Here is a 126,003-nt window from a genome sequence, read left to right as displayed (position 1 = left end):
CATTTGAGAAGTTGCATAGTGCCAACAAGTGGGCATATTTGATAAATAAATAAGTATAGCTACTGAGTAATGGAATAAAGTATTTCCTTTAAAATAGATGCAGATAAGTAAGATACAGAGAAAACAGACAAAATAGGGAGAAAATAATGGAAATAACTACACAAAATACATGCACCCAAGACCTACACATTTGTTAGAAGAAAGCTAGAGCTTTCTCTCTAGAGAGAGTGAAAGAGAGTGCCCATAAGACAAACACACACCAGTTGTTTAGAAATCCCTCAACTTTTTCTGTTATTGAGACCAGAGGGAAGTTTCAATTAATTTTTTTTTGCCACTCCTGGGGCTTGAACTCAGCGCCTGGGTGCTGTCCCTAAGCATCTTTTACTCAAAGCTAGTGCTCTACCACTTGAGACACAGCTCTACGTCTGGCTTTTGTTTATTGGAGATAAGAGTCTCATGGACTTTCCTGCCCATGTTGGCTTCAAACCTTGATCCTTAGATCTCAGCCTTCTGAGTCACTAGGATTGCAGGCATGAGCCACTGACACCAAGCTCAGAGCGAAGTTTTTTTTCTCCTAGATCTTATTATGCACATCATCTTCAAAATCATCATACACTAATCTCAGCAACGAGCTTCTTTTGAGTTTATTTCTATACCCAAGCCAATAGCATTTCACTAACATACTTTTGATAAAAGCAAAGTCCATGAAGGTTAGAAGCAGAGACATAGTTGGAACACAGCCATTAAGTCTGGATATTTTGCTGAGGAGAGGGCTTAGGACCAACACCCTCTTTAGAAAGTAAAGTCTGAGGGGTTGGGAATATGGCCTAGTGGTAGAGTGCTTGCCTCATATACATGAAGCCCTTGGTTTGATTCCTCAGTACTACATACATAGAAAAAGCTGGAAGTGGTACTGTGGGTAGAATGCTAGCCTTGAGCAAAAAGAAGCCAGGGACAGTGATCAAGCCCTAAGTTCAAGCTCCAGGACTAGCAAAAAACAAACAAACAGAAAGTAAAGTGACAAAGACCATATATATATATACATATATATATATATTACACATAGCAACTATTGTCAGGGGGGCAAATGATCACTTGACTACAGTATCTTAAGCATACACTAGGAAATGGGGCATCAAAGATGAAAAATATATGGCATCTTCCCTGGAGAGAAATTCTCAGTGGAGAGCAATATTTAAAGAAATTAATGCATATGTGATGGGATAAACATGAAAACACATTTACTGAGGGAATAGCTGGCGATACTCTGAAGATGTGGGAATCAGGAAATGGAAATGATTATGGTGGTCATATGGTTGAGAACACTGACTACTTCAAGAACTAGGTTGTCTGAACAGACAAATCTAGGTATCTGCCTCATATATGCTGCTTGTATACTATATTTAGGTTCTGAAGCAAGGGTATTAGGCAGTGCCCACTTTTCTCTCTCAAAGGTATTCTGAAAATGTTTTACTACTTTCTGAACAACTTGCTCCTAAAATAAACTCCTTACATTTCTTTCTATCCTCAGTGCCCTCATACAGTATTTGTGGTCAAGGCTGTCCAAACACGACCACTTGGTACCTATCTGGCTCTTTGTATATTCACAAGTATTTGATCCATCTGTATTGAAATAACTCGTCTCCTTCTTACAAAGGATAGGGCATATTCTATTTTTCTTGAGAATATAGATGTCTTGGGGGAATCTCCTACTTCAACCAAGAGGACAAGATAATAAGTCATCATTGGATTGCCATCAGCCCTCCAACGCTTCTTTTGGAAGAACCAAGATTTCTTCTGAGGATCTGAAGCACCAAGGCCCTTATTATTCAAGAGACCTAAGGGAGCATGTGGGAATGCATTCTGGTCGTTTGCTGTGCCTTTGGGAAGCATGTTCCCTCTCTGCAACAGGTGGAACTATAGCAACTGAAATTCAACATAGGCTTCAAGGGGAAGATGGCAAATCATGTCAGAACAGAATCCACAGTTAGGTAAGTTATCTTCTTGACCAGAGACTTAGAACGTTGAATCATTCCTTAGGGTCTTATACTCACATCAATTCAGAAGCCAGATGTTATAAATCCTCAGCAATCTGCTGCTATTACTATGCCTCTGGACTTTTTTCTAATGCATATATTACTTTGAAATTTCCTGGTATCCTATATGCTATTATTTTTTCCAATCCGCACAAAAATTCCATGAAATAATGCTGTAATTTTATAAATAAGGAAGCAGATTCTGAGATTAAGTAAATTGCTCAGGACCAAGTTTTATTTTAACACTTGATTCCCTTCATCATCATCATAGTCATCAATTTTTAGCATAAGTTGATGCCCAGCAACCTGTAATTATGACTAATGAATTTTCAAAGTGTGATTATAAACTCATAAGTACTATATATATAGTATATATATAGTACAAATACTATATATAGTAAATCTGATACTATATTAGTAAATATATGTTATATAAGGAATATTATATAGTAAATATAATTTATAATTAAATAAAATTATATATACTTACTACATAGTAAATAAGTCCTATGTAGAGTAAATATATACTATATATAAATAAATACTATATATAGTAAATATAATACATATATACTACATATGAATATTAAATTATTATTGTCAAAGTGATGTATAGAGGGGTTACAGTTATGTAAGTCAGGTAATGAATACATTTCTTTTTGGAACAGTGTCACCCCTTCCCTTACTTTCTCAGTTTTTCCCTCCCAACACCCCCCCAAAGTATATAGGTCATTTTCAACAGTGTCTAGTGAGTATCATTGCTGCATTTGTTCACCTTTTGTCCCACCATTCCTGTGCTTCCCCTTTACCCTCCACCAAACAGATAAATTTACATCCAAGACAAAAGATACAGCAAACAAAACCAGCAATGAAGGAAAAAGAAAAACCCAAAAAACTTCTTTATTCCCATTTCTACAAGTAAACACACTGGATGGTAAAAAGACAAAAAAATACATTTGAACACCATCAACTATACAAGGCTCTTGATATTCACAGTGTGAACAAGGGAGGGTATTCTTAAGAGAGGACCACCAAGGCTCAATGCTTTGTAGTCCTTTGGCTGTGACCCCATTAGCCTTTGAAAGGTTTCTTATTTTCTGACACAATAAAATGCCCAGGTTCATTTTGTACATTTTTGGTCCATTTCTAAAATCAGCCATATCTCCACAGAGTTCTGGTTTCTTTTAGTGGGAAATGACATTTGTCACTCATTTAATTGCCCACCATTTTCTATGGTGCTTTACTAATGTAAGAATGACTAGCTAGAAGAGAAAGTAGTAATATGTACACATCTCTAATCCCAGCATTTGAGAAGCTGAGACTGGAGAGCTGAGGCCTGTTTATGTAGTATGAGTTACATAGAGAGACCCTGTCTCAAAAGTTAAGTAATAATATCTGGCCTAACAAATTGTTAGCAAAATAAGTGGCATTAATTACCGTGAATTAAGAAGTCCTGTGACAGGACAGTAAGTTGCATCAACCTCCCAGCTTGTGTTAATCCATGTTATATGTCTGTATCTACAGTTGGTTAGAGCCTATGATTAGGAAACATTTGCTCCTTAAATATTTCCTGATGAATTAATTAACACTTTGCACCAGGCTGTGCAGGATTCTAGAGCTATATAAGCTATATAAGACACACATCTGCTCACAGTTTCTGGAATAATAAAGAACCATGGGACATAGCTGTCACTCACTTTCTCCCCGTCTTCGTTCCCTTTGGAACAAGTTGATTGCACATACATACACATAGTTCTGACTTACACATACTTGCACATCATTCACAATGACTGCTGGTGTTTTCTTTTTTAATTTTTAAAATTATCTTTAAGGGGGCTGGGAATATGGCCTAGTGGTAGAGTACTTGTCTACTATACTATACATGAAGCCTTGGGTTTGATTCTTCAGTACCACATATACAGAAAAAGCCCTGGCACTGTGTCTCAAGTGGCAGAGTCTGAGCAAAGAGAAGCCAAAGACAGTGCTCAGGCCCAGGGTTCAAGCCGCAGAACTGGCAAAAAAAAAAAAAAGGAAAAAATTATCTGTAAATAGTTGTTCAAAAGGATTTCATTTCAACATATCAGTTTATAAATACAATATAACTTGATCAATGTCACCCCCTTCATTGCTCCCCCATCTCTCCCAACCGTACTCATCCCCTCAAGTTACCTGGTTCCACATTCACATAGGTACATTGAATATAATGACGATTTCGACCCACCATTCCTTTCTTCTTTTGTCTGCTTTCCCCATTTCACCTGGCCCCACCTGGCAAACTATATTTCAACTTCCTGGTATTCATTTTGTTAAACTGTACATTAGTTATTCAGAGACATATATATATAAGAGACATATATATAAGAATCCTCCCCTGACTATAGCATACTTTAGTCAATTTGCTTGTGTATCTATGTATACGATCTGTATATGTTTTCATATATGTTTATAATTCAGATCTAACTTGAGTGGTAGTATGCCCGATGAAGACAGACCAGTTAGAGACAAGGATTGTGTTAGTGTTGACTTCAAGCTTTACCTTCTGAGCCTCTCGCCTGAGTGAGCCTCTGGTCCTATCTCTAATAGAGATGTGGTTGCTACACAGTACTCTTTCTTATCTTCAGAGACTTATAAGAGGACAAAGGAACTTTTAGGTACCAGATTAATTGATTGAAATATTGAGTCCATTTCATCCTTTAGGCCTGTGGCCAGGACGCCAGGTGCAGCCAGAAGAAGAAAGAGTCATTGTTTCCTATGAATAGACATAAAAAAACCAAACCCTATGTTTAAGAGTTTAAGTCAAATTAATGATATACATTTCAGGGCCCCAGGTTTGGATTATCACATACTTGATTTGAGCTTTGTCCTAAATATCACTAAGGAAGGTTGTTGGCTGGCCACACTTCTCATTTATTCAGGTGGACATTTATGTCATGAGAAATGGATGGAGTCTCTAACAGCACAATAATTATTTTTAGAGCTATGTCATTACCTTTCCTTACTCCATTAGAACATAACCTGCAAGAAAGGAGGGATTTTTGTTTGATATTCCATCTTTAATACTTTGGATAATGGTTGGCATAAAATAACTTTTTCATACACTATTGTTAGTTGAATTCGTATTTTTTCTCCATAATACCATGGATCTGTGTAGGCTATTTTCTAGAGACTTCATTTTGTTCTTGCTTGGTTTACATACAGAAGGCATCTATGCCTTGAACCAGTCAGATAAGCCACACTATGATGTGAAATAAATGACCCCCCAAATCTCAGTTATTTTTTAAAAACCAGAGTCATTTATTCCTTTTTTTCTTTTATTGCTTTTCTGGCATAGGTCAGCTAAGAGATTTCCTAGGACTTGGAGGACTGAACAACTATTATTGGAAGGATAGCCAGTAATGTTGAAGGGAGAGCAGTTGCATATGTTCCCTAACCTGCAAATGATGTAGATCATTCTAGCTCACAGTTCATTAACCAGAACTTGTCCTATGGCTTGAGTGCAAACTGTAACCCTACTACTAGATATACATTTTGTAGGGTAATAATTATCAAAGTTGTAGCTTATTTATCTATCTAGTGGATTGTTTATTTATTTAGGCAGTGCTGAGGGTTGAACTAAGGACCTCTATTTGCTTGGCTTGCTTGCTCAGATGGTACTCTACTACTTGAGTTACACTTCCAGCCTGCTTTTTTGCTGGTTATTTTATTTTTTTCTGAATAATTATTTATTGTCAAAGTGATGTGCAGATGGGTTAGTTTCATACGTATGGCAATGGGTATATTTCTTGTACAATTTGTTACCTCCTCCCTCATTTCCCCCCCTCAACTTCCCCCTTTCCCTCTCCCTCCATGAGTTCAGTTGGGTTACACCAATTGTAAGTATTGCTTTTGGAGTAATTTGTTTTTTATACTTTATCTCTCAATTTTGATATTCCCTTTCCCTTCCCTAGTTCTAATACCAGTATATACAGTATCCAGGGTACTCAGATAAGATATAGTGATAGCATGGGGACAACCCCAGGCAGGGAATACAAGAGGATCATCAACAACAACAAAAAGCTATGGTTTCACATGGCATGTTGAAAATAATTACAACAGTGATATAACACTTGGCTTTTCTATATGCCAACAACCTGACCTGAAGACCAAGGCTGAAATTAGGAAAGCAACTCCTTTTGCAATAGCCTGAAAAAACATAAAATTCCTAGGAATAACCTTAACCAAAGAAGTGAAAGACCGCTATGATGGGAACTTTAAAAACAGGAAAAACAAAATTAAGGCAGGAAATATCTCCCATGCTTCTGGATTGGGAGAATTAATATTGTCAAAATGACAATATTGCCAAAGGCTATCTACAAATTCAATGCAATACCCATTAATAACACAACACCTTTTTTTTTGCCAGTACTGAGGCTCGAACTCAGGGCCTGAGCACTGTCCCTGGCTTCTTTTTGCTCAAGGCTAGCACTCTGCCAACTTGAACCACAGCACCACTTCTGGCCTTTTCTATATATGTGGTGCTGAGGAATTGAACCTAGGGCTTCATGTATATGAGGCAAACACTCTTGCCACTAGGCCATATCCCTAAACCCCCAACACCATTTTTTATTTGTTTTTTGTTTTTTTGTTGTTGTTTTTTTGCCAGTCTGGGGCTTGGACTCAGGGCCTGAGCACCGTCCCTGGCTTCTTTTTGCTCAAGGCTAGCACTCTGCCACTTGAGCTACAGTGCCATTTCTGGCCATTTTCTATATATGTGGTACTGGGGAATTGAACCCAGGGCTTCATGTATATGAGGCAAGCGCTCTTGCCACTAGGCCATCTTCCCAGCCCCCAACACCATTTTTTAATGAAATAGAGGAAGCAATCCCAAAATTTATGTAGAACAATAAAAGACCCCAAATAGCAAAAACAATTCTAAGTAGAAAGAACAGTGCTGGTTATTTTAGAGATGAAATGTCAGGCTTTTCTTCCCAGGCTGGCTTTAAACTATGATCATCTCAGTCTCCTGAGTACCTAGGGTTATGAGCCACTGGCTCTGGTTCAGAATGTTTTAGATTTATTCTGTTTCTAAACAATACTTTTAAAAAGAAGTCAGACTGTGGAGGCAAGGGTGTAGCTCAGTAGTAGAGTACATGCTTAGCCTCAGACTCTGAATTGAGTCCCCTACCATCAAGACAAAAACAAAACAACCCCCCAAACTAAAAGCACCTTCCCACATCACCCCAAATCAGACTGGTCACTTTCAACAGACTTGGTAACTTCAACAGACTTAGTCTTACATGCAACACTGTGTCAATAATCACTAGCCTTTTGAAATCAGAGAGACTTCAGTTCAGTTTCAGCTCTGCCACTTAAAAGCTGTATGGAAGTCTGTAAAAATGGCTCATCTCTCGGGCTGGGAATATGGCCTAGCGGTAAAGTGCTCACCTTGTATACATGAAGCCCTGGGTTTGATTCCTCAGCACCACATATTAGAATAAACCAGAAGTGGCGCTGTGGCTCAAGTGGCAGAGTGCTAACCTTGAGCAAAAAGAAGCCAGGGACAGTGCTCAGGCCCTGAGTTCAAGCACCAGGACTGGCAAAAAAAAAAAAAACCAAAAAACAAAAATGGCTCACCTCTCCAAGATTTATATGCTCATCTTTAAAATGGGTTTACCTTCTGAGTTTCTGCTCAAAATCCTACCTAAGTAGTAAAGTGGTGCCTCATGCATGATTGGAGGTGACCCATTAAATCCATTTCCAAATCTACTTCAGTACTCATGCATGACCAAGCATAACCAGTCGGACTTAGTTCTTAGCCAACAAAAAAGAGCCAGGGTGGTGTGGGCAAGACTGACTCAAAGCCAGTGAAAGGAAGACTACCCAGGGGAGGAGATATGAAAGAGCTCCTGTACTAACAACTGCCCTCCAAGAAGACCAAAATGGACTCCCAGGGACCTCTCTCTAGGGAGAATCTTTACTCTGTTTTTGCTTTCAATGAACTTGCTGCTGTACTACAAAAATAAAATAAAATAAAATGGGTTGGTCTCACTGATAGTATAATCTAGTGAAAGGTTGCGCATACCAACTCTGGCTCATCTTAGATTCCATTCATATTTGTTACCTTGGAAGATGGACAAAGTCCTATATTTTATTAGTTGGAGCCTCCTGGGCCATGGTTTCTTGGCAGGTAGCTGTTTATGTCCTCAGGAGGTCTGGCAATTACAACTGCTCAAATTTGTCTGTGGGAGATACTCTTTGAAGTGAAGTGATTTCTTTAGATCTCTCCACCTCCACAAAGTCTCATACATATTCCCTTCCTAGATTCTTTGGATGTGTCAGTATTAAGAAATCTCAACCTTGATTATCTACAGAATTCCCAGGGAATGTTTCAAACATATTTGTACCTGCATCCTACCTCAGATCATTTAAGTCAGTATCTCTAGGAGACCTATTTACATTATTAAGCTTCTGTATTGATTCTGATGAGCTGTGGGGATTGTTCTGGTTCTTGTCAATGTCTCTAGCCTCATCTATACCACTCTTTTTTCCCTAATCATCACTCCCAGCTTGTTTTTTGTCATTGCTGGGGGGGGGGGTGGGAGTCGTGTTTATGAGAGGGCAGATGATTAGCAAGAGAACTAGTGGATGAATACAATCACAATATTTATGAACATGTGTGAAAAGGAAACTTGAGACTGGTAGAGGAAGGAGCGAATAGTGAGAATGATGGAAGAAGTGACTCTGATCATAATATATTGTATTCACAAATGGGTATGTTCAATTAAAGCTCCTTTGGCTGGGTGCTGGGGGCTCACACCTGCAAACCTAGCTACTCAAGAGGATGAGATCTGAGGATTGTGAGTTGAAGTCAGGCTGAGCTGATAAATCCATGAGTTCATGCCCCAATCAGTACCACCACCACCACCAACACACACACACACACACACACACACACACACATACACACACACATGAAATTCCTTTCTACAACGACTTGAAGGTAATAATAAATAAATGACTCTGACTTTCTAGACTTTGATTAAGAAAAACTTAGGGATGGATTGTTTTTTAAATATCTGAATAGATCAGCTATGTATTTTTCAGAAAAATATTTGTTCAGATATTTTCAGAAAAGGCTATCTGAAAATAAATACCAGATAGAGAAATAAATACCCACGAGTAAATATAAATTTTTATAAATATACTTCTCCTTTGTATTCATTCTGCTTTATATAGATCTGTGACTCGGGAGATGCAGAGCTTGCATTAGAATACTCAGGTGAGGTCTCTGTGCTGATCACTGCTGCATCCCCAGTGTCCACTACAGAAACTCTCTGAAGGAGTATAATGAAGAGGGCAAGAGACTCTTCTCCTAGAAAGAGAGTCTCAATCTTGGCCTTGCCCTACTTAAAAGGCCTTCCAGGATTTAGATGCTCCTGGATGAGCCTTCACACTAGTGCTGACTTTTCCAGGTTCCTTGTCTCTGAAATTTCCAGGAGCAGCAGCAAGACCATCTTTGTTGGGAGGACGTGAGCCTTGGGAACCTAAGGGAAGCCTAGGGTTTCTGTATAAAACCTCAAGGGGTCACCAGAGATACATACAAAGTGCAAAAACATGGAGACCACTCATGGCTTAGAATACTTTGTCCCAGGACAAGGGAGGCAACCTGGGAAGCTTCTCTGGACTGAAGGAAAGGCTGGGAGCTCAGCAGCCCCTGGGCAGCAGATAGGAATAAAGTTCTGTATGAAGCAACCTAAAAGATGCCTTTCCTGGGTCCTGTGAATTAACTCAAAGTGGCCTAGCTTGGTATCTCTGCCCTTTGATCTGAGCTATTCTCTGGTGCAGTTGCTTTACAATCACTTTGGGCTCCAAGAGACAGAAGTATCCCAGATAAATATCTTCTATGGAAAGCAAACTGCCCCTTAAACACGTAGCCACTTGTTCTTATCATCTTAAAGGAAACATCCACAAATTCAGATCGCCTGACAAGTAATTTGGTCCTATCCTATTCCAGTAGTAAAATAACTTCTCCAAAAGTCCTCTAAGGACAAACACTGGGCTAATGGTCAACCAGGCCACACCAGAACTTGGGACTGATTTTACTGTGTATACTTTTCTCATCCTCTGCCCCAAATCTCCCTGTTGAACCTCAAGTCAATATCTGCACCCTCAAAGATGGCTGAAGATATATTGAAGTGCAATCTTTCTATGGCTACCATGTAATAAATCTCCTTTCTTTCCTATTAGAGTAAATGCCTGGACCTAGATTGGGACCCCTAGACTTTGAGTGTGGGATCTGAAACCCTGGTTTCAGCCTGCTGGGTATGGGGCAGGTGCTAGGGACAGTGAGCATGTGGCAGCACACTGTCTTGGGTGAAGGAATCTGAGAATCTCTAAACCCTTGAAAGAATCAACTACATCGAGAAGAGTAGGAAAGAGTGAGATGCTGGGGTGCGCACATCTCCCTCAAGTCCTAAAAAGGTTCTTTCTCTGCTACCTTCCCACCTGCAACTTTCACATTTGCTTTTGTCACCCTCTTAGAGACGCCTACCATGATCACCCAATTCAAAATACCTTACTCCCTCCTAGCCACGGAGCTCCTTTTCCTCATTACAGAAGAACATACCCCCCAGCTGTATGGCAAGTAGAAATGATGACTATAGATCCATACAAAAGGCTAGGCTCACTAACTTTGGGAGCTTTATGAACATTCACCTTAACCACTTAGCAAGGTTTTGTTTGTTTTCACTTAGCAAAGTCAAAGTTTTAGACATATACTTCCAACCCATCCCCAAATATCTGAAATCCCCCTCCTCTTCTCCCTCCTCCTCCCTGAACCCACAGTCCTTCACTGTGGAGGGTCTTTGGGCCCAAGTCTACTCCGCAAGGGTGTATAGATGTATGTTGCTAATTTTGAGGGGAATGTCAACCTACTGGGGACTTTGTGGCTGCAGCCTTGGTCTGAGAGTCCTTGTTTATGCTGGCAGGTTTATGTGGCCTACAGTTATACCACCTGCATCTATGGTTTTGAGTATAGGTAGTTGGGGGGCTTGGGGGCCCAGGATAACATAGCTGGGATCTGTGGGAACAGCCATGATGTGTAGCCTGTAGTGCCTGTTGAGGTAGTTGGGAATCTAGGTGGCCACTTTCTGTTACCGGGGTCTGTGGAGTCACCTAGTGGCCAGAGTATGTAGAACAATGTCTACACAGCCAGGGTCAGGAAAGGTCAGGAAATGCATCTTGTGAATGTAGCCTGAGGTCTCCCCATCCAGGTGGTGATGGTTTCCGTGGAGCAACATCTGCATCTATGTGACTGAGAATTTTATGAGGCTACGTCTAGGCCGTCAAGGTATGTGGGGTCGTGACTTCCAGCCAGGTCTCTATGACCCCTGTCTACATGGCTTGGGTCTGTGGGAAAGTGTGTATGTGGCAGAGCCTTGCAAAGCATTGTTCATACAGCATCTACACAACCAGGATCTGTGGAGCCATCCTTGCACTGGGACAGTCTGTGGAGCTTGAGGCTACCCAGGAGGGGAGGCAGTGCACCTGGGGTTTGTGGGCTGAGCTTTATGCAGCCAGGGTCCGTGGAGATTTATTATTTATTTATTTATTTATTTATTTTGGCCAGTCCTGGGCCTTGGACTCAGGGCCTAAGCACCATCCCTGGCTTCTTCCCGCTCAAGGCTAGCTCTCTGCCACCTGAGCTACAGCGCCCCTTCTGGCCGTTTTCCATATATGTGGTGCTGGGGAATCGAATCCAGAGCTTCATGTGTAGGAGGCAAGCACTCTTGCCACTAGGCCATATTCCCAGCCCCGAGATTTTTATTTATATAAAATTTTTGCTTTCTGGGAACCAGTGGGTCACACCTAGCTGCTCAGGAGGCTGAGAACTGGGGATCATGGTTTGAAGCCAACCAGGAAGAAAAGTCTGTGACATTTATCTACAGTTAACCAGCAAAACGCTGGAAGTGGAGCCACGGCTCAAGTGGTAGAGCACAGCCTTGAGCGAAAAAGTCAAGCAAGAGCAAGAGCAAGTTAGAAAAAGAGGCCCTGCTGAAGTTCAAGCCCTTGCACCAGCATACACAGAGAGAGAGAGAGAGAGAGAGAGAGAGAGAGAGAGAGAGAATTCTGTTTTATTTTAGTTATGTAATATAAGTGCTAGAATGAAAGTGCAATACTAAATATAGTCATTCGTTTTTCACTGAGAACCTAGTGTGGATCAACCAGATCTTTTGATAATATTGTTGGATAAATATTCAGTTTGAACAAATGACTGTATTGTCGATTTGGCTTTTTACTTTTATTCTGTGTATAAAATTAATAAAATAATTATTAACATTAATAAAGGGCTTTCTATTTCTATTGAGTTGCTCAAATTGTTAGCATTTACACATACTCAAATAAAGGTAATTTTTTAATGCATTTAGTAAATGTCAGCACAGAACCGCCATTCAATGTGTTGCTAAGTATTAAACCTACAGCCCCCAGTATTCCCGGTCCATCTTGTCTGGGAAGTGCCACGGCTGTGCTTGGGAGTCGGGCGGTGGGGGGGGGGCACGTCTAATCAGAGGGTTTGGCAGCTGCGAGCTTGTCTTCCCATCCACCGTCTCTCTCCCTTGGGCTCCGCACCCTGCCACCCAAGGAGGTCCCCTGGCTGTCTTATTGGGGTGACGGGGTCCGGCTGGCCTTGTCTGTCAGGCTTGGGATCGATCTCCACTCCCAGGGCTTCCACGCGGGTGTGGGCAAGCCTGGAGAATTCCCTCTCGCCAAGGTCCAGGGTGAGCAGCGGAGGCAAAGTCCCGGGCGTCAGGAGCTCGTGCCTGGGCACCTCGGCCACCCCAGGCCTCCGCCGACCGTCCCGCAGGCCGCGGCGCGAGGCCCGGGGTGCGTGGAGGGCGCGTGGAGAGGGCGGCAGCTCTGGGACATGCCGCCCCGCAATCCGTCCCACGAAGTCCGGGAGCAGCGAGGCCCAGGGCGCGTGGAGTGGGCGGAAGCTCGGGGCCGCGCCGCCACAGGAGGGCCGCGCCACGGACCCCTGCTCCGCCAGCAGCAGCAGGACTGTCCTTCCTCGCCCTGGCGCCCTGGAACCCAGTGAAAGGGAAACGAAGTCCATCCGAAGGAAGGGACATCTGGGATGCTACTGGACTGTGGAACAGCCTGGGGAGGGAAATCTAGTAAGGGCACCCAGAACGTGCATGGCACCTGTGAGGGGGACGCCATGGCCGCAGAGGGGAGAGGGCTACTGCCAGGTTGTTCAGGAGACACTGGGGTGGGAGACAGGGGACAGGCTGATGACAGGATCAGCCAGGGAGGCCCCAGCCCGGAGGTCCTCTGGAAGCAAGAAGTCTGTGTTGAGCCTATACACATTCTTGGAGGCTAAACCCCACACTGTTATCCAACACATGGGCCACAGACCAAATTAAAGATGAAATCAACGAATTCATAAGCCACAATGACAATGAAAATACATCACAAAGAAACCTATGGGACACAGCTAAGGCAGTACTGAGGGGCAAGATCATTGCCCTCAGCACTCACATTAAAAGAATGGAAGCAGAGCAGGTGAATTACCTCACAATGAAACTAAAACAACTGGAGAAACAAGAAATGACCGAATCTAAAATGACTAGGAGGAGAGAGATCACAAAGATTAAAGAAGAGATAAATCTGATTGAAAATAGAAAGACCATTCAACAAATAAATAAGACTAAAATCTGGTTCTTTGAGAAAATAAATAAAATTGACAGACCCCTCGCAAGACTTACAAAAAAAAAAAAGAAGAGACTCATATACGTAAAATCAGGGACTCCACCGGAAAAATTACAACAAGTACACACAATATTCAAACAATCATAAGGAGCTATTTCCAGAACCTCTATTTAGTAAAAAACAATAATTTTACAGAAATGGATCAATTCTTAGAGAAGTATAAACTGCCCAAACTGAACCAAGAAGAAATAAATCAACTAAATAAACCAATAACATACACTGAGATACAGGAGGTAATCAAGAACCTCCCAACAAAGAAAAGCCCAGGCCCAGATGGATTCACCAACGAATTCTACAAAACCTTTAGTGAGGAGCTAATACCAATACTCCTCAAACTCTTCCGCGAAATAGAAACAGAGGGAGAAATCCCAAACTCATTCTATGAAGCTAATATCATACTCATTCCCAAATCAGGCAAACACCCAACAAAAAAAGAGAACTACAGACCAATATCACTAATGAACACAGATGCAAAGCTCCTCAATAAAATATTAGCTAACAGGATCCAGAAAGTGATCAAGAAAATTATATATCATAACCAAGTAGGCTTCATCCCATAGTCACAAGGATGGTTCAACATCCGTAAATCAATCAACGTAATTCACCACATAAACAGAACTAAAATCAAGAATCACATTGTTATCTCAGTCGATGCCCAAAAAGCCTTTGACAAAATACAACATCCATACTTATTAAAAGCTCTGGAGAGAACAGGAATAGATGGAACATTCATCAAAACAATAAAAGCCATATACAACAGACCAACTGCTAACATCATATTAAATGGAGAGAAACTTAAATCATTCCCCCTAAACTCAGGAAAAAGACAAGGATGCCCACTCTCCCCACTTCTTTTCAACATAGTGCTGGAATCCCTAGCCATAGCAATAAGGCAAGAAGGACATCAAAGGGATCCACATCGGCAAGAAAGAAATCAAGTTATCCCTATTCGCAGACGACATGATCTTCATCTTTTTTTTTTTTTTTTTTTGCCAGTCCTGGGGCTTGGACTCAGGGCCTGAGCACCATCCCTGGCTTCTTTTTGCTCAAGGCTAGCACTCTACAACTTGAGCCACAGAGCCACTTCTGGCCATTTTCTATATATGTGGTGCTGGGGAATCGAACCCAGGGCTTCATGTATACAAGGCAAGCACTCTTTCCACTAGGTCATATCCCCAGCCCCGACATGATCTTATATCTGAAGGACCCAAAAAACTCAGTCCCCAAACTCCTACACCTAATAAACCAATTTGGCAAAGTAGCAGGATACAATATCAATCCACAAAAGTCAGCAGCTTTTCTGTACACCAGCAATATACAAACAGAAAAAGAAATTATGGAAACAATTCCGTTTACAGTAGCCAAAAAAAGAATGAAGTACCTAGGGATCAACTTAACCAAGGACGTGACGGACCTATTTAATGAAAACTATAAAAATCTAATAAGGGAAATCAAAGAAGACACAAGGAGATGGAAAGACCTCCCATGCTCATGGGTAGGCAGAATCAATATAGTGAAAATGGCCATATTGCCCAAATTGTTATACAAATTCAATGCAATCCCTATCAAAGTCCCAGTCACATTCTTCACTGAAATAGAGAAACCAATCCATAAATTCATATGGAACAGCAAAAGACCTAGAATAGGCAAAGCAACTCTAGGCAAAAAAAGCAGTGCAGCAGGTATCAAAATACCAGACTTCAAGCTCTACTACAGGGCCATCATAACAAAAACAGCCTGGTATTGGTATAAAAACAGATCAGAAGACCAATGGATTAGAATTGAAGATCTAGAAATAAAACCGTACTCTTACAGGAGCTGATATTCAACAAAGGAGCTAAAGACATACAATGGAATAAACAGAGCCTCTTCAACTACTGGTGCTGGGAGAACTGGGCAGCCATATGCAGAAAACTCAAAGTAGACCCAAGCCTATCACCATGCACCAAGATCAACTCAAAATGGATCAAGAACCTCAATATCAGACCTGAATCCTTGAAACTACTGAAGGACAGAGTAGGAAAGACGCTAGAACTTATAGGCACAGGAAGGAACTTCCTGAATAGAGTCCCAGGGGCACAACAAATAGGGGAGAGACTCGACAAATGGGACTACTACAAATTAAAAAGTTCCTGCACAGCTAAGGACATAGCCACCAAAACAGAAAGACATCCAACCATATGGGAAAGGATCTTTACCAGCACAGCAACAGACAAAGGCCTAATATCTGTCATCTACAGAGAACTCAAAAAACTAAGCCCCTCCAAGCCCAATAAACCAATTAGGAAATGGGCAAAGGAGATAAAGAGAGACTTCACAAGAGAAGAAATAAAAATGGCAAAGAAATATATGAGGAAATATTCAACATCCCTGGTAGTAAAGGAAATGCAAATAAAAACAACCCTGAGATACCACCTCACCCCAGTTAGAATGGACTATACTCTGAACTCAAGCAACAACAAATGCTGGAGGGGGTGCGGGGAAAGAGGAACCCTTCTCCATTGTTGGTGGGAGTGCAAATTAGTACAACCACTTTGGAGAACAGTATGGAGGTTTCTCAAAAAGCTCAATATAGACCTACCCTATGACCCAGCCATACCACTCCTAGGCATCTATCCTAAACAGCAAGTCCCAAGATATCAAAAAGACATTTGTACTTCCATGTTTATTGCGGCACAATTCACAATAGCCAAAATACGGAAACAACCCAGATGCCCCTCCACAGATGAATGGATCCAAAAAATATGGTACCTATACACAATGGAATACTACATAGCGATTAGGAATGGTGAAATATTGTTATTCGCAGGGAAATGGTCAGAACTCGAACAAATAATGTTGAGTGAGACAAGCCTAGAACACAGAAAACAAAGGGGCATGATCTCCCTGATATATGACTGCTAACAAAGGGAGATGGAGAGACAGTAGAGACCAGGTCTGTGAAACCAAAAACTGCTTGTCAAATGGTATTTCCCACAGGATTGGGGCAGCGACCCAACAGTATGTAACTAAAACCAAACAACTACTCAACATATAAAGGTCAATAATTGACCTCTCAGTGGAATACAATACCTCAAAAGCTATGTATGTACGTTCATATAAGACTACTGTCGACATATTGTCTAATATCTACATTACATTTAAAGCCCTAGGCGAATTTTCTTGGGCTTGGCCACTTGGCTACTGTATATGTTCTTGATACATTGTATATTGTATATATGTCTACCTGACCTAGAGAAGGGAAAGAAAAACAGGGCATAAGATATCACAAGAAATGTATACACTGCCCTACTATGTAACTGTACCCTTTTTGCACAACATCTTGTCAAAAAAAATTGTGTTCAATTAATAAATAAATTAAATTAATTAAAAAAAAGAAGTTTGTGTTGCACCCCAATAGCTCTCTAGGTCCCTGGAACTGCAGATAGCAATGTGACACTTCAATATGACCCTTTCCAAGGTCTTAGAACCAAGGCAGTTGTCAGTAATCATTGACCAAACCAGTGATTATCAGGTTAAATATTTTTCTTCTATATTTTCTCCCTAGTGGGTCACAAAAGCCCCGAAAGGACTCCACTGTGGAAACCAGAGCGTTCCTCAGATAGGGGAGAATCCTTAAGCAGGCAAAGCACTTTTGTTGTTTAAATCACTGACCACTCCTTATAAATGGGCCTGAGGTCCACTGGAACTAGAAAAGAAACTCTTGGAAGCAACCTCCTTGATGCAGTGACCCTTGGACACGACCGGAACCCTCTTTGCCCAGAAGAGAGCAGTAAAGCTACGCTATCTTACAGTTGAGGTGCCCAGTTCTAGTGCCTGAGCTGGTCCACACCATGGTCAGGTCAGGGGGCAGGGTCACAAGAAACTCCCAGTCCCAGGCACTGGAATGACAGTCTAGGAACCTATCAGCCTCCAGGGATTCAGGCACACCCATCAACTGGGAGACAGAGGCCTCATTTTCCCCCACCATGAAAACAAGACGCCAGAACTTATCATCCACCATGTAGCCAAGGGAGTGTCAGCCAGACCTGGTCTCTCCATTTCAAAAGTCTCTGCAGGAGGCCAAGTCTGGGAAGAAATGAGCTGCCTTTATAGTTGCATTGAAATGCTCAGCACAGATGATGTACCTTCGACTCTTCCAGATCCTTTCCTGAGTTCCATACTCCTCTCCAGCTTGTATATTCTAGTACTGGGGCTTACATTTGGGACCTTGCTGGGTGCCAGTAGCTCACACCTGTAATCCAAGCTACTCAGGAGGCTGAGATCTGAGGATGGCAAGCTAGGGAAGAGAAATCCTGTGAGACTCTTATCTCCAATTAACCACTAGAAAACCTGAGGTGAAGTGTTGGCTCAAAGTGGTAGAGCACTAGCCTTGGACAAAAGAGCTCAGGAACAGTGCCCAGGCCCTGAGTTCAAGCCCTATGACTAACAACAACAACAACAACAACAAAAATAGGGCCTTAAGCTCTCTTTTTGCTTTTTCACTCAAGACTGGTGCTATGACATTTGAGCCACCCGAGGCTAACACCCTCTCAGGTTTGGCTGCCTGGTTTGTTCAGGTTTGTTCAGCTTCTGAAAGATCATTGTCTTCTGAACAGCTAAGACTGGAGATGTAAGGTCCCTTTCCCAACTTGGAAATGTTATGCCTCTTTCAAAGTTCAAGCCCTAGGCAATTACTTTAATGCATTTTATCAGATTTTCTTGCAAAATACAGTCACCAGTAAATATCAGACAACATCTTGCCATGCCAACTAGTGCCTTACTACTTTGATATATGAAACTACCATCTCCTATGAGACTTTCAATCTTTATCATTGTATAGCATAACAGAAAAATAATAGTTGTTGTTGTTTGAGAAGGCGAAGAAAGAGAACTACAGTTAAGGAAACGGAAACAATTATCACAGAAAAGCAGGTATACTGAAGGACTATCTTTATGGGAGAAATTTGAATCCATCTGGTTCATTTCTTATTTCTTCATTCACTGATTCACAGGCATTAAATATAATTAGACAATCAGGCTGTCAGTTAGGGGAAGCAAAGTTAAATATTTTATAATCACAGTCCTTAAGCAGCTGAAGAATCTAATATTTTTAATCCTGTCTAAATTTGGGAGTTGGGGAAAGGCTGGCATAGTAGCTCACACTTATGATCCCAGCAACATGAGAGAAAGAGGAGGATCACCATTGGAAACTAGCTGGAACAAAGAGCATGAAAAATAGGGCAAAAAGGGCTGGAGGCATGATTCAAGTGGTAGAGTGCAAGAAACTAAGCTCACATCCTAGTATTATTACTTTTCCTTGGATCTGAGTCAGAAAAGTTCATACTTAATCCCTAACTTCCCTGTCAGTCAACCAAATAAATATATTACAAGAAATTTAGGGTAGAAATTGATCTTAGAACTTGCACCTAACAAGAGAAAAATTCAGGAAATACTCAAACATAAGTAACTCAAAAGCTTATTAGAAATAAATAGAGCCAGGCACTGGTGGCTCATGCCTGTCATCCTAACTACACAGGAGGCTGAGATCTGAGGATCGTGGTTTGAAGCCAGCCTGGGCAGCACAGGCCATGAGACTCTTATCTTCTGTTAGGAAAATGGAGGCAATCAGAAAAGGAATAGGCCAGACTCAATCGTCAACAGGCTAGGACTATTTATTTCCAGTGCAGGGCATAGACCTGCCCATGGGCTTGGAGGTTGTGTGAGGGACTGGATTTTGGGGTGGGCTCATATAGACCTTAACAAAGAAGCAGAAAATAAAAAATGGGCTATATGTTCTCCTGGGCACCAAGAGTGGTGTTCTTGGCCAGGTCCAGAGTAGAATGCTCCATCTGGGGTGTGGGGGCTATTGTCTCCTGGAGGCCAAGGTCAGAATGACCTGCTTGTGGACAAGCACAAGTGCACACACCTGGTGCTTTGCTTGATTAGGCAGGAGCCAATCCTTCATCTTCAATTAACTACCTCAAAACCGGAAGTGGCGCTGTGGCTCAAAGTGGTAGAGTGCTATAGCGCCTTGAGCAAAAAAAGCTCAGGGATAGTGCCCATTCCCTGAGTTCAAGCTGCATGACCAACAAAAAAGTAAAAAAATAAAAATAAATGAATAAATAAACAAATAAGGCAAGTCAGGTGGTGATGTGTCAGGCCTGTAATCCCCGCTACTGAGGAGACTGAGATCTGAGGATTATGTTTTGAAGCCACTGACCTGCCCCCAGGGCAGAGATGACACAGCTGGCCCCTGGGGACAATGGTGACACCTTCAGCCTGGGTCCAATGACCCTGGGTCATTGGTGACACTGCTGGTCTGTTCCCAGCACACGTCTGCCCCCAGGACATGGGTAACACCACTGGCCAGTCTTCAGGAAATGGGTGACATCAATGCCATGCACCAAGGACTTGGGTGACACTGCCACCTTCTGTTGGAACAAAGGTGACACCACCAACATTCACTGCCGGCCTGCCCCATGACATGGGTGACAATACCAGGTTTGCCCCAGGGCACAGGTGACACAACCGGCCATCCACCAGGACATGGGTGACACCGCTGCCTTCAGTTAGGACACAGGTGACATCGCCAACCTGTCCCTGGGACATCCAGGACACTGCAGACCTACCTCCAGAACATGGGTGACACCACCTGCCTGTTCCTTGGACACAAGTGAAACCACTGGCTTGCCATCAGGATTTGGGTGACACCACTGGCCTGCCCTGCTGAACACAGGTGACACTGCCAACCTGCACATGGGTGACTCCACCAGCCTGCCCCCAGAACACGGGTGACACCGCTGGCCTGAGTCCAGGAAGGGAGTGACACCGCTGGCCTGCCAACAGGGCACAAGTGCCACCACTGGCCTGCCAACAGGGCACAAGTGCCACCTCCAGCCCTCTGTCAGGACATGGGTAACACTGCAGGCCTGCTCCCAGGACATAGCTGACACCACCAGCCTGCCCTTAGGACACAGATGACATGGCCAGCCTGCCATCAGGACACGATGACACCACTGATCTACCCCCAGGACCTAGGTGACACCACCAACCTGCTCCCAGGACACTCATAACAAAGCCAGCCTGCCCCCAGGATATGGGTGACATTGCCACCTTCCCTCTGGACATGGTTGACACCACTGACATTCCCTCAGATCAAGGGTGACACCGCAGATCTTCAGTCAGGACACAGTGACACCACCAACATGCCCCTCAGCACGGGTGACAAGCACAGCTTGCATCCAGGATGTGGGTGTCCCCGCTGGCCTGCCCCCCAGACACAGGTGACACTGCCAGCCTGCACCCAGGACACAGGTGACACTGCTGGACTTCTGTCAGGACACGGAGACACCGCTGACATTTTGTCACACCAAAGATGACACCGAAGATCTTCTGTTAGTACAAGGGGAGGAGGGGAGAAGGGGAACACTGCCAGCCTTGCCCCAGGGCATGGGTGACTCCACAAGCCTGCCCCCAGGACACAAGTGGCACCACTAACCTTCCTGGGGGTCATGTGGGACCTGCTCCAGTGCATGTGTGACACCCCCGGCCTGCCCTCAGGGCATAGGTGACATCACTGGCTTGTCCCTGCCTCTGAAGCACGGGTGACACAGAAAACCTACCCCCAAGGTACAATTGACACTGCCAGCCTGCCTCCAGGACATGGGTGACACTGATGGCCTGCCCCCAACACAGGTGGACACCTCCATTCTGCCATTGGGACACAGATGGTAATGCCGGCCTGCCCCCAGGACACGGGTGACACTGCCACCTGAATCCAGGATATGGGTGTCATGGCCAACCTGCCCCGGGTCATGGGTGACACCACTGACCTGGCCCCAGGGCATGGGTGTCACCTCCAGCCTTCCCCTAGGTCATGGATGACACCTTTGGCTTGTCCCCAAGACACGGATGACACTGCTGACCTACCCCAGAACATGGGTGACACCACCTGCCTGCCTTTCTGAGAGAGACAGACAGACAGACAGAGAAAGAAAGAAAGCAGGGGAGGCCTCACGCATGGCCAAATCAGAGGCCAGTGCAGCCCTGGCTCCGATGAGTTCCAGGCCCCTGTTGAGTCTCACATTCCGCTTCAACAAGTCCATGTGCTCCTGTTAGAGCCATTAGCTCCCATCAGTCTCTGCACTGATGCAACAAGGCCTCGCATGCACCCAGTGGAATGAAGTTCCAAAAGAAACTGTTTGCTTCTGTTTTAACGTTTGTTTCCTTGGGAACCCTGGGTTCTCAGAGCCCATTTGCTCGAAGGCACATGCCTTTCATTAAGGTGGCACGAAGAACCTGACATCCAGCCAGGGCTGCAGAAGGAAAACCACTCATGTGAGATCAGGGGACGAGGCAGACGCGTGGGGAGATGCTGCCTCCTGCGTCCAGCAGAGTCTGCTGGACCCTTACGTCTCTCATTATGGGTTGCTTAGGGAGGAAAACTCTGTCTCTCCTCCTTGTTTTCATGCTAGTATATCTACATGGGGCTTCATCTCAGGAAACAGGCCCAGCGAGGCTGAGAAAACCATTTTTTGAGAGGCTCCGTAGACTAGAAGAACAGGTAGGTGGACCACAATCAGGGCAGTTGGGTTTTGTTGTTTGTTTTGGTTTTTGGGAAATGGCAACAAATGAGGAATGGATGTTACAGAAACAGCAGCAAGTATTGGGGCTCCATGGACATGAACATGCCATTTAGGGGTTTGTTTCTTTGTTTTGGTTTGGTGGTTTTGGGGTTTTGGGGGTATTGGGGGCTAGTAGGTCATGGCATTTTCACTGGTTACTGGACACCAGGCAGAGCCATCAGGTCCAGGCTCGGAGTACAGTTGGATGATTTACGGTGGGGCTTAGGAGCCTAGGACAGGGATCTGGGAGGCCTGAGCATCAGGGAAAGGACAAGAAGGGACTTGGGGCCCAAGGTTCCCAGCCAGTACCCCAGGCATAGGACTGAGAAGGTTCTAGTGCCTCTCAAAGCAGAGGCTGTCAATTGCCCCAAGGGCCCTGTGGGGGTCCTGCTTTGATTCCAGCAAAGCGATCACAGGCTGGCCCCTCTCCTTGAGGGCTACAGAGGACAGGCCACTGACCACAGCCATCCAGCTGGAGGGGGGACAGCCTGGCACCATTGCCCCTCTGGACTTGGGCCTGCGGGGCCAGCCATGGTCATTTGCTGACACCTCCCAGTGTCACAGCAGGATCAAATCTGTCACCACGTGGTGCTGCAGGTGCTTCTGATGTGTGAGCAGGGGCCTTGTCACCCCCCCCCCACCGACATAACTACCACGTGAGCAGAGGCCTTTTCCCCCCATAATTGCTGTGTGAGCGGGGGCCTTGTTGCCCCCCACCCCCCATAATGGCTCTGTCCTCTTTGCAGTTTCGAAGATTCCAAGAGGTGACCTTAACACACCTGCAGAGCATTGCTAGCAACTACAACGTGTCCTACAACATCGATGCCCGGTTCCAGAGCCTGGAGGAAGAAAGACAGGCTATGGCTCTTGCGGCCAACAGGTCCCAGGCCATAGTCCAGGGGGACCTGGCCCAGCTGAAGACCTGGGTGAGGAAGAGCAAGCGCAGAAGCCAAAAGGTGGAGGCTCGGCTCCAGGCCTTGGACCTCACCCTGAGCGCACAGCGCAGGCAACGGGCACAGGAGGGGAAGGAGCAGAAGGCGCAGCGGGAAGCTATGGCCAGCCTGAGCCAGGCCATGCAGGCCATGCAGGACACACTGGCTGGCCTGACACACCAAATCCACAGCCACGGTGCCAGACTGGCCATACTCGAGGGCCGTCTGTGGATGGACAATCACGGTACCACAGCTCCAGCAGGGACCCTTGCCCTGACCCCCAGCCAGCCTGCAAAGCCAGGCCCAGGCTCCCTGCAGCTGCAGAGGGACAGGCAGACGCAGGGGCTTTCCACACTCCAGAATCACCCTGAGGATGCCTCTCCCCTTCCCCTGAGGCCCCCAGCCCCAAGCATCCGTCAGACTCTCACACCACCAAAGGACCCTCCACAGCTAGCATGGCCCCCCCAGAGATGGGGACATGGTAAGTGTCACAGGCCTGAGGCCACACCATGCATATCCCCCAGCTCCTCCCTGGAAGCTGTGAGGAGAGGACCCTGGCTTTGCATGCCTTGACCCTGTCCCCTCTCCCACATGATAGCCTGTCTGTGGGTCCCCACTGGGGCAGGTCACTGTGGTCTACCCGGGTTGCTGTCAGGGGATTTGGGATGGACAGTGATCCTGACTTACCACAATGGCCCCACATAGCTGCCAGTGTCAGGCAGGAAAGGCAGAAAGGAGGAGACGTGGAAAGCGGGACAGAGACAGAAGCAGAAGCCAGGACAAAGACAGAGGTTTGACAGACGTGTGGAGATACAGGAAGGGCCACAAGCCAGGGGCTCCAGGCACCTCCCACCTCGGGTGAGCAGAGAAGAGGCTGCTTTTCCTCTGTATCTTATGGAGGAAACTGGCCTGGCCATCATTTTGACTTGAGCTGTGTGAGACCCACATCGGACTTGACCTCCAGCTACAAAAACTAACAGACCTGGGCCTGGGCTGGCTTTTGCTTTTGTTTTTGTTTTCTTCTGTACTGGGGATCAAACCCAGGGCTCCTTCTGTGCCATTTGAGTTAAACATTCAGCCTTCATTTTGTTGGTTGTGGGGCTTGAACTCAGGACCTGGGCACTGTCTCTGAGCCACAGCTCCACTTCTGGTTTTCTAGTGGTTAACTGGACACAGCTAGTTCTTCAAGGCCGCCTTCATTCTCAGGGCCTGCCAGTGAAATGGGTGATCATGTAGCCAGGGTAAAGTTGCCACTGCAGGTCGTGTGGCCACCACGGAGCCATAGCTCAGGGTGCCGGCTGATTCTGGGTTTTCTGGTGTTCAGGGACTGGTTTTCTCCCCACCTCTCTCTCTTTCTAGTTTGCAACGTGGGCCCTGTGTTCATTTTCCCCAACGCCTCCACCCAGAACGTGATCTCCTTCAATCCCGGCTTCCTCACAGCCCTGCGAGCCCTGTCCTTCTGCAGCTGGGTCCGCACGGCTGCTGGCCACCTGGGCACCCTCCTCTCCTACGCCACCCAGGAGAATGACAACAAGCTGGTGCTACACGGCCGGGACTCCCTGGCCCCTGGCTCCATCCACTTTGTCATTGGAGACCCAGCTTTCAGGGAGCTGCCACTGCAGCCGCTACTAGATGGGCAGTGGCACCATGTCTGCATCGTCTGGACGTCCACTGAGGGCAGGTACTGGCTTCACGTGGATCGCAGGCTGGTCGCCACTGGCTCTCGCTTCAGAGTAGGCTACGAGATCCCTCCTGGAGGGTCCCTTGTGGTGGGCCAGGAACAAGACTGCCTGGGGGGCGGGTTTGACAGCGCTGAGGCCTTCGTGGGGACTGTGGCAGGCTTGGCCATCTGGGACCGGGTCCTGGTCCCTGGAGAAATCGCAGACCTCGCCTCGGGGAGAAAGCTCCCCACAGATGCCGTTCTGACACTGGCCAATGCCACATCAGTGGAGGGATTTGTAGGGAGGATCAGCTGCAGCTGCCTGGAGCACTGTCCTTGAGACAGCCCCACAGGGGCATCCACGAGCAAAGCCAGGCCTGAGCCTCACTGCACAAGGAGAAAACACCCAGTGTGTGTGTAAGGGGGGGGGGGTGTGCAACCAAGTTCATGGTCCACAGAGTCTGCACCCTTCCATCCCCAAGGCACCATTACAGGCTGCGCCTCCAAAATCTTAACTGCTTTGTTCTGTGCAGTATACCATTTCATTCAGGCTTGAGACACCCCACAGTGGTTCTGGCTTAGACAAGGCCTCTCCTCTGAAGCATCTGTGCAGTGGTGACAGGCTAGCTGGTCCAAGACTAGTTCCTAGGGGACCTCAGTTTTCCTTGAAACTGCCAAGATGGGCTTTATGCTGATATGACCTTCTTTCCAGGCAACTTTCTAAGTGTTCCTTTGATGACAGCTGTCCCAGGAGCTCCTGTGGAGAGGGTCTAGGAGAGTTCTCTTTTCTGGCCTTCCAAGTTACAGCTCCCTCTGCCAGAGCCCTGGGGTTTGCTCACAGGCAGCCAGTCAGGCCTGTTCTGTCAACCTGTGGTGGCTGAAGCTGCCAGGGATGCCTTCAGACAGGCCAGCCATGCCTTTAAATCAACTTCATGAGGTATAATTGTCATTCTATAAAATGGGCCTTCTTAGTCCACAGTTCAAAGGTTTTTGAAAATGTGCTAACCTGTCCAGTCATCACCACCACTTGGTCCTAGAGCATTTCAGTCAGCACCCAGGCCTAGGCACCCCAAATCGACCTGTTCAGGATATCGACCAAATTGATATCTTGTTCTGGATATTTCGTGTGTGTGTGTGTGTGTGTGTGTGTGTGTGTGTGTGTGTGTGTGTGTGTTGGTCCCAGGCTTAAACTCAGGGCCTGGGCTATCCCTTAGCTCTTTTTGATCAAGGCTAGCACTCTACCACTGAAACCACAGCTCCATTTCTAGCTTTTTGGTGATTAATTGGAGATAAGAGTCTCACACAGACTTTCCTGCCTTGGCTTGGCTTTGAACTGTGATCCTCAGATCTCAGACTTCTAAATAGCTAGGATGACAGGCACAAGCCACCAGCACCCAGCTTGTTCTGAGTATTTCAAATAAACGCAATGATATATCACTTGGCCTTCTGTGTGTCTAGTCTCTTTACTTTCAGCATAATGTCTTCCACATTCCACATGCTGTAGAAGGTTTGTTTCTCCTTCATTTTTAGGCTGGCTGAATAATCTCCTATTGTATGGCTGGGCCATATTTTATTTATCCACTAACAGCTGATGGACACTTGGGTTTCGGTTTGCTTTTTGTATTTTTGTTTGTTTCTTCTGAGTGTTAGTGGTCGTAGGACTAAGCTCAGGGATTGGTGATTGCAAGGCAGGCACTGCCTCCAGCCCTCAGTTTGTGCTTATTGTGAATGAAACTGTTATAAGCATTTTCATATGAGTCACTGAGTGGATCTGTCTGTCTTATTTATCTCGTGCAGATACTCAAGAGTGAGTGGGTCATATGGCAAATTTGTGTTGCTTTCAAAAGAGCTGCCAAACTATTCTCTCTCTCTCTCTCTCTCTCTCTCTCTCTCTCTCTCTCTCTCTCTCTCTCTCTCTCTCTCTCTTTGTTTCAGTTGTGGGGCTTGAGTTCAGGGCCTTTGCGCTGTCTCTGAGCTCTTTTGCTCAAGGCTAGTCCTCTACCACTTTGAACCACAGCACCACTTCTGGTTTTCTGGTGGTTAATTGGAGGTAAGAGTCTCACAGATTTTTCTTCTTGGGCCGACTTTGAACCGCAATCCTCAGAGCCTAGCAAAAGTTTCATTTTCTTCAGTTGGTTTGTTGAGGTTTTGGGGGGAGGCCCTGTGGTTGAGTATGGGAGCCCTTGGGGCTTAGGGGTTTGTAAGCTTGACAGCCTCCTCTCCCATAGATTTGGCATGCTCCCTTCCTAAGCAACACTAAGCCCATCTACTAAGTAAATAATTAGCCTCCACCCCCTCTTCCTTGAGATGGCACTCCATTAGGGCAATTATGACCATATAAGGCAACAAGATCCCCTTAGAGTGACCTTTAGGCCTGGGCAGCTGCAGGACCCCTTATCTACCATTTGGACAGCAGCTATAAATCCTAGGCAGACATGATGAAGCCCCTAGTCTGCTCGTCCACACTGAGGTCCCCGCCTTCAAGACCTCCTGGGTTATATATGTCACACCAGACAATAGACCGCACTTCTTCTCACCTCTCCAGGTGAGAAAGGGTCTTGCTGGCCCCCTTGCCGGCAATAAACTTTTCCTTTGTTCTTCTGTACCTGGATGTCTGTGTGGTTTCTGGCAATGTCTAATATATTCTAACAGGGTTGTTTGGCTGTCTTGGGGTTTGTCCCCACTGCAGCCAGGAGCAAGGCCAGGAGCAAAGCAATGACGGAGACTGTGGAATTGGTTTTCGGAGCACTAGGGGACCTGCTGCCTCTCTCCAGCAACAGATCCTATGGTCCCATGGTCAGAGCTTTTATTTATTATCAAACAAGAGTACAAGCAGGAAGGTTGCTACATCAAAGAGACTACTTCACTAAGGACAGAAAGGTGGCTACATCAAAGAGACTACTTCAAAGAGATAAAGGTATCAGTTGGGGGGAAACAATTCTAGGATTGGCAATTTCCCAAACAAGAAAACAACCAATTTGCAGAGGCCACCTACTGGATTAAGAGGATTAACAGGAGGGTGGAAACTCTGGCCATTGTAATGCTAAGCACAGTACATCTAGACAGGGCCACCCTCAGCATTCTGAGGGACAGAGAATGGCATTCCAATTCTCTAAGGCTGTCCTTATGGCTCTTCATTTACTGTTTCCCACAATCAAAACCTTCTACTTGGTAGACAGGTACTCTACTTCTGAGCCATGTCTCCAGCCCAGGTTTTGTTGTTTTGTTTTGTGTTGTGTGGGTGTTTTTTTGTAGTCCAGGCTGTCCTTGAACTTGTACTGCTCCTGCTTCTGTCTCCTGAGTCCTAGAATTACAATATATTCCACTATGCCTTGCAAATGTTTCCATTTTTCAACATCACTTAGTATTAAGTCTTATTTTGATCATCTTTTTTTTTTTTAAAGAATTCCATATTCTGACAGGTCAAAAAATACATGCACTAGCCATTAGAAAAGGTATTTTTACTTAAGTTAAATGTGATTTTTAAAAAATTGACCCTCAGACAGTCTTGGGAGAAATGCACCAAATAGTAAGACACAAGTACTACTTCATATGTATTTAAAATAATATACAGACTGAAAACTCCAAAGATAAGGAAGCAAAGGACCTCTTCTTAATGAGTCTTGTCGTATTTAGAGGACCCTATACTCTTTACCTCATATATGGTATATACACGTGCACATCTGAGGGAAGCTGGGGGGAGGGCAAAGAATGAGTGGAAAGCTGGTGAAAAAAAATACAGTAGAGGGGGCCCAACAGCTGCAATGGACATTGATGAAAGTGAACTAAACAACTCAAGGGCAGTGGGGGGGAAGGAAGAAATGAGAGGGGAAAAAAGGAACAGATTACACTAAGCAAAAGGAAAGAAATGCATATATCACCTGACCTAGAAAAAATTGTTTTATTGTTAATGTTTGTAGAGTTCTTAAGCATTGTAGATTAGAATGATGATGTCCATCATTGGGAAGGTAAAAAACAATGATGAAAGCAGGGTGGGGTGGGTTGCGGGGAGGAAAGGTGGGAGAAAAACAAGGATGGGGGTACAAGTATGATAAGAAATGTACTCACTACCTTAAATATGTAACTGTAACCACTCTGTACATCATCTTGACAGTAAAAAGAAAAAAGAAATTGACCCTCAAATCCCCAAAGAACAGCCAAAGATCTTAAGATCATAATAGACTGGAGGCAGATGGACCCATTGGTGGCCTTGCCTTTAACAAAAGGGTAGCCTTGGGGGAGCAGTGCACAGGCTTGAGGCTGGGAACAGGCCTGCTTTTCAGAATTCACACATGCCTCCTCCCATTGTAAAAGCAAGGGACTGGCCTAGGGAAGGCCTCTGCCTAGCACTAGCAGAACCAGGGAGGCCCAAGGCATTCCCCATGCAGGTGGCTCCAGCTCTGCAGAGGTTAGACCAATGCCTGCCACTCCTTACCCACAAAGAGGCTGGTATGACAGCGATGCTCCAGCTGATCTGGTGGCAAATCTAAATGAGTCCCTTAAATTTCTCAGCAGCATCTCTCCCATCTCCATGGACTCTGTGCTCCAGGACTGCAGCTCAAGTGCAGCTGGCCGCCCTGAGTCACAGTCATAGAGGTATGCTGCATGCACACTTGAGTCACTCACTGGCTTCCACTTCCTGGGGACCACGGAACTCCCACCTATCTCTGTTTGCCTATCTTTCTGTGTGAGATATGCTGCTCAGGCTAGACTCAAACTCCTCTGCTTACACACACCAGGCTAAGAGTCCCAGCTTCTTAACCATTTTCTCTTCCTCACCTCCTCTGATGCTTTCTGGAATTCTTTTGCTTCATCTCATTCTGCATTTGAGGAAGAAGCAAAATGTCACTTTTCTTTTGGAAAGAATGGTGAGCTGATCTGTATTACTAGAGGGATACCAGGTCCCCTGGCATAGAGGCATGTAGGGGTTGATCTCCAGTGGTTTAGATGCAGAATTCTGGGTCTCAGTCTTGGATAAAAGACAAAAGCAACCATGAGTTCCTTCTACTCACCCCTTGGGGTTCAGATCCAGGACAAGAAAAGCATGAGCAGGGCATCATTTCCACCACCTCCTCATTTTCAGGTGCCCATGTTGCACAGGGAAAGACCATCAGAACATCATAGTGACAGTCTCCCAACAGCTGTTGGCTCTGTGTCCACAGAATGTGAAGCTTTAAGAGTTCAGCAGACATGGGCATTAATTAGTACATTGCAGGTTGCTGTATGCCGGCGCTCTGGAGGCAGAACCCTGGAGCAAGGGTTTGATCGGGGTCAGTCAGCAGCATTGGGCAGCACCAACAATATGATAGAAGCCCAGAGATGGGTGGGCCTTGGAACAGGCAGCCATGGGAAGCAGGTTAGGTTTGGCAAGGAGGCAGTGTGAAGGTGCGTCCACTATGACTCACCATCACACTGGGGTCAGCAACACAGTCATGTGTACATTTTGAAGTATGACCCATCTTCCCAAGTTTTTGCCACCTAAGTTTTCCATCAACCAGTTCATTCCATTCCCAGATAAGGAAAACAAAATGAGCTGGAGCAGCCCTCCAGTGAGTGGTTCCTCACAGGGAGCCTAGGCTGGCTTTGTCTTTCCCACCCTGGCATTTGCCTGACATAAGGCCCTAAGTTCCAATAGCCAGCATTTCAAATGATGCGGGGAGGGAGACAAACTGAGGCCTCTGGTCCACTACGAACTGTCTTTAGAAAATGACTCCACCTTGCTTGGCTATGGAGATTGTGACTCAAGCAGTAGAAAACTTGCCTCAAGAGTTTTGAAATTGGGGCTGGGGATATGGCCTAGTGGCAAGAGTGCCTGCCTCATATACATGAGGCCCTGGGTTCGATTCCCCAGCACCACATATACAGAAAATGGCCAGAAGTGGCGCTGTGGCTCAAGTGGCAGAGTGCTAGCCTTGAGCAAAAGGAAGCCAGGGACAGTGCTCAGGCCCTGAGTCCAAGGCCCAGGACTGGCCAAAAAAAAAAAAGAGTTTTGAAATCAAACTGACCAACATTTGATGTTAGGTGCAACTGTTGCCTGCTCCTAAGGAACCTTAAGCAAGTCAAACACGCATTATTTTTCAACCTGGTGCTCAGAGCTGAAAAGTGGAGAGGGGCTTTGCAAAGTCTTTGCCCAGTTCCACAGAAGGGCAAAGCCAGGATGCACCAATGACCAAAAAATAACCTTTTTTGAAAGAATGTTGTTCTTGATATTTCACATAAGTTATTGCATGGTGAAAACTAAAAACCCTGCTGAACTTCCTCTTATTCTGGGTTTAACTTTGGTTTTATTGAGTTATGTCTGGGAAGGAGGTATTGCTCTCCACACAAAGTTTGTTGCTCAGAAATTTTGAAATGTTGAAATTTTTTATTTGTAAATTTTCAAACTTATAAATTGTGGAAAAACAGTCTCACGGGACTTCTTCCTGCCTAGGCTGGCTTTGAACCGCGCCCCTTGGATCTCAGCCTCATGAGTAGCTGGGGTTGCAGGAGTCAGCGCGCGAGGCCTGCGGGTTTCCCCCAGCAGCTTCCTTCCCTCCGCGGTGGGGCTTGGGAGTCACTCAGGACGGGCGTCCTCACAGCGGCTGTCCCTGGGGTCGGCCTCGGGATCCTCCTTCTCTGTCTCGGGGCTCGGTAGTTGCAACCCTGGGGCTGTGGCCTGCGGCGACTCCGCTACTGACCACAGAGCAGGCCCCTGGCAAAGGCCACCGAGTCTCAGCAGCCAGCACCGGCCGGAAGCGCGGACCACAGCTCCCAGGAGGTCTCGCGCGCGCCTGGCCCTCGGCAGCCACCGTGGCTAGCCACGTGACCGGGCGCGGATCACGTGACCGCCGGCGCGGGTCACGAGAACTCACTGGGGCGGCGGATGCTTCCTGGCCGGTTCCTCCGCCGGGGACCATGGCCAACGTCTCTAAGAAGGTGTCCTGGTCCGGCCGCGACCGCGACGACGAGGAGGCGGCGCCACTACTGCGGAGGACAGCGCGACCAGACGAGGGGACGCCGCTGCTGAACGGGGCCGGGCCGACCGCGCGCCAGGTGAGGCCGCCGGGGTCCGGGGCTAGGGGGGCGCCGCGCGCCTGGTGAGGCCGCCGGGGTCCGAGGCGAGGGTGTCCCAGGAGCCCCGCCCCTCATGCTGCGACACTCTGGAGATTTCTCGGAGGGGAAATTTGTGGCTTTCTACTGGTTCTCTTTGTGAGCTGTAAATCGTATTTACTGCCCTTTGAGTCCTGGGGGATTTTTAGCAGTCTCCACGACCGAGTTTGCGCGTTCGCTGTGAATGGCCCTGGCCGGGAATCGCTGACCCCCGTCCCCTTCCTCGAAGGGGAATCGGGGCGGACACCAAGGCGGGGCTTCGTAACAGGTTACTCGCCTCGATTCCCCGTAGCACAGTTGAATTTGCGTTCTGCAGCCAAACAGTGTTAGTGGCCGTGCAACTGGAATGGGTTCTTTGCAAGAATTAGCCTTTTGTTGTTGTTGGTTGTGGGGCTTGAACTCAAGGCCTGGGTCACTGTCCCTAAGTTTCTTTGTGTTCAAGGCTAACGCTCTACCACTTGAGCCACAGTGCCACTTCCAGTTTTTAAGTGGTTAATTGGAAATGAGTCTCATGGGGACTTTTCTGCCCAGGCTGGCATTGAACCGAGATCCTCAGATGTCAGCCTCACTCAGCTAACCCCTCCCCTTTTTTAAAGAATGAATTGATTTCTTCCCTTAAGATATCACTGAAGGTGTTTTATTTTTCAATTAATAACTATTGACTGTTTGGGTTATTTTTTGTTTTTGTTTTTGTTTTTTTTGTTTTTTTGTTTTTTGTCTTTTTGCCAGTCCTGGGGCTTGGACTCAGGGCCTAAGCACTGTCCATGGCTTCTTTTTGCTCAAGGCTAACACTCTACCACTTGAGCTACAGCGCCACTTCCAGCTTTTTCTGTGTATGTGATACTGAGGAATTGAACCCAGGGCTTCATGTATTCGAGGCAAGCACTCTACCACTAGGCCATATTCCCAGCCTTTATTGAATATTCTTAACTTTAAAAAATAATTGACTGTGGCTGGCTCTAAGGCCACTGAGGTGCATAAAACAGCTTCCTTCCCACTAGAGACAGGCTCAGTGCCCTGCAAGGACCCATGAGGGGTCACATTGGTGCTAAGTTTGCAGAGTGTAAGATTCTCAGGAAAGCAGTGCAACAGCAGAGGACAGTGTCCATCTGAGACTCTACAATAGTTTGGACTACAGTGTGGGGCGTGGAAGTCAGACCTGTTGTGTCATGAGCTGGCTTTGAGTTTAGCTCATCTCTGAAGCTGCTCAGTAGGAAGCTGGGAACTCAGCACAGGGGAAGCTCAGCCTGCCATAGCAAGTAGGACAGGCACAACAGGAAACTGGGAATCCTGGACTCCTGTGCATAGTAGCACCTAAGGGCCTCACCAGGACCTATAACCTAACTGTGCCACTTTTCTCATTTGTCCAAAGTTAATGCAGTATTGCACCGAGCACGGTGCCTGTGAGAAAACACTCAGTAGATATTAGCTGTTCCTAATGTTCCTGTTGTTCCAGCAACAAAGGAGGGAAACAGCAACCCCAAGATGATGTGTTTTAGCACTTGACATTCGTGCATGGCTCCATTAGCAGCTGAGTAAGTTTTATAGTGCTGCTTTCCTGGGGGAAGCTCTGCTGTGTCCAGTGGGCAGGCTCACACGGAGGGTCAAGCATTCTCGTGCTGCCTGACCAAGAGCCTTGGATGGGCTCAGGGCCCTTGTGAAGTAAAACATTGACACAGGCCGACAGCCACTTGAGAACGTTCTGGTAAAGTGAACATGAACTTGTTCTTGCTGCCTTTCTTTTGAAACAGGGTCCCAGAGTAACCTCAGGCCCAGAGTAGCCTCATACTTAAAATTCTCTTGCCTCTGCAGAGGAGCAAAGATACAGTTGTGCATCTCTACTTCTAGCTAGGATATTTACAAGTTTTACAAGTTTCCAGAACTTTTTTTCATCTTGCAAAACTGAAACTATGTACTCTATAAATTACTTTTTCTTTTCCTGCTTTTTTTTCTTTTATCTTTCTGTGTGTATGTGCGTGTGCGTGTGTGCGTGCACATGCACATGCACGTGCTGTTCCTGGGGTTTGAACTCCCTGAAATTTTGTACTCAACCTAGTGCTCTACCACTTGAGCCAGACAACTCCACTTCTGGCTTTTTTGGGTAGTTAATTGGAGATCAGAGTTTCAGATTTTTCTGCCCATGTTGGCTTTGAACCAGTCTTCAGATCTCAGCTTCCTGAGTAGCTAAGATTATAGGCCTGGGCCACTGGTGCCCAGCTTATTTGTTTTTGTTGTCTGTACCAACACCATGACTTGAATTCGGAGCATGATGCCCTCACTCAGTTTGTTCATGGCTGGCATTCTACCACTTGAGCTATGCCTCCAGTCCAGCATTTTGCTAATTAATTGGAGATGGAATAAGGGAATTTTCCTGCCTGTGCTGGCTTCGAACCTGGCATCCTCAGATCTCAGCCTCCTGAACAGCTAGAATTAAAAGTGTGAGCTAGGGCTAGAAATGTGGCTTATTGGTAGCGTGCTTGCCTAGCATTCATGAAGCCCTGGATTCCATTCCTCAGAACCAAGTGGCTCAAGTGGTCCAGTGCTAGCCTTCAGCAAAAAGAAGCCAGGGACAGTGTCCAGGCCCTGAATTCAAGCCCCAGGACTGGCAAAACAAAACAAATTACAGGCATGAGACACTGGCACCCTGCTGTTGCTATGACTTCCAAATAGTTATGGATTCTCAGGAAATCATTATGGTAGTACACAGCAGACCTGAGGCTTTATATAATTGGAGCTTAGTGCTGGAGCCAGAAGTTTGCCAGCTGTGCTGTGCTGGTTTTGTGTGAGAACCACGTTAACATGATCTAGCAGCCAGGATACCTCCTCACCCCATGAGGAGCAGCAGTGCAGCTGGCAATGGGGCAGTGGTAGGGCCAGGACTCCTAGCCTTTCTTTTCCTTTTTTTTTTTTTCTTTTCTTTTCCTTTCCTTTTTTTCTTTATTTTCCCCCCAGTCATAGGGCTTGAACTAGGCACTGTCCCTGAGCCTCTCTGTGCTCAAAGCTAGCACTCTACCACTTGAGCCACAGAGCCACTTCAGGCTTTTTCTGTTTATGTGATACTGATGAATCAAACCCAGGGCTTCATGCATGTTAGGCAAGCACTCTATTGCTAAGCCACATTCCCAGCTCACTCCTAGGTTTTCTTTTTTTTTTTTTTTATGGCTCTTTTCAGTTTATTGCATGAAGGAGTTACACTAGTCCAAGTTAAAAGTGGACCCCAAATGGTTACATTATACAAGCTGTGAGGTTTTTAAACTTGTGACAAGGGACAGGAGGGAAATTCTACTCATTGCAAGGAAATCCTCACTTAAGCTTCAATGAGCCACAAGCACTTAAAACCCATGAACCTTCAGCTGATCGTCCTTAGCCAGTCCAATCTCTACCAGGAACTGGCGTATGTTCTTGCGCTGGTCACCCTTTAGCTGAATTACTTCTCCATATTCTGGATGCTCAATTACAGTACCATTGCAGGCAAATTTCTTCTTAAACACCTTCACTAGTTTCTTTTTTATCGTAATCATCAGTGATCCCTTGGACAGTAGTAAGGGTCTTCCTGCCGTTTCTCTGTTGAATTCTTTTTGTTTTTTTTTTGTTGTTTTTTTTTTTTTTGGCCAGTCCTGGGCCTTGGATTCAGGGCCTGAGCACTGTCCCTGGCTTCCTTTTGCTCAAGGCTAGCACTCTGCCACTTGAGCCACAGTGCCACTTCTGGCTGTTTTCTGTATATGTGGTGCTGGGGAATCGAACCCAGGGCCTCATGTATACGAGGCAAGCTCTCTTGCCACTAGGCCCTATCCCCAGCCCCCTCTGTTGAATTCTTATATGGATATAATCCTCAGTGCCAGCAGCAAGCAGGTCATCACCCTTACTTGCATCAGCAAAGGGGTCGAAAGAGTGGAGGTTCTGGATAGCGGACATACGATACGATTCCTTTTCCTTGGTGGAAACGGCCTGCGGAAGGCGGCTGCGGGAGAAGGCGGGCGGGGGGGAGGGGGACGGAGTGTCGGGAAGCGAGGGGGCTCAAGGGGGAGGCAGCTGAGTCCTTGGCGGCGGCTCAGTGACTGGGGCCACTCCTAGGTTTTCTACCGGCCTTTACCTAACTGTATTTTCAGCTCTCCCTGCTACTGCCAGACCATGCTTTCCCAGGTGTGATTGTTGTTTACCTGGCATTCCTCAGTACCACATGCACAGAAAAAGTTATAAGTGGTGCTGTGGCTCAAGTGGTAGAGCACTAGCTTTGAGCAGAAGAAGCTCAAGGACAGTGCCTTGGCCCTGAGTTCAAGCCCTAGGGCTGGAAGAAAAATTTAAACAAACAACAACAACAAAAAAAAACCCGCTGATATTTCTCAGGCAGATGCAAGTCTGTGTTCCTGGGTGCTGTGGAGCAGTACAGGGCCCTTAGCTTGTCCGGCTCATATCAGCAGTCTCGAGGTGGTACTGACAGTTGCTCTTTGCTGTGTTTGTCAGCCCTGCCTTACTCTTCCACCTGTCTACTGCAGCCCAGTGCCTGTGGAATCTCCCTGTGGGGTTCATGGGGCTCATGGTACCTGATGCTCCCAGTGTCCAGTGGGGGCAGGCCTGCTAGACACACTGCCTGTCACGTGCACCTTCACTCATAGACAGATGGGGAAGCCTTGGGCTGCCTCCTGGGCAGAGTTCTCGTATGAACTGGGGCTTCCCTCTTGCTGTGCCGTGGCTGGCATGCTCGGGTGTGCCTGCTCTTCTCCCAGGCCCAAGGGTCTGTCCTCTGCTCCTGGGGATCATGCAACCAACTTCAGTGGAGTCCTGGGCAGAGTGACAGGTGAAAGGGAAGGTCAAGTTCTCAGAGCCTGTGAGCTCTCCAGAGGATATAGGGCCCCCTCCTGGCCTTCAGAGACTTTGGATCTGCCAGCTGTTCTCTTCTGTGGTGTCCTCACCTGTCACTGGTACTGATCCCCATCTGGCATGGGCTGTTCCCTTCTGTGATGTCCTCGCCTATCACTGGTGGTGGTGGTCTCCATCTGGCATGAGAGAAGGGGGGTGGTTTTCCATTGGTACCTGGCTGCCCCTGGTGTGTCAACCACATTTTGCATCATTATCATGTGCTTGGGGGCCTCTGCATAAGTTTGGAGGGACCCTTGTTCTGGAAGCTGGTGGGATTTGGGAGGTTGGATGGTGGAGGTGGCTGTGTCAGCTTGGGTGATAAGCTGCTGGAACTGACCACAGAGTTCTTGATCTGCTGCCCGTTGTTTTCTACTGCTGGCCATGGGGCACCCACTAATGGCTCTCCCTGAGCTGAGAAGCTAGCCCCTCCCCCAGCGTATTTGTAAAAACTCAGAAAATAGTTAAGGGATCTCTTCGGAAGGAGGAGGAGAAGTGCATGGTGCCACCTCTTCCCACTCTGCCACCCTCCCCTGGCCAGCAGGGGCTCCCAGGGGCAGGGGTGGAGCCCAACCAGGGGCACATTGCCCCCCACATCCCCACGCTGTGCTGTTGGAGAGCTCTATGGCTGAGCCCCCCACAGCTCTGTATCATCACCCTTCCTACTGGAGGCCCACAGCAGCACATTCTAAGCCAGTGGAAGCCACAATGCATGTGGCATTGTGGATGTGGAAGACAGTGAGGCCCCGCCCCAGGGCCAGTGGTGTAAAAGAAGGAATGGGGCGCAGCAGAGTGGAGTGCAGGCGAGGAATGTCCAGGCACCCTCCTAGGCTGGGCTTGTCGGCGGAGCAGCACTGTTATGAGCGGGCCTGGACCCTTGGGGCACCCCTAGCTCCTGTGGCAGGTACCTTACCACCTCTCTTCTGCTTTTAGTTGCCACATTCTGCATTTTTCCAAATTGGACAAATGAAAAACATGGAGCTGGATGATGAGCCCTTGGATCCGGTGAGTGGCACGTATCCTCACTCCTTTTCCCACAGAACTGCATCCTCACGGGACAGTGCCCAACATGAGGATGGAGGACAGTGGGAGGTGCCAGGCAGGGGTGGTGGGACAGCATGGCTGGCAGACAGCAGGGGGCCCCCAGAGACGGTGCAGAGTGTAGACTGCTCCAGGGAAATGTGGGCTCTGAGGCCACATAACCATGTCAGCCGAAAGGGCAGAGGTAGACAGGAGTAGTAGAGGAAGAATCATGGAGCACGGAGACCCTGGGTGGGAGTGGGTGTGGTAGGAGGGCCAAAGGGCTCTGGGGAAGGTGGGGTGGGATCCCAGAGGGGTGGGGCGTCCTTGGAGAATGTGAAGGTTGGTCATATCTTCTAATGTCAGAATGGACTCTTGGATCTCCTAAAAATGACCCTTCCACTAAGCTGGGTGGGGCTCAAATTAACTACCCCTCTGATGGCACACTGCAGCTCCAGTTTGTCCCAGTGGCCTGTGGGGCTGCACATTCTCACCTGCCCTGCCATGTATAGACTCGTGGACTCTGTCCTTTGCTCTGCTGGCCTAGCACAGTGTACTAGTGGATTTTGGGGTGTTCAGCTAACCTAGTGCTCCTGAGACAAGCCCATCTCAGTCATGGTTTTCCTGGATTCCTTGCTTCTGTCTGTGCCGTAGAGGATGCTAGTTCTTGTATTCTAGGGCAGATGTTAGGCTTCTGTGAGTGCCTGTTCTGCCAGTAGAGTTGGGGAGTGTCCCTTCGTCTGCTCCCTGCTCCTCATTCCCAAAGAAAGCACAGACATTCCGGTAAGCCGTGCACTTGGAGAGCTGAGGCAGGATTGAGAGTTCCAGGACAGCCTAGATTACATAGTGAGACCCTGTCTCCAAGAAAAAAAAAACCAACTCTGTGATTCTGCCTTTCCTTCTACAGGAAGTGGACCCACCCCACCCCTGTCCCAAGGAGATCCCACACAATGAGAAGCTTCTGTCCCTCAAGTATGAGGTGGGCCCCCTGTCCTGGGCCCAGGCCCTGTACCCTCCCCAGCCCCTCCTGTCCCCATCCTTGGTTGGTAATCGCCCCTGTGCCCCGCTCTGCAGAGCTTGGACTACGACAACAGTGAGAACCAGCTCTTCCTGGAAGAGGAGAGGCGGATCAACCACACGGTACGTGAGGGCCCTGGGGCACTGGCCATGCCACTGTCCTGTATTGCCTTCTCCCTCTCCTCTGGCCTGCACCTCTGTTCCAAAGCTGCTGTTTGATGATGTTTGGATCTCTTGGGAGCATCACCCACTCATGCCTTGTGGTACTGCGTGTCATTAAAACATGGGCAAGACTTGGCCTGGGTGCTGTACACTGTCTGCATGTGGTGGCCTTAAGAGCCATCAGCCACTCACAGCAGCTCCAGAGCCGTCTGCATCCCATCATTGGCTGACTCCACCTCTCTCCGCAGGCTTTCAGGACAGTGGAGATCAAGCGCTGGGTCATCTGCGCCCTCATCGGGATCCTCACTGGCCTCGTGGCCTGCTTCATCGACATCGTGGTAGAGAACCTGGCTGGCCTCAAGTACAGGGTCATCAAGGATAGTATCCTTTATACCACCCGGTGGGGGACGGGGGCGAAGGCCTCTGCCTTCACAGGTGGGCAGAGCCAAGCGGCCCAGCCCTGTGGGGCTTTCTATCCCTTGTGTGGGTGTCCAGTCTGGGGATGCCTAGACCAGTAGCTGCACCAAACATCTGTGGTGTCCACTCACCTGTGGCTCTGCAGGTTACCACGCAGCTTCTGTTTACAAGCTGTGTACCATGGCCTAGCTCCAGGGGTGAAAGCAGGGCAGCGTGGGCCATGAGGACAGCTGTTCTTGGCCTTGACTTGCTTCCAGACATTGACAGGTTCACAGAGAAGGGTGGGCTGTCCTTCTCTCTCCTGCTGTGGGCCACGCTCAATTCAGCCTTTGTGCTCGTAGGCTCCGTGATTGTGGCCTTCATTGAGGTATAGTGGTGTGCATTGGGCATTTCAGGGCAAGGGATAGGGGACAGCACAAGGACGGGCATTCCCTGGTGGCTACAGGTTGTGCATGCTTTATGCTAGTGAGAATCAGGAGCCATGTCAGATCCAGTGGTACAGACAGGAGAAAATTCAGTGTTGCCTCACCTCAGACCCCTGGCAATGCCATTTCAGGCTCAGCAGCACAGGTCCATGCCACTCCTGCCCTTGTCCTCCACTCCCTTACTACCCACCTTCACCCCATACTCCATACAGGCCCCATGCTCACACAAAGCAGGATCTGCCCAGAGCACCGGCATACCCAGACCTCACCCTCCCTGGCCTGTAGTGTGGTCTTGGGAGGGGTCAGCCGGTCAACAGGGCCAGGCAGAGAAAGAGGCAGGACCAGCTTCTCCCTAGTGCCACCTCACTCCGCCCCAAGGCAAGGTGTATCTTTTATCCTGGGATACTAGAGGGTTCCACCCAGGTCAGTCATTCCCGTGCTATTCTTCCCCTTTTTATAGGTTGCTACCCTTATTTCTCATCCTTGTCATAGGGTGATAGACGAAAGAAGTAGTTCCAGAACCTTCTCTTTGGGGACAGTGCAGTGACCCCATGTTCTTGCTTGGTGCTCCGTCCCGGAGTGTCTCCCTGAGCCACTCCTTTGGGAGCATGTAGACACTGTGTCTCCACCTGGGCCCCTGGCACAGCCCACAGGGTTTACTTCCTTGGCAGGATTGGGGTGGAAGTGAAGACCTGTATGCACTAAGCAGAAAGTCCTTCCTGGGGCCTGGTTTCCCTTGGCTTATGGGGCCTTACCTCGCTTTCTCTGTGGTGTCCCTTTCTCTTTCTAGCCAGTAGCTGCAGGCAGTGGGATCCCACAGATCAAGTGCTTCCTCAATGGGGTGAAGATCCCCCACGTGGTGCGGCTCAAGGTGAGCTGTGGTGACCTGGGATTTACCAGCATATCTCTTGCCTTTCCCTCTTCTGTGCTTGGTGCTGATGTGCGCACAGGTGCTGGCAGGTGTACCCTGAAAGTGACAGTGCTCGGGCTTTGTGCACAGTAACTAGCAGGAGAACACCTAGGCAGGGTGCGCGTTAACTAGCAGGAGAACACAGCCAGGGCACGCATTAACTAGCAGGGGAACACTTTTTATTATGGTCACAGCTGTGTAGAACATGCCATCACATAGCATTGCATAGCTGTTGGTATTTCAGAACCACTGCCATTATGCTTAATGTCAGCGTCAGTCTCCTTGCTCCATGAGGTTTGGGTGGTTTTGACTACAGTCCACCTACAGCCTATTTTGCCCACGTGGCCAGCCTTCCTGGACTGAGACTGGCCAGAGGGCTTGCTGTCCCTGGGTCAGGAGACTCGTTCAGAGCATGGGTCCTCCTGTGGCTCTTGTAGGTCTGGGGTGCCATGGCTGAGGAAGGCTGTGTGGTCACGCTCTGAGGAGCAGGTGGTTTAGTGCCGGCTGGGGAGCCCTCATGCTCACTATAGAATAGCACGGGAATGACTGACCTGGGTGGAACCCTCTAGAAGCTGTACTCATTAGCCAGCTGACTGATTTAAGAGGCTTCCTCAGTGCCTGCATGGAGCGTGAAGCTCCTCTGCGTGGGTCTTTTTGCCCCTGGCAGGCATGCATATGTAGTGTGGGTTCTGTCCCCTATGGCGCCCAGGTGAACGGTCACTTCCACTTTCTCTCGTGTGCTGTGAATAGTTGCCACCCTCCAGCAGACTTAAGAGCCACCTTTACGACTCTGCCTTACCAGGGAGGCTGACAGTCCTCCATGAGATGGTACTAGAAGCCCAGAGTGACAGTCCCTGCAGTCCCTGTGCTGATGATGAGAGGGTGTACATTGGTGGAGGAGGGGGGGAGGGATGGATGGACAGATGCGTGGTGGGTACTACACTGTGGCCATCTTGCTTTGGGAAGGAAACCAGAAAAAAGACATGTCCCTTGTGTGGAGGTATCTGGGCCCACAGAGTATGGGAGAGGGAGAAGAAGGGGGCCACTGCCCACAACAGCGCCTCCTGAAGTCCAGTGGCTCACACATCTGTGGGTCCCATCACTGTGTGTGCACTTCATCCCGGGCTCAAGGCAGTGTTCTTTATTCACGTGTGTTTTTCCTTGTGTTGTAGACATTGGTGATCAAGGTGTCTGGCGTAATTCTGTCCGTGGTGGGAGGACTGGCTGTAGGAAAGGTAATAAGATTGCATGACACTGCCCCAGCCTGGTTCTCGCCCCGGCCCTTGAAAGGTGCCATGATTCATGGGTGGCCTCTGAGCCTGGTTCTCACCCCGGCCCTCCGAGGGTACCATGACCCTTGGGTAGCCTCTGAATGCTGTGCTTCTAGGAAGGGCCCATGATCCACTCCGGGTCGGTGATCGCAGCCGGGATTTCCCAGGGAAGGTCAACGTCACTCAAGCGAGATTTCAAGGTGAGCCATCTCCCTGTGGGTGTGTGGACATGAGCCCCCCCCCCCCCATCACTCCATTCCTCTAGGCAGGATGAACCTGTCTTCTCTTCATCGCCTACCCCCCTCCATCACCTGACTCCCCCTCTACCACCTGTTCGTCTCCATCTCTATCCCCATCCCTACCCAAGTGACAGCCCGGCCTGCTTCCAGCCCAGGCAGGCATGGCTCCTTTGCTCCTGTCCCATGTGGCCTCTCTCCACAATCCATTGTGTTTGTGTGGAAAAGTCTGTGGTTCCAGCCAGCTGAAGGAAGTCAGAACTGTCCATGGACTCACTGACACTTGTTAACCAAGACATGCTTTAATCTAGGCATTTGGAAGACAGAGGCTAGAGGATTGAAAATTTGAGGCCAGACTCAACAGTCTGGCTTACATGGTGACCTTGTCTCAAAGAAAACAACAAAAAACGATAAATGTTAGTTCTTTCCACACCATCACAGCATTTTGATGGAATCTGAGGTGGAACATATCTATATTGTTAAAAGGTGTGTGTGTGTGTGTGTGTGTGTGTGTGTGTGTGTGTACATGTACGTGTACGTACATGTTTTGCCAGTCCCGACACTGTCCCTGAGCTTCTTTCCCTCCAGGCTAGCATTCTACCACTTGAGCCACAGCGCCACTTCTGGCTTTATCTGTTTATGTGGTGCTGAGGAATTGAATCTAGGGCTTCGTTCATGCAGGGCAAGCATTCTGCCACCAAGCCACATTCCTGGCCCTGTTTTTGTTTTTGCTTTTGCTTTTGTTTTTTTTTTTTTTTTGGTAGTGCTTTTGAATTCAGGACCTTCTGTTTTCTTTGGTCCTAGGGCTGAACCTCTAGTTTTTTGCTCTCAATTGGATGTTTTGCTCATGCCCAGTGCTATACCACATGAGCTACACCACCATTTTGGGGCTTTTGGTGTTTAGTGGGGTACTCACGCTTCCTCTGCGATTTCAGGTCGTCCGTGCTCAGCCGCAGTCTGGAGTATTTCTCCCTGGTCTCCGCTGTGTGCTTTAGCCGCGCCGAGTGCGGGTTGCTGTGCCAGGCGCTGTGCCGGCGCCGGCACTGGCGCGGCGGCGGGACGCCGCCTGGAGCTCAAATCTGTGTTTTCAGGCGAGCAAAGTGGATTTTTCCTTCCTGGCCAGAATCCCTGTACTGTTATAACTTACTCTGGCTGTCTTTCTAGGAGTAAAAGTTTCTATGGGGTGAGAAAACTGCGATGTCGGAGGGAGCTCAGCTAGGGCTCTGCTGCTCCTCCGCCGTCTTCCCGGAAGTCCTCGCTTTTGGTGTTCAGTTGGAGACTGCTGTGCTGGCTTTTAATCCCATTTCTCAGATCTTAGCCTCCTAGTAGCTAGATTACAGATGTGAGCTCTGGTACCAAGCTTCTTTGAGATTGTTTGTGATTGAGTCTCACTACGTAACCCAGGCTGGTTTTGAACTCATAATCCTCCAGCCTCCTGAGAGTTTATAGACTTGTGCCACTGCATTCAGTCAGTTGTTTTTAAAATAAAGAGCAGGGGCTGGGAATATGGCCTAATAGTAGAGTGTTTGCCTAGCATGCGTGAAGTCCTGGGTTCAATTCCTCAGTACCATGTAAACAGAAAAAGCCACAAGTGACGCTGTGGCTCAAGTGGTAGAGTGCTAGCGAAAGAAGCTCAGGAACAGTGCCCAGGCCCAGAGTTCAAGCCCCAGTACTGGCAAAAAAATAAGGAGCAGGGTTTTGCTTTCTGTTCACTTGATTTCCTTCTGGTTTCTTGGTAGAGCTGTGTTTGTAATCTATGAGCTTGTAGAGAAGTTGAGCTGCCATTATAGATGGGATTCTTTGGTTCTATCAGCTGGGCCATGCAATGTGTCGGGCCACGCAGTGTGCCAGCCATGTAGCCCATGCAGGGTGCCGTGCCACGTGGTGTGCCAGCCATGTAGGCCACGCTGTGTGCCAGGCCACACAGGCCATGTGGTGTGCTAATGGTGTTGCATGTGGCAGCTCTGTGGCTCCAGTAGCTGATGATGTGATTTCAGTCCCTTTCACGGCAGCCTGTCATGTGTATTCCCTACAGATGTACCCATGCTGCTCTCCATCCCTTCTTCCTTCAGATTTTTAAAAATTTATTTATTGTCAAAGTGATGTACAGAGGGGTTAGTTTCATACCTAAGGCAGTGAGTACATTTCTTACCAAACTTGTTACCTCCTCCCTCATTTTTCTCCCTCCTTCCCCTCCCCCCCCCCCCCCCCCGTCCTCAGATCTTTGAGTACTTCCGCAGAGACACAGAGAAGAGAGACTTTGTCTCAGCAGGAGCTGCGGCTGGAGTGTCCGCTGCATTTGGCGCACCCGTGGGTGAGGAGGGGCTGGCCCTGCCTGATCTGTGGCTTTGCTCATGGGGGCTTCATAGCTGGCTGGACCAGGGAGCTAGGCTCTCCCTGCTTGGCTGAAGGACTAATCTTGGTATTTGCAGATGTGTACCTGGTCAGGTGTGGCCAGTGGCTCATAGCCAGCAGCTGGGGGATTTAGGAGAGGCCAGTACTGTTGTCAGGAGCCCTGGCCTAGCCCTGAGACTTCCTGAGAGTCCCCTCTCCCCGTAGCCTGGGCTCCCTCAGGCTTTCCTGAATTTGGGGGGTGGGAATGACAGTGGGTGCAGCCACTTGTTGCCAGGGTGGCACTTCAGGCCCACCTGCTTTCTTCCAGGTGGCGTCCTGTTCAGCCTGGAAGAAGGTGCCTCCTTCTGGAACCAGTTCCTGACCTGGAGGATTGTAAGTGCCTCTGGCTGCCCTTGACCAGGGCTCTGTGTCCCCCTCCCTTAAGATCAGGCACCACAGACTGCCATCTGTGGTCAGAGTAGACAACCTACACTTACTCCATCCTCTCATGTGTGAGCCACTCCTTGTCCCCACCCCAATCCTGCTGTGACCTTGCCAGCCCAGGCAGCTCCTTCCTGTCTTTCACTGTCTTATCTCTAGCACTTGCCTCACCATGCAGTGGGCTGGGCCTGTGTGGCTTTCTAGCACTCTCCCTCCTGACTGTCCTGCATGGCTCTCTAGCTCTCTACCTCCTAACTGTCCTGCGTGGCTCTAGCACTCTCCCTCCTGACTGCCCTGCGTGGCTCTAGCACTCTCCCTCCTGTCTGGGGTGGATTCTTGACACTTACAGGTCTGCCTGCCACCTGGGTCTGGTTCCAGGCACACAGTTGGATGGTCTCTGGTGTCCCCAAGTGGATTGGGTGGGCTCTGACACAGCCCTGAGTCTTTGCCTCCTTCTCTGCTGCAGTTCTTCGCTTCCATGATTTCCACCTTCACTCTGAACTGTGTTCTGAGTATCTACCATGGGAACATGTGGGACCTGTCTAGCCCAGGCCTCATCAACTTCGGCAGGTTTGATTCAGAGGTAACCTCCGCCCGCCCCACCTACCCTTTCTCCTATAAGGCTGGTCTTTGGGAAGTTCTGGCTCTGGGATGTGGAATTGCGTTCCCATGGGTAGACCCTGTTGGGACCAGACTCAAGGCCTGCCCCTGTCCAGCTTCGGAGCCCACAGCTGCCGTGTGGGGATGGCCTCTGTGCTGCCTGGCCATGGTGCATGCACCACCCACATTAGTGGGGTTCTGAGAGGCATGAAGTCTGATCCAAGCACGCAGTTTTCCTCCCCATGGGACCTCTGTGGCTCTGTGAAAAAAGTGCTAGAAAATTCCATGAACAGAGTCAGAGCTCACATCCAGCCCTGGGGATTAAGTGGCAGGAGCAACTTGCAGATCCCTAGCTTGGTCCTTCAATCAAGTGGGGAGAGCCTAGCTCCCTGGCCCAGCCAGCTACGAAGCCCCCAAGAGCAAAGCCACAGGCCACTCGGGGCTGGCCCCTCCTCACCCAGGGGTGTACCCACGGTGAACACTACAGCCGCCTTCCCTTTCTCCTCTACAGAAAATGGCCTACACCATCCATGAGATCCCCGTCTTCATCGCCATGGGTGTGGTGGGTAAGTGCACTCTCCACAGGACAGAATAGAGCAGAAACCTGTGTTGAGGAGGACAGGGCCCCCATGCTGGATAACCGCAGCCTCACTGCAGCTGTGCAGTAGCCAGAGGTTGAGGCCTCCACACCCTGAGGTTCACAGGGAGGGTGATGGCTGGGCTGAGGGTGAGAGTTGGATAGGCTGGATATGTAGGAAGGAAGAACTATAAGCTAGCTTGTGTTCAGACAAAGCCCCAGGGCCAAGCAGGGTTCCTGTAGAGCAGAATGGGGTCCCACAGCAAAAGTAGCATGCCTGCCTAGCAAGCATGAGGCTCTTAGTTCAAATCCCAGGATGATCCCCAGAATAAAAGGCTTGGGAAAGAAGTGGTTTCGATTTGGGTTTTGTTGTTTTATTTTTAGATTTTGAAACATGTATTTAAACCCATGAGATATTCTGAGAAAGGGACCCAAGTGTAAACATCATCCATCTTTTCACATCCACCTGTGACATAGCCTGAACATGGCCTGTCACAGGACAGATGCAGAATTTCCTGCTTGTGGGCAAGAGTTCCAAATTAGGAATCCGCAGCCTGAATCTGTGAGAACCTGCTCCTCTGAAAGGAAGGCAGAGCCGCAGGTCACCGGAGCATGGAGATGCCCGGATGGCCCTTCTCCAGGACCCCCCTCCCCTCCTACCCAACCGACAAGCGCTTTTTGCATGGTTGTAGGTGGCATTCTCGGAGCTGTGTTCAATGCCTTGAATTACTGGCTGACAATGTTTCGGATCAGGTGAGAGAGTGACTCCATTTTTGTAAACAGAATTGACGGATGGCCTTATGGAGCCTCAAAAATGGGCTTGGGATTTGGGACCCACAACTACTAGAGCTAGAGCCCTTGACACTTTGTGCCCGACTGAGCTGTTCAGAACAGACAAGTTGGGGACGTGCTGTATGATATGGGAGAGGGACAAGCCAGATGCCAGAGGCCTCTCCAGAGAGGATGAGGGCTCCTTGCCTGAGGGATGCCCCTGGGCAGAAGAGCAAGCCAAGGAGGATTAGACTCCATGTGGCCTCTGCCAGGGCACCCAGCTCTGTCCACCTGCACGCTGGCCTTGTTATCAGAAGTACTGATGGAAGTTCTCTGGATCCTTTGGGGATCTGTTGGCTTTGTGGTCACTGTGGCTAGCCTGTCACCACTAGGAGAGAGATAGACCCAGGAAGACCTGGCATCTGCGGAGACTGGCCATGAAACATGTCACTCTCCTGGGAGTGTGCTCAGTTCCAGGCTGTCATGGCAGCTGCTGTGGGAGTGAGGGAGCTGCGGGGGCCATCCCTGCAGTGAGAGTGACGGTGGGGCTGTGGGGCTGTTCTTGCAGTGGGAGTGATGGTGGGGTTGTGAGGCCGTCCCTGCAGTGAGGTACTCCTGGCTTTGGGCTCTAGGTACATCCACCGGCCCTGCCTCCAGGTGATCGAAGCCATATTGGTGGCTGCTGTCACAGCCACGGTTGCCTTTGTGCTGATTTACTCGTCCCGGGATTGCCAGCCCCTGCAGGGGAGTTCCATGTCTTACCCGCTCCAGGTAGGCCCTGCAGGCGAATACCCTGACCAGGCCAGGTGATCCCTGCTCACATTCTGCTTAGGCAGGAGGGCTCTCAACACAGCTCGGCTTGAGCTGAGCAGGTGTGCCTGTGTTGTCCATCGGGTCCCAAAGGCAGAGATTGGCTACAGGGCACCCAGGGCATAGATGGCAGTGCCAGAGCCACCCCCACAATTCTCTTTCCAGAACAGCCCCTGGTGAGAGGGTCAGAAGGAGACCTTGAGAATGCCTTTGCATGCACACATTGTAGGTATGGCTTTGACATACAGATCTTCCACAGACGTTTGAGTTGGTTTGTTTATGATAGTCCCAGAGTGAGAACCACCCTGGTGTGCAGACAGAAGTGACCCTGACTGTGGCGGGCAGCCACAGTCAGGACAAGACAGTGATGTGCTACAGCCCCAGGCCCATGGGTCCCAGCAACCATAGCTCTGCACCCACCTCCGCCATCTACACTCTCTCTCTCTCTCTCTCTCTCTCTCTCTCTCTCTCTCGCTCTCTGCTGCTTCCCTCCACATGCTCTCCCATTCCTGCAGCTCTTCTGTGCAGACGGCGAGTACAACTCCATGGCTGCGGCCTTCTTCAACACCCCTGAGAAGAGTGTGGTCAGCCTTTTCCATGACCCACCAGGTATGTGAAGCAGTGCTGCCCAGCCATGCCACCAGGCTGCTGCCCTGGGCTAGAGGAGTCATCCCTGGCACCTTAGGGTACACTGAGCCAGCATTAGTGGGCAGAAGTGAGGGTGGTGGGACTCAAGGAGTTATCAGCTTCCACAGGCACCTGGTAGCCAAATGTTAGAGCAGGGCTGGCTGTGGTCCCTGCCCCACCATCTACTTCCTACCTGGGACACTGGGTCAAGGCCACTTCTCAGCTGGAGAGCCCAGTGCTCTGTGCTAGGCCTTGCCTCCAGCTTACTCTGTGATGTGGAAACTAACCCAGTGTGAGCCCCTAGCACAGGGCTGGACCTGTGCCTGGTGTTGGCTGTTTTCCCATGTGGCCCTGGCTTCTCGTTGTTTGCCTCACAAGGCCACCAGGAACTTCCCTGTCCCCAGATGTGTCCATAGGAGGGCATCAGGAGTTGGAGCAGAGAAAGGGCATGGACTCTACATTTGCTCTCTGGCCTGTGCCACAGCACCTTTGGTACAGCCAGGCTGGTATAGGCCTCTGCATTGGCCATTGTCCCTTTCCCCTACTCTCAGCCTTATTTCCTTGGCTTCTCATCCAGGAAGAGCAACCAAGAGTTGTTCAGCCACTGGGAATCACTGTGGTCATCCCCAGGCCACTGTCCTCCACATTTCTCAGCAGTGGCTCTCCATGCCCTTTGCCTTTGTGGCCCAGAAGAGCTCATCTCTGCCCCCACTGCCTCCAGGAGGAGACCCACAGACCACAGCCTCCACAGCCCAGGCCATTGCTCAGGCTTGGGAAAGGCCGCCTCATTGGTTTGGTCATCTGAGGTCAGACATGATGAGTGGCTGGGCCAGACTCAGCAGCTCCTGACGGGGGTGTGTGAAGCATTCTGGTTGCAGGAGGGCCCTCCAGGCTGGGGTCTCCTGGCACCCCCTGAACTCAGCACCTGTGTGCTGCTGGCTCCAGGCCTCTCTGCTGAGCCGTACAACTTTCCCATCTAGTTCTTTATATTTTATGGTACCAGGGCTTAAACTCAGGCTTGCTTGAATGGCTGGCTCCATCACTTGAGCCATGCTTCCAGCCTAACTTTTTGCTGGATGTTTTGGAGGTAGTCTTCCATTTCCAGGCTGGCTTCAAGCCATGATCCTCCTGAGTGGCTAAGTTTACAGGCTTGACCCCCTGGTACTCGGCTCCCTTTCCAGTTCTTGAGGCCCATCCTTCTGGAAAGTCTGAGTGCAGACCTCCTAAGGCGCAGTGGAGCTGGGACCACATGGGTGAGTTGGGCAGACCCATGCGTGGGCATGAGTTGGGATCAGCAGCCCTTCTCGTCCTAGGCTCCTACAACCCCATGACCCTGGGCCTGTTCACCATTGTGTACTTCTTCCTGGCCTGCTGGACCTATGGGCTCACCGTGTCTGCTGGAGTCTTCATCCCGTCCCTGCTCATTGGCGCTGCCTGGGGTCGGCTCTTCGGCATCTCTCTGTCTTACCTCACGGGGGCAGCGGTGAGTCAGGGAAGCCACGGGAGGGCAGTCTATAGGGGACCCTGAGGGCAGGAGCAGAGTGCCAGACACAAATGGATAAAGGAGTGGAGCTCCAGTGCAGCTGACTTGTGCGGGGAGGGGCTTGCTGTGTATCTTAGGCTGGCCTTGAACTCATGAGCCTCCTTCCCCAGCCTTCCAAGCACTGGGTCACAAGCGTGTCCCACCATTCATTTCTCGTTTTTGGGGGGTTTTTTGGTGTGCCAGTCCTGGTGGCCTTGAGCAGGGGCCGCCACCTCATATGGCCATTCCCCTGTGTTGCCTTCTGCAGATCTGGGCAGACCCTGGCAAATACGCCCTGATGGGAGCTGCCGCCCAGCTTGGTAAGTCCTGGCCCTCATCACCTGGAGAGTAGGGGCCACGGAGCAGAGGGGCACCTACTTCCCCAGGCAGCCTGTGCCTGGCCCAGTAGAGGGGGGTCTGCCCTTCCTTCAAAAGAGCAGAACGGGAAAGGGAGTGCAAGATGGCAGCGGTCCCCTCCCCCATAGCCAGCTGCTAGCTTTCAGCCAGCAGGCACAAGCCTCTCACTGGAGTTCTAGAGGGTGGGTGGTAGACCTAGGCTCAAGGTGTAGGTGCATGGTGAAGACCGGTGGCCACTCCTACAGGTGGGATTGTGAGGATGACCCTGAGCCTGACCGTCATCATGATGGAGGCTACCAGCAACGTGACCTACGGCTTCCCTATCATGCTGGTGCTGATGACTGCCAAGATCGTGGGTGACGTCTTCATTGAGGTGCACAGAGCAGGGGGCCTGTGATAAGGCTCTGTGCAGCCACCCTAGATGGCCTCCCTCGGGGGTTGGGCACCACAGTGCTGCCTTGGGGCAGTGCTGTGCCTCATGCTGCCCTCCTCCCCCAGGGCCTGTACGATATGCACATCCAGCTGCAGAGCGTGCCCTTCCTGCACTGGGAGGCACCAGTCACCTCGCACTCACTCACTGCCAGGTACGGCCAACAGCCTGCCGCCTGCCTCTGCACCCCAGGCTGGAGGGTGGCAGTGCCAGGCCTGAGGCTGTAGCTCGGGTGGTATGTGGCAGGCTGGGCTAGCTCTGGGTAGTAGGTAAGCAGGGAGCAGGCTGCAGGCCTGTGAGGGTCACTGCTCAGTCCTGGGCTCCTGGTGCATAAGCCTGCAGCATGGGGAGGTAGGGTGTCCTGGGGATCCCCGTTTGCTAGTGTGGCCACATCCTGTCTGGGGCTGCTGAGACTCATGGCAGCAGGCGAGCAGTGACAGGCTTTGGGGCTCTCGGCAGGGAGGTGATGAGCACCCCGGTGACGTGCCTGAGGAGGAGGGAGAAGGTCGGGGTCATCGTGGACGTCCTCAGTGACACAGCCTCCAGCCACAATGGGTTCCCCGTGGTGGAGGATGCAGGTGGCACCCAGGTACCAGTGCTCTGCAGACTGGTTTCCTGTTCACAAACCTGTGCTAATAAACGGCCCCCACCCCACCCCTGCCCTGGTCTGCAGAGCTTCCAACCTGAGCTTCCAACAGGCACTGTGGCCTGTGGCAGGATGTGCGGTCGATGAACACAGCCATCACCATATCCCCTCACCCAGGACCAGCCTGCTGGGGTGCACTGGGCGTTGGAGTTGGTGGGTGGGGGGTGTTTGGGGGCACACTTGCCTTGATGCTCTGGGCCATCAGGGATTCATAAGATTGAGTAGGAATTCACTGCAAGTCCCTCAGAGGTAGCCCTCAGAGATGGTGGGAGGTGGGGGGGGGGCGGGTGGATCTGACTGGATCAGTTGAGGCCCTGGTACTGGCATCCTGAGGCTGCTGCCCACTGCCCTCTGCAGAGGTCTTGGGCCCCCTCTGACCCTGCCTCTCCCACAGCCAGCCAGGCTCCAGGGCTTGATCCTGCGCTCCCAGCTCATCGTCCTGCTGAAGCACAAGGTGTGCCTGAAGGGCAGAGGCGGGGGAGGGCCTGGGCCTTCCCGCAGGCCCTGACCATTGCTGCCCACAGGTGTTTGTAGAGAGGTCCAACATGGGTCTGGCGCAACGGCGGCTGAGGCTAAAGGACTTCCGTGATGCCTACCCACGCTTCCCCCCAATCCAGTCCATCCACGTGTCCCAAGATGAGCGGGAGTGCACCATGGACCTGTCCGAGTTCATGAACCCCTCGCCTTACACCGTGCCCCAGGTACCCACCCCTCACCTCACACCATGCCCCCGGTACCCGCCCCTCACCTTACCCTACAATCCCCCAGGTACCCACTCCTCATCTCACATGATGCCCCTGGTACCCATCCCTCACCTTACCCTACAATCCCCAGGTACCTGCCTCTCACCTCACACTGTACCCCAGGCACCCACCCCTCACCTCACACTGTGCCCCAAGTACCCACCTGTGAGTGCAGAGAAGGGGGTGCCCCCTTGTAGGGGCACCATGCCTGCTCTACAAGGACAAGCCATGTGTCTAAAAGATGTCAGGGCAAAACCTGGGGGTGCTGTGGCCCCTGAGAGCAGTGCATGGGGCAGGGTTAGGACCCCAGACAGGCCTGATGGAGAGGACCTCCTCCTACCCACCTGGAGCTGTGGGAATCCTGTCCTCCCTTGGGTAGGCACACAGGCTGAAGACCATACCCCCCCTTACAGGAAGCATCTCTCCCTCGGGTGTTCAAGCTGTTCCGGGCTCTGGGCCTAAGGCACCTGGTGGTCGTGAACAATCATAATCAGGTAAGGCTGGTGGCCCATATTCTATGTGGGCTGTCCCAGGGTGATGGTGGTCTTCCTCGTGGGGTGTCTTGAGATGGTAGTTGTGTTCCATGTGGCCTTTCCTGGGGCGGTGATCCTGGTCCACGTGGCTTGTCCTGAGGCGGTAGTCGTGTTCCATGGGAGCTGCCCCAGGATGGTGTATGTGGCCTGTCCTGGGGTGGTGATCATGTTCCACATGGGGAGTCCTGGGGCACTGACACCACAAGGGCTCTGACCTGATGTTGCCCCTGCAGGTGGTCGGGCTGGTGACCAGGAAGGATCTGGCCAGATACCGCCTGGGGAAGGGAGGCCTGGAAGAGCTCTCATTGGCACAGACGTGAAGCCTGGCCCCACTTGGTGGGCAGTGGCACCCCGGCCCCTTTGTGCTTCAACCTGGGGTCCCTGGTCTCTTGGCCAAAGCCTTACTTCCTGGGCAGCACAGCAGCAGGATCAAGCACCCCCATGTCGGGGCCTAGCTGACCTGTGAGCCTGCCCTTCATCATGGACACATGGTTTACATCCTCATTGCTCCCCCATGCCCCGGCCCCTCAGCACCCCACCACCACCATGGTTCTCTTCCTCTCTGGGATCAAGTGTGCATATAGCTGTGTCCCTGGCTGCTGGCTCCCCAGGCCAGCAGAGGGGCAGAGCGTGAGGCAGGCACACTGTGCCCCTGGCTGCTGCTTCTGTGGAACCCACCCTCCAGCCACACTGCCCTCCCCACCAGAAGCCTCGTGGCCAGGGCTCAAGGACGCTGTGCTGCCCCATGGGGCCTAGGCCTGACCTAACTTAGGTGATCCCAGACCCGGAAGATAGGAAGATGGGCCCATGCCAGGGTCTGGGACTCAGAATCCCTGAGGCCTGAAGCTCACATTTGAAGACAACTAGGAAGGCAGTGCGGGCCATGGTGTCAGCAGTGACTCCCTTCTGGCTCCAGTGGCCACCAAGTGTGCACCATGAGGGTTGGTCTCCTGTAGCCTAGTACAGGGTGGCTCTGGGCTGGTGACATGGGCCCATATCCTGGTAGAGTTGACCAGGCCTGGCTAGGTCTGTGTTCCTTGGATCTCCCTCATGAGCACTTTGTGAAGGTGGTTCTGGTATTACATGGGTCTGGTTTGTGGAACATGGCGATTGTTACCTGAGCTCCTCCAAGGAGCTGCCCCTGCTCTGCCTTTCAGGAGGTACAGGCCTACACGTGCCTGGCTCTGCGTGTGAGGAATTTACGCTGGCTCCATCCCATCCCTCTGCCTGAGGCCTGGAGGTCATGGTGGCCGCAGGCGATCGGCCTCCTGTAATGCCAGCTGTAGTTCTCTCTGGGCAGAGGAACAACAGCCACCTGTGGCCCTATGGGCAGAGCCATAGATGGGGTGGGGGCTGGTAAAACACCCCCTGGGTCTGACTTCCTCACTCCTACCCAGGGCCTTACTCCCAGGAACTCCCTGCAGACCATTCTCCATGGGCCAGGATAGGCCCCTTCCCCAGGGAGGCCTCAGCCCACATGGCTTCAGGACCAGGTCTTGTCTGGCCACCTTGTCTGCCCGAGTGGGTAGGTGAGTGGCGAGGACCAGAGCCCCTCCAGGTGGGAAGGAGAGCGTGGAGCAAAGGGAAGAGAAATAACAGCACAGGGCCTCCAACGATTGGTACCAAAAAAGCATGTGCAATCTGTTGTTCATAGTTCTATGTCAGTTACATGTCGAGATGATATTTTGGATATACTAGGTTAAATAAAATGAACTATCAAAACTCACTCTGGCCGTCTCTTGTATCAGTGTGGCTGCTGGAAACACTGACGTCCCCAGCTGCTGTGACTGGCCAGCTCTTCTGCAGATGGCTGTGTGGCCACCTTGGGGCCTCTGCTTTCAGGGGTGGGGCTGGCTCTTGTGTCCTTGTTTGAGGTCTGGGTCCCCAAGACAACAGTGGCTCCTTGTGTACCCTGCCTGCACAGGCCAACAGCTATTACCCTGGAGGACACCCCTTTGCCGGACAGGTACTTTGCTGTACCCCTCAGCCTAGCAGAAATTGGCAGTTGAGGAGGCCACACTGGACAGGCCAGGTGAGAGCTCAGGTTCCACTGGCAGTTGGGCCGTGAAGTCACAAGGTTCTGGTGAGGAAAGGAAGGTTCCAGAATAACCCCACTGCCAGGTTGTACCTGCCTCCCTTGGGGTTCTCTGAGGAGGCAAGGTGTGAGGACAGAAAACATACACCTCACCTGCTTTGAGGTGCTTGCCCTCCCTGCTGACCCTCTCCCAGTCCCCAAGGCCCCAGCCTTCCCACCTAACCTCCACCCACTTCCTAAGGCCTCATCCTTCCTCCCTGGTCCCAGCCCATACCCTCTCCAGAGGCCCCAGCCTTCTGCCTGACACAGCTGCCTCCTTCCGGCCACTGCCCACCTACTTTGACCTGGTCTCCAAGGACAGCCACAGGCACGGGGCCCAAGGCCAAGCCTGTAGGTGGAGGCTGCTGGTAGTCATGTCAGGTGAGCCAGGATGAGCAGTGGGTAGAGGGTGGGGTACATGGGACAGCTCTGTTTCTGGACCCCCACAGACAACTAGCAGATGGGAACCCTGTCCTGTTCCTGCTGTGGGCTGTGTCTTCAGGGCCCAACTTCTGTGAGCCAAACCCTTACCCAGGCCAGGCTGTGTAACAGACGAGACACCCAGAGGGCAGGGTGTTACTGTCTGCTGTAGTTTGGGTCCCTGTTATAAGAATCGGGGGCCTGTACCCCGAGAGCCAGCTCCCAAGGCACCTTCTTGCAGAGCTGGCTGGCAGTACCTTGTCCAGGGTGTCGCCCCCCTCCCAGCCGAGCACTGTTACCTTGGAGGACCTGGAGCTTCTCCTGGCAGAAGCCCTGACCAGTCCTGAGCCCTTGAGTCCAGAGGAGACTCCAGAGAGGTACGAGTGTAGCCGCTGGGCACCCAGCTCCTCTGTTCCCAAGCAGGACGCTTCCAAGTGCAAAGAGCAGCTGGAGCAGTGGTGAGCTGTCTGAGGGAGTGAGGCGGGGGCTGAGAAGGGGCTCCCCAACCCCCACCATGGAGGACACAGCTAAGCCAGCCTGCTCTGGCCAGTGTGGCCGACCTGAAGACGGATGTGGCATGCCTGCGAGGACACAAAGAACGCTGCGAGCATATCACACTGGGTCTGCTTCGGGAGCTGCTGCAGGTGCGCACCCGTGTGCAGCTGCAGACCTCCAAGATGCAGCAGCTGCAACAGGAAGTGCAGCAGGTGGCCCGGGCCCCTGAGAAGGAAGCAGTGGAGGTGAGCAGGAGCTATAGTTCCACTCACCCTACACAATGCACTGGCTCCCACAATGTACTGGCTCACTCCACCACCCACAATGCACTGGACCCCCAACCAAAATGCATAGCTCCCCCACCACCCACAATGCACTGGCTCCCCCACCCACAATGCATAGCTCCCCCACCACCCACATTGCACTGGCTCCCCTACCCACAATGCACTACCTCACTTCACCCACAGTGCACTGGCTTCCCCCACTCACAATGAACTGGCTTCCCTCACCTACAGTGCACTGGTTCCCCCACCCACAATGCATGGCTCCCCCACCACACACAGTGCACTGGCCCCTTTGCTGGGGGCTGGAGCAACTTCCCCCTGGACTCTGAATCCAGCTGGGTCCCGATGCCAGGGTTCAGAGCACCCCAATACTACTACACCCTCAATACACTTCCTTGTGCTGCAGGAACTTGGTAACAAGCCAGCCTGCCCAGCTCCATGTAATTTTCTTGCAGTTCCCTGGGTCCCAGGAGAGCCAGGTTCAGGTCCTGGATAAAAGGTATCCCCCTTATCTGTAGGTATGGGCTCAGTGGGAGGTGGGGGGCCACTAGCCCTGGGGTGCCTAACCAACTATCTTCCTCAGGTAAGCAATTCCCACAATGGCCCAACTTCTGACCTGGGTCTTCCCCAGTAAGGCTTCCCTGAAAGGTGGTGTGAGGCTGGCCAAGAAGGCTGTGCAGCCTACCCTGAGCCTGGCAGAGGCGGCTCCTTCTGTGCCAGGCTGGTGGAGGTCCGGGAAGCCTTGACGCAGATCCGGAGGACCCAGGCTCTGCAGAACTCAGAGAGGAAGGGCTCAGAGCATGAGATGAACCTCAGGTGGGCTGCTGCCTCCCTGCACTGGCTCTGAGCCCACCTCCCACCTCAGGCACATGTCTGGGCACTCCTTATCTAGCGAACATAGGGTCCTACTCCCTGTTCCCCCTACATCCCCCAGTGCTTACAGGTCCTCAGGGCTGAGCTCACTGGGCCCCACAGGGGTGGAGCCACAGGGGTTGTCTCTTCCTCTCTTCCTTGGTGCTGCCTGTGTTTCCCAGCCTGTCTGCTCCCCTGAGGCTGGTGTGACTCTCCACTGTCCCTAGACTGACCCAGCTAACTGGCTTGCTGAGGCAAGAGGAGCAGGGCCGAGCAGCGGCCTGTGGGGCTCTGAAGAAGAGTCAGGAGGACACCAGCCAGAAGGTGGACCGTGAGGTGGCCAAGCTTCAGGTACCATGGAAGGGCCTTGGGTCGTGCCAGCTGCCACGGCTTCCTCCATCTCCCAGTTCAAGCTACTCCAGCCAGAAAAGGGACATCTGGCCACTGAGCCCCTTTGCAGCCATTTTTGGCCTCAGTCTTTCCCTTGGAGTGGGTGGTAAGTTCTGAAGCCCACAGGTTTCTTCCCCCTAGTGCTTGGGGGGTGGGGAGCTGCTGTATGGCATGGGGGACAGGGCCTGCACACACCGCAGCCCAGCTCCTGAGCTCTGCACACAGACAAGGCACAGCAGCAGCTCCGCCAGGCATCCAGCTCCTTACAGAGCCTGGTCAGGCCCTCCCAGCTGCTCTCACATAGCTCTGCTGTCCGGGGCTGGCGGCCTCCCCTCTCGCTGCCCACTGGGAAATCACCATATGGGCTCTCCTAAGAGGGCAGGGACACCGTTCCTGATGTGCTGGGTGTAGGCACTGCCTGCCTTTTCTCTGAGCATAGGGGTATAGAATGGCTCTCTAGAACCAGGGGTCAACACAACGGCATATTGACTTTTTTTTGTAAATAAAGTTTTATTGGCACAGAGCCATGAACATTCATTTACAAATTATCAATATTTACCTTGGGGCTGTAATGGTAAAGGTAGGAAACTTTAAAAGAGACCTTTGCAAGCCTGAAACATTTGTGGTCTGGCTGCTGACCCTGCTCAGATAGTGGGAAAGCCCTTTTGCTCATGGCCTGTGGCAGCTGTCTTGACTTGCACTTGGCCCTGGGTAGCACCTGAACATTGGGGTGGTGACAGGAACCTAGTGACTAGAGAAGAGGTCTGGAGACAGAGGATATGGGATGGAGGCAGAGGATCTGGGATGGAGGCAGAGAATATGAGATGAAGACAAGGAGGACATAAGATGGAAATGGAGAGGGTAGGGAATGAAAGCATGGAGGGCTGGGCCAGGCCTCACCCCGCCCCCATGCCTACAGACCCCTGTGTAGCATCAAGGGGGCCCATGTGTGGAGGGGGTCCCATGCTCTGAGGAGGTTCTGTCTGTGGGGCTCTCATCTGCTTCCCTGCCTGAGGCCGGAGCTCATGATGGGAGTTGGCAGCTGCTCTGTGGCCTTTGTGGAAGGCATCTGAGGTATTGATCTGAACCCAGGATTTCTGGACCTCAGGATGTGCTGACCTTCAGTCCCTTCCTGACTCTCAAGCTAGGTCCTCTGGGAAGCAGTGACAGTGGTCTCCACCCTGCCTTTTTTCTCATCCTGAATGTGGTAGGCATAGCTCCCCTGAATGCAGAAACATTGGAGCAGATATAGCCAGGGCCAAGAAAAGGGCCAAATGGGTGCCAGGCAGGCTGTCCACCGGGGAGGCTGCAGGTCACTGTGTGCTGGCCTCCCTAGGTCCTGGTGACCAAGCTTGGTGAGGAGATGAGCCTCCGCTTCCTGAAGAGGGAGGCCAAGCTGTGTGGCTTTCTGCAGAAGAGTTTCCTGGCCCTGGAGCAGGTGGGGACCTTGGCTGGACACCCGGGGTGGCTGGACTGGGACTGGCACTGCACTTCCCACCCTGGGGGCCACGGGCTCACTTTCTGTCCCTGCAGAGAATGAAGGCTTTGGAGAGCATGAGGCTGAAGGCGGAGAGCAGCCTGCGAGAGGAGCTGGAGGTCCGCTGGCAGAAGCTTCTGAAGCTGACTGAGCAGCACATGAAGACAGTACGGGCCCAGCGTGAGGTAAGCACAAGCTGGCAGGCAGGCAGGCAGATGGGCAGGCACAGGAACTCAGCCATCTTTGCCGCAGGAGGAAGAAGGCCACTTGCTGGGTCAGTGCCAAGGCCTGGATGCAGCCGTGGTCCAGCTCACAACGTTTGTGCGGCAGAACCAGCTATCCCTAAACCGTATCCTGCTGGCAGAGCAGAAGGCCCGGTGGGTGTCCTGTCAGGCTGTGGGACCACGTGGGCCCTTACTCAGGAGCTTGCTGGAGCCACCAAGGGCCTGGCCTTGCCATCACCACCCACCCACTGGACACACGAGGGCAGACTGGTGTGGTGTGGTACAGAGTCCCTTCTCTCCCCATCCTGTCCCTCTCCAAGGAATGCAACCCCCCCCATCTTGGTGGCACATGTGGCAACACCCTACCCTCTGTTCTGTGGATCTCATGGGAGGTTCTGGCACTAGTGGGTGACTGGGCCCCTCCTCTCCCGTGGCACTGAGAGATGAGCCTCTGCCGAGGGACACTCTTGGTGACACAGGGAGGCCATGGTGAGTTTGGAGGAGAGCCAGGCTGGGGAACTGGCCTCCTACGTGCAGGAGAACCTGGAGGCCACGCAGCTGGCTGGCAAGCTGGCCCAGCAGGAGATGCAGAGTGCACTGGAGCTGGTAAGGGACCAGCAGAGACTCCCGTAAGCCCAGACACAGGCCCTCAGCCAGCACCTCCTCCACCCCGTCCTGACCCCCTACAGCTCCAAGAGAAGAGCCAGGCCCTGGAGGGCCTGGTAGCCGACGTGGCCCGGCAACTGAAGGACCTGAGTGACCACTGCCTGGCCTTGAGCTGGAGGCTGGACCTGCAGGAGCAGACATGGGGCATGAGACTATCCCAGGTGAACTCTCGAGACAGGTGGGGCTGGCAGAGGCCTGGCCCATGCTGGCCTCCCCTGACCAGGTACTGTCACAGACAGCAGCCCCTGGCTAGTTGCCTAGTGCCTGCTGCTGGCGCTTGGGAGCCTGGCACTGCTGTGGCTTCCCACCACCCTGGTGGGGGCACCACCAGCCGGGGAGGCAGCTTCAGCTCCTGGCGTTCTGGTGTTCTTTTTTGTACTGATACTAGGGCTTGAACTCAGGACCTTGAGCTCTCATTCAGCTTTTCCAACTGATTAGCACTCTACCACTTGAGCCATGTTCCAGCTTTTTCCTGGATAAGTGGAGATGAGAATTTCTGGGATTTGTCTTTCCTAGGCTGTCTCCAAATTGCAACCCTTGCATCTCAGCTTCCTGAGTAGCTAGGGTTACAGGCATGAGCCATTGGCACCTGGCTGACAATTTACTCTTTAAGGTGCACAGTTCAGTGACTAGTTCATCCACAGAGCTGCGCATCTGGTTAGTGCTAGAACTTTCTCATGCCCCCAGATGGAACCCCCAGCCCACTGCAGTCCTCCGCCCCAGCCCCCAGCCATAATGAGCCCCTTCCATCTCCATGAGGAACCTGTTGTAGAGAGTAGATCATTGCAGGCCAGCAGTCACGCGGTGTCTCGGGCTCCTCTCCCACGAGCGTGTCTTTGCGAACCATCTCTGTCAGGGCATGGGCCCGCCTTGCTCCTCCAGCAGGCCCTGAGGCCCTTCTGGGTACATGTGTACCCAGAACAGCGCCCAGCAGGCCTTCTGGCTCCAGCCTCTATCCCTGACAACAGGCTGGCTCCTTCTCAGCCAGGTGACCTGTCTGGAGAGGCCCTGGGGCTTCCTTGGCCTTGCTGGCATGTCCGCTCCTCCTGTGCCTGGCCAGGCTGCTCCAGGCTGTGTGCGGTCTATCACAGATGTGCTTGGAGTCAGAGGTGGACATGGCTCTGGTCTACCCATCCATCTGTCTGTCCGGCCTCCCTCTCTGGACTCCAGCTTTTACCTCATACCTGGATACTAGGCAAAGGCTGACTGGGAATGTGCAGAGAGGAAGTCTCAGGAGGACCTGGCCAGGGGGCTGAAGGAGGTCGCAGCACAACTGCGGGCAGTACAGGAGCAGGTGGACAGATTTCCCCAGCAGGTGGGTGAGGGCTGGGTGCTAGGCGCAGCATCAAAGACCCCACTCCCTCCTCCCCATGCCTGCCACCCTGGGTTTCAGCCCATGCTGCGTTGCAGATAGAAGACATCTCGGAGGAGTGTGCCTCCCGCAAGAGTGATGCCGATCTGAAGATCTCCGCTGAGGGCAAGGCCAGGTGAGAGCCCAGCGCATGGGGCTCCTCCATCCACATGTCCATGTGGCAGCCCTGCCCCCCCCCACCCAGCTGGCTTCAGTGGGAGCCTACCTCCCCTCTGCTGCAGCCTGCATGGACCCCTGACCTTCTGCCTCTGCTGCCGTTACCCCCCACCCCGGAGAGGATGTTGGGCTGAGCCCTCCAGCTCCTTAGGCCTGGGATGGTCAGAGGAGTCCCTGCCCTGCCCACACCTGTCCCTGGGGGGCCCCAGGATGCTCCATAGCCAGCCCCTGGCACCCGCAGAGAGGTCGCAGTGGGCACCGTGCGGCAGGAGCTGGCGGCGCTGCAGTCGTCCGTGCAGCTGCTCAAGGAGGACCACCCTGGGCGGAGGATTGCGGAGATCCAGGGCAACCTGGCCACGGTACACACACACACACACACACACACACACACACACACACACATACACACACACACACAGCCTGGGAGACCACCCAGCCCGGGCAGGGCTCCTGGGACAGCAGACTGCTCACCCATGAGGCCCTGTTCAGTTTCAGAAGCAAATGATAAAACTGGAAGATAGCATCCAAGCCAACAAGACCATCCAGAACCTAAAGTTTAATACAGAGACCAAACTGGTGAGAGGCCTCAGGTGCACACACCCACCCCCCCCCCCACCCCAGCCCTCTGTCCCTCTCTCCAGCAGGTCCCAGCCCAGCCTGAGTCCTTTGGCTCCACAGCCTGCTGTCCGCCTGGCTGGCGCTGAGTAGCCTTGCTCCAAAGATAAGGCCTCTCAGGCCAGGCTCCCTAGTGGGAGATAAGCCCCCTCCGGCCCCTGTGTCCTCCCCCCTCCCCCACCCCCCATGAGCCCTGGTGCCCCTGTGTCGCCTGCAGCGCACAGAGGAGATTGCAAGCCTGCGTGAGAGTGTGCTGCGCCTGTGGAGCGAGGAGGGGCCCTGGCCGCTGACCCTGGGCAGCAAGCGGATGCTGATGTCCCTGGTGAGGCAGCGGTTCTTCATCAAAGACGTGGCCCCCGACGAGCTGGTCCCCATGAACCGCTGGGGCGTGTACCAGGCTCTGAGGTGGGCCTCAGGGAATCCAGGCTTCCCCCGGGACGGCGGCTGTGCCACAGGAGGCGGGGATCCCCACCACCCCTACCCACCCCACTCAGAGCCATGTCTCCGCACAGGTGGCTGCAGTGGAAGGCTGTCTTTATGAACCTGCTGGCCTGCCAAAAGCCTGTGTCCCAGCTGCCTTCTCTGTCCCCATCCCAGAAATAAACACACAGCACTCGTCCCTGTCAGAGCCAGTCCCCTGATGCCTCTGGGACAGCTCCCAGCAGCTGTGGGACTGACCAGGAATGCAGGGACCAAGGGCTGGTTCCCGGACCATCTCCCCAGGACCTTCCTGCCCTGCCCACTCCCCAAGGGTCCAGGGCTCTGGCAGGTGTGCACAGAAGCCCCCCGGCCTGCGCCTGGCAGGACATAGGGAAGCTCTGGACTCAGGCCACCTGGAGCATCTCCAGCCCAAGGAAGCAGCCTCTCACCACTAATCTGGAGAATAAACACTGCATTTGTTCACCATCGAGGACACCCCCTTCCTGTGGTCTGGGGACACCTGGGCTTAACCTATGTATAACCCCCATGTGCCAGGCCCACTGCAGGCCCACTGGCCCTGGGGAGAGGGTGCCTTCCGTAGTGGGGCTTAAGTACGTATGTCCCCAGCCTGGGTTCCTGGAAGTTGCAATTTCCACCTGAGTCCCCGCTCCCATGGGCAGAGCCCTGGGGAACCCTGTGCACGGTGGGAGCTGGGAGGGCTTGGGCCAGGCGTGGCTGGATCAGGGCTTTCCCACACACCAGCCCCCTCCCAGCCTGGCACCTGGCAGCAGCTCCAGTTGAAGGGTGTGAGGGGATGGGACAAGGGGTCTGTGCACCATAGGAAGAAGGCTGCTGCCCAGTACACACAAACCTTTCCTTTGCTAGGCCTCAGGGAGCTGACCCCCATCCGTAGCCTGGGCGCCCTCACCATGCAGCTCCGTATCAGCCTCGACTGACCAGCTGGCTAGCAGGTCACTGAAGTCTGGTGTGCCGGGGTGGAGCAAGCCCAGGGGGCTGGGCTCCGGCTCCTTCCAGAAGGAGGACGGCAGCTTCCGTTGTATCATGGGGGTAATGTGGCCATACTTGCGCTCTAGTCTCAGTCTGCGGCTGACAGATGCGTGAGGCCCCGAGAAATGCAGCAGCCCGTAGTCAAAGAGCTCAGCCAGGGGTCCCAGCGGCAGGGCACCCTCCCCACTGAGCCCCAGCCTGGGTGCCTGCCCCTCAGGCATCTTGGGTGAGCAGCCTCCCAGCTCTTCGGCCTCCTCGTACTCCGGAGGCCCAGCCTGGGCCAGGCGCTCCAGGTCAGCGTAGTAGAGCTCCCGTGCAGAGCGCCAGGCTGGGAGGCTGTTGGCATAGATGTCACAGGTGTCTGGGTCCTGTGCCCGGTCCTTGCGGCCAAAGTACCTCTGGATGTCGCCACTGATGAGCTCCGAGAAGCGCAGCAGCTGCAGTGGGGTCTCAGGGATGCCAGGACCCTGGGAGGCCACCCCTGAGCTTGGGAGGGACAAGCTGCAAAGCTGTGGCCCCTCAGCCTCCAGGTCCTTGTCTCCCTCCTCCTCCTCCTCCTCCTCCTCCTCCTCCTCCTCCTCCTCCTCCTCCTCCTCCTCCTCCTCCTCCTCCTCCTCCTCCTCCTCCTCCTCCTTCCTCCTCCTCTTCTTCTTCTTCCTCTTCTGAAGTTCCTGGGGGCTCCGGGCCCGAGGACAGGAAGGGCTGGTGGGATGGCAGCGGCAGCCGGAAGTCACAGAGAGGCCGAATCACGCCCGTGGCCATCTCCTCCCTGACTGGAGCTGCTGGGGCTTCTGGCGGCAGGTGCTGCAGGGAGGAGGCGGAGGGACAGGTTATGGCAGGCCTGGCCATGCATCACTGGACTCATGCCCCCAGGAAGGCCACCTCACCCTCGTTCCCTGGAGCCCCCGGCCCTTCTGTGCTTGGGGGGCGGGGGGTGGAACACTGGCTCTGCAGGGAGGAGATGAGCAGACTGAGTAGACCCATGGCTGGCCCCACCAGGGAGAGGGAGCAGTGTGCAGGGCTGGGGTGCAGGACAAGGACTGGTCACTGGTAGAAGTGACTGTCCTGGAGATTGAAGGCCCCCCTCCAGGGCACAGAGAGCAAGCAGGGATGAGATTGTGCACATCAGAGTCACTCAAACCATGGAGATTGGTACAGGAGGGGTAGCTCCCAGGGACTCCCCTGCCCAGAGCCGAGGAGGAAGCTGGGTGAGGTCTACCCCACAGCCTGGGGTTCTCTGGTGCCTGCTTGCCCATGGGCGAGGGCGGTCCCTCCTCTTCCTCCAAAAGCTCCAGGGCTTGGGGAGTTGGTTCTGTTCTTAGCTGAGTCTGGTCTTGAACTTGCTGCCCTCCTCCCTCTACCTTCTGAATGCTGGGGTCACAGGTAGGCACCACCACACCTAGCTAGGCTCTGGTGCTACAATATGTCTGACCACCAAGCAAGAAGAGGACATCGGAGTGGCCCAGTCTGGGCACCTCCAGCTCAGTGAGAGGGACCCAAGTGGAGAACCCCAGGAATGAGTAGAGACCCAGGGGCCAGGTGGAGGACCCCAGGAATGAATAGAGACCCAGGGGCCTCTGTGCAGACTCAGGAAGGCCCAGTGAAAGCACTGGACCTGAATCTTGACCATGGTGGGAGGCAGAGGAATGTCTCTGGGGAAGCAGCCAGAAGGGTGGCATGGCTCTTCCAGCCAGTGGGGCAGATGTCACCAGGTCCCTCCCAGGTTGGAGGCAAATGGATGCCCCAAGAAGAAGCAGGGAGGGGCTGGGAATATGGCCTAGTGGCAAGAGTGCTTGCCTCCTACACATGAAGCTCTCAGTTCGATTCCCCAGCACTACATATATGGAAAATGGCCAGAAGGGGCGCTGTGGCTCAAGTGGCAGAGTGCTAGCCTTGAGCGGGAAGAAGCCAGGGATGGTACTCAGGCCCTGAGTCCAAGGCCCAGGACTGGCCAAAAAAAAAAAAAAAGAAGAAGAAGAAGAAGCAGGGAGCCAGTGCCTATTTTGTATGGTCACAAGCCTCTCAGAGAGGCTTGTGACATGCTTGCACAAGACTTCTGGGGGCCAGCTGACACAGGCAGCTCCCCACCCCCAACCGAGCCTGAGGCTCTGGGATGGGGAAGTGAGGTGAACTTCAAGCAGCCCCCTGCCTCCTCACACCTGGCCTGCCACAATGAGGTCCTTGTCCTGCTTGGTTCCTCATCCTGCTGGCATAGGAACTCTCCAGGGACCCTGGCCCTCAGGATGGCCACCCCTGGAGCAGGGTCTCCTGAAGGAGAGGCCCCGGAGCAGGAGGGTGCAGAGCCCCCCACCTCCCGCATCCGCCCCGCAAGCCCGGCTCCTACCTGAAGGGCTGCAGGTCTTGCTTGCAGGCCCACCTCCACCTGGGCGCAAGCATTTATAGCGGGGCTCCATGGCTGCCTGAGGCTGGCAAATATTTGGTGACGGCATTGTCCTCGCAGACTGGGCAAATAGAGCCCGTTTGCTTTAGCGCCCGGCAACCAGGGCCCCAGTATGGGGGGAGTGCCTGCAGACCCGCCTGGTCCCCCTCGCCTGCCTGGGGACGGTGGAGTGTTTGTCCCGGCCCCAGCTGGCCCACACCTTGGACCCGGGGACTCTTATCTCTGCTGCTGATTGGGCTTGGTCCAGGCCTTGTCAAATAGGCGGAAAATTAAATTTCATGCTATTTTGAGTTCTGGAGTACACCTCTCCAGAAGACATCCTGACCTGTAGCTTGGGTTATAAATGGAGCCGTCCTGGACACTAGGCTGGGGGTGGGGGGAGGAACCCTCTGGATGCAGGGTGAGAGTGAGGCCCCCTGAATGCTGGGTGGGGAGGGACAGAGCCCCTGGATGCTGAGTGGGGGGGGGGACTGAGCCCCCCAGGAGCCTGGGGAAGGAGCTGCCATGGGCATGATGGCGGGAGCGCCCCTGGATGCTGACCAAATAAGGGACAGTATGGGAAGGGGCAGGTCCAGGCCCAGGGCACAGAGTTCATGTAGGTGGTGTCTGGAGCCCCTGCTCAGCCTCCCTTAGCCATCAGGGCTCAGCAGTGGCCATCTCTACTAGCCAGGCCAGGGAGGACCCTGCCCAGCTGTCACCAGGGCTCCTCTAGAGGCGTGGGTGTTTGCAGCCAATCTGATTAAACCCAGAGCTGCAATGGCCCTTCCTCCCTGGTCCCTGGCTTTCCTCTAGCTGTGTCCACTGGGTGGACCACCCTGTGTCCTGCCAGGACCCTGGGATAGGGAGCTTCAGCACAGTAGACATATACACCCTCGCTCTTTAGGGTCCCTAGGCTCAGGGGCTCTGACCCTGCTCTCCAACACCCACTGTCACTGGCTTCCCATGGTTCTGGGACTTGCGATTGTGTCTCCCTGTCCCTGTGTGTGTCTCCACACTGTTGTCTGTCTGTCCTGTGTGTCAGCACCCCCTGTCCTCACAAGCATGCCCACCATGGGGGACCTGCAGTGCACCCCCTCCATTCCCAGCCCTACTGCTTGTGTCTGCAATAACCCTTTCTCTAAACAAGTTTGCCTCTGTGGCTCCTGGCATGTCGTGCTGGGTCAAGCAGTCCCAGCATGCTGTGACACCTTCGTGGTCCTGAACCCCTCTTCTGCCTCTGCAGCCACCAACCTCTGGCTCAGGTGTCTGGACGGTGGGCTGGGGCGGGGGCTTTGAGTTTCACAGGGCCCTCTTTGACTCCTGTATCCAAAGACACTTGCCCTATCCAGCCCATAGCTGGCCTTGCGTCAGCCTCAGCCTCCTCAGCCTGGTGCGGCCTCCTGTCCTCAGCCCAGATTTGCAGGACATCCAGGGCTGAGCCCCAGACATTGTCCACATGTTGGGGACACATGCAGGCCCCACTCTCCTGCAGGCTCAGGGGCCTTCGGCCCTGGGGCCATGGGTGGCCCCTTCCCTACCTGTCCAGGACCCCAGAAATGGACCCCTAGAATAGTGGTGGCCACAGCAGCTCCTGGCTGGAGCCACAGTGCCCCCTGCTGTTTGGTGTAGGAAAGGGCAGAAAGTAAAGGTGGAGGGCAACCCTGGCAGCCCCTCCTGAGGTGCAGTGGGTGCTGCATGCCTCAGTGGAAGGGGCACCCAGGGGATGACCAGAGGACCCATGTATCCCAACTTGACCAGGACTGGGAGGGGCTGAGGCTGGAGCCACAGTGCCCCCTGCTGCTTGGTGTAGGAAAGGGCAGAAAGTAAAGGTGGAGGGCAACCCAGGCAGCTGTACCCAGGGAATAACCGAAGGACCCATGTATCCCAGCCTGACCAGAGGACTGGGAGGGACTGAGGCTGGGACCACAGCCACCTGCTTGCAAGGCCCAGTCTTGGGCATCACTGAAGCCCAGGCTGAGAACTGAGGTAAATGGATGGGATACAGCCCTGCCTTCAAGCCAGTCCTGCCTCAGAAACCTCTGGAGGAGCTGGCAGCAGGGGGCAGGGTCCCCACGTGCTACTACACAGTCATGGGCCCCTGATTCCCAGGCAGCCCAATGTCAGCACAGGATCCCTGAGTATAGACATAGATGCAGGAAAGCAGAGGCAGAGCTGGCAGGTGCTGCACTGTTGTCTTTGAAGGTAAAGGAAGGGGCCACAAGTCAAGGGATGCTGGGGCTTCCAACAGCTGGAGACCTCAAGGGATCCAGTTCCCCTTCAGTCTTCAGTGTGACCTGCCAATGCCTCAGTTCCAGGCCTGTAAATCATCTTGGATCTTGACTTCCAGAGTGGTAGTAAGGGTGTCATTTTAAGCATCTGCTCCAGCACAAAAAAAAGTCATGGCTGGAGGCCATGATGGAGGCAGACAGCTTAGGTCAAGTGGACGGCTGAGAAATGTGCATCAGGAGATAGAGGGTGCCTGTGCGTGTGTCCTAGGCGAGCCTAAAACAGGTATCACTCACTCCTGCCAGCAAGGGCGTGGATGGACATACCCCCTGGGACTGCTTCCCCCATCCCTTCTTTGACCCCGTCCTCTGCTCCTGCAGTGACCAAAGGTTTCTTGTGCTTGCTGGAAGCCATGCCATCCCTTGACTTCCAGACTCAGTGCTTGTCCTGCAGCTGTCCTGGTGGTCTCTCCTGCCTGGAAAAAGATGAGAGGAAAAAACTCAGCCTGGGATGGAAAATTCTAGAGTAGGGAAGAAACCACAGTAGGTATGCATCTGGGGAGAGGAGCCTGATGAGGGGCTGAAGCAGGAGACTGCAGAGGGTGCTCATCGGAAAGCTGACAGAGGATCCCACCAGGGTGCGCTGTGGGGTGCTGATGGGGCACAGGCCTGAGCCATTCAGAAGAGCGCCTGGGGAGCTAGTGCAGAGTTGAGTGGTTCATCTCCTTCCTGTCTGTTCTGGGTTTTAAGCTAGGCTCAGGGTCACTAGGTGTCCCCTGGGTCCTTTTATTTTTTTTCTGGCTTTTGTTTCTGGTGAGATTAGGTTGGGGGACAGCAAGACGACCCAAGGGAGACACTGGCTTGGCAGGGACCCACATTCCTGGGAGCAGGCTGTCTACTGGTGTTGGGTTGGGGGCCAGGGCAAGCGGCATGGTGCCCCTGAGCCCCCTGGCTCCCATCTGGCCTCCTGGATGGGCCAGGGCCCAGGCATATGTCCCAGCTCCCAGCCTGGCTCCCGTGGCAGGCTGGGCCTCATGGAGCCTCACCCCCCCCCCCCCCAGCCTCTGCTCCTGGTCACATCTCAGGACCTGAAGAATGACTGTAGCTCTGCCCATCCCCTATGCCCATATTGATCTTTCTGGGGAAAATCAATAGCTCCAATATGTCAGCTCTCAAGTGGAATGACAATAAATTACCCTGCCATTAAGCACACAAGGGAGGCAGCCTCCGCCTCCCCATTAGTGGGACATTAGGCCTCCCATGAAATTTCTCTGTGTGCTTTGAGATAATGAGGGCTCAGGTGTTAGTTTATATCCTGGGAGGGGGGGTGGCAGGAGAGGCCCTCCCTATCTTCTCCCCACCCCCTACCCCCAGCCAGGGAGTAGAGCAAGTCAGGATCTACTTCAGAGGAGGGTGTGAGGAAAGCGGGGTGACTGCAGGGGGTCCCAGATTTTGTTTTTGTTTGTTTTTTTTTGGCCAGTCCTGGGGCTTGGACTCATGGCCTGAGCACTGTCCCTGGCTTCTTTTTGCTCAAGGCTAGCACTCTGCCACTTGAGCCACAGTGCCACTTCTGGCCATTTTCTGTATATGTGGTGCTGGGGAATTGAACCCAGGGCCTCATGTATACGAGGCAAGCACTCTTGCCACTAGGCCATATCCCCAGCCCCGGGGTCCCAGATTTTGAAATTCTCCCTGGATGGAGGTGCTAGGTGTGAGGTGATAGAAAGATGGGCATCTCTACCAGACTCCTGCAGCCACTGAAGCCCACACGGAGCAGGCAACTTAAGATGGCAGACATTCATTCCTCATGGTTGGAGGCCAGATGCCCAAAATCAAATCTCCTCACCCCTGCCCTGGCCAGAGCCTTCAGTGTCTCTGCAGCCTCAGTAGCTCATCAGCTCAGCCCCTGCCTGTTGTCATGTGATTTTCTCCCCTTGTAGGTCACTGCCTGCTCATCTGGAAAGGATGCTTGCTATTGGATCACACAAGCCCCTTCCCAAAAAAGGTCATGGTCTTGCCTGGGCCGGGCACACCACTCACTCGCCCACACTGCCATCTTCCAGATGTGTGACACCATCTTTTAGCTGAGCAGGCTGAATGGGGGGCACCAGGTTGCCCACCTAGGGCTCTCGTTCAGATTGAGACCAGTACACTAGCTGTCAGAAGCCAGTGTCCTGTGGCTGTCCTGGGCAGCTCTCCTCACAGGCAGTGTGAGCCCCCAGGTCTCCTCTGGCACAGCCAAGGCTCAGTGTGGCTCAGAGGTGAAGCTGGTGGGGTGGGGCTTGTGGGAGGAGGACCTGGGCAAACAGGTGTCTGTGTGGACACAGCAGCTCTGGGCAGGCGGGGCCCTGGGCCAGGCTCCTGGCTGAGGAAGTCACAGGTGTGGCCGGGCTCAAAACCTCCAGCTGGAAGTTCCTGCCCAGATGCACCGGGGGAGACCAGGGAGCTAGAAAGAGCTCTCAGTGGGTGCTTCCTCCAGGGAGCAGATGGGCTCCAGGCCATGTGTGTCTGGTGCTTTGACTTGATGGCAAAGACCCCAGGATAGATGGTGGCTTACTGGGTGGGGTCCATCCAGGACCACCCGGTTGCATACAAAGCCCTGGACAACCAGTGGCCTCGGTCAGCTTCAGGGTGACAGCTCAGTGAGCTGCCTGCAGGAAGGACCCTGGGGGAGAAAGGAAGGCAGAACTCGGAGACCAGGCCTTCTAGAGGGGAAAGTGGTCCCTCCTAGTGGGGAGGGTGAAGGGTAGGTTTCCAGACCTCTAGCTAATCTTCCTCAGAATGGATGTGAATTCCTGTGTGGAGAGGGGTGGGGAGTGGGCAGGGGATAATAATGAGGCTTGGACTCAGGAATTCAAGCTCTTGACTTTTGTTTTTGTTTTTGTTTTTTTTTCCTAGTCCTGGGCTTCAACTCAGGGCCTGGGCACTGTCCCTGAGCTTCATTTTTCTCAAGGCTAGCACTCTACTACTTGAGCCACATCACTTCTTGTTTTTTCTGTGTATGTGGTACTGAGGAATTGAACCCAGGGCTTCATGCATGCTAGGCAAGCACTCTACCACTAAGTCACATTCCCAGCCCCAAATGTATTTCAATTTTTTCTTTAATTTTTTTGTGTGGATCTGTCCCTGAGGTGCTTTTGCTCAAGGCTAGCTCTCTACCACTTGAGCCACCTACTTCCTTGCTTGATTTTTTTTTATTTGCTCTAACACTTCTGATGCCCTCTAGGAGTATGGTTCCATCAATTAAGAGGCAGAGTAGTGAAATGCAGCCTCATTTAGTGAAAGCTGAGCACTTTTGATTCAGCTCATATTGTGAGCTGAATCATAGTAGCTGTAAGCCTAGCTACTCAAGAGGCTGAGATCTGAGGATCACAGTTCAAAGCCAGCTAGGCAGGAGTCTGTAAGACTCTCATCTCCAATTAACTACCAGAAAACCAGAAGCGGTGTTGTGGCTCAAAATTGTAGCATGCTAGCCTTGTAGCTAGAGCTGAAAAACAGCACCCAGGCCCTGGGTTCATGACCAACCAAAAAGAAAAAAAAAAAAAAAAAAAAAAACTCTTTGGTCTCAGCTGCCAACGTGCCATCCAGACTGAGGAAGACCCAGAAATTTCAGGGCCACATGAGCCATGGCCACAGCCACATCGGCAAGCACTGGAAGCACCTGGGAGGACAAGGTAATGCTGGTAGTATGCATCACCACAGGATCAACTTTGACAAATATCACCCAGGTTACTTTGGGAAATTTAGTATGAGGCATTACCACTTAAAGAGGAACCAGAGCTTCTGTCCAACTGTTAACCTTGATAAGTTGTGGACGTTGGTCAGTGAGCAGATGCAGGTGAATGCTGCCAAAAACAAGACTGGAATCGCTCCCATCATTGATGTGGTTCAATTGGGCTACTATAAACTTCTGGGGAAAGGAAAGCTCCCCAAGCAGCCTGTCATCGTGAAAGCCAAATTCTTCAGCAGAAGAGCTGAGTAAAAGCTGAGTGTTGGAGGTGCCTGTATTTTGGTGGCTTGAAGCCGCACAGAAGAAGGTCATTAAATGCTTACATTCTTTAAAAAAAGGAAAGAAAGAAAGAGGGCTAGGAATGTGGCTCAAGTGGTAGAGTGCTAGTCTTGGGCAAAAGAAGCTCTGGGACAGTGCCTCGGTCCTGAGTTCAAGACTGGCAAAATAAAAGAAGAAAAAAAGTGAAAGCACTTTGGAGGTGTTATGGAAAGTGGGAGAAAAATGAGGGAGGGCTAACAAGTTTAACAAGGAATGTACTCACTGTGTATGTAACTGTAATCCCTCTGTAATCATCATGACAATAAAATTAAATTTTTAAATTTATTTTATTTTTTTTGCCAGTCCTGGGCCTTGGACTCAGGGTCTGAGCACTGTCCCTGGCTTCTTTTTGCTCAAGGCTAGCACTCTGCCACTTGATCCACAGCGCCACTTCTGGCCATTTTCTGTACATGTGGTGCTGGGGAATCGAACCCAGGGCCTCATGTATATGAAGCAGGCACTCTTGCCACTAGGCTATATCCCCAGCCCCTCACAGACATTTCTGCATGGGCTGACTTCACACTGCCATGCTAAGACCTCAGCCACCTGAGTCAATACAGCTCAACCTTCCTGCAAGGGGCCGCCCACCTTCCAGAGGCACCACCAGGACAACGGGCTGGTGGTGAGTTACTGTAGGTGGGGTCCAGGGTGGCACAGGCCAGTGCTTTGTGGGCTGTGTGTCTGTCCCTCTCTGGCGTGATGGCAACACCCCAGTCCTGGAGAGAGATAGAGGTCTCCATTGTGAGAGACAATGCGGGCATCACCCACTGGCAGCCGCGGGGGCGGGCCTAGTCGTCTCCTTCTCTTTTTCCAGGGCCTTAAACACCATACTTGTGTGTGTGTTTGCCAGTCCTGGGGCTTGGAGTCAGAGCCTGAGCACTGTCCCTGGCTTCTTTTTGCTCAAGGCTAGCACTCTGCCACTTGAGCCACAGCACCACTTCTGGCTTTTTCTATATACGTGATGCTGAGGAAGCACTCTACCACTAAGCCACATTCCCAGCCCACCATACTTGTTTTGGATGGAAACAAAGCTGTGGTGACTGTGCTTGGGGAGGAAAGGAGCCCAAGGCTTCCGTAACCTGTGACCGCTACTGCACCGGGTCCAGAGCATCGAGACAGGAGAGCAATGGCGCCGGCCGACTCTCTGGCAGGTCCAACACAACCCGCCGTCTTTTCTCGTGGCATAGGTTTGGAAGCGTCCTCCAACCACAAACACCAGCGGCCGCCACGGAGGCCTTCAGATGGTCGCCCGCCGTCCTCGCAGCTACCCTAGCGAACTACACCCACGACTTCCGGTCCCTAGGCTCGGGTCTCTAGGTAGAGCGGAGAACTATATTTGCCGGTGTGTCGCGCGGGTCCCGCCCCCAGGGATCTGGACAGCGACGGAAAAGCCCCCCCCCCCCGACGGAAGTGCGTAATTTCCGTTGCGCCACCGGGCTCACGTTCTGTCTTCGTGAGCGGAGGCCTGGGATGACGTCCGGTTTCCGCTTTTGTGCGACGGAAGTGGCGCATTGCGCCGAGCGCCGAGCCGAGGTCGCGATGCGGGGTGTCTTGAGTGCACCTGCGGCCGGGTGAGGGCCGAGCGATCTCAGTGGGTGCGGACGTGGACGTGGGCGCGGGCGGGAGCTTGCCTGCGGGCGGATGCTCACTGCGCTCTCTCTCTTCCAGGGCCGTGCGGGCGCTGCGGCTTGTGGGCTGGGCTCGAAGCTTGCACTCACCGCCCGGCGGCAGCGTTCCACCTTCCCGACCTCCGACAGAGGGGGACGAGGAGGAAGACCCCAGCCGCCCCTTTCCTTTTTCACCCAGTGGAGCCAACCCGTTCCGTTGGACGGTGCTGCACTCCTTGGGAAAGAACCAGCAGCGTTCCGGGTGGAAAGTGCTGCCCTTCGGCTGCTTCTTCTTGGTGGTGGTCGTCTGGTGCTACCTGAGGGGGGAGAACAGCGCGGACCAATGGTGGAGGAGGGTGCTGGTCGAAGAGGCGCCGGAGCCCGGGGATAGTGCTGAGGAGTTCGGAACTCCGGCGCCTACGGGGCGAGAAGTTAACAGGGTGTAAGAACAGGCCGTCGCCCTTCGGATTGAACGTGGTCTCTGGCGACTTCTGCCCCGGTTAAGCATTCGCCTTCCGCCCTGAAGGACTCGCTGCTCACACGCGCAGGCCGGGTTGAAAGTCAGCAACCCCTACCCTTCTCTTGCCTGACACGGGTATCCCGGTTTATGTCCAAGACTTCAGATCCATAGAATTTGGGGCTACATTGTGGCTGTTGGATTTGTGGACTTCACACAATGTAATCATGTTTCCGATGCTGTTCTCATGACAGAAGTAGCCCAATGCCATTTTGCAGGTCATTTACTTTATGAGACAAAATAACTGTTAGTAATGTTAAAGTTTATAATGCTGCACCATGTGTGTAGTTAATACCTGTGGGTATGTTTTTACACACTAACATCTTAGTGTGACGATACCAAATTTACTAAATTCAGGTTAAGGTGATTCCTTTTTTTCCTCGCATGTAATTAAAAAGAAAAAGATGCCCGTAAACTAAAAGCCACCTTTTAAAATTTCGCTGTTTGGGGCTGGGGATATAGCCTAGTGGCAAGAGTGCCTGCCTCGGATACACGAGGCCCTAGGTTTGATTCCCCAGCACCACATATACAGAAAACGGCCAGAAGCAGCGCTGTGGCTCAAGTGGCAGAGTGCTAGCCTTGAGCGGGAAGAAGCCAGGGACAATGCTCAGGCCCTGAGTCCAAGGCCCAGGACTGGCCAAAAAAAAAATTTTTTTTTCGCTGTTTTTCTTCCTTAAAACAGAAACAACAAATACACTGGGTGCTGGTGGCTCATGCTATAATCCTATTAAGGAGGCTGAGATCTAAGGCTGATGGTTTGAAGCCTGCCCTGACAGGCAAATCTGAAGGATTCATCTCCAGTGGGCCAGCAAAAACCTGGACCTCAGGTGTTAGAGTGCCAGCCTTGAGCAAAAAGCCAAGGGAGCATGCAAGGCCCTGAGTTCAGCATGGGCACAAAAGGAAAAATAAAAGCAAATTGTGGGATATATTATTAAATAATGTCAAAAACAAGTATTTCTTTTCACAAATGAAGGGCACTGTTTTGGATTATCTACATGATGTTTTTCTTCAGGTACTACTTAGGAAAAAATACTCGCTTAATTCTGAATTGTAGAAAATCTGAATAAAATGGAATTTTTACTTATTTAAATAAACTTAAGGAAATGAGATTTTCTTTTCTAATCCACATGTTTGAATAGAAAGTCTTTTGGCTGCCCTGGCTGTGCTGGCTGTGTGGTATGCATTGCCTTTTCCTTTTTTGTCTGGTTTTTGTTTTTTTGCCAGTCCTGGGGCTTGGACTCAGGGCCTGAGCACTGTCCCTGGCTTCTTTTTGCTCAAGGCTAGCACTCTGCCACTTGAGTCACAGCACCACTTCTGGCTTTTTCTATATATGTGGTGCTGAGGAATCGAACCCAGGGCTTCATGTACTTTACCACTAGGCTATATTCCCAGCCCATGCATTGCCTTTTCCTAAAGGCCTCTCTGGAGAAGTGCTCCAAGGGTTTGGCACACCTTCTGAAATTAGGAGAAAAGTGAGGTGGATACAAGTTTATGTTTTAAAGACACTGAGGTTTGAAAAGATTGACCGACCTAGTTCCCAGAGTTGCAAAGAGCTAAGATTCTTTTGGGGAGCAGTCTTTCAAACCAGTGCTTGCATTTACTTTCATTAGCTCCTGAAGAGGGTAAAAAAAAAGTCTAGCTACTCAGGAGGCAGAGATCTGAGGGTCATGGCTTTAGGCCAGCCCCAGCAAGATAGTCTGTGAGACTCTTACCTCTAATCAAGCACCAAAAAGCAGGAAGTGGTGCTGTAGCTCAAGTGGTAGCCCTGAGTGAAAGAGCTCAGGGATAGTGCTCAGGCCCAGAGTTCAAGCCCACAATGGAAAAAAAGATAATGTTTGGCTCAATTAAAAGTACTTTTTGCTAGGTGTGGTGCATGCCTGCCTGTAATCCCAGCTACTCACAAGGAAGATGTGTTCTAGATGAGGCAGAGATACTTTCACTCAACTTGGCAGCAAAAAAAAAAAAAAAAAAAACCAACTCCATTAGCCCAGGTTCTTGGCTTCCTTGTTTGAGCTTCCCATGGCTTCCAGTCAGGTCTGCTATTGCACAGGCTTCTCACACATTCCCTTGAATTCATGCCCCATACCTTAACAGACTTCAAAACCTGTTGATTTACAAAGAACCAGGGCACATGCAGGGCACAGAGGCACCGGCCGCACAGGGCAGCCGTACATTCTATTGCTCGTTGAGGGTTGCCAACACAGAACAATGTACAAAAAGGAGAAATAGGTCTTCTGCAGTAATGAAAAAATACATTTTTTTCTCTACAAAGGAATCTTTTCTAATACAAGAAAATAAATATTGTAACATAAGCAAAAAAAAACCTGTTGATTTCTCTGGAGAATTCATGAGCCTTGCCATCCTTTATTCTTCTTGATTTACTTGGATATTTATTTTGTGGTGACATTTTTTTCTGTCCCCAGCAAACCCATGGACATAGTATTTTGAACTCGAGTGCTGTCGAGCATGCTAAGCAGACATTCTACCACTTGGTTCACATCCTCAGTCCAGGAAATATTTTCTTGCTCTGGTGTGGTAGTAACAAGAAGTGCTTGTACTTCTAGCACTTGGGAAACTGAAGCATGATGATCTAGAGGTTCCAGGCCAGCCTGGGCTATATAGAAAGACTATCACAAACAAAATAAAAGACAACAGATATTTCACTTTTTGTTATTTTTACTTCAAGATGTAATATTTACAGAGGCGGCAGTCCGTTTAGACAGTGTGAACATATGAAGTCATTCATCCGTAGCAGGCAGTGATAGTTTTCATTTTACTCTATTGGCATTTCAAAGAATAATTTACACCTGTGATCCGAGCTACTCAGGAAGCTGAGATCCGGGGATAGTGCTTTCAAGCTTCAAGTCGGCCCGTGCTGGAAAGCTGGTGGACTCTTGCCTCCAATTAACCACCAGAAAACGGGAAGTGGCGCTGTGGCTCAAGTGGTAGAGCCCTAGCCTAGAGCTGAAGAATTCAGGGAGAGCACCCAGGCCGAGTTCAAGCCCCACGACCCACAGAAAGAAATAAAACCCATGCTGGGCCCATATTGCCTTTGTACATAAATTATCTGCATCTCCTAGAAATGGACTATATATTCCCCTGGTTTGGGGAGAGTCTGTTCCTAGACCACCCGCCCTTAAGCCCTTCCTCTGAGGACAAATTTCTGGCATTACAGGCTCAGAATAAAACCTGGAAACACCCATCTTTCAATTACAGAAGAATTTTGTTTCAAATTTAAAATGCTTTAGGTTAGGCCATACATTTACAAATCAATGAGCGCCCGTTTTTATTTTGTGTGCCTGGGTTTTGGAGACAGGGTCTATGGAGCTCTGTCTGGCCTCGAACTCCACCCACACCCCACCGGGTTCTCACTTGATTTGGGCTCCTGTGCATCGCTGCCCACTCCAAGTCTCCCGCCTGCTCCTGGGTGGCCAGCCTCTTGCGGTCTATTTTTAAAAGCAGATCAACTGAGATGCAATTCACATATTACTCGCACGATTCAAAATTTGGAGTATATTATAGGGGCGACCATCGCTACAGTCTAATTTTAGATCTTGTGCTAAAAGAAGCAGGTGTGCACTCGCAGAGCGCGTCCCCGCGCCCGCGTCTGGTCCGGGTTTGCACGTAGTCCGGCGGGCGGCCGTCTCCGCGTGTTCAGCGGGTCCAGGACCCGGGACCTGCGGGGGCGTGGCAGGGCCTGCGGGGGCGTGGCCGGGGCGTGGCCGGCGCGACAGGGGGCGCGGGGGGCTCCGCGCGGGGGGAGATCCGGGGGCGGGGGCGGCGCATGCGCGCTGCATTGTTTTGACTGAAAATGCCGTCGGTTTCGAAAGCGGCGGCGGCGGCGGCGCTGAGCGGGTCCCCCCCGCAGACCGAGAAGCCGACCCACTACAGGTCAGTGCCCGGCCGGCCCCGGCCGGCCCCGGTTCCCACCCGGCCCGGCCCGGCCCCCGCCCTGCCCCGCGCGGCCCGGGCTCGGAGGGTGGGCGGCCCCGCCGGAGGTCTCGGGGCGCCGCCCGGGGTCCGAAGCAGCCAGGGTTTTGGGGTGCCCCGCGCCTCTCCTGGCGATTGGAGGCCGCGCCCGGGGGTGGGTATCGGGGCTGCGCCGGAGCCCGGGGAGACGCGCGACCATCTGGACGCGGGCCGGCGCCTGGCTCCGGGGGCGGCGCCCCGCGGCTGCGGCTGCCGGGTTGGGGGCTGGAGGCCGGGCCTGGCGTCCGCGGTCGCCGCGCCTGGCGGAGGTCCGGGGTCGCGCACGTCCCTGGGCTTCGCGCTGAGATCCATCTGGCACCACAGTGGGGATGGCGCCGGGGTCGGGGCCGCGCCGGGGTCCGGCCGATGCTCCCGGGGCTCAGGGCCGCGCCCGGCGTCGGGACTGCGTCGGTTGGGACCGAGCCGGGGGTCGAGATGGTGCCCCGAGTCGGAGTCGCGTCCGGGATAGTAGCCGCCCTGCGATCGTGGGCCAGCCTGGGGCCGGGCCCGCGCCGGGGTTCGGGGCCGCGCCTGGGGTCGGGTTCGCGCCGGGGTCGGGCGGATGCCCCCGGCGGGCGCGGCCCTCCGCAGTTACCCGGGCTCCCGTTTGGGGGCGTCGCGCTGGGTTTCAAGGCTTCGCCCGGGGTCCAGGCACGCGCCCCGATGGGCAGAGGAGGGGTACGTTTGTCCGTCCGGGGTCTCTGGGCTCCGGTGGGCGGCGCCGCACCTGGGGACCCGCCCCGCCCACGAGGCCCGGGCCGCCCGAAGGCGGCGGCGGCGGCGGCGGCGGAAGCGACCCGCAACGCTGTTTGTCTTTTTAGGTATCTAAAGGAGTTTAGGACAGAGCAGTGCGCCCTGTTTGTGCAGCACAGGTGCAGCCAGCACAGGCCATTTACCTGTTTCCATTGGCATTTCCTAAATCAGCGTCGGCGCAGACCGCTCCGCAGGCGCGATGGCACCTTCAACTACAGCCCAGATGTGTACTGCGCCAAGTACGACGAGGCCTCCGGCCTGTGTCCCGACGGCGACGAGTGAGTGGGGCTCCGGAGGCCGGGGGGTCGGCCCGGGCTGGGGGGAGCGGCTTGGGGAGAGGGCGGCCCTGGGGTCTCCCCGCCCCCATCACAACGGCGGGGGTGCTGGGGGTCCCAGATGCGAGGCCCCGCGTTCCTTTCCATACTCTGTACCGGTTCCAGGTTTTCAGTAGTATCAGTAGTGGTGGGGGCACTTTTAGGCAAGCTTGGGAAGGAATTTGTGAGTTTTAGGGAAAACGTGTGCCTGATTCAACTAAGTCATTCCTCCCCCCCCCCCCCTTCCCGCCAAGTACTAGTGTTTGAACTGGCCTTTGTGCACTGTACCACTTAGAATCAGCTCTTTTTGCTCGCTATTTTTCCCAGTGGGGTCTGGTTTTTGTCTGGGCTGGCAATCCAACTCTTTATGCTTCCTCTGTAGCTCTGGTGATGGTCACACACCACCAGGCTTGGTTTGTTTCTAAAGATGGGGTCTGGTAGTCCTACAGATCTTCACTTCCAACTAGCTAGGATTATGGATGGAGGCTTGAACCACCTTGCCAGCCGTGATCACTTCCCACTCTTGAGTTACTTTCTGAGCGCCTTTTTGGATTTCCCACTGGAGAACTGACCCTGATGAGACCCAGATCTGGTTGAGGGCCATTTGCAGTGTCAGTTGCTCCAGAGTCAGCCTTCTAGAGTGTGTGCTTGTGCCTTAGATGGCGTTGGAATGTTTCCTCTCTTGTGTATTTGCAGATTGTTATTTATGTAACACTTTCAAAATTTCAGAAACCAAGGCTTTGTTTTTAAACATATATAAATGGTGTTATGAATAGATGACTTTATTTTGAAATAGTTTAGTTTAATAGAGATAAGAGAAAAGGAACTTCCTGCCCTGGCTATCTTTGAACTGAGATATTCAGATCTCAGCCTCCTTGAGTAGCTAGGATTAGAGGCATCAATCTCAGCACTGGCTTCCTTTGTTTTGTTTGTTGCTTGTTTGTTTATTGCTAGTCCTGGGGTTTGAACTCAGGGCCTGGGCACTGTCCCTGAACTTCTTTTGCTCAAGGTAGCCCTCTACTTCTTGAGCCACAGCACCATTTCCAGCTTTTACTGTTTGTGTGGTACTGAGGAATCAGGCCCAGGGCTTCATGCGTGCCAGGCATGTACTCTACCACTAAGCCACATTCCCAGCCCTCCTTTATTTTTAAGTAATGTTTAGGTCATGGAGTAAACTTTTTACCTGGGACCTTCATTGTATTATCTCTGGGAGGTTTGTAGAGAAATGTCAACTGGTTAATAATTGCTTTTAATGTAGCTTGAGGCCTCAATGTGAAACAATGTTGCCAGCTCCACTTTTAGTTCACTTAAGGTGTTTTTCTACTAGAACCCAGTTCAGCTTTCCAAGTATGTCTTCAGAAACTCAGTGTAGGCTCAGTTTCTAATTTCTGAGGTCTCTTGGTCATCTTGGGGCTGGTGCTACCTGAGTCTGGAGCTGGGCTGGGGCGCAGATGAGGCAGGAGAGGGCAGAGAGGAAGACCAGCGCTGGGCTTGTCTCACCCCACCCCAGCATCAGTCCTCACTGGTGATGGTTGATGCAGTAAAAGAAAGCACCTCTAATAGCTGTTTGGCTTCTGGTCCAGAGCATGGATGTTGTTACTGGCTCCTCCCACTGCAGGGCATCTGGGTAGTGTCTGTCTATTCTTACTAGGATGAAGACTGTTGCAGGGGGCTCCTACCTGTAGCTAGCCATCTTTTTTTTCTTTTTGCCAGTCCTGGGGCTTGAACTCAGGGCCTCGGTTTTGCCCCTGAGCCTCTTTGTGTTCAAGGCTACTGCTCTACCACTTAGAGCCACAGCATCACTTTTGGATTTCTGGTGGTTAATTGGAGATAAAAGTCTCACAGACTTTCCTGCCTGTCCTGGCTTTGAACTGTGATCCTCAGATCTCAGCCTCCTGAGTAGCTAGGGTTATAGGTGTGATGGCTGCTGGCCATCTTTAGTTGAGTTTAAATAGTAATCAGATCACATGCAGTTACTACCAACACATTAATAGACTATTGGAATAAGCAGCAGTTGATCTCTGGGAAACCAGTGGGCTTAGAGCACTTGAGGGTTCAGTTTGGGGTGCAGCCTGTGTGTGTGTGTGTGTACGTGTGTGTGTACCTAAGAAGAAAGTCATGTGTGACTTATTAACTTGCCTTGAGCACGGAGTGTCTTGCTTCAGCCTTTCAGGCAGCAGTTGGCAGGCTATCTCCCTTGGGAAGCTGGCTCTACTGATTCTATCCTTCTAGGAGAGGGCTGCCACCAAGTACATGCAGTAGCTGTAGTTCCTCCCACTGAATTATATAGTTTAGTTCATGTAGAGTTGCCAGGAAATTGTGAACAGGTAGTTCCTTTTGGCAAGAATGAAGTCTTTCGAGTTCACTGGCTCTGTGTGTGTGTGTGTGTACGTGCGTGTGTGCTGGTGCTCAGGGCTTGGGCATTGTCCTTTAGCTTTTTTGCTCAAGGCTAGTTGGTGCTCTCCCACTTCAGCCACAGCTTCACTTCCAGCTTTTTTTTTTTTTTGTCATTAATTAGAGATAAGAGTCTTATGGACTTTCCTGGTCTGGCTGGCTTTGAACCAAGATCTTTCCATCTCAGCCTTCTGAGTAGGTAGGATTACAGGGGTGAGCCACCAGGGCCCAGATTCAACCTAATAATTTTACTTTATTATTTATTAATATGAAGTAGTGTACAAAGAGGCAGTAAGTCAGGTCAGGGGTTCAATGCTGCTTGGTCAGTGTACTCCTCATCCCAACCTAATATTTAAACCATGAGCTTACATCAAAGACCATGGCCTTGTTCTTGTACCCCCAGCCTCCTTTCCTGCTGGCACCCTGCCCTTGCTGGGTGTCCTGTTTCAAAACACTCTCCTTCCCTTGGGTGCTCTGCTGTTTCTGGCACCCTATGGGCAGCACCACCACTGGTCGCACGTCCTTCACCCACTTTCCCTGGAGCCCCCGCCCACCACCCGTCCCCCTCCCCCCAAGGTCCCCGCCTCACCACCAAGGCTCCCCCACCCCCAATGTCCCCCGCCCACCAAGGTACCTGCCCACTACTGTCCCAGTACCTGCCGACTTAGCTCTGGAGCTGCCCGGCCACCAGGCTCCGCTGGGTAGGCCCCACCTCCAGGGCAGGCTCCCATTGGCCTCGCTGGGTCACGTGGACTGATGCCCCGCCCCCATGGGAACGGACCTCCCAGCTGAGCGCTGCCCGGGCGGCCCTGGCCCTGATGGTCTGGTGTGCTAGTGCAGGCTGGGTACACGTGTGCGCACCTATGTGTGCACGTGAGTTAGTGCTTGTGTGATTCTCGCTCCGAGCGTGCGCTCAGGGATGCGGGAAGTGCCCGTGGCTGTTGCAGGGGTGGCTGAGGACCATGCATCCACAGCAAAGCAAGGCACCCTGGTCCTGCTCCCGGCTCCTCCACCTCCCGGGAGCCGGACCCTGATCTGCTGATCTGCGTTCGGGGGCCCTCTTTCCTTTTGTGTCCCTGGGGTCAGGCACGTTTTTTCTCTTTTAAATCTGAAGGTTAGATCTCCTGGGCTGAGCAGAGCAGAGCTGAGCTGTGGGCAGGCGTCCACCCTGGGGGCAGAAGGGGGCAGAAGGCTCTGGTTGCCATGGCAGTGCTGGTAGCACTGGGAGGTGCTGTTCAAGCTTAGTAGTAACCCGAGGGGACCAGCATGAATCAGACTTGAGAGCAGGAAGATGAGGGCACCAGGGCTGCCTGCCCTGCAGAGACCTGCAGGGCTGTCTGCTGGATAGCTGACCACTACATTGTTCCTGACCCCTGGCCATCCCTGGCAGGTGCTTCCAATACCCAAGACCATAGCCCTACCCACCCACCCCCCAGGCAAGGCTGGGCTGTAACTGAATGTAAAGGCCAGGTTTCCAGACTCATGCTGCAGCCCTTACCTTTCTGCTTCACTGCCTCCGCATGTCCCCTCCCCTCCTCCTGTACTGTGAGACTGACCTAAAAGGACATATCTGGAGGCAACCTGCCCTGCGTCCCAAGGGCACTGGGACCTTCGGGTTGCTCTGCAGCAATCTCCTGTGAGCCCCTTCCCCAGTCCTGTCTGCAGCACCCTGTTCCTCTCCTAGGAGGACATGGCCTGGGCCTGCTGTGTGGCAGTGACAGTCAATGTCGTCCCATCTGTGCCCTCTCACTTCTCCCCATCTCAGCCTGGCTCTGGCCATGCTTATTCCCTAACCTATCCAGGGCCTACTCCCCCCAGGCTCTCCCTCCCCCTTTCCTGGGGTCCCTCATTTCTAGGATGCTGGATGAGTCACCACCCAGCCTTCTCTGATAATGACTTGCCAGAAAAGGACATGCTTGCAGGCAGGGCATGAGCACAGTTTAGAAACTTTATTAAAGAAGCAAGAAGCATGGCTTCTGATGAAATCAGTGGGTTTTGTTTTGTGTTTTTTTTTTTTCCTGCTATATACAACTGGGAGATTTGGTCTCACTCCTCAGGCAAGGGTCCCAAGTAAGGGTCGGGTGCTTGCTTGGTATCTTGTCATCTTTCCAGCCAGAGCAGACCTCTGCTGCCATGGTGCTCATGGAGCAGGACAGCTCAGGGTCAGCCCCCCCATCCGAAAGGACCAGAGGGAATGTGCCCACTCCTCTGCCTCCCAGGTGCCCCTACCTGCACCGGACGACCGGGGACACTGAACGCAAGTACCACCTACGCTACTACAAGACGGGTACATGCATCCATGAGACGGATGCGCGAGGCCATTGTGTGAAGAATGGGCTGCACTGCGCCTTCGCACACGGCCCCCTGGACCTGCGGCCACCCGTGTGTGATATCAGGTGAGTTTGGTACCTGCAGGGGCACCAGCTCACTTCCTTGCAGTTCCAGGATCACAGCTCTAAATCCTAACTTTCTGAGTCCCAAAGTGATTCATTACTTTATTCTTTTCCTTTCTCTCCATCTTGAGGGGAGTCTGGCTATGTAGCCCAGGCTGGTCTCAAACTCCAGACCCTGCTGCCTGAGCTTTATGAAGGCTGGGATTACAGGTGTGTGCCACCACACCTGGCCCCACTTCTATTTCTGATGAGAAAACTGCCCATAGGTCCTAACTGATTGTTTCCTCCCTGAGTTACTCTGTCTGCCCATGGGCCAAACCTGTGCAGGTGTTCCCAGATGTGGCTGAGAAGCAAGCCAATCCTGACAAAACTAGCTATGACTCATTGGGACTGTGTGAGGAGTGTCCTCACCTATCAGGGTTCCATCCTTAGTGCTCCCAACCTTGGTCAGTGTCCGCTTCCTCTCCCGCCCAGGGTGCAGGCTGCCCAGGGCTGTGACTGCTGTGTTCTTACAGGGAGCTACAGGCTCAGGAGGCCTTGCAGAATGGCCAGCTTGGTGGTGGGGATGGTGTACCTGATCTGCAGCCCGGGGTGTTGGCTAGCCAGGCCATGATTGAGAAAACTCTGGGCGAGGACCCCCGTTGGCAAGGTAAGCACGCTGCCCCATGGGGCTTCAGTGTTCTGGGCCCTTGGGCTGCACTGCCCTTTGTACCAGCTGTGGTGTCTGGGGTAGCTTCAGCTGGCTTGGGGTGAGGGCACTGCAGCCCAGGGCCGCTTCCAAGCGTCCTGTCCCAGCACCGCCTGATAGCACTGGCTGGCTCTGCCTCCCTCAGGCCTCAGCTGTGTGTGTGTGCTGCTCAGGTCGGTAGCCACCTGGTACCCAGAGCTAGCTGGCAGGCTTCTCGCACAGTGGTTGTGACCAAGAAAGGTTTGGGGATTTTATAGGTATAGAGTGCACACAAAATTCACTGTGTTCAAGTGAGCAACTCGCTGTACATGTGAGTGTTGTGCAAGTCACCACCTCTGTTGAGTTCCAGAACTTTCCCACCACCCCAGATGGAAACCCCATGAGTAGCAGCCCCACTCCCACCCCAGCCCCCTCTCCACTTGCTTGCATCTGTCTGTAGATTTCTGTCCACATAGCTCTGGGTAGTGAAGTTTTCAGAGCAGCCCACTCGGTCCCAGTGGGTGCGCTGGTGGATACACAACCCAGTGGCTGTGCTCAGGGTCTGCCTAGGTGCAGAGGAAGCACTAAACCAAAGGCGTGCACCACCATGCCCAGCTTATGTATTGGGGTGGCAGTCTTGCTAACTTTTTACCCAGGCAGGTCTTAAACTGTGGTCCTCCTGATCTCTGCTGTAGTTACAGGAATGAGCCCCTATGCCCAGCCCTAATTTTTATACTTCAAAAGGAAATCCCATCCCCGTTAGTAGTCCTGTCCTGCCCCCTTCCTCTGGCTCCTCGCTGCCTCTGTTACACTTTCAGTGTGGATCCCCTGTTCCTGAACATCTCATCCACTTGGCTTTCGTGTTAGTGGCCTCTTGTGGCTTCTGCTGTGTGTAGCATCCTCAGGGCTGGTCCACATGGTGTAGTTGCTGCTGCTCAGTCTCATCCCTAGGAGATCCTATTGTGTGGTCAGCTCCATTCGCTTACTCCCCTGGCTATGAGCAGGTGTGAGGCCTCAAGGACCGCACATCCGGCCTGGGCCTAGCCCTGAGCAAGTGGAGCCAGGTGTCTGCCCATCTGTTTTACAGATGCTAACTACGTCCTGGGAAGCTACAAGACTGAGCAGTGCCCAAAGCCACCGCGTCTGTGCCGCCAGGGGTACGCGTGCCCACACTACCACAACAGCAGAGACCGCCGGAGGAAGCCCGGGAGGTTCCAATACCGGTGAGCAAGCCACGTGGCTGCCAGGGCCCTCCTGTCCCCAGCGTCCTGCTGGGCCAGGGTCTCTGCTGTGCGCCCGGTACCTGTTGCAGCCAGCAGCCTGGCTGCTCCACCCATGCTCATGAAATACCGTGGAGAGTGGACATCCACCCTACTGTCCTCTGTCCCTCAACAGTGGGGTCACTGTAGGGTGCTTTGCCCATGGCCCCTGTGAGCAGCTGGGACGTGGGTGGGCGTGACCTTGCATGTCCTCTGGTGTGCCTCCTTGTCCCCAGGTCCACACCATGCCCCAGCGTGAAGCTTGGTGATGAGTGGGGCGAGCCCTCGCAGTGCGATGGCGGCGACGGCTGTCAGTACTGCCACTCCCGCACTGAACAGCAGTTCCATCCTGAGGTAGGCACCATGCTGCCGGTGGGCTATGGTCCTTGTTGACCAGGAGAAGATGGGGTCCCCTGGAAGAGCTTGCAGGACTGGGAGAGACCACTGTGTCATGGGGTGGTCTCCACACTGGAGGCCCTGATGTTGGCTCTGCCTCTGAAGTGAGGTGGCCACCTGCTCAAGGATGTCTGCGATGTGCCAGACAACGGTGGAGGGGAGAGAGGGCTGGCCTGTGCATTGCTGGACGATGGCTGGGGTCAGTGTCCTGTGCTGTGTCCGCCAGGCCCACAGGCTGTGCCCAGCAGGGGCTGTGGACCAAGGGCAAGGTGAGGGAGGGTGGTCAGGGAGCAGCATAACAGGAGGAAAGCACTCATTTTGACTCAGTTTCCGTGGTTCTAGTCCCCTGCTTCAGGCCTGTGGTGGCCACAGCTCTACCATAACGGGGAGCCAGGCCCATGCCCCATGGAGGGTATGCCCCATGACTGGCGGACCTCACAGTAGTCCCAGCCCCCAGGACAGGGGGCTTTGCCACCTTCCATTCCTGGTTTGGAGCTGGCATCTCAGCACCGAGATACCAGCGTGCTCTTCTCCTAGCAGCTCAGCACCTTAAACTTCGTTTTTTATGTCTTAGATCTACAAATCTACAAAGTGCAATGACATGCGCCAAACCGGCTTCTGCCCTCGGGGTCCTTTCTGTGCCTTTGCACATGTGGAAAGTGAGTAGCTGGGGCTGTGTGTGTGTGTGTGTGTGTGTACGTACGCATACCACCCTCAACATGTATGATTGTAGGGGTCATTTCGGGTCATCCCAAGCAAGCCTTAAGGACTGGGGAAGTGGGATGCTCAGCATCCTGGCCCAAGGACCAGGAGAGCCCTAGTATGCTGGACCCCAGGGATAAGCGGGACAAGTGCCCTGTGAGGCCAGGCTCTCCAGGCGGGACTCCACCTTTCATGCCTGCTGTGGGCCCAGGCCATGGGGAGCCAAGAGGACCTCCTGCCTCCAGCCCCTGGGACCTGTGCAGACCCAGATCCTAGTGCTGTACCTGCTCACCTCTACCCTGCTCTGAGCCTGCCACTCTGCCAAGGCCTGAGTGGCAAGGCTGCTGTGGAGGGAGGGGCATCTGTCAGACCAACTGGGGGAGACCAGAGTCCCTGGAAGTAAGACCGCAGATCTCGGCCTGGTGCTCACTGCAGGTGTACCTTCCCCAGGGAGGAGCCCACATGGCTGCCCCTCCACACAGTCAGGCTGCCCCCACCCCCACCTTAGAATTTGGGTTCTAGTTTTTGTGACTCTAGTCACACTCAGTTTTGTTCGTTTGTTTTTGCCAGTCCTGGGCTTTGAACTCAGGGTCTGAGCACTGTCCCCGAGCTTCTTTTCCTCAAGGCTAGCACTCTGCCACTTGTACCACAGTGCCACTTGCTTTCTCTGTTTATGTGGTGCTGAGGAATCAAACCCAGAGATTCATGCATACTAAGTCAGCACTCTACCACTAAGCCACATTTCTAGCCCCACTCAAATTTTACTTTCTATCCTTTTTACATATCTTGTGCCAGTCCTGGGCTTGAACTGAGGGCCTGGGTGCAGTCTCTGAGCCTTTGTGCTCAAGGTTGATGTGCTACCACTTGAGCCATAGCTCCACTTCTGGCTTTTTTTTTGGTTAATTGGTGGTAAGAGTCTCATGGACCTTCTTGCCTGATCCTCAGGCAAGAGCATCATCCTGAAGCATGATCTTCAGATCTCAGCTGGGATTACAGGTGTGAGACATAGATGCCTGGCCTATCTTTTTTTTTTTTTTTTTTTTTTTTGCAGTAGTGGGGTTTGAACTCAGGGCTTTGTGCTTGCTAGCCAGGTGCTCTACTACTTGAGACATGCCCCCTGCTCAGCTTCCTATTCTCTACATTTGAAATGTGGACCTTGAGTGTTGAGCGTGACTCCTCAAGGAGTCATTGGCCCCATGTGGCCATCTTTGCTGTCTGCTATCCTGTGGGAGGGTCATTGACCCACACCCAGCATGCTGTCCCTGCCCTCACCCGGCTGTGACAACCCGGCTTGTGCCACCAGCGGGTGACCCTCAGTGCCTGCTACTCCTCTTTCTTGGCAGAGAGCCTCGGCCTAGGGACTGACTGGGGCTGCCGCGACCTCAGCAGCAGCACTGCCACGGCCCACAGCAGCCAGCCTGGAAATGTAAGTAGATTCAGCCTGGTTCCCACGCCAGCCACAGAGAAGGGGTGGTGGCCTGCTAGAGACGGGGGTTTCTCTCTACAGTTTGGAAGAACCTCAGCCGTATTCTCGCCCAGGCGGGAGCAGGGGGCACGGCGCTGTGCTGACCAGAGGGGCCTTGGCTTGGCAGGTGCTGGTGCCCTGCCCCTCTTCATCTTCACAGATCCCCTGGGGCGGAGGTCATCACCAAGTGGCATGATCTGGTGTGCCATCCCTGTCCCTGACACACCAACATGCCGGGCTTCAGGCAGGCGGCTTCTCATACTCGTCTACAAAGAAATCTGTTGCCTCGTATACATGAGTCCCTGGGTTCAATTCCCCAGCACCACATATACAGAAAACGGCCAGAGGTGGCGCTGTGGCTCAAGTGGCAGAGTGTTAAGCGCCTTGAGCAAAAAGAAGCCAGGGACAGTGCTCAGGCCCTGAGTCCAAGCCCCAGGACTGGCCAAAAAAAAACATCTCATGGACCCCAGGTTAAGAAGGGGAATTCGCATGTCCAGGCCCAACCCCGTTCAAGGCTCTTACAGTGCAGGGCAGACATCAGGGGCCATGTGGGTGTAGGGGCATGGCAATCACTGTCACCAGTCAGGGACTGTCACAGCCACAAGGTGACAGAAGAAGGAAGCTGTGGGAGTGCATTCCCTGTGGTGTGACACTCCAAGAATTTCCTACAGGGCACCCATGGGTCAGGGGCAAGGTCCTAGGTTCTCTGGAGGGAGGATGAGATGGGAAGGTCCCAGTGCAAGGCCTATCCAGGAAGAAAAGCTTGCCAAATAACCAGCACAAAAGCTGCTTTGAGGCATGACACACATAGTAGAGCACCAACTGAGCAAGTAAGAGGCCCTGTGTTCAAACCCTAGTATTGCCAATATTTTTTTAATCTAAATCACAGCTTAGGCTGTGTGTATTGTTGGCAGAGATTTGCTCTGTTTCTTCCCAGCCTGAGCAGTTTTTCTGTTGCAGGCCAAGTGGAGAGAGACAGCCTCGGAGGGCAGCCAGAAGTCCAGCCAGCTAGACAGCAAGCAGGTAGGGTCCTAGGGTAGGGTCCAGGGACTGAAGGGGTTCCCAGCACCTTTGCTAAATAACCTTTTGTTTGAACACATTGCTGTTCTGCTCATCTGGTTAATAGCAGTTTTTTTTCCCTAAAAGTATCTTTTTATTTGTATCCAAGTGTTGTTTCATTGTTTAAAACGTTGTGTCATAGGTAGGAAACAACAAACCACAAATCTCCCTCGAGTTTTCTCTATGGAAGCTCAGGGTGCCTTCAGAACCCCTCTGTATGGTCAGCCCTTACAGCATCACAGACGTTCATTCTCTCAGTCCCAGAGACTGCAAGGGTGGGGTGGAGGTGAGGTGTGGGGCAGGGGTGGGGTGGAGGTGAGGTGTGGGCCAGGTGTGGGGTAGAGGTGAGATGAGGGCAAGTGTGGGATTGAGGTGAGGTGTGGGGCAGAAATGGGGTGGAGGTGAGGTGTGGACAGGTGTGAGATGGGTGGAGGTGAGATGTGGGCAGGTGTGAGATAGGCGGAGGTGAGGCCTGTCTGTATCCTAATCTCTTCTTGTAAGGACACCAGGCCATTGGGCTGGGGCCATCTGAGCGGCCTCATTCTCACCCGATGTGTCTGTGAAGGGGTCTGGTCCTAGCTGAGGTCCTGGGCGGGCTCCTCCCTGTGGACTGGGCCACTGTCCAGGCCCTGCTTTGTCCTTGCGAGCCTCCTGTGGGCTGTGCCTGTGGCTGTGGGGGTAGGGGTCCCATTTTGCCCCCAAAACAGAGAAGGCCTGGCCTTACCCTGAATCTCCTGGCGTGCTGTGTTGATTCAAACCAAGTTGCCTGTTTTGAGAAACAGGATTTCCTTCCCTTGCTGCTACTCTAAGGACTCAGTTAGCAGTGTCGTTTTCACCGGTCCTATTACAAAGCAGTGAGCATGTCCGAGCTGTGAGGCAGGCCTGCACCGCAGCACAGGGGTGGACAGAAGGCCGCGCAGGAAAATCTCAAGTGTGAGGCCAGCTTGGGCTGCATGTGGAGACCCTGTCTGAAAAAGCAAGGGATGAAGGGAACTGGAACCACCACTACAGAGAGAGCGCTGAAGAATGACTGCCATGGAAGCCTGGGAGGTGGCTTACACTGCTAATCCTTCCTACTAAGGAGGCTGAGATCGGAGGGCTGAGTTTCAAGGCCAGCTTGGGCAGGACAGTCTGCCAGACTCCATCTCTATTTAACCTCCAAAATGTTAAACTGAGGACATGGTTCAATTAGTAGAATTCAAGCCATGAGCAAGAAAGCCGAGTGAGAGCTTGAGGCCTTGAGTTCAAGCCCCAATACCAGCACACACATACACACAGGAGAATAGGATGGTAAGTTTTATCTTATGTACATCTTATCACAACAAAAAAAGTTTAAAAAAAACACCAAAGTTAGCAGCAGGAGGTGGCATGGTGTCCCCAGTGGCTACTGTACTCTAGCCTGTCATGTTCCCCTTTGATGCTGACCCATTCTTGGCCCATGGTGATGGTGCGTTTGTGGCCATGAGGACTGGGATAAGGACAGTCCATAGTGCCCTGCTGGACTCACCATCCCCAGGCGGTGGACTCTGCTTTGCCTGGGGCTTATGGGGAGAAAGCCATGCTTTGCCGGAGTTGGCTCATCTCATGGTAGTCACACTTGAGCTCGGGGCAGTGGGCTGGGGGAGCAGACCCACAGGGTACTTGCTCACATTGTTCGTGTTTTTGAACAGAACCACCTCGCTGTGTTTGCAGTGGTTCACCCACTAGCCCCCAGCGTAAGCTCCAGTGTGGCATCCAGCCTGGCGTCCAGCACCGGCTCAGGCAGCTCCTCCCCCACCACACTGCCTGCCCTCCCTGCACGCTCGCTCCCACTGGACCCCACTGGCAACACGGTGGAAGCCGTCCTAGGTGAGTCATACTGCCTCTGCAGACACACCGGTGCGCACTTCTGGTCACCTCTGCCTCACAGAGGCTCAGGGCAGGGCCTGGGCACAGGGTGAGGGGCTGGTGTCTGGGGCTCTGCAACACAGGCCTCCACTGGGCCAGGTGGTCTTCTGGCCCAGACCCACTAGAAAATAGGGAGGCTAAAGGGAAATGAACCTGGCAAATAGAAAGTCATGTGTTCAAACCTTAGTACTGTCCAAAAAGGAGGAGGATCAGAGCAGTTGTCTGCGAGGCACCAAGGGTGGGTGGCAGAGGTGAAGAGGGGAGCCAGGGGAGGCCTCCAGTAGTCAGACTTTTGGCTGCCAGCTGTGGGGAGGTTTTAGTGGCTGAAGGTTTGAGGGCCAAGGACTATGAGATGGGAGCCAGGCTGGGTTGAGCTGGCAGGGGGTCTGGCCACAGCTAGAGCCTGAGTGGGGTTTTATCCAACCATTTAAGATGGGATCTCAGGCTGGACTGCTATATTACTGGCCATCTTTTAGCACATTCTAGTTTTAGCATAAATATCCAAAAGGAATTAAATATACATATATGTGTGTATATGTGTGTATATGCAATATGTTAAACGTTCTACATAACATGGATATATTACACTTGTAAGCATGTATGATGTAATGTTACATGCATTTGTATGTATTACACATATGTAGTAGTGCTGGGGGTTGAACCCAAGGCGTCACCCAAGCTCCACCCCATTCCCATGGAGGCCCCACAGGTGGGATGGGGGTCCCTGTGGTTGGAAGGCCTGCTGCTGGGGACCCCCGCGGGGCCTCCCTCATGCTTGGTACCACTCGTCCCCAGGCCAGGGAACAGCCTGGATACTCTATGGCTTTGCTGCCACCTCCTATGCGACCCGGGGCTAAGGGCAGGCAGAGGCACTGTGCGGCAGTGGTGGATCCGGCCCCCTCCTTGGCCTGGGCTTCGGGCCCTGGAGGCGCGGGAGGTCCCTCTGCAGGTGCCAGTGGAGAGGCTGTTTCGGCCCGCGGCCAGGACCCCGTGTGCGGCGGGAAACCCTCCCACCGTCCGGAAGGCGGTCCACCGCGGGGCCTGTCCTCGAGAAAACGCGCTCCCGGCCTGCGCCCTCACCTCAGGCGCGCTGCGACACTGTCACGCGGGGCGGGGCCGCCGCAGGCCTGTGTGCGTCTCCGGGAGCCGGGCTGGCCCGCGCGCTGGGGCGGGGGCGGGGCCTCGTTCTCGGTACGCGAGGGGCGGGGGCGGGGCGGACCCGCGCGCTGGGGCGGGGGCGGGGCCTCGTTCTCGGCAGGGAAGGGCCGGGCTCGCGTGCAGGGGCGGGGCCTCTGGCGGGGGCGGAGCGCGGGCTGGGTTTGAATCCGCAGCTGAAGCGGCGCAGGGCGGCCGGCAGCAGTGAGTCAGCATTGCGGCGGCGGTGGCGCGACGACCCTGGGGTTCGTGCCTGGCCGCGGTGGTCGTGACTCTGCGCACTGGAGCGGGGCGCGCGGGCGTTCTCCGCGCCCGTGCCCTCGGACCCGGTAAGTGTGAGTCGCGAGGTCGATCCGGGTGTGCTGCGGGGCAGGGCACGCACGGCTCCTCCGTGGGAATGGGCCTGGCTCTCCGGTACGTACGGCCCTCTAGCGGTGTGCTCGGGCCCAGGCGCCCGCGGTCTGCCGGGGAGTTAGGGTTGAGGCGCGGGCTGCGGCTCTGGGGCCGGTAATGGGGAGGGACGGCGGGGGCCCGCATGTCGCCGGCCTCCACCATACCGTGTGGGCTGTTACCGGCAGCTTTGTGCCAGCTCTCCCGACGCCTGGTAGCTGGGCTGGTGCTGGGTCCGGGGCACAGCCCAGCCCTTTGTGTTTACATAATGAAGCTCTCGGATTTCCAGGTGTCTCCCTTCCTCCCCCTATCTTCCTCCTTCCCTTCCATTCCCTTCCCCCTTCCCCAGCCCTGGGGCTTGAACTCAGGGCCTGAGCACTCTCCCTGGCTCCGTTTTGCTCAAGGCTAGCACACTACCACTTGAGCCACAGCACCACTTCTGGTTTTTTCTGTGTATGTGGTGCTGAGGAATTGAACCCAGGGCTTCATGCATGCTAGGCAAGCCCTCTACGGCTAAACCACCTTCCCAATCTCCAGTGGTTTTTTTTAACTTGGTCCTTGCCTGCCCAGGTAGGTAGGGAAGCTTGGGCAGCCCTCAGGCTTTCGGGCTCTGGCTTGAGCTTAGCTGCTTGGGATGAGGAGGAGGGACTAGTTTCCAATCTCTTGGAGGCCCCCAGGCTGGTCCCCGTGGGGCCACCCTTGCTAGGCTAAAGCTGAGGGTAAGTTGCAGTGGGATCCCCCAAACCCAACCGGTGTTAACCTAGCTGCCTCAGGGCACTGGAGCCTCAGTGCTGAGTCACAGCACCTGGCTGGGTCAGGCCATTCAGAGGAGCTGGTCCCCTCTCCTGGCTCCATTGTTCCTGCCCTAGTTCTCTCAAGAGTTTGTGGAAGCCTGCCAGGTAAGGCATGGACTTCCCTTACCTGGTTGTCTAGGTACCGAACACCAGGCCCATGCTGCCGTGCCCAGTGGGCCATGTCTGGGGCAGAGCCCTGGAGGGGAGCAGGGCATGTGTGAAATGTGGACAGTCAGGGTCCTGTCCCCAGCCACCCACTTCCACCACCATTGTTCAGGCTCTCTGGCATTCTGTGGGTTGACATAGTTTAAGGCTACCCAAATTCAGGATTAGAGGGGTTGTTCCTACTCAACAGAAGCTATTGAAGATACCCTCCTCTGTGAGCTAAGGAGGGGCAGGGACAGGGGCACAGGAAGGGTAGGCTGGGAAGCTGTGGATTCTTTTCTTTCTGTGAGGCCTTTGAACACTACAGCGGGTCCTCATAGGAGACCAAAGGCTGGTTGGGGTTGGGGCTGTGAAGGCTGGTGTGGGCCTTCCTATGTGTGAGGGAGGAAGGAGCAGCTCGGTGAGCTGTCTTGCTATGGCAGTATGCCCACATTTTTGTGGCACCTGCTGCTGCTGACTGGGAGGAAGCCTGCGACCCTTGCGTGCCTGAACATCCTGGAGGTGGGGCTACTGCAGAAGCCACAGTGAAGGCTATGTACCTGGCCCCTCCTGTGGAAGAGGGTGGGAATGCAGAGGTATGGGCCCAGGAGAGAGAGAGTGCGTGCTGTGGCTGAGAGACCTGGGGGATAGGGATGGGGCCGGGATGTCAGGGGAGGGTGGAGGTGGCTTGGCCTGGGTGTGGCAGTGCTGGCCCTGAGGGAGTGGGGGGACCTGTGGTTGGGTACAGCCTTGAGAGGTCTGGTGTGTGTTAGACAATTTTTTCCCAGAGCAATGTAAAGGAAATGTCTACATGTGAACTGGGGTAGTCATGTAAGTCCAACCTAGTGAGTAAATTTATTAGAGGTTACTTAGGGGGCAATAGATGACTTCTGAAGGCTATCCATGTTTTTATTTTATAGGGCTTTCAATCAGCAGCAGAATTGATGGCATTCAAAGCTAGTGTACAACTTCAGAGGCCACTCCAGGCTCAGAGAATAGGCATAGACAAAACTAAACTCTGGCAAGATTCTGTGGTTTGTTTTTGCTGGTGCTGGGGCTTGAACTCAGGGCCTGAACACTGTCCCTGACCTTCTTTTGCTCAGTGCTATTTCCCACTTTTTCCAGTTTATGTGGTACTGAGGAGTGGAACCCAGGGCTTCATGCATGCTAGGCAAGCCCTCTACCACTAAGCCATATTCCCGGCCCGATGGTGTGCTAATGTGTTCTCAGTCCTTGCTTTTACCAAGGACTTTGCTGGCCTCAGCAGACACTGCCTGTAAGAGGCTTGTTTTGTTGCAGTTTGGCATGGGGTGGGGGCGCAGCTAAATGACCTCTCATCTTAGCTGAGCCTGGGGTCTGTGGGAAGGATGAGGTTTCCAGGTGGATCCCATTGTTTTCCCCAAAAGATATGAATGAAATCCTAAGCTGCACATTCGTGAACGTGGAAATGAGACTTCGGGAGGAGTCACCAGTCACACAATGAGGCCTTTGGAGTGGCCCTTATGCCAGACCTGATGTTTTTGTAAGACAGAGAAACATGGGCATGCATGGAGGAAAGGCTGCAGGTGATGGAAGCCCAGGAAGGCCTGTGGCCCCGTGCACTATCATAGGCCAGAGGTGCTGGAGCCTACCAAGTTACCTTGAATCTAGAGCTTCCCACAGCCCTGGCCCAGGCTTCTCTTTACTCCAGCCATTCTGTGCAATGTCCCTGCCATGGTGAGCCACTCCAGTGAGCAGGTGTTGTGTCTGCATGGAGACTCGCCAGACCCCTGTCAGGCTCGGGCTTGTGCAGCTTTAGGCTGTGCCACGGGGAGCCACAGTGCAGTGAGGAGGTTTCTCTGTGTCTGCATGGGGACACACTAGACCCCTGTCAAGCTGGGGCATGTACAGCTCTGGACCAGGCCGCAGGAGCCACTGTGCAGTGAGCCGGCAGCATCCACACAGAGACACACTGGGTCTGTTGAGCCGAGGCTTGTGCAGCTCTGCTGGGCTGGGAGATGGGACTGCCTGAAGTGTGGGTGGCTTGGCCACCTCCACCACCCCCACAGCAGGCACTGCTTGGAGTAAGCACTGGGACGCACTTGTGCTAGGGCTGGAGGGGCTTGCAGAGGCTCAGGCACTGCTGCCGACCTACACAGGAAGGTTTGACCAGAGTACATGGTACCGTCACCCTGCCCTGGAGAAACAGCCCTCAGCAAGGGCAGTGAGGGAGACTGGGCCCTTGGGGGATGGTGGCATCTGAGCAGGACTTGGCATGCTGGGGACTAACTGGGTCTGTAGATGGTGATAGGGCCACATCTGGGGCAGGGTCCACATGGGGTGCACTGTGGAGCACCAGGACTGAGTGGGCCAGGAGGGAAAGGGGCCAGGGCAGCAGAGGCCTATGCTGTACCTTCCCTGAGGAGTTTCCAGGCCACTGGCATCCATAGGATCAGACGGCAGTCATCTGCGGCTGGGAAGGCTTGTGTGGCCTTCCTCATGGGAGGGCTGAGGCTGCTGCTGAGGGACGAGGCCCCCATGGGGATGTCAGTAGAGACCAGGCAACTTCTGGGTCAACAGTTCTGCAGGGGGCAGTACCTTGGCTTGGAGAAAAGGGCCAGTGACAGGCTTGGGAAGTGCAACTGCCCAGGAAAGGCCATCCCAAGGGTCTTGGGACTGTTTCGTGGCCTGGGTGCACCAGGGCAGCAGCCTTGCCCTGAGCTCACTTGGTAGGAAGTGAGGGTAGGGCCTTCCTCAGTTTCCCCAGGGGTCTTAGGAGAAAGGAGCCCTGGGTGTTGGCCTCGGCTCTTTGATGGTAGAGCCTCTAGGTTCGACTTCAGCCATCGGGGTGTCAGGGTTCATAGGCTTGCTGCCCGGACAGAGTGCCCATGAGGTGCTGGGAATATGGCCTAGTGGTAAAAGTGCTCGCCTGGTATACATGAAGCCCTGGGTTTGATTCCTCAGCACCACATATATAGAAAAGGGCCAGAAGTGGCGCTGTGGCTCATATGCTAACCTTGAGCAAAAAGAAGCCAGGCACAGTGCTCAGGCCCTGAGTTCAAGCCCCAGGACTGGCAACAAAAACAAAAACAACAGAGTGCCCATGAGCCACTTGCTTATTGACATGCCCTGTGGAAAACTTCTAGTAGTAGGGTTCATTTACTCAGTTAAATTTTAACAAATGACTAGAACTTGATGGACAAGCAGTGGGATCCAGCATGCCTCTGTGGGGAGGGTGGGGCAAACCTGTGGGGCCCTTCAGCCTGGCTGCCCATGAGGTGGAGGTGGAATAGCTGGGGTGATGGGACGACGATTTGTCTTCAGCAACCTTCCTGCCCTTGGGCTTGCCCAGGCCCTAGTGTGCTCAGGCTTGCCCTCTCAGTGGAGGCTCAGTGCGGGTTGAGTGGTATATGGTAACATGGGCTTGTTCTCACAGGTTCTGCCTTAGACCTTCATCTTAGTGACATAAATATCGCATCCCTAGAGAAAGATCTGGAAGAGCAGGAAAGTCATGACCCTGGACTGACAGGTGAGTGTTGAACTCAGCTGTTTTTGTAGGGTTTGGCTTTTTTTTTTGGCAGTACTAGTGTTTGAATTCAGGCCAGCAAGTTTGGCAGACCTCTGCCACTTGAGCCATACTTCCCACCCTCCCCTGATCTTAAACCATGTCCCACTTCAGGGACCCCAAAAGTTCTCAAGAGCAGCATACTAGAGGGCCCGTGGCCTGTGTCTGTGACCCCAACAAGATCTCCTTGCTCAAATGCGCATAGCTGGCCTGCTGAGCCAGGGCAGGGGAAGCTCTGTGGGCTCCACCTGTTGGTCTGGTCCCTCAGGTGCACCCTGAGCTCTTCCTGTAGCCCGCAGCTCACAGGCAGCTGTTTCTGAAACCAAAAGTCCAGGAATCTCACCTTAGGTCTGGCCACTCACCCATATACCAAATAAGAGATGTGGCGATGGGCAGAGAAAGCCATGGGAAGACAACACTTCAGTGCAACTTCGGTGTCTTCAGAGGTGTAGATGCTGGCCTCAGGTTAAATAAGGAGAATTGAGGGGGCAAGGGGTAAGAAACACAGTTAAATTATTTCAGCTCGTGTGTAGAGGAGTTCCAGAGAAATGATGCAGGAACAGAACAGGAACAGGTTGCCTGCCTGAGGTCTCCTGGACTCCTGGCTGATTTCTTTAAGGAGATGAGCAGGCACTGCTTGCTTAAGGGGCAGCTGGCACTCTGTCACAAATGCACATTCAGCTCTCCCTAGAGACCAGAGAACAGCACATGTGCAGAGGGTATTCATTTATGGGTCCAGAAAAAGCATCTGTGAGGTGGCCTTGTGCATTCCCATGGCAGAAGACCTCTCCCCTTGTCTCACATGGCCTCTCCTCTGTCCAGGTCCCAGGTCGCTGGCAGGCTCGGCGCCTGTCACCATCCCAGGCCCCCTGCCCCGATCGCCGTCCCTACACTCGTCTTCATCCCTCTCCACCTCTCCGCTCAGCTCCCTCTCCCAGTCCCTATCTGGGCCTCTGGTCTCCTCAGCCATGACGCCCCCCCAGCAGCCACCACTGCCCCTGCGGTCAGAGCCTGCCCCACTGGGCTCTGCAGCCTCGTCCTACAGCTCCTTAGGTGAGTGCCTGGTGCTCACCCTGGGGAGTCCTGACCCTGGCTGGGCCTCTTCCCTGGGAAGCCCTCACCGGTTCTTCCTGTGGCACTTCCGCAGGTCCTCACTGGGACACTGTCCGGTGTCCTGGCCAAGACAGCCCTGCTGGACCTCGTGTGGAGGCACAGCAACTGTGCAGGCCATGGGGGGCCGGAAACGGCTGTGTGCCAGATTGGGAGAGGCTGTTTCTCTTATGTAATCTGTCATGCTGTGGAATGTGCTTTTCTTTTAACTAAGATTTTCTTTATTAGCATGCATTCTACCAGGGATTCCATTGTGACAGTCCCATATTGCCTGATGTACACCATTAACCCCACTGTATTCCTCCTTATCCTGTCTTAAAATCATCTCAACAGTTTTCAATGTTCCATTTTCACATATGCAAATAAAGCACCAACCATACATTTCGGTTCACCCTCCCCACTCACCCCCTAGCAGGGGAGCCCTGTCCCCATTTTGTTAGTACATATAAATTGTACTAAGGGATTCACCGTGGTCATTCTTATGTGCGTATACTGTATTTCATCAGAACCACCTCATCTCTTTCCCCAACTGCCCCACGTTACTGTTCAGCGGCTTTCCATGACATTCCTTATGCCATCTCCATTTGGAGGGGTGAAGTATTCACCTTCCATACACAATGCTCTTTTTAAACATATCAGTCGATCTGTAGTCGTGTGATTTGGCACTTTAACATCACCCACAGAAGCAGAACCACTTCAGGGCATTTAGCATCTGTGCATAAGGCATTTGAGAACTGGCACTTACGCAGCTCCTGGAACTATGGATTTAATGTTCTGTTCAAACTCCCCCCTCAGGCTTGAATGGCGTGCCTGGGAGTATCTGGGACTTCGTTTCTGGCAGTTTTTCTCCCAGCCCATCCCCCATCCTGAACCCTGGCACCACAGCCCCATCAAATGCAAGTCCCAACAGTGCTGAGCTAGCCCGGGTCAGACGACAGCTGGAGGAGGCCAAAAGGAAGATCAGGCGGTGGGAGGAGTCTTGGCAGCAGGTGAAGCAGGTAAGTGTGTATGCCTGTGCGCCCTGTGGAGCCTGCTCGCGGCTGCCCTCTTGAATGCACCCCCTTGGATTTCAGGCCTGTGATGCTTGGCAGCGAGAGGCTCAGGAGGCCAGGGAGCGTGCCCGTGCCGCTGACAGTGACCGCCAGCTGGCCCTGCAGAGGAAGGAGGAGGTGGAGGCCCAGGTGAAGCGGCTGCAGGAGGAGCTGGAAAGCCTTGGCCTGCTGTCATCGCTGCCCAGGGACATGGGCTCCATCCCGCTTCCCCAGCTGCACTCCCTGCAGAACCAGCTGCGCCTGGAGCTGGAGGCTGTGGATGGGGTGAGTCCTGGTACGGGGTGGGGGTGGGGGGTGGCCCCTTACTCTGGATTCCTGATGGTATGGACAGGCCTACAGGCTGTGCTCCCTCCTACCAGCAAGCAAGGATGTGCCTTCTGGAGATGGCACATCCCGCTGCAAGGTGGTTAGAGCTGTGTCTTGCAACATTGTGGGGCACCCTATGGAGGTGATGGCCCAGAATCTAGACACTTTCACCTGCTTTTCATACCAGGTCATCTTGCTGGCCCCTCTGGAGCAATTTATAGCCCAACCTTTCACGTGTTCCTGCTGCAGAGTGCAGCTGAAGCCCAGTGGCTTATGGCTTTCAGGCTTCCACTTGCTGGCCCTTCCCTGTTGGGGTCAGGCTGACCCCAACACTTCCCTGTGGCCATGGTGGCTCTGCCTCAGGCCTTCCACATGGGGGTCTGAGGAGCAAATGTCTCCTGCCTCTGCCCAGCCTTCCACCCAACCCAGTGTCTGTAGCTGGGGGCCCATCATCTTTGAATGCTCCCAGCCCCAGCCTTGGCCTCTAAGCCCCACCCACCTCCTCCCACAGGTGATCTACCAGCTTCGTGCCAAGCAGTGTGCAGCCTGCCAGGAACCGGCACCCAGCACTGCCCTGCAGCCTTGTCAGCACCAGGTCCTGTGTGACTCATGTGCAGCCACGGCACCCGAGTGCCCTTACTGTGAGGGCCAGAGCCCATGGTGACCACAGCCAAGGCCTGTACCTGATGAGCATCGGGCAGGGCCTCCACGTGCCACCAGAGCACTGTTGCTCACTGCTGGTGCCTCCTGTGTCAGGATGTGAGTGTGTGCCAACTGTGCTCAACGGCCTTTTGTATTTTTTTTTTTTTAACCACATCTCACTGGTGGTTTCAAGGTGTTCTCAAACACCTTAAACAACCCACACCTGCCTGTCTTTAGGGGCTCAGCCCCTCCAGGTCTGGGTGGCAGTTGATACGCTTCAGTCTTGGCATTGCGGAAGCCAGGCTCCTGGGAGGCCATGCCTCCTCAAAGCACTTTGTAAACCGAGGAATTTAGACATTTTAAGTTGTGTACGCTGCTTTCTAGGTTCATGTTTAAATATGCGGTAACATGAAGCTTTGTGTACTGTGAACTTGAAGTTTCCTATTGGTTTATTGCTAACTCATAGTATGGTAGACAGATTTCATATTCTGAAACTACTTATGAAGTGAGAGCATTTATCTAGTAGCGAGGAAGATCTAGGATTTTTACTTTTTCAAATTAAATGCAAATAGTATTTATAAGCAGAGTGATTATTGGAAGACATACATTTAGATGTTTTGAATTTTATGAAAGAAACTCATTTTCCTAGCGTGTGCGTGCATACACAGGTAGTTTATATTCCAGTGTCGTGCGACGATACTGAGCAATCTGCACGCCTCACGTGACCCGTGGCCACCTTTTCTAAGTGCCTGTGCCTTGCATCAGAAATGAAGTGACTTGTTTGGCTTGGTTTTCTCCTGTGAAGACAATTTGACGCTAATGGAAACTGCAACAGAAGGGCCCAGACTCACATTTGAGGGTCTGGGACATTCACTTTGGAAGCAACTGCGTTCTGATGACTTAGATCCATAACAGGCAGTGGTGCTTTGTAACTTCCCAGAGCCATCTGGGCAAGAGGCGGGGGCAGACTTGTGGGGTCTGCAGCTGCTGGAGGGCATCCAGGGCAGCAGGCTAGGCAGAGGTCACCATGGCTCAGCCCGAGGCCTGCAGCTCAGTGTGCTGCAGAGAGTCCAGTGTGGTGATCCTGGGCCCTGGCTGGTCAGGACTGGGCTGCCTGGAAATCTGGGAAGGAGATGTTTGTGGACCCCATGCCCCTCCTCCCCTGTGGCTTTGCCAAAGACTTTAATAGCATTTTCTAAAGTGCAAAGTGACTAGGTAAACATTTTTATCAACTACCAAACTAGAATGTATTTAATATAGGAGATTTAAAAGCATTTTTAATATAAGACACACTGATAGAGAATTCTATCATTTTAAAGGATGTGAATCCATGACATTCCACAGCTAGTCTGCTACTAAAGGCAACTATTGACTTGGTTTTATTTTGTTCTTAATTACATAGTGAATGACTTATTAGTTCAGTACCTAGCAATCATGTATTTTTGTGCTATTAATCAATGTTTTAAGATTATTTTTATTGATATTTATGCACCTGTTTCCCATAGGGGCCTCTGGTCTTTCCTGGGACAACAGGACAGTGTTTGTTATTGGTATCTAGTTTATTATTGGTATCGTGAAGAGCAACTAGGCTCCAGCCTGCTGGCCAGTTCCTGTGTGGAGTGGCTGGCACTCTGGAGCGAGTCACAACCCAGGGTGGTGACAGCTCAGAGCGGTGCCCACTGTGGCCAGTGGATGCTTGCCAGTCTGCTCCTCCAGGTCCAGGATGGTGGAAGAGCAGGGAACTGCCTGCAGGCATGGCTCCGGTCCTCCCCACCTTGTGTGGGTTCTAGAGCATTCCTAGGCAAAGGGGCTGAGGGGAGGAGACCTACAGCCTGTAATGTGGACAGTGGACTTCGGGCCTGGGTTTAGGAGCTGAGGCTGTGTTAGCCCCACCCTTGTTTCCGTTGCCCGTTGTCTATAGTACTAATATTAAAGTTAGAGGGTGGCAAGTGTCCTGTAGCTGTGGTCGGCAGGCCTTCCTCCAGTGAGGGCACTTCCTGTGGACAGAGTACAGAAGCCTGTGTTCTGCATTCTTAGGTGTTCCTCTCTCTGTCAAGAGCCTCCTAACCTATAAGGTCGTGTTTATACTGCATAATCATTTACTTGTAGTCAACTGTTAACATTTGTTTAAATTTTTTACACTATAGCATTTATGCAATGGTTTACAGAATTCATGGAATTATTTTTACCAGTATGGGATAAAATTAAGTCTCTGACTCTCTGCCGTGTGGTCTGTTTTGTTATGCTCATGCAAGTGACAGCCCTGCCTGGTCAGGAAGCCGGAGAGGCATGGTTTCCGCATGCAGCGCAGTAGTGGGCGGCCAGCGGTGCTCATCTCCCAGCACTCGTAGCTGCTCTGTCACAGGATGTTCTCACGCAGCCCAGGATCACCTCTCAGTTGCTCTGGGGTTCCATGGGTAGGAAGCCCTTGGCCCAGGTGCTGCTCAAAATGAGAGGTTTCTGGCAAGCCCCAGGGAGCAGGTCAGGATTTGCCCCACCGGCACTGCCTCCCATGATGGCTCAGCCCCCCTCAGACCAACCTGTGGGCTTCGAGTACGGGATGCCATGCTGGCTGAGCAGGGAGGTGAGCCTCTGAATCTCCTCAGCTAGTTCTGAGTGGGCCTAGAGCAGGAGGAGTTGCAGGTCAAGCCTCTGGGGGGGGGGGGTTTGCTGCGGGGGGGCCCTCCTGACACTGTACCTTTCTGCATTTCTCCAGGTTCTCCAGCCCCACAGTCTTCAGCCCTCCCTCTGGAATGGGCTGGTTTTCTCCCTGCGCCTTCACATAGCCAGCATCTTCAAACAGTGCCCTCAGCAACTTCTCATAGCCCTAGAGGTAGACATGGCACAGGAAGTGGCCTGGCAGGGCATGCAGGTCCCAGGCTTTGTAGCGGGCACAGGCTCACCTGGGAGGTGATGAGCTCATCAGCCAGGTCCTGTTCCATCTGGTCCCAGCGCCGCTGCAGGGCCTCGGGCAGGGTCGGGTACACTGAGGACCAACACTGGTTAGATGAGGAGCCCTGACCTCCCGCCCCACCCCACGGGAGTCCTACCTAACAAAGAGTGGGGGTGGCAGACCAAGGGCGTCTCAAAGGTCAGCGCATAGACACAGGTGCTTGGCTCGGACACGTGGGCCAGCCGGTTGCTCTTTCCACAGGTGAGCTCCACCTGAGGAAGGAGCATCAGAGACTGCAGGGGCCCACACCCTCCCCCTACCTCTCCCAGCCCCCACCTTGCTCTGTCGGCTCCTGCTGCGGCAAGAGTCTCCATCACTCATCCACATGCCGGTGAAGGTGTTGTTGCTGATCTCCCACTCATGCCAGATGCTAGGGACAGGCAGGGAGAGCAAGCTGGGGAAGGAGAACAGAGCCCCTGCCCTCTCACCCCAGAATACCGCTGTAGGCGGTCCAGCGGAAGATCTGTACACTGTCATGCCGCCTCCTCCACTCACCCTAGTATCCCACTGTAGGCATTCCAGCGGAAGGTCTGCTCATGCTGAGTCACATTATGGAACGGGCAGAACTCATACTTGTACCTGGAGATGTAGGAGCATCAGGCCACACACACTTGCCCCACCCTGCCCACACAACACCCCCAGCTGGATTCACCCCACCTGCCCACACTCACGTAGACTCCACTAGGCTGAAACACTTGCCAGCGAGCCTGAAGAGGTGAGCAGGCCCTATGGAAGAGAGTGCTTCAGTGAGATTGCCCAACATGCTGCAAAGCTAGGGGCTACTAGCTGGCAAGCCAACAGTGGGAAGGCTGTCTCTATGGACTCCAGGAGCCACCAAACACTGCATGACGCAACCTCCAGGGGCTGGGATGAGGCCTGAGGGTCCCAGTCAACAAGAAGAGGCCTCAGGGTTGGTCCTTGTGAGGAGGGCCCTCAGCTGCAAGTGTGTCTGGGGCACCCAAAGCATGGCGGGACCATGGGTGACAGCACATGCAGCAAAACCCCAGGGAGGCAATGATGAAATGACAGGAGCTCCAAAAAGGAAAGAGCAGCTGGGCACCAGTGCTCACACCTGTAAGGATTGTGGTTTGAAGCCAGCCCAGACAGGAAAGTTCATGAGAAGTGGAACGGTGGCTCAAGTGATAGAGTGCCAGCTGAGAGCACAAAAACTTAGGGACAGTGCCTAGGCCTGGAGTTCAAGCATCAGGATCAGCACTAAAAAAAAAGGAAGGGGGGCTGGGAAGGTGGTTTAATGGTAGAGTGCTTGCCTGGCATGCATGAAGCCCTGGGTTTGGTTCCTCAGCACTGCTTAAACAGAAAAAGCTAGCCGTGGCGCTGTGGCTCAATGGTAGAGTGCTAGCCTTGAGCAAAGTAGTTCAGGGACAGTGCCCAGGCCCTGAGTTCAAGCCCTAGGACTGCCAAAAAGAAAAGGGCTGAGGGGATGAAGTGTGGCTCAAGTGGTACCTGCCTAGCAAGAACAATGGTCCTGAACTCAAACCCCAGAACCATCAAAAAACACAATCATTTTAAAAGGGGGGTCCTGGGGCTGTATTCAGTGGTAGAGGGCTCGATCCCCAGCACTACTAAATAAAAATATTAGCAAACTGAATTCAGAAGTAGAAATATACTTGACTAAGAGGAATTTTTCCTGAACAGAAAACCAACCAGTGTTGATAAACCACATCAACAGTATCATAAACCACATTAATGGGACGAAGCAGGGCTACATAAATCATTTCAAATGAGGCAGAGGAATAAATGATCAAAATTCAACATGACCAATTACAGAAAAGGCCACCTAGAGGGAAAAAAAAGCAATGTTCTAATAAAGGCCATTTATGCAGAACCACAGCTGATATTATACAGTGAAGGACTGGAAGCTCTCCTTCAGTCCAGGAAGAGGCCCCACCCATGAGACATGTGAGAAGTACACTTCCAAGCCTGGCAATGATGGCTCATGCCTGTAATCCCAGCTACTCAGGAGGCTGAGATCTGAGGATTGCAGTTTGAAGTCAGAGCAGGCACCAATGCCTGTGAGGCTCTTATCGCCAACTACCTTCCAAAGAAGCCAATTACCTACCAAAAAAGCCAAAAATGAAGCTGTGGCTCAAGTGGTAAACTAGCCTCGAGCAAATAACATCAGAGACAGTACCCAGCCCCTGAGTTCAGGCCCCAGGACTGGCACACATACACACACACAAGGTGCACTCCCAGAAAGCCCTCTATGCTCACACTCCATGTCCTAGAACTGTGGTGTTAAGGGACATCCTGTGCACATCAGAATCATCCTCTAACCAAGTGACAGCTGCTCCTGTGTCCCATCCTTATGTTGGAGGAGGTTACGCCAGGTGTTCCTAGTAGCTTTGGGATCCTCCAGGGAATCCATGCCACACTCCTCGGAAATGGGCACCAACTCCCAGAGTAAAGTTCCAGCCCAGCCATGTTACACTCTGATGCTGGCCAGCACTGAACCTCAGCAGCCTTACCCTTTATAGGTCCCAGCCCATACCCTCCCACCCACCCAGGGTCTCTGCTCCCAGCCTTCCTAGATCAGCTACAACCAATCTTGCTGATGTCCTTTCCACTCCTCTTGACACAACCTGACACTTGGTGCTGGGCTCTCTATCTGCCCACTTGTGGGAGGTGGGACCAGTAGGATTATGAGGTTTGAAGCCAGTATGCATTATATAGCAAGACCAAAATAACAGGGGCTCAGTGATGAGTTCTTGTGTAGCACTGACTTTTCTGTTGCTGCATGCAGGACAGGATATGCCCAAGCTCCCTTACTGGCAGAACGATAGAACGATAGAACCCCTAACAGCTTAAACCTGGAGGAACAACTGACCTAATGATCCACACATACAACCAATGTGTGCACCTGGGCAACCCATGCCAAACCAGCCAAACCACGTGCAAAGGTGGTTTTGAGCCACTCAGTAACCCCACCCTACTAGACAAAACTCCAAACTGTAACACCTTCCAGGTGGTCCTTACCCAACTTACCCACCGCATGCCTCTGAGTGCACTGATGCTTTAATAATAACTCTTTACTTTTGGTGGTACAGCAGCGTCCTTAGCATACCCAAAGACATCTGAAACGCCACATAAACGGTTAAGTGTTGGATCTCCTGAACCCAGCGATAAAAGCTCTGATATTCTCCCGTAAACATTCGAGAGGTGACAAACGAATGTATAAGTTGGCGCCGTAACTGGGGGGTCCCTCGGGCAGGCTCCGGAACCGAGACGCTCACTGCCTCGGTTTGCTCCTCCGAGCCGGAACTCACCCGACAGGGGCGAAGGTTCCCTCTTGGGCTGGAGTCGGCTGGTCTGGGGCAAGAACGGGTTGTTCAGCCTAGCAGACACAGCAGGTCAGGCGGACCGCTCAGGCCGTACTCGGCCCGAGTCGCCCGCCCGCCGGCCGCTCACCCGAACGTGTTTGGCTCCTCCACCACCTTCATCTTTGCGGCTCCGGCCGGCGCGGGCCCTGCGGGGAGCGGGGTGGTGAGACGCGGAGGGCACGGAGACGAGGGGGAGTCAGGGCTGGGGAACCCGTAAGCAGAGCCACCGACCGTGCGCCGCGAGCCTGAGCAGCAGCAGCAGAAAGCGCGCTAGCCACGCCGCCATCGCTCCGCCGCGAGACCACGTGACCGCCTGTCAGGTCACGTGAGCGTGGGACCCGGAAATTGCGTCAGCAGATAAGCGAGCGGCGTTCCTGCGCGTGCGCAGTTGTCCGGGCAACCCGGCTAGAGCTGAGGAGTGAGGAGTGAGGAGTTCGGGACCCGGCTCGAGTCATGGGCCGCCGGAGGGCATCGCGTGGACCAGGGGCCGAGGGGGCCCGCGCCCGGCGTCCCCCCAGCCGCTCCCTGGAGGCGTTCACCGAGGAGGTGGGCGCCGCGTTGCGCGGTGAGTAGGGGCCCCAGTGGGAGCAGGTTGAGGGCGCTTGGTGCCCGCGCTGAGGCCCCGCGTCCTTCTCTCTCCCCGTGCAGCGTCCGTGGAGCCGGCGGCGGCCGACGACGCGGGCGGCCCGGGCTCGGCAGCGCTACCCTGCCCGCTGGCCATGTGGGAGCTGGGTCACTGCGATCCCCGGCGGTGTACGGGCCGCAAGCTGGCTCGTCTGGGCCTGGTGCGCGGCCTGCGCCTGGGCCACAGGTTCGGCGGTCTGGTTCTCAGCCCCGTGGGCACGCAGTGCGTGTCCCCGGCAGACAGGTAGGCGCGGACGGCCGTGCGGGGCGAGGCGGGGTGGGTCTCCCCTTTCCCCCACCTCGTCGTTCTCCAGAGCTGACTTAACTCCCCCGCACGGGGCTGGAGGGCCTCCAGGTGGGCGTGTCTATTTGCCCCCCTTGCCTAGGGCACGGCCTAGGATAAACGCTGTTTCAAGAAGAAATAAGCATTCTTCAAATAGGGCAGCCACTGGCTCGGACACCTCCTGATTGGCTCTTTGCCGGATTTGGGAATGGCTGTCTTATAACCCTAAGTGAGGCCAGGCTCCAAGGGCATCCCTCATTTGGGGGACCCCAGGATCGACCCTAAGCTGTCTGGCAGGCAGCTGGTGGGCCGGGCTGGGGTCGCTGTGATAGACTGCTCATGGGCGAGACTGGGCGAGACGCCCTTTGAGAAGATGCGGGGAAGCCACTTGCGACTGCTGCCCTACCTAGTGGCTGCCAACCCTGTCAACTATGGCCGGCCCTGCAGACTTTCCTGCGTTGAGGCTTTTGCTGCCACCTTCTGTATTGTAGGTGAGTTGGGGGGGGGGGGATGCTGGCCTGGTGATCTCACTATGCTCCCCCACTGTTTTCTCCTAAGTCACCCTGGAAGGGCAGGAAGTGTGCAGGGGAGTTCTAGGACAAGACAGGGTTTCAATCCAAGCCCCCAAGTCTTGGCTTGGAGAGGAAAGGAGGAACAAAGTAAGCTTTTTCACTCAAGGCTAATGCTCCACCACTTTGAGGCCACAGCTCTACTTCCAGTTCTCTGGTGGTTAATTGAGAGATAAGAGTCTCACAGACTTTCCTGCCCAGGCTGGCTTTGAACCATGATCCTCATATTTCAGCCTCCTGAGTAGCTAGGATTATAGGGGTGAGCCATTGGCGCCCGGATGCCCTCAGGAAATTTTTGGAGGCCCACGTGGAGACTCAAGAGGTTAGAGTAAGAGAGGAACCTGGGGGCCTAGAAGAGTGGAAATTGCTGGAAGGCTGCACCAGCCAGCAGGGTGGTCAGGGTGCCCTCTCTAGAGAAATCATTGACATCCCTGAGCTTCCTGTCTCCTGCACCATTAGGCTTTCCGGATCTTGGTGTCATTTTGCTGCAGAAGTTTAAGTGGGGCAAGGGCTTCCTGGACCTGAACCGCCAACTCCTGGATAAGTACGCGGCCTGCAGTGGCCCAGAGGAGGTTCTGCAGGTACAACAGGAGTTCTTGGCCAGTGCAAAGGATAGGCCCCCGGAGGAAGAAATTGGTAAGGGCTGGGGCATGGACAGGAGCTTCTGAGGTGTGGACTTAGCTCTGCCCTGGGCTCACTCAGTCACCTTCCTCTCTCTCCATTCAGATCCCTTTGATGTGGATTCAGGTCGAGAGTTTGCAAACCTCAACAGGGCAGTGGCCAGCACCCGGTAGGTCCTGAGACTTCCAGGCTTTGTGATAGCACAGAACCAGGGCGTGACTCAAGCCCTCTGCTGTGCAGGGTGGGATTCTAGGACAGCCAGGCAGGAGCACTGGGTTCACAGTGCAGAAGATGAGGAGGCTTCTGTGGTCAGCACCACAGGGAGGGCTGCCTTGGCCTGTGCAGGGAGCACGCTATGAGGGACATTTACTCCCTTCCAGACCGCCTGTGGAAACAAGTGACAGTGACGAGTCTGAGGATCAGGAGCCCCGCTGTGAGGACGGAGGAGGCAGCAGCTGCTCAGAGGAGCAGAAGACTCCTGGAGCCAGAGCCCCAGACCCAGTTTAGAATTAAGAACACGCCAAGAGACTGAAGGCTGCAGACACAACATTTTTGATGTGGGCTGTGGACATCCAGAGATGGCAGTGGGACATGGGGTGGACAGGCCTGGCAGCATCAACCCTCTGCAGCTGCCTGCAAGGTTGGGCCCTCAAGTTGCTGTGATGGTCCTGCTCAAGGTCCACCTTGGGCTCTCAGTGAAGCTGGAGGCCACAGAGGGGCCTCCAGGACCAGTGTCTCTTGGCACTGAGGGTTGGGAGCATGCTGTCTGCTGGGGTCTATTCTATGGGATAAGTGCTGTGCTTGCATGCATGTATGCAAAGGGCAGCTTAGTGGCATGGAGCTCCTTGTCCTGCTCGCCAGCCTCAGTTGCCCCGAAAACCTCCCAAAGCATGGGGCCTAGAAGGAATGTGCAGTCCTGCTGTCTCCTGTGGGTGGTGCATCCAGAGCCAGAAAAGGGAGCTGAACAATGGGCACTCACCATCACCTCCAGAGGGCCTTGTAGCTGCTTTCCTAAAAGTTAGGTTACCCAAACTTGACCCCGGGCCTTCCTGTCCCACCCAAGAGGTGTTCTTCACCTGGCATTCCTGTCCCACCCAAGAGGTGTTCTCCACCTGGCACTGTTCTTGTGGGCTTGGGCCATATCAATTACAATGTGTGCTCAGCCTCCCTGGCCTCTGTCACTGGTGTTCTTTCACCTCCCACTGGTGACCACCAAAGTATGTGCAGACACTGCCTGCTGGTCCTGGGAGCACGAGTCTACTGGGGTGCGCCACCCGGTTCAGGGTGGCATATAAGGGACTCACAGCACAGTACAGCTGATGGGAGTCAAGGGACACAGCCACACAGTCATGCGGGAGGGGATGGGCACCATGGGGATGGGGTGCTCAGGGGTCAGCCTCCATGCACTTCTCCAGATCCTTGAGTTTCTTGACAAACTCTTGTGCCTCCTTGTTGTTCCGGCCTTCCAGCATCCGCAGCGCAGATCTCACTGTGGGTTGGGGAGCGTGGGGTGAGGCTGGGCCAGGTCTGGGGTCCTTCACCCCTGACCTTGCAGTGGCGGGCTCCAGAGGCTCACTCACCCTGGGCCCGGGGCCGGCGCAGGTGCAGGGTGACTGGCTGGCTGGCCCTTGCTCCCACTTGGGGCCTCAGGACACCGCTGATCCCGCTCAGGCTCAGGGCTGCCTCCCCAGCAAAATCGTTGGTGGATAGCCAGTCATGGTCCATGACAGTGAAGAGCACACAGGCCCCGCGGCGGCGACAGGCCTCCACGGGCACGGAGCTGCAGGCAGGGCAGGCCGGTCACAGGTGTGCTGTCACTGTGGGGTGTGGGGCGTGGGCACACGCGGGGCGTGGGCACTTACAAGTGGAAGAGCTCGTCGTACACTGGGTGCAGTGTCCGAGCCTTCACCTGGGTCCTCTGGCTGCGGACCAGTGGGAAGAGGTGTGGTGGGCCCAGCTCCACAATCACGAAGGGGTCGCTTAGGCCTGTGGGGCACAGTGGTGAGTGGGCTGCCCCCCGACCTCATCCCCACCTCCACTGCCAGGTCTTACCATTGGCATCCAGGGGGAGCAGGTCCGCTGCATGCAGCACCTCCACCGCCAGCCGCTGCTCTGCCGCCTCGTAATGGCAGCGGACACTCAGGCGGCCGAACCGGTTCTGCTCCAGAGACCGCTGAGGAAGAGGCCAGTGAGCAGAGGCACTCCGGGTGAGGCCGGGGCCCCACTCCCACTGCCTTACCTGTTTGAGCTTGTCCAGGTAGAACTGCTCAATGCACTCGCGGGTGGAACACTTGTGGAGCCGCAGCTCCTCCTCCAGCCTCTGCAGGGGGAGGCGCCAGTGACCCTATGCCCACTGCACCACGCCCCGTCCTGGCTCGATGCAGAGCTGCCATGGGCCCTGAGGAGGGCCAGGCCTTACCTTGTAGCTTCCATCCCTCAGGCTCTCCAGGGGCAGGCCCTGGCCCTCTGCATGGAAGAAACTGACCAGCGCCTTGGGTGGGGAAAGAAAGGGAGGACATCAGAGGGCCCAGCTGGCTGGTAACATGAAAACCCCAGCAGCATCTAGTCTCAAGAGCCAGGACAAAGCCACTTCTCACATCTGGGGTGCCCTGGATACCCCAGGAGGCCTGCAAGGAAGCGGCACCCAAGGCCAGGCAGAAGTTGGGAACTGGAGCACGCAGCCAGGGCCAAGGGTGCTGGGGGTGCTCCTGGCCCTACCTCCAGTGTGAAGTGGAAGCGCCCGTAGAAGTCAGTGGAGACGTCACTGTTTGCACCCAGTGCCTGCAGAACCACCTGCAGGAGCAGCTCCCACAGGGCCTCTAGCACCCTGCAGGACACAACCCCGTGACCACCTGACCAGGCCAGTCCCAACCGCCCCACCTGGCTGGCTTCTCAGTACCGGTTCAGGTTCTCTTTCACCAGCGAGGTACTCAGTTGGGCCAATTTCTCATCCAGGTACTTCATTAGAGGAGCCACAGCCTGCAGGCAGGGGTATCAGGGCAGCTGAACTCCCCCAGCCTGAAGGCTCACCTCATTATTCTGAGTGGAGTTGGGACCAGGCCCCACCGCCAGCCCAGGGCTCACCTCGTCGTTCTGAATGGAGTCAGGGGACAGGCTGATGTGCTGTACGTACTTCCGGATGTCTGCCACCATCTGTGGGGAAGAAATGCTTGGCTCAAGGGTGTGGGCCACCAGGGCAGCCCCATGCCCAGCCTAGCAAGCCCAAATCCCCAGCTGCCCACCTTGGAAGTCAGGTGTGCTGTCACCGTGCGGGCCTCACGTTGCAGATCCTCATCCAGAGCCTGCGTGCAGCCGAGCAGAGGCCGGGGCAACACCCCTGCCACCACTGAGGCCCCTTCGGGCCATGCCAGGCCCCTCAGAGCCTGCCCTGCGGCTCTGCGCACCAGCTCCACGTTGTTGAGCACCACACAGAGCTGGAGAGGTGCAGCCAGGGCAGATGGGTGGTGCTTGTGCATGTGCCAGCACGGCCACCCAGTGCCCTGCCGCCCTTGCCTGTGCCAGCCACCACTCACCGGTTCACTCACAACTTCGCCCACGGCCCCTGGCTGACTGTCCACTTTCTTCCTCAGCAGCTCGGTGTAGAAGAGGGTGGCCTCACACATGTCCTGGGGGGAGTGGGAGATGGGGTGTGGGAGTTTGAGCCCTCTTCTTTCTCGATTGCCCCCTGGGCCTCTTCCTTTACCACCCACTGACATACTTGGCTGAGCTGGGTACCCAGCCCCTGGGCCTGGGCAGGGTCAGGCCAGGCCAGGCGGACCCAAAGCTCCTGAATGTGGCTGAAGCAAAGGCTGGCGGTGGTCGCAGAGCTGCTGTGTTTGGAGGCTGTGTCCACAGGTTCCAGCTGGGAAGGGGCAGGAGCAAGGAGGCAGTAAGGGGATGCAGGACACTGTGTCCCAGCACAGCCCTGGCATAGATGTCCAAGAAGGACTGGAGGACCTGATTGTGCGTGCGCTCACTCAGAGCCCGCATGAGTTCATGCCCATGTCCAGGGTATGCGCTCATGGAACTCACATCCACAGCAGGTGCTCATTCACTGAGTCCACCCCAGTGCTCACTCATCCCACATCCACGGCACTCACCCACCAAGTCCACATTCATGTCCACATGCTCACTCACCGAGTCCACGTCCACAGCTCCCTGAAGCCGCCACTTGGCCTGATCCCTCAGCACCTGCAGCCAGAGCTTCACCGCAGGCAGGAATGGCGTGTGGATGCCGGCCAGGGCCAGGGAGCGGCTGTCCCTGCAGGCGGAGCTGTCAGGGCTCCTCTGGATCCAGACACCCTGACCCACAAGGCTCTGGGCACAGAGCCTAAGGGGGACCTACAGGAGCCTCCCCGTGGAGTACAGCCCAGACTCCATCTGGAGGGGCAGGGTCACCCACCGGCCTGGGATGCAGCTCCAGAAGCGCTGGGTGTCAGCCAGAGTGAGGTAGAGCTCAAAGAGCCCGGCAGCCACCTCCAGACTCATCTTGGGGCTCAGCTCTTCTGTCAGCACCCAAGCCTCCTCAGCCACCTGCCCCAGACATTGGGGTCAGGCCATCAACAGGACATGGGGCCCCTCCTAGCCCAGGTGACTTCCCATCCCTCCTCCCCTGTCCCTAGAGAGCACCCAGAGCCCTGGGCACTCACCAAACGTTCCAGCTGCCGGAAGGTAAGAGTGAAGAAGTCCACCTTGAGGATGCTGCAAAGGACACACATCAGACACTTGCTTCCCGCCTTACCCTGTGCCCGGCCCGGGTCAGCACTGAGGGGCAGCCTACCCATGGAAGAGGCTGGCATAGATGCCATAGCAAGATTGCAGGTCCTCATAGATGATATCTGCTAGCTCAATGAGCCCAGGCAGGCGCTGCGGTGCTGGCTGCAAGGAAGCCTGGCTTGTACTGACCTCTCCACCTGGCCCCCTCCCTCAACCATGCCTGTAACCTCTCCAACCATGACTGCACACTGCCCCCCCTGCCCCCCCCCAATGCCTGCACCTCCCTGAACCACACCTGCTCTCGAGGACTCTTGGCATTCAGAAGCCTGTCGTACCACTCCCGGTTCCCTCTCTGCAAAGAGGCAGAATAGTGGGGTGGGAGGAAAGAGGGAGACAAGGCCAGAGGCTATGGGGAGGCAGGTTCAGGCAGAGAAGGGCAGGGGCCAACAAAAGCACAGGCAGGTTCAAACAGACCTTCAGGGCTGCAGCAATGTCCATGTTCAGCTCTGTCTCAAAGGGACATATCTCGAAGGATGGCTGGAAGAGCTGCAGCTTGTCCAAACATCTAGTGAGAACATTAGCTGCTGGGGGTGGCCTCGCCCCTGAGTCCCAGCCCCATTAGCCACACCCCTCGAATGCCCCTCCCCAGCATTGCCCCACCCCCCACTCCACACTCACTTCAGCAGCAGCTCCAGGCGGTACACCGCTGTGCTGTTGGTGGCAGGGAAGTAATCTCGGAGCTGGCGCAGCAGCCGAAGCCCGAACTCAGAGAAAGCAGAGAAGCTGTCGGCCAGGCTTTCCTCCTGGGGGGACAGAGCTCTTCAGAGCCCTGCCTGCAAGCACTTTTAGTGCGCTGCCTCCACCTGCAGTGCCTCCTCACTGCATGGCAGCCCAGGTCTGCCTCCTGCTACCCTGAGGAACAGCCTCTATAGGCCATGCCAGTTTCAGCTTTCCCCTTGCTGTGGCTATGAGCCGAGGGCCTTCACGTCTGCTGTCCCCCTGCCGGTGCCCCCACCCCTGTCACTCGGATGCTGGCTGCCTAAAGTGGCCCTGTCCACACTCTGAAATGTCTGTGGCATCTTCTCCAGGTTACTGACATCATTGCCCTCTTACTGCAGAGGTTGGGCTGCCTCCCGTGTCAGGTGTTGTCTTCAACCCCCATAAAGGCAGAACCCAGTCCTCCTTGACTTCACACACCCTTTACCAACAGCAGGCAGACATACAACGGTGAGGGTGCCCACCTGTTCCTGGGGCAGTGAAGCTGCCTCCTCCCAGTGTGCCTGCATGTCCTCCAGCAGCCCCAGCAGGTAGCCATAGTCCAGTGTGCGTGTCTGATGGTGGCGACTGCTGACCTGCCAGTGCCTGGGGGAGGACCCGGCCATGCTCAGAGCACTGTTCCTCCGCCACTGCTTTTGCCCCACCCGCCGGGAGGCACCACCATTCACAGCGCTGGTGGGCGTACCCCTCCCGGGACAGGCCCCACCTACAGCACATCACTCACAGCGCTGTTGGGTACGCCTCTCCCACAACAGACCCCGCCCTCGCCCCGCCCACTCACAGCACGGCTAGTTGCAAGGGTGACAGGTTGCTCTGGGCTCCATGAAGGCAGAGAACGGTGTTCCCAGGTGCACTGAGCTCACCACGCCAGCTGCTGGAATTGGGCTACAGCAGGAGGCAGGAGTGAGCACAGCTCACAGCTCTCCATCCCCAGCTCAGGCGCCTGCCCAGCTACCCAAGATTCGCAAGAGTACCCAGTACCTCCTCTATTCGGTGCTCAAATCGCAGCACTCGACTGAGCAGCAACAGGTAGGACAGGAAGCCTGATCGCCCACGCTGGCTCATGGCCGTGTCCCTCTGGAAGGCACAGCCCCCACCAGTCAGCAGTCTAAACCCGACAAGCAAGGGGCAGGGCAAGGCTATTCACCTGAGTGGTGATCAGCTTGAGGACCAGGTGGCAATCTCCCTGCACGCGGGAGGCACTGGAGCGAGGTTCCAGCTTGAACCAGCGGTCAGCACCGGCCACGGGCACCTCCTGGGAGAGGAGGGGTCAGACCTGCGTGACTCCTCCCTCCCACACAGCCCCCACGGGAGACTGGGGAGAAGCAGGAAGTACCCGCTGGGGGCTGAAGGCAGAGGAGTCTCCAGGCAGCCCAAGGCAGGGGTTTCTGGAGGCAGAGTTACAAGACTCAGCCACTGAGCTATCCCAGGAGGGCTGGGCCCACCATGCATGCTGTGAGGACTCCCTGAACACCACTTCACCCACACGCACCCGGACAGGAATGTTGAGGCACCCCAGGAAGTCATCAGTGTGGTCCTCAGTGGGCCCTGCGGTGCCATTTGCACGGGCTGACTTGACAATCTGTTTGAAGTACCTGGGCAGGCACGGCAGGGTACTGTCACCCTTCAGTCCCTAGGCAGCCACCACCCTCTGGATCGCCATGGTCCAGTTGCAGTTCAGGTCTCAGGGCACAGGGGACCCAGCACTGTACCTGCTCATGCCTTTCAAGCCGATCACTTCGTTCAGCTTCCTGCAGGCTTCTGCCAGGGACACGTCATCATCATGGTCCCTGTGGGGTAGGCTGGCTTGTCTGGAGCTCCCAGCCCAGAGACCCCCTACTCCCCCTCCCCCCAGGCTAGAGGTGCCATGCCTCCCGCCCAGTGGAGCCAAGCCCCAGTACCAGATATCCAGGTGCAGCTGGTCCATGTTAACATCCTCGATCTCACTGCAGGAAGGACAGCGATTCCCATGTGGGTCCTGGGCCAGCCTCTACCCAGGGTCAGGGCAAGGGCAAGGGCAAGTGCAGGGGCAGCAGGGGGTATCCATAGCTTCAGACAGTTTGCTGACTTAGTCACTTGTGACCAGCTGTGTGGCCGCTGTGGCACAGCACAGAGGTGGCACCAAGTGTCTCCTTCCCCCAGCATTCTCCAGTGGAAAACAGACATGACCAGCTCCTCCTTGGGGTTCTCGGGGGGGGGGGGGCAGTGACAAGTCTGGGACTTGGCCCCTGAGGGTCCTGAGCCACCAGTGGGGGGAGGGGCCACGGGAAGCTTACAATAGGAAGTGCTCCTTCCAGACAGGGTTCAGCGTGCTGTTCTTGACCTCGGTGACCTGGATACACTTGGCAGGAAGTGGGCCGCTGCGCTTGCTGCCCTTTCGGAAGCTGAAGCGCTGCTCCTTCTGCCCGCTGGGCTCCCGAGGGGCGCCCGAGGCGGGCAGGATGCCCAGCATGCAGTACGGGTCGCTGAAGCCTGAGACAGGGCAGGAGCCTCAGTCCCCACCACCATGCCCTCTGCCCTCCACAGAGGCCAAGCCTGGTAGGCCAGGGCCCACGGAGTACTCACTCACCATTGGGGTCTTTGGCCAGAAGGTTCTTGGCACGCATGACCGAGACTTTTAGGGCATATGTGGGAGCCTGTGGGCAGAGGGGCATGAGGAAACCCCATGGGGCTGGGCAGCTTCAGCAGGACCCCGAGGACCTCCCCACCCCTGCCACCTGGGCATGCAGCTTGCCGGGAAGCACCTGCCCAGGTAGGCTGTGGGCTTACCTTGGCCTTCTTCACACGCTCAATGGCCTCAGCGTGCTCCTCAGGGCTGGTTCCAAACACCTGTGGGAGGTGGGGGGGAGGAGAGGGACTGGCCGCCCTCCTGGGCCTCAGGGGCTCCAATCAGGAACCACCAACCTCAAGCTGGCATGAGAGAAGGGAGCAAGGCCCACCTCTGCCCCTCAGCCTAGAAAGGCTGCTGTGCGGGATGGGTGGTGGTGTGCTGCCCAGGACAGAGGGCTTCAGAGACAGGCAAGTGGGAGGCAGAGTCCACTCTCCTCCCAGCGGTCTGTGCTTTCTAATTTTCCCTGTCAGTCCCATGCCCTCTGATGTGTGTCTTCCATGTGTCTAACCACGACTCCATCCTCCTTGTGTGAATGCCACCTGTCTGTCACCTGCACCTGTCACCTGCATCTGCCACCTGTGTCTGTCACCTATGTCTGTCACCTGTGGTGTCCATTCTGTGTCATCCTGGTGATATGGTATGGTTGTCCCTGGAGTGGGGCAGAAGGGGCAGGGCTGCAGCTCACCTGCTGAAGGTAGCCCAGCAGGGCTGCCTCATCATCCACCTGGTCGGGGCCCATGGTGCCTGCCCGGTGGAGGACTGTGTACAAGGCCTCCTCGTACAGCATCTCTGCCTGCGGGGTGACGGTTCCTGAGTGGCCGTCCACAGCCATGGAGCCAGCCCCCAGGCCCCTTCCTCAGTGCCCTCTGCTCTTCTCACCACCCCACACACCTCTGCTGCTCACCTGTCATGGAACCCCAGGGCTCTCAGACCTGGGGAGAGGAATTAGCCTCTCCCAGGTCCTAGCCCCCCTCACTCCATTACCTCCTCCTGGGTTAGTGTTCTCAGGCCACGGTTGGGGTCCACAGGCTCAGTGGGAGCTGGGGAGCCGCTGCGTAAGAGGACCTGGAAGAGGGGAGGGCTCTGAGCCTGAGGCTACCCTGGAATGCATGACTGGCTGAGCAGGGCTGCTCCAGGGAGAAGAGGGAGGGGGTGGGGGGCTGCTCTGTGGAGAGGGGGAAGGGCTACTCCAGGGAGAGGGGGGTGGGGGGCTGCTCCAGGGAGAAGGGGGGAGGCTTCAGGTGTACAGGGCAGCTAGGGGGGGAGGGCTACTCCATGTCATGTGGGGTGCTCTCTGGAGAAGGGGGAGAGGGTGGGGGGTTGCTCTAGGGAGAAGGGGGAGGAGTTCACCTCGGGGCAGGGCAGGCCCTGTCTGCCATCCCCTTTCTTCAAGATGAGGCGCATGTGGGCGAAGAATTCCACACCATCACCAGGTTTCCTGGGAGAGCGGCCCAGGTCAGCACTCAGCATGTGCCAGGCCAGAAAACATGACCCCTGGGGCCCATGCCAAGGGCAGGCTGTGTGGCAACCACCATGCCCTTGACCTTGAATTCAGACCTCCTCAACCCCCTTTCCGCCTTGGTGGGCTAGCAACAGTGGACAGTGGGTGTGTGAGGTCCAGGGAGGAAAGGAAGGCTGGGTGTGTATGACGGGAGGCTGCCCCAGTACCCACCAGGCCCCCGTGGCGGGCTCCTGAAGGTCAGCATTGCTCTCGGGCTCCTGCTCGGCCTTGCGGAGGAAGGACGGGCATGCCTGCACCTGCCTGAGCACGCTGCTCTTGATCTCCAGCAGGGTGGACATGGCGGTGGGTAACCTGCTACAGGGAGAAGCCTTGAGTTGGTGATGGCAGGCAGCAGCAGGTTCAACAGCCAGCGGGGAGGCAGAAGCCGGGGAACACACAGCAGAATTCTGCTGCCACACCTGCTGGGAAGCCCATCAAGCCGCCCTGTCCTCCCCTTGGCAGGGTGGGTTAGGGGTGAGGTGGCCATGCCATGGAGTGTGAAGGCAGCACGGCCCCCACCCAGGAGCAGCGGGGGCACCCCAGGAGAGGTGTTGCTACACCCTGCACACGCATCCTAAGCTGGGGGCCCAGCAAGTGTCTGTGTCCTGGGGCTCGGCCAGTCGGACAGAGACTTTGGGAAGTAGCACTAAATGTTTTCTGGAGACCAGGGCAGCACAGTGAGACTGGGCACTCGGACAGCAAGAGAGGCCACGGCCAGGTGCTTGTCCATGAGACCAGCCTAGGGTGAATCCCTGATCACGTGACCAGAACACCCTGGAGGGGAGTAGTCTGGGGTCCTCACCTCAGGAACCAGTCCGAGAACCCCACAGAGCAGAGCTTGCCCCTCACAACCAGGAAGAATGTGTGGTGTGGCTTTCCTGCTCTGCCAGGCCACGGCCATTACCCTCCTGTTGCTGTGGCAACTGGGCCACTCTGCCGCATCCTGCTGGGAGAAGCCTGAGTAGCCCTTTGCTGGGAGTGGTTCAGGCTGGCCCTCCTGGTACCCCCCAGAAGAACCCGCCACTCTCCTCGTTCTACTCTGCACTGGGGGCTGGGGTGGCCAGGTGTGGACTGAGCAAGTCTACAGCCCTGGGAGGGGGTTGGGGGCGAGAGGGGACACAGAGGGGCTGTGCAGGGAACACTGAAGGGATGCAAAGGAGATGCAGGAGAGACATGATAGGGATCTGGGTCTGAAAACTCGCACAACTTCCCCGTTCAGGTCTGTCTGGGATCCCCTGACAATTCCTGCTGTTGTAATATTCGGGCAGGGTCCCCAGCCCAGCTCACCCATGTCCACACCTATGTAACCCCTTTAGCACAGGATCAGTTTCTCTTGTAGACTCAAAGTCAGAGCTACTGTGGCCTCTCCAGCCCCCTCTTCCACTGCCCCACCCAGCCCAGACCTCAGCTCCTGCCCTGTGTCTTCCCCATGCTACTTGGGGAGGTTCCTGCCCGCTTGGGTTTACAGGACACTGCTCTGCCCTCCCCTGCACTTCCTCTGCACTGTCTGGGTGTCCCTCCCTTGCAGACGTCCATCCAGTCATTCACACATCGACCCTAGTGAGGGGTAACTGTCATGTCCACATTACAGAGCAGAAAGTGGGCCCTGCTGAGGGGCGCCCAGCCCACCACACTGGACAGTTCATGGCTCCCCACAGGCATCATGCGAGTTTCCTGCTGCCCATGGCAGGTGGTCTCTGACCACCGGCTTGGGCCAGCACCAGGACGAGGGCTTACTCTCCCCCTGCTCCAGCTGCAGCCCCGGGGAGCCCTGGGTTCCCAGCTGGTGAACGCAGTGGAGGACAGGAGGCTCAGCAGAGGCTCAGGATCCTTGGGTGGGGGGCACTCAAGGGCCCAAAACGCCCCTCACTGCCTCCACACCTGCTACTGCCTGAATCTCCCCTCAACGTCAGGCCCATTAAGCCATCGCCAGCAGCCAGCTCTGAGGTCCCCATGGGCTGGGCAGCACAGCCCTCCCCCCAAGCTGAGTGGGAGATGCTGCTCCCCCTATGACCCAAGCCAGCACTGCGCTTGCTTGAGCCGTTGCCAGGGCAACCGCCAGCCACATCTGTGTGCAACGCCAGGGGGCCACGGGGGCTCCTGGTCCTGGAGACAAATGTGACGCAGGAACTAAGCAGCCTGTACTGCATGGTTGGTGGGGGTCGTCTTGGCAGGAAGGAAATGTGCAAGATGAGGAGCGGTATAGGAGCTCACCCGAGGTCCCCACTGAACCCCTCAGAGGTCATGCCTCAGAGCAGCCTGACAGAGGACTGCTGCCAGGCCACAGAGCAGCAGGTGGGGGCCCAGGATAGGATGTACCAGCAACGGGATGCATGGATGTCCCAAAGCCTGGTTCAGCACCCCAGCCTGATGATGGGGCCAGGGTAGTTGCCAGACCTGGCACCCAGGCATGCTCTGGCACCCAGCAAACCTCGGGCTGTGGGATGCCCCCCCTTGCTGACTGAAGAGGCACTAGGAGCCACCTGCCAAGGGGCCTCTGTCCCAACCAAGGGTGTCACAGCCCCACCCTTAGCGGGTATGGGGCAGGTGCTCCAAGGTTTGCCAGTGATGAGTATAGGAGTGGCCCAGCCCCACAGGGCGGGCAGAGCCAGTGCAGAGGCCTCCACCCACCTGTCCCCACTGGATGTAACTCTCCCCAACTGCCCCTCCAGAGCCTCCCTTGCACAGGAGGAGCTGAGGCCCAGAGCAGGTCACCTGGTGTGTGCCTGCCCGGGCTGCTGGAGGGATCCCACCACAGTCCAATTGGAGGGTGGCCCAGAAATCTGCATTTTCTCTGCTTTTTTTTTTGCCAGTCGTGGGGCTTGAACTCAGGGCCTGGGCACTGTCCCTGAGCTTTTTGCTCAAGGCTAGCACTCTACCACTCGAGCCATAGCTCTGTTGTCGATTTTTTTTTTCTTAATTGTAGATAAGAGTCTTAATGGACTTTCCTGCCTGGGCTGACTTTGTACTGTGATCCTTAGATCTCAGCCTCCTAAATAACTAGAATGACAGGCGTGAGCCACAGGCTGCAATCTACATTTCAGGGACCTCTGTGGGTGGACCCGGGTGTGGGGAGATGGCGGTGCCCTTCCCTTTCCCCCACTTACCTGCCTAACTCACCTGTCTCCTCTGAGCCGCCCCTCCCCGCCCCTCATCGAGGCTTGAGGGGAGTGGGGGTCTGCTTGGCATAGTTTACATCCTTCCCATTGGGCGGTGGGGGGACGGGGCATGGATTCCCCTCCCCCTCTGGCTTGGGGGGTTATCTCTCCGCTCCAAGGGCTTCTCCAGGGCCATGGCCGCCCCCGTTGGGGGGGCGTGGAGACAGGGGTCGGGGCCGCGGGGTTCAGGGACGTGGGGTGCAGGTGCGGGTGATCCGGGCCACGGGGTTGGGGCCGCGGGATCACAGGCACCCCGCCCCCGGCACCAGACCCGTGCCCGCAGTGCGGACCCCGCCGCGCTCCGAGGGGAGGGGCGTCCCAAGCCCCTGTCCTTCTGCGCAAGCGCAGCCTCAGTTTCCCCAGGGTCCGGCGTGTCTTCTCGACCTTCACCTCGGGGGTTCGCCCGCCCCACGACCCCCGGGGCCCCGGCAGATGCCGCTGAGTGTCTGTCCTGGGGCACCGGCCGTGCCCCGACGGCCGCCCGACGGCAGCGGGCGGGAGTGGGCGGCACTCACCGTGGCCGGGGCGCAGGGAAGGGACGCGGGCTCGGGGGGCTCCGTGGGCGCCGCTGTCGCAGAGGCGGGGACCCCAAGGATCAGCGCCCGTTCGCCAGAGCCAGCGCCGCGCTCGCCGGAGACGACAGCACTGCGGAGCCTGAGCGGCGCGGACGCGGCGGGCGGGGGGCGCGCGGGGGCGGGGCCTGTCCGCGTCCTGTCCGCGTCCCCGCGGTGCTCGGGCCGCCCCGCCCCCAGCCCGGGACGAGGCCCGCGCCGTCCACAAGCGCGGCGGAGGGGAGGGGCGGGGGCGAGCGGACGGGGCTCCGCAGGGAGGGGGCCCGTGGGGAGGAGGCCCGCAGCGAGGGCGATCGGAGGGGCCTCCGCGGAGAGGGGGCTCCGAGGGGAGTGCGAGTGGAGGGGCTCTGCGGCGAGGGCCCCCAGAGCTCAGGCCGCTTTGGCACCGACCGGGCATCTCCACCGGATCCGTCCCCTCGGAGGGTGGTGCGGGTTAGGCCGCAGCATTGCTGCGGGACCCCACCTTTGCTTTTCCCACACGTCCCCTCCCCACTCGGTCCACACAGCCATCCCATCGGGGCCATCAGTGTGAACAGCACTGGGCCAGCCCCAGACTCGCTGCCTCCGGCCGGCCGGGGGCTGCTCCGTGCTGCCCATTCTCGCACTTGTTCCAGAGCTGCGCGGGCCCTGGGGGCCCCAGCCCACGCAGGACACCACTACTGGACACTTCGCTGCTGGGGAAGCCCACTTAGATTTGGAACTTGTACCTCAGAGGGTCTGTCTCCAAAGGTGTGGTTTCAGCAGGCCTGGGACCCCTCAAGCTGAGCCTGGGCAGATGGCGGGGGTGGGGGTGGGGGAGGGGGGTGCGGGGGTGCACCAGAGGCGTCCTAAGAGCTTGGGCAGTTGGGCCCAGGGCTATGGGGACCTATGGACAGCTGTTGCCCATTTGGCTGCCTTATGTCCAGGCACTGAGTGGAGAGGAAACAGTCTGGTCACATCCCTGGTAGAGATGCAGTTGGGGTGGACACTGCTACCTGTCCAGACCTGCGGGCCCCAGCTCCTGCACTCCAGCCTGGCATCTGGACAGGAGACCGTGAGGATGGCAGGATGGAGGAAACAGAGTGGTGGTGTGTTGTTCAAGATGCTCAACCCGGAGTCCCCTCCATCCTGCCCAGTCTGTGCATGGGAGGGCTAAGGAGATAAGAGCCACTGTGGGGACAGGGATGCCAGAAGACCAGCAAGGGGGCCTTAGCTGTCCCTCTGAAGGGGCTGAGAGTTGGAACTGAGCAGCAGATCCCCCTTCTTTCTAGGATCTAGACCTGATGCTCACCCCCCACCCGTTACCTACTTACTTCAGGTTCTGCCAACCTGTTGGAACAAACACAGCTTGGTTGCCATGGTAATCATAATGGCTTTGGGGTGAAGAGATGATCCAGCAGCTGTTGTAAACAGGAAGTTGGGGTGGGCAGCTGCCAGGCTGCCAGGAAAGGGCCACTGGGCCCCCCCTGCAAAAGCCCTGGCCTATCAACTGCTAGGGCTAGGTGACTCTCAGTACTCTTTTACAGGTAGGGAAACTGAGGCCCAGACATAGGAAAAAACTGAGCCCCACGGCTAAGCCCCCAGACCTGCACCCCAGTTCTCCTGAGATCTGTTCCTTGGGACTGGGGTGGTGGTGGTGGTGGAGCTTGCTGAATGACTATCCTATCCTTCTCCCAAGTCAGGCTGTCCTTGATCAGAGTCCTGGACTCATTCAGACCCTTCCCCCATCATTCTCTCCACTGGCCTGTAACTCAGTTCCCCTCATCTTTAAAGGAAAGGAACAAGTTGATGCTGATCTAAGAGGTCTGATCTCCACCTGGGCTCAGGACCAACTCCTCTCACTGTAGGGACAGAGGTCACTGGGGTCTGTGACCCCAGGCCTGAGGCTGGAGACCAGTTAGGCCCTGCCTGCCCGGGGCAGGGCTGTGGGAATCTGTCTTCCAGACCTGGAGGAGAGGTGGCTGCAGATGGGCGTGTACCCAGGCATGGCCTCCTGGGCCTTTGCTCACTTGCATCCACAGCAGATGCTTCGTGGGTCTCCTGCAGCCAGTATCAGTACATATGGATGGAGCTGGCTCAGAAATGGGGTCCGCTGTGGGAGTGTGGTTTCCGAGGGGCTCTGAGGTGGCATGGAAACCTCTGGTGATTACCCAGTGCTGGCACAGAACACCTCCAGCCCCAGCTCAGCTCCAGGCCCCTCCCCGCTGGAGCTGACCCAGACTGGTTCTAGCAGGTTCATGTGTGTACTGGGCCCTCCAACCTGGAATGAGTTGTCATGGCAACCTATCAGCAGATCCAGATGCAGGAAGGACTCCTCAGGCTGGCCAGGACACCTAGGAGTCCGGGGGCTTCTTCTGTGGGGTGCAGGGGCCAGAACTCACTAGGGCTTTGACATGGAGATCAACAACACTGGCTGGCCACTAAGGTGGGGACATTGGGCTACACACTGGCCTGCTGTGGTGAGCTTTCCATGGAGCTACCTGGAGTTCTGGGGACAAATACCAGGAGTCTTGATGGCTCCACACACCTCACTGCCATGAGCACTGTAAGCACCTTGAGATCTACTCTCTGTTGTCCGCAGGGCATAGCCAGGGTCCCTGGGAGACACCCATGGGACAAGAAGCATATGTGAAATGTGGACGGCCATGAGGATTCTTATCTTGGCTGCGGGGGCAGGCCCCACAGGGGCCACGGAGGCTGTGGAGGGCAGCAGCAGGGCAGCTCAAGGAGGCGTCAGGTCTGGGGCTGGCAGGATGGGGCAGAAAAGGATACAACGTGAGGGCTACGGTTTGTGGAAATGTTTTAATTTCAGGATTCTTAGATACAGTGGTTAATCAGTTGCCCACAATTCCTTATGAACACGAGGCCTCATGCTAGGACACCGCCTCCCTCACCTTCAACACAGGATGATCACAGTTCACGCTCTCGGGTTACAAGAGTCACAGTTCTGTTAAGCCAAGGACTGTGGTACAAAAGGAACAGTTCATAGCTGGAGTCACTACAGTTCGCTAGAAACATCAATTGCTTTAGAATACTTTTGAACTATAAAATATATTGAATTTTCATATATTAACCATATACATGTTGTAACTATTACTAAATGTAGTCAGTCATTACAAAATAAGACATTCTGGGAGCCATTCAGCACACGCTGCTGATCCTGCCAGGAAAGCCCTTTTCTTTACAATCCACACCCTTCACAGTTCCGCCCTGGACAGGATGTAGGGTAAGCACAAGGCACTGGGCCCTCCAGGCCATGCAGAGCTGCCAGCTCTAGGGTGTATCTCAAGTCCCTCTGACTGCGGGTGGAGACACTGGCTGAGTCCTGGGCACCCCTGCCACCCCTTCTGCTCCTCGCTTCCCTAGGAACCAGCCCCACCACTCAGTCCATGCACTTAAGCCACAGGCGACCAGTTGCACACCAGGGTCCTCCAGGTGGAAGGGCAGGGCTGGCTTCAGACCTTAAGTCTCAGGAACAAGTCTGGTGGGGGCTTTGCTCTCTGGACCATCTGTGTCCACTGCAACACCCTGCACTGAAGTCGAGTGGGTACCACAGGACCAGTCCTCTGCCAGTTTGGGCAGAGGCCACAGCCACTGTGCAGCTTCCCCTCAGACCAGGTCCAGCAGGCTGCAGGGTAAAGAACAGGACAGTAGCACCCTGGGGCTGCAAGAGGTGCCTGCTGCCATCTGCCAGGGCTGGAGATTCGGGCAGGGCACCAGGAGGCCCCAAAGTGGCCACTTTAGCCCCTAAGCAAGTAGCCAGGCCCCAGGGTCTGAGGTGGTCAGTAGGCAGGGAGAGCAGGTACAGGCTGCTGGGTCCTCCCTGGCAGCCCAGCCTGACTTCTGACCTCATGCTTTCTGAGGGCTGGACGAGAACTCCGACTTCACCAGGCTCCACT

The 126,003-nt window shown here is 53.9% G+C and overlaps 9 protein-coding genes across 15 annotated transcripts; 6 read left to right on the top strand and 3 right to left on the bottom strand.

Moving 5' to 3' along the window:
• Positions 1-22,188: 22,188 nt before the first annotated feature.
• On the top strand, positions 22,189-25,322 carry Ptx4 (pentraxin 4). Of its 3 annotated transcripts, none has more exons than XM_048332745.1 (3): positions 22,189-22,329; positions 23,227-23,809; positions 24,682-25,322. In XM_048332745.1, the coding sequence occupies exons 1-3, from the start codon at positions 22,189-22,191 to the stop codon at positions 25,320-25,322; spliced, it is 1,365 nt and encodes a 454-aa protein (XP_048188702.1). The 3 variants fall into 3 exon arrangements, with proteins under 3 accessions (XP_048188702.1, XP_048188700.1, XP_048188701.1); XM_048332743.1 differs by having other exon boundaries at positions 23,137-23,803; XM_048332744.1 differs by having other exon boundaries at positions 23,137-23,809.
• A 6,465-nt stretch (positions 25,323-31,787) lies between these two features.
• On the top strand, positions 31,788-54,503 carry Clcn7 (chloride voltage-gated channel 7). Its single transcript, XM_048332737.1, has 25 exons — positions 31,788-32,014; positions 37,862-37,933; positions 38,856-38,927; positions 39,023-39,088; positions 39,376-39,508; positions 39,802-39,911; positions 40,760-40,840; positions 42,052-42,114; positions 42,267-42,350; positions 44,607-44,700; positions 45,049-45,113; positions 45,628-45,744; positions 46,273-46,327; positions 47,031-47,091; positions 47,742-47,880; positions 48,435-48,528; positions 49,860-50,029; positions 50,337-50,388; positions 50,671-50,798; positions 50,924-51,009; positions 51,315-51,444; positions 51,896-51,955; positions 52,026-52,202; positions 52,658-52,738; positions 53,011-54,503. The coding sequence occupies exons 1-25, from the start codon at positions 31,877-31,879 to the stop codon at positions 53,095-53,097; spliced, it is 2,415 nt and encodes an 804-aa protein (XP_048188694.1). The 5' UTR covers positions 31,788-31,876; the 3' UTR covers positions 53,098-54,503.
• Positions 53,661-62,695, top strand: Ccdc154 (coiled-coil domain containing 154). Its single transcript, XM_048333064.1, has 20 exons — positions 53,661-53,718; positions 53,845-53,937; positions 54,620-54,743; positions 55,096-55,232; positions 55,444-55,729; positions 55,822-56,011; positions 56,506-56,549; positions 56,771-56,866; positions 57,130-57,253; positions 58,629-58,730; positions 58,826-58,954; positions 59,022-59,146; positions 59,473-59,599; positions 59,683-59,820; positions 60,855-60,974; positions 61,070-61,146; positions 61,429-61,546; positions 61,677-61,763; positions 62,020-62,207; positions 62,315-62,695. Exons 1-20 carry the CDS (start codon positions 53,661-53,663, stop codon positions 62,403-62,405), a joined length of 2,454 nt encoding a protein of 817 aa, XP_048189021.1. The 3' UTR covers positions 62,406-62,695.
• Positions 62,696-63,103: 408 nt separating this feature from the next.
• Percc1 (proline and glutamate rich with coiled coil 1) lies at positions 63,104-63,992 on the bottom strand. The gene is made up of 2 exons (XM_048333062.1): positions 63,895-63,992; positions 63,104-63,815 (listed from the first exon to the last, which is right to left on the bottom strand). Exons 1-2 carry the CDS (start codon positions 63,990-63,992, stop codon positions 63,104-63,106), a joined length of 810 nt encoding a protein of 269 aa, XP_048189019.1.
• Positions 63,993-73,012: 9,020 nt separating this feature from the next.
• Positions 73,013-74,474, top strand: C23H16orf91 (chromosome 23 C16orf91 homolog). Its single transcript, XM_048332748.1, has 2 exons — positions 73,013-73,454; positions 73,552-74,474. Exons 1-2 carry the CDS (start codon positions 73,354-73,356, stop codon positions 73,934-73,936), a joined length of 486 nt encoding a protein of 161 aa, XP_048188705.1. The 5' UTR covers positions 73,013-73,353; the 3' UTR covers positions 73,937-74,474.
• Positions 74,475-77,818: 3,344 nt separating this feature from the next.
• On the top strand, positions 77,819-102,624 carry Unkl (unk like zinc finger). Of its 5 annotated transcripts, none has more exons than XM_048332739.1 (15): positions 77,819-77,898; positions 78,798-79,007; positions 83,657-83,833; positions 84,346-84,479; positions 85,585-85,720; positions 85,993-86,110; positions 86,727-86,811; positions 88,198-88,280; positions 89,280-89,342; positions 91,049-91,226; positions 97,164-97,256; positions 98,115-98,345; positions 99,198-99,391; positions 99,476-99,718; positions 100,272-102,624. In XM_048332739.1, the coding sequence occupies exons 1-15, from the start codon at positions 77,819-77,821 to the stop codon at positions 100,422-100,424; spliced, it is 2,178 nt and encodes a 725-aa protein (XP_048188696.1). In that variant the 3' UTR covers positions 100,425-102,624. The 5 variants fall into 5 exon arrangements, with proteins under 5 accessions (XP_048188696.1, XP_048188695.1, XP_048188697.1 ...); XM_048332738.1 differs by having other exon boundaries at positions 99,198-99,400; XM_048332741.1 differs by having other exon boundaries at positions 77,834-77,898; positions 78,901-79,007; positions 99,198-99,400.
• Gnptg (N-acetylglucosamine-1-phosphate transferase subunit gamma) lies at positions 101,649-107,000 on the bottom strand. Its single transcript, XM_048332746.1, has 11 exons — positions 106,925-107,000; positions 106,782-106,839; positions 106,640-106,707; positions 104,027-104,081; positions 103,851-103,934; positions 103,632-103,725; positions 103,453-103,567; positions 103,306-103,388; positions 103,101-103,229; positions 102,943-103,024; positions 101,649-102,862 (listed from the first exon to the last, which is right to left on the bottom strand). The coding sequence occupies exons 1-11, from the start codon at positions 106,977-106,979 to the stop codon at positions 102,762-102,764; spliced, it is 924 nt and encodes a 307-aa protein (XP_048188703.1). The 5' UTR covers positions 106,980-107,000; the 3' UTR covers positions 101,649-102,761.
• Positions 107,001-107,076: 76 nt separating this feature from the next.
• Tsr3 (TSR3 ribosome maturation factor) lies at positions 107,077-110,110 on the top strand. Its single transcript, XM_048332747.1, has 6 exons — positions 107,077-107,258; positions 107,342-107,561; positions 107,898-108,091; positions 108,629-108,805; positions 108,896-108,959; positions 109,171-110,110. Exons 1-6 carry the CDS (start codon positions 107,147-107,149, stop codon positions 109,295-109,297), a joined length of 894 nt encoding a protein of 297 aa, XP_048188704.1. The 5' UTR covers positions 107,077-107,146; the 3' UTR covers positions 109,298-110,110.
• A 16-nt stretch (positions 110,111-110,126) lies between these two features.
• Baiap3 (BAI1 associated protein 3) lies at positions 110,127-118,699 on the bottom strand. The gene is made up of 33 exons (XM_048332736.1): positions 118,567-118,699; positions 118,245-118,332; positions 117,879-117,959; positions 117,580-117,687; positions 117,053-117,112; positions 116,853-116,919; positions 116,560-116,755; positions 116,185-116,229; positions 115,996-116,073; positions 115,776-115,878; positions 115,431-115,538; positions 115,265-115,360; positions 115,065-115,168; positions 114,748-114,868; positions 114,185-114,309; positions 113,981-114,071; positions 113,802-113,858; positions 113,571-113,668; positions 113,440-113,491; positions 113,193-113,323; positions 112,928-113,051; positions 112,509-112,652; positions 112,324-112,416; positions 112,033-112,224; positions 111,875-111,943; positions 111,690-111,769; positions 111,509-111,617; positions 111,210-111,281; positions 111,030-111,110; positions 110,843-110,963; positions 110,653-110,776; positions 110,371-110,570; positions 110,127-110,279 (listed from the first exon to the last, which is right to left on the bottom strand). Exons 1-33 carry the CDS (start codon positions 118,692-118,694, stop codon positions 110,176-110,178), a joined length of 3,450 nt encoding a protein of 1,149 aa, XP_048188693.1. The 5' UTR covers positions 118,695-118,699; the 3' UTR covers positions 110,127-110,175.
• Between the last annotated feature and the right edge of the window lie 7,304 nt (positions 118,700-126,003).

The sequence above is a fragment of the Perognathus longimembris genome, chromosome 23 (assembly GCF_023159225.1).
Source record: "Perognathus longimembris pacificus isolate PPM17 chromosome 23, ASM2315922v1, whole genome shotgun sequence".
NCBI classification, from domain to species: domain Eukaryota; kingdom Metazoa; phylum Chordata; class Mammalia; order Rodentia; family Heteromyidae; genus Perognathus; species Perognathus longimembris.
Note: the sequence above shows the minus strand (reverse complement) of the source record. Positions and strands in the feature narration are given on the sequence as shown.

Coding starts and splice junctions, on each gene's coding strand:
- Baiap3 (XM_048332736.1), bottom strand. CDS start 118,694: ATGTCCACCCTGCTGGAGATCAAGAGCAGCGTGCTCAGGCAGGTGCAG. Junction 117,688..117,878: donor GAACACTAACCCAGGAGGAG/GTAATGGAGTGA, acceptor GTCACCCCGCAG/GCAGAGATGCTGTACGAGGA. Junction 114,072..114,184: donor CGCCTGGAGCTGCTGCTGAA/GTGAGTGTGGAG, acceptor TGTTCTCACTAG/ATGTTTGGACAAGCTGCAGC.
- Ptx4 (XM_048332744.1), top strand. CDS start 22,189: ATGGGTTGCTTAGGGAGGAAAACTCTGTCTCTCCTCCTTGTTTTCATG. Junction 22,330..23,136: donor TCCGTAGACTAGAAGAACAG/GTAGGTGGACCA, acceptor TCCTCTTTGCAG/TTTCGAAGATTCCAAGAGGT. Junction 23,810..24,681: donor GAGATGGGGACATGGTAAGT/GTCACAGGCCTG, acceptor CTCTCTTTCTAG/TTTGCAACGTGGGCCCTGTG.
- Gnptg (XM_048332746.1), bottom strand. CDS start 106,979: ATGGCGGCGTGGCTAGCGCGCTTTCTGCTGCTGCTGCTCAGGCTCGCG. Junction 103,726..103,850: donor GCCTACAGTGGGATACTAGG/GTGAGTGGAGGA, acceptor GCCTGTCCCTAG/CATCTGGCATGAGTGGGAGA. Junction 103,389..103,452: donor CCACCCCCACTCTTTGTTAG/GTAGGACTCCCG, acceptor GTTGGTCCTCAG/TGTACCCGACCCTGCCCGAG.
- Ccdc154 (XM_048333064.1), top strand. CDS start 53,661: ATGGTGTCAGCAGTGACTCCCTTCTGGCTCCAGTGGCCACCAAGTGTG. Junction 59,600..59,682: donor TGCAGAGTGCACTGGAGCTG/GTAAGGGACCAG, acceptor GACCCCCTACAG/CTCCAAGAGAAGAGCCAGGC. Junction 61,764..62,019: donor TTAATACAGAGACCAAACTG/GTGAGAGGCCTC, acceptor TGTCGCCTGCAG/CGCACAGAGGAGATTGCAAG.
- C23H16orf91 (XM_048332748.1), top strand. CDS start 73,354: ATGACGTCCGGTTTCCGCTTTTGTGCGACGGAAGTGGCGCATTGCGCC. Junction 73,455..73,551: donor TTGAGTGCACCTGCGGCCGG/GTGAGGGCCGAG, acceptor TCTCTCTTCCAG/GGCCGTGCGGGCGCTGCGGC.
- Percc1 (XM_048333062.1), bottom strand. CDS start 63,992: ATGGCCACGGGCGTGATTCGGCCTCTCTGTGACTTCCGGCTGCCGCTG. Junction 63,816..63,894: donor CCGGAGCCCCCAGGAACTTC/AGAAGAGGAAGA, acceptor GGAGGAGGAGGA/GGAGGAGGAGGAGGAGGAGG.
- Unkl (XM_048332738.1), top strand. CDS start 77,819: ATGCCGTCGGTTTCGAAAGCGGCGGCGGCGGCGGCGCTGAGCGGGTCC. Junction 89,343..91,048: donor GCCAGCTAGACAGCAAGCAG/GTAGGGTCCTAG, acceptor GTTTTTGAACAG/AACCACCTCGCTGTGTTTGC. Junction 98,346..99,197: donor CTCGTCCTACAGCTCCTTAG/GTGAGTGCCTGG, acceptor CTCCCCCCTCAG/GCTTGAATGGCGTGCCTGGG.
- Clcn7 (XM_048332737.1), top strand. CDS start 31,877: ATGGCCAACGTCTCTAAGAAGGTGTCCTGGTCCGGCCGCGACCGCGAC. Junction 40,841..42,051: donor CCCACGTGGTGCGGCTCAAG/GTGAGCTGTGGT, acceptor CTTGTGTTGTAG/ACATTGGTGATCAAGGTGTC. Junction 42,115..42,266: donor GAGGACTGGCTGTAGGAAAG/GTAATAAGATTG, acceptor CTGTGCTTCTAG/GAAGGGCCCATGATCCACTC.
- Tsr3 (XM_048332747.1), top strand. CDS start 107,147: ATGGGCCGCCGGAGGGCATCGCGTGGACCAGGGGCCGAGGGGGCCCGC. Junction 108,092..108,628: donor TGCCACCTTCTGTATTGTAG/GTGAGTTGGGGG, acceptor CTGCACCATTAG/GCTTTCCGGATCTTGGTGTC. Junction 108,960..109,170: donor AGGGCAGTGGCCAGCACCCG/GTAGGTCCTGAG, acceptor ACTCCCTTCCAG/ACCGCCTGTGGAAACAAGTG.